The sequence below is a fragment of the Pangasianodon hypophthalmus genome, chromosome 19 (assembly GCF_027358585.1).
Source record: "Pangasianodon hypophthalmus isolate fPanHyp1 chromosome 19, fPanHyp1.pri, whole genome shotgun sequence".
Taxonomy (NCBI): Eukaryota; Metazoa; Chordata; class Actinopteri; order Siluriformes; family Pangasiidae; genus Pangasianodon; species Pangasianodon hypophthalmus.
This window is the reverse complement of record NC_069728.1, coordinates 21594232-21714833: the sequence shown is the minus strand read 5'-3', so window position 1 is coordinate 21714833 and position 120602 is coordinate 21594232. Positions and strand designations below refer to the sequence as shown.

At 40.8% G+C, this 120602-nt stretch overlaps 5 protein-coding genes across 5 annotated transcripts in view; 3 read left to right on the top strand and 2 right to left on the bottom strand.

Moving 5' to 3' along the window:
- Window positions 1-12371: 12371 nt before the first annotated feature.
- On the bottom strand, window positions 12372-78923 carry LOC113524628 (NACHT, LRR and PYD domains-containing protein 12-like). Its single transcript, XM_053242168.1, has 14 exons — window positions 78763-78923; window positions 76820-76927; window positions 76286-76402; window positions 74729-74839; window positions 74182-74298; window positions 72255-72379; window positions 70145-71918; window positions 64586-64759; window positions 59746-59919; window positions 32700-32873; window positions 28752-28925; window positions 28151-28324; window positions 26680-26856; window positions 12372-14374 (listed from the first exon to the last, which is right to left on the bottom strand). The coding sequence occupies exons 1-14, from the start codon at window positions 78906-78908 to the stop codon at window positions 14284-14286; spliced, it is 3636 nt and encodes a 1211-aa protein (XP_053098143.1). The 5' UTR covers window positions 78909-78923; the 3' UTR covers window positions 12372-14283.
- Window positions 78924-81682: 2759 nt separating this feature from the next.
- ddhd1b (DDHD domain containing 1b) lies at window positions 81683-95635 on the top strand. Its single transcript, XM_026911187.3, has 13 exons — window positions 81683-82740; window positions 84620-84796; window positions 84890-85018; window positions 85238-85385; window positions 85700-85809; window positions 87025-87131; window positions 87212-87468; window positions 88228-88297; window positions 88485-88634; window positions 90462-90526; window positions 91755-91930; window positions 92050-92295; window positions 93182-95635. The coding sequence occupies exons 1-13, from the start codon at window positions 82170-82172 to the stop codon at window positions 93361-93363; spliced, it is 2388 nt and encodes a 795-aa protein (XP_026766988.3). The 5' UTR covers window positions 81683-82169; the 3' UTR covers window positions 93364-95635.
- A 1208-nt stretch (window positions 95636-96843) lies between these two features.
- On the top strand, window positions 96844-106001 carry stxbp6l (syntaxin binding protein 6 (amisyn), like). The gene is made up of 7 exons (XM_026911172.3): window positions 96844-96989; window positions 99038-99206; window positions 99502-99632; window positions 99767-100100; window positions 101200-101301; window positions 102699-102832; window positions 104685-106001. Exons 2-7 carry the CDS (start codon window positions 99050-99052, stop codon window positions 104706-104708), a joined length of 882 nt encoding a protein of 293 aa, XP_026766973.2. The 5' UTR covers window positions 96844-96989; window positions 99038-99049; the 3' UTR covers window positions 104709-106001.
- A 6219-nt stretch (window positions 106002-112220) lies between these two features.
- actc2 (actin, alpha, cardiac muscle 2) lies at window positions 112221-115871 on the top strand. Its single transcript, XM_026911171.3, has 8 exons — window positions 112221-112343; window positions 113128-113272; window positions 113566-113805; window positions 113976-114060; window positions 114191-114352; window positions 114459-114650; window positions 114749-114930; window positions 115379-115871. The coding sequence occupies exons 2-8, from the start codon at window positions 113144-113146 to the stop codon at window positions 115520-115522; spliced, it is 1134 nt and encodes a 377-aa protein (XP_026766972.1). The 5' UTR covers window positions 112221-112343; window positions 113128-113143; the 3' UTR covers window positions 115523-115871.
- A 270-nt stretch (window positions 115872-116141) lies between these two features.
- Window positions 116142-120602, bottom strand: part of znf770 (zinc finger protein 770) — a 5439-nt gene continuing 978 nt past the window's right edge. The window contains exon 2 of the mRNA XM_026911167.3: window positions 116142-120602. This exon is cut by the window's right edge and continues 466 nt beyond it. Within this exon, the coding sequence (XP_026766968.3) occupies window positions 117597-120602 (3006 nt within the window). The 3' untranslated portion in view covers window positions 116142-117596.

Sequence of the window (120602 nt, the reverse complement as noted above, 5' to 3'; positions counted from 1 at the left end):
TCTATACACTATATGGCCAAAAGTATGTGCTTCTTCCCCAAACTGTTGCCACAAAGTCAGAAGCACACAGTTGTACAGAATGTCTCTGTGTGCTGTAGCATTACAATTTCCCTTCACCGGAACTAAGAGGCCCAAACCTGTTCCAGCATGACAATGCCCCTGTGCACAAAGCGAGCTCCATGAAGACATGGTTGGAATGGAACTCAAATCCCCACAGCCATGTTCCAAAATCTAGTGGAAAGTCTTCCCAGAAGAGTGGAGCTTATTTTAACAGCAAAGAGGGAATAAATCTGGATATGGGATGTTCAACAAGCACATGTAGGTGTGATGGTCAGGTGTCCACAAACTTTTGGCCATATAGTGTAATTATATTTATAATTATTATTTACTTTTCTTGATTATAAAATAATTATGAATCAGCACCATTAAGCAGACATATTCCTCTTCTGGTTTGAAGCTTTTTGTTTCACACCTCCACCTGATATTCAAGTCCATCCCGAGATCCCCTGAGATCCCTTGATAGACAGACAGACAGACAGACAGAGAGAGCTCTTTATTGATCCCTGAGGGAAACTGTTTTATTGCAGCAGTACAATAAAAAACAGAAATTAAAAGGACACAGACTATGCACAGAGAACACAAATTACAGTACCCATACTTAATAAACTAAAGTAAGTAAGAATAAAATAAGATGCAAGTAGCAACAAAAGTAGGCGAAGTAGTTGTAGTGCAGGTAACAATCATTAGAATGCGTCCATGAGAAAAAGAATAAATAATAAATACAGTGTGGCAGAATGTGAGAAGAAAAGTTGTTACTGCACAGATAACACAGAGTGGATGAGTTGTACAGTCTGGAGCTGAAAGTGCTCTGCTGCATGATTAGTTGTTCATGGAGGGAGTGAGTGTCATTGGTTATGACCAGAAGTTTAGCCAGCATTCTGTGCTGCAAAGCTGATTCCAGTGAGTCTACATTAGTCACACTGACCTGTCCAGCAAATAAAAACTGTTTCTTAGCCATGTAGTTCATGTCATGGTCTAAACAGGCTGTGTCACTGCTGGGACTTCCTTCATGATCCACTGTTGTGAACACCAAGGAATTTGAAGGTGTTCACCCTCTCCACCTCAGTCTCCCCTATGTGTAATGGTACATGCTGTTCCGTCCTTTTTTGTATGTTGACAATCATCTCCTTGGTTTTGGTGGCATTTAGAGAGAGATTGAGAGTTTGGGCTTCAGTCTGACAGTGAGGAGTTTTTTTCCACAATTTGGTTGGGATAACTATATTGAATGCTAAGCTGTAAACAGTAAAAGCTCTCAATGCTCTATGCTTTTTAGATGTGAGAGAGCTGTGTGGATTGCAGTGTTGACGGCATCGTCTGTGGACTGGCTTTGGTGATAATCAATTTGGAGAGGGTCTAGAGTGTATGTTTCTATGAATATCGGTCATGAGTAGCCTTTCAAAACATTTCATCACAATTGGAGTCAGTGCAACCAGTCGATAGTCATTAAGGCAGGTCACTGTGCTCTTCTTTGGGAAGGGCACAATGGTGGTTGCCTTGAGGCAGGTGGGTACTGAAGCTTGCGCTAGGGACAGGTTGACTATGTCTGCAAAGACATCAGCCAGCTATGATGAGCAGGCTTGACTCTTGAGTCATGCCCACATACGCGATGTGATTATGAATGAAGTGTGTTCCCAGTGTGCTCCCAGTTTCCATAACCCTCTTCTGTGGCTCAGTGTTGAGTGCCTCCAAAATGGGGCATAGAATTCATTCATCTCATCTTTTGTTCTGATAATCTGCGATGTGTTTACCAAGAAAAAGAAAACATCAACCCAATAATATACTGAACTCAGTATATTGTAAAGTTACAAGTACTGTCACTGCTATTTACATCCAATTTTTCTAACTTACACTGAATTCACTGACAATGCAAATTTAAGTTACTACAAAAGTTAAACTTAGATCTTTTTTAATCTGTTTATATTCATTATGTGGATCGTTTAAAGATATGAATGTTCCAAACAAATTTCACTATTTTGACCATGAAAAATTTTTCTGTATTAAACTAGTTTGCTAAAAGTTTACATTTGGTTTTGGAATTTTACAGAAACCACACTATGTCAGGAATTGGTAGTGGAAGCAGATGCAAGTGCAGGCTTTTATTAACTTAAAAAGTGAAAGAAGATTACAGTATAAGCATAACCATGGACTGTAGTCAACAGACAAGGGACAAACCATAACATGGTGGTACACAACAAAAGTGCCATAAAAGATGTCACTTATGTACTAGTGCTAATTAGACAACAACATGATTTAGGTGCTCATGGTCATGTGACATGATCATGTGATGTACTGTGGCTGATGGGTAGTGTAGTTCAGCTCCATTACCGGCACTACCATGACACACTAATGTTTTTATTTATGATGCATTTAAAAAAATATTATTTTTGAAAACCCTTTTTGAAAACAGACACATTTTTATGCCATATTCTTGTATTGCGTATTTAAGCTTGTAACATCACAGTCTTTCTTTGCAACTTTGAAAGTGAAAGGAAAGAAAGAAAGAAAGAAAGAAAAAACAGAGCCCAGTAGGGCTGGGCAATATGATAAAATAACATTAACACTACACTGTGATAAAGTATATCACTTTACACATTTCTGAGATACCACAAGTTGAAAAACAGTTGTTTAAATGAAGGTGTACATGTTATACAGTACCTTGCTGTAAGAGGCACCAAACACAAAGTGGGCCTTGAACAGTTCATCAAATGGTTGATTTCCTCTTAAAGTGACTTCTCACCCCTTGAACATAAAAGGGTCTCTGAACTCAATTAATCTGTTCACCCTCTTAACTACTCTGCCTGGCCGCAATCTAACACCCTTTGTGTCAGCTAGAACTGGAGCTTGTGTGTCCATATCAGCCTGAGTGTCATTGTTGCTGTCAACTTTGGTGTCAGTCAGAACCTGTGCTTGTATATCTGTGTTACAGTCAGGGTTATCATCAAGATATTTTGAGCTGGGATCAATTTGATACAGACCCTCGTTACAATTTTCTTCAATTTGTGTCTGGTCGTTGGGCCTCCTTTCATCCAGACCAGACTGATCTGTCTCTGAGACTTCCTCATCCTCTGACTCTTGAACTACAAAGACTCCTCATTCGCCCATTTGCCACTTCCATCCTCCAGTCATTTTGGTGAGAAAACCTGTATCTGCGATAGGCGGAACATTTTCCTCCTCATCAGACTACTCGACAGGTAGGAAACTAATGTCCAATATCAGGTTTCTGTACACTACTTTCACATTCTGCTTATCATCCCCTAGCTTGTAAATGTGTGTCTGAATGTTTCTGTCTAGTACAGTGTACACTCTCACTTATCAGCTAGTTTCCTTTTTCCTCCTTCTCTTTTATTTGCTATTAGCACACGGTCTTTCTGTTGTAACCTTTAGCCTGTTTGCTTTGCTCTCTTTCAAAGTGCTTCTGCACGATCTCTGCCGCTTCATGGAGGTATGACATCAGTGACTTCAAGTAAGTACCATGATCAACAACCACAGGGTCGTGCAACACTTGTCTGAACATGACATTGAGTAGGAGTCTCAGTACATGTCCGAACATGAGCTGAAATGGAGCGTACCCCATCATCTCATGAACTGTGGCATTTTAGACAACTGTTAAAGTCTGTATTTGTTCAAGCCGCTTGTGCTTCTCCTTCAGAGGCAAAATACAGAGCATGCTGCCTAAAGTTTGATTGGTGGTATGCTGTGGTGTGAGACTTGGTGACACCTGACAGTCTTAACAGCTTAACAGAAATGGTCTGTCATGACAAGCACATCCATAAAGCATTTATTTACATCTTCAATGGTCCAAAAATCTAGACACACTAACTCCTTTGGCACAGAAGTCTTGATACTTTCAAGCGGGGACTGCACAAATGGTTCTGTGGTCTAAAATGTATGTTTGGAAGTGCAGTGAGTTAGATGGATGGTTCTTACTTGCTCCTGATGACCTGCAAAAACATATACACTGTTCAGAGCCTGTCCCCTGAGACTGGCGGGTAGGAGTAGCTGATACCATTTCTGCTTACTATAAGGATCTCATGTGACTCAGTATGGTATCCCATCTTGGATCTTTAACTTGTCCCATTGTCTAAAAAGTTTTAAGACCCTGGGACTAATTCTGACCATCTCTCATCTCAATGGTTGATGCTTCATGTTCACAAATGACATGACCTTCAAAATGACTGGATCAGACTCTTTACTCCCCCAAATTTCATCCACAGTGATCGCAGGAAGGGCGTCAAAACCAGCTTGTACTGAATCTTGAAACGACCGGGTTAGCTGCATGGCTGTTTCTTGGGATGTCTCTTCCCACTGACCATGTAGTCGTAAGCAAGCTTTGATGGTGGCACTGTCAAAAGGCACGGCAGGACAGGACTGAAGTAAGATTTGTAAGTTCTGGGCTCCCTGATGAAGGGCATCTTGAAATCCTTCTCCTTTGACCTCTTCAGCCACAACAAGCAAGTCATGACAGTGTTCTGTCATTAATCTACTGTCTTAACAAAAGAGTCTTTGCTCAGAGTGTCAGCCACCACATTATTTGTACCTGCTATGTGATTCAATTCAAAGGTATAAGCTGCAAGTTTGGATACCCAAAGCTACTCACAGGCATCAAGCTTGTCCTTAGTCATGACATAAGTGAGCGGTTTGTTGTCAGTCATAAATGAATGAGCCTTCAGCCAGTGGCTAAATTTTTCACACACACTCCACTTGAGTGACAAAAACCTGAATTTATGAACTGGGTAGTTCCAGTTCTGTGAGCAGATTAAGGTTTTGCTTGTGAATGCAACTGGGCAGGCTCTCTCTTCACCTGCAGGTACTTGGGATAACAGGGCTCCTAGTCTGTCCAAAGAAGCATCGATTGCCAGTGGGCAATTATGGGCAAGGAAATCTGCAAGTAAAGTCAGGGTGTGCTAATAACACACTGTGTAGCAGACTCTCCTTAAGGCTAGATAAGGTGGTGTCACATCCCGGAGTCCAATCTGTGGGCTTGAGCTTTCTGTGGGTACCTTCTTTGGCATCTCCCTTCGTTCCTCTCTTCTTTTTCTGCCCAGCTTTGCCAAAAGAAGAACATCCCGGAATGAAATGCTGGTAATAGAAGATCATACCAAGGACTGATTTAATTCTCTGTGCTGATGGAGTACATGAAAAAGTTCCATGAAAACAAACCTGGACAGCTTTGAGATGGCCTTGACTTTGGCATGAACCACAGAAACACCATCACAGTCCATGATGTTGCCCAAGAACTTGACAGATGCCCGAAGTAGGTGACATTTCTTAGGTCTCAACTTAAGATCGTACTGTCTCAGTCAATTGATCATGACTTCCAGTCTTTCTAACACTTCCTGTTCATTTGAGGCAAATACTAGAAAGTCATCAAGATAACACAACAGGCTGCTGAATTTCAAGTCCCCAAAGATGCTCATCATTATGCGCATAAAGTAGGTTGGGTTGTTGCATAGCCCTTGTGGCATCCGATTGTACTCATGCAGCCCCATGGGGGTTGTGAATGCAGTGCATTTCTTCAGCCATAAAATCCTGATATCAGGTCTATGGTACTGAAAAGGATGCTTCTGCTTAAAGCAGACAAGCAGTCAGACTAGTGTGGGAGTGGGTGCACGTTCTTTATAGTTCTTGCATTGAACCGTCTAAAGTCTGTGCATATCCTCAGACTGCCATAATTCTTCCACACTAAAACCAAGGGGGAACCATTCTCACTCACAGACTTCCTAATTATCCCCTGTACTTCCATTTGGGACAAGACTTGTCACAACTTTTGGTAGTGTGTGGGTGGCACTCTGTGATAAGGGAGTCAGAATGGGCACTCATCCATTAATTGAATGTGTTGGACAAGTCCCTTAAGTTCTCTGCAGTGCAATGCATGCTTGGAGATCACATCATTGTATCTCTCCAGTAACTGCATTAGCTTCTTCTTAGTCACATGGCTGACAGAACGAGACTTGATGTCAAGATCAGCAAGACCCACAGTCTCCAGCCTCTGTTTGAAATCAGCTGACAAATTTAGTGAGCAATGACTGTCCTTCCCAGACACTTCAGCTCAACTTGGAAATGTTCGATATCTTCAGTGGCAATGCATGGGGACACGTCCACCAATTTGCGGTTCCTCTTGAGGGTGACTGGCTTGTTAGAGAAGTTGTTGACTTTGAGAGGGACCCAACGATCACTCCATAATGGCATGACAACATGGCCGACCATGATGTCTCGTGACACGGACTCGTCGGTTCCATCACAACTGTGCTCACTGGTGACATGGGTACATCTTCTGGCAGCTTTCCCCAGTATGATTAGAATAATCATTGGTACCTTTCATGCAGTGCACAAGGAATTGATCGCATTTGTGCTAATGATCAGATCATCCCCTTCGGCCAAGTAGAACTGGTATTAGACAGCTTTCTCCATAAACTTTCAACTCCACCTGATACAAACATTTTGGCTTTGTGGCTTTACCCCCACATTGTACTAATATTTTTGCCTGCTTAAGTGGTGTGGGTGTGGGCAGCACATTCTCACTTAACATCCTTCTTTCTGTTTCACCACTGAACATGCTCAGCGTTTAAGATGTTGGATTACTGTTCAGAAGCTCATGAGTTCAAATCCCACCAATGCCAAGCTACCCATGTTAGGCCTTGAGCAAGGCCCTCAACTGCTCAATTGTCTAAATGAGATGAATGTAACTGGTGAGGCAGAAACTGCTTAGCCACATTCTGGGTGTTTTGAGACAGTGCATGGTCTAGGAGACTGACCAAAGTTCTCATACAACTGTTCTGACTCTGAGCAGTGTATACATTGCTGACTATGCCCCATTAACCTGGGTCTATTGGGGAGCCAGCCTCCACTGCATCATCCTCATTGGATGTCTGAACATGAGCTGTGGGACGCTTCGGCTTGGCTGCCATCTGCTCTTCCAATTCATTCTGGTACCAGTCAAGCTATTCTTGGATCTTCTGTACAGTCCATTTTTCTGAAGCTTTGAAGTGGAATACTGTGGCAAGAGCAGAATCAGGACAGTATTTCACAAACATCATGGCTGCTTCTCGAAATGGGCCCTCCATTTGTCGCCCAAGCCTCTTCAAAGCCTCCTCTGCAAGATCCACTGCCTTGTTTAGTCACATCCAGTACTCCACAGGATCCTCTCCTAAAAGGACAGTACTGTAGAAATCTGCCAGGGGCATATATGAATATTTAACGTCACTGAAATGTTGTTTCAGGATGTCAGTAATAACTTTTGGGTTCTCAACTGGGTTTAGAGCTGAATTACAATGAAGTGTTACTCTCTAACATCATCTCCATCAATCTGCATAAGCTCTCTTGATGTTGCTCTGCTAATGGTATCCCTTTCACAAATACATGTTTATCAGCTCCTCCCACTCATGCACACCAAGCTTGTCTGACCCATCACCATGGTAGACTGGGGGCTCTTTTGCTTCGGACTGCATGACCAGCTTCACTCCAATCAAGTTAAATGAAGGTATGTCTGAAAATGTTTTAAATGCTGGTCCAACTCTGATGCCAGTTACTCATTCTGCATTGTGTGAAATGAAGGGGTCAGACAACTGCCACTTCTACTGAACCAAGGGAGGTTTATTGATCCAGCACACTCTGTGGAATATCAAAGTTCACTATATCACTCCCGGGGTAAAATACATCGTGTACATCTCCTCTCTCCAGCGTGCACAAAGTGTACTGGCGAGAGAAGCATGCAGATACAAAAATGGCATCAATCAATTCCAAAAATCAACATAAAATCAAAATAAAGGTCCCCAAAACAATTACTCACAAAAGTAACATCAATTATATAAACAAAGGGAGAATAAGCATCACCAAAATAACAGAATTTACAGGACTTTAGTGAAACAAAATATTTATTTTATGAACATTCATAAAGTGTCTGCAAAGAGCAGTGTGTCTGCATAGAGCAGTGTGTCTGTATAGAGCAGTCTGTCTTTGGTTTGCTCCAATTAAACACTATGATGACAATATGCATCTGTGTCCTGCTGTTTCTTTATGCACATTGCAACAGAACAGAATTAATGTTATTAGGTGGCATTGTGATTATGTGTGAGTAAGGCAAATTATTAAGACACACAACTCTAGATCAGCGTGTCTGCATAGAGCCATGTGTCTGCATAGAGCAGAGCAGTGTGCATGCATAGAGCAGTGTGTCTGCACAGAGCAGAGCAGTGTGCATGCATAGAGCAGTGTGTCTACATAGAGCCATGTGTCTGCATAGAGCAGAGCAGTGTGCATGCATAGAGCCTTGTGTCTGCATAGAGCAGTGTGTCTGGCTAGAGCAGAGCAGTGTGTCTGCATAGAGGAGTGTGTCTGCATAGAGCAGAGCTGTATGTCTGCATAGAGCCATGTGTCTGCACAGAGCAGAGCAGTGTGTCTGCATAGAGCAGAGCAGTGTGTCTGCATAGAGAAGCGTATCTGCATAGAGCTGTGTGTCTACATAGAGCTGTGTGTCTGCATAGAGCAGTGTGTCTGGCTAGAGCAGCATGTTTGCATAGACGGATGTGTCTAAATAAAGCAGCATGTCTGCATGGAGCCATGTGTCTGCATAGAGCCATGTGTCTGCATAGAGCCGTCTGTCTGCATAGAGCAGTGTGATTGCAAAGAGCAGAGCAGTGTGTCTGCATAGAGCAGTATGTCTGCATAGAGTGGTGTGTCTGCATAGAGCCATGTGTCTGCATAGAAACGTATGTCTACATAGAGCAGTGTGTCTTTGATTTGCCCCAATTAAACACCGCAATGACAATATGCATCTGCAAAGAGTCACGTGTCTGCATAGAGCGGTGTGTCTGCTAAGAGCAGAGCAGTGTGTCTGCACAGAGCAGCATGTCTGCATAGAGCCTTGTGTCTGCTTAGAGCAGCATGTCTGCATATAGCAGCATGTCTGCATAGAGCCGTGTGTCTGCATAGAGCAGAGCAGTGTGTCTGCACAGAGCAGCATGTCTGCATAGAGATGTGTGTCTGCATAGAGCAGCACGTCTGCATAGAGCAGCATGTCTGCATAGAGCCGTGTGTCTGCATAGAGCAGCATGTCTGCATAGAGCCGTGTGTCTGCATAGAGCATCGTTTCTGCATAGAGCCTTGTGTCTGCTTAGAGCAGCATGTCTGCATAGAGCAGTGTGTCTGTATAGAGCAGCATGTCTGCATAGAGCAGTGTGTCTGCATAGAGCAGCATGTCTGCATAGAGCAGTGTGTCTGCATAGAGCAGAGCTGTATGTCTGCATAGAGCAGTGTGTCTGCATAGAGCCATGTGTCTGCACAGAGCAGAGCAGTGTGTCTGCATAGAGAAGCGTATCTGCATAGAGCTGTGTGTCTACATAGAGCTGTGTGTCTGCATAGAGCAGTGTGTCTGGCTAGAGCAGCATGTTTGCATAGACGGATGTGTCTAAATAAAGCAGCATGTCTGCATGGAGCCATGTGTCTGCATAGAGCCATGTGTCTGCATAGAGCCGTCTGTCTGCATAGAGCAGTGTGATTGCAAAGAGCAGAGCAGTGTGTCTGCATAGAGCAGTATGTCTGCATAGAGTGATGTGTCTGCATAGAGCAGTGTGTCTGCATAGAGCAGTGTGTCTGCATAGAGCCGTGTGTCTGCATAGAAACGTATGTCTACACAGAGCAGTGTGTCTTTGATTTGCCCCAATTAAACACCGCAATGACAATATGCATCTGCAAAGAGTCACATGTCTGCATAAAGCGGTGTGTCTGCTAAGAGCAGAGCAGTGTGTCTGCACAGAGCAGCATGTCTGCATAGAGCCTTGTGTCTGCTTAGAGCAGCATGTCTGCATATAGCAGCATGTCTGCATAGAGCCGTGTGTCTGCATAGAGCAGAGCAGTGTGTCTGCTTAGAGCAGCATGTCTGCATAGAGCCTTGTGTCTGCTTAGAGCAGCATGTCTGCACAGAGCAGCATGTCTGCATAGAGCCGTGTGTCTGCATAGAGCCGTGTGTCTGCATAGAGCTGTGTGTCTGCATAGAGCAGCATGTCTGCATAGAGCCATGTGTCTGCATAGAGCCATGTGTCTGCATAGAGCATCGTTTCTGCATAGAGCAGCGTGTCTGCATAGAGCAGCATGTCTGCATAGAGCCGTGTGTCTGCTTAGAGCAGCATGTCTGCATAGAGCCTTGTGTCTGCTTAGAGCAGCATGTCTGCATATAGCAGCATGTCTGCATAGAGCCGTGTGTCTGCATAGAGCAGAGCAGTGTGTCTGCACAGAGCTGCATGTCTGCATAGAGCTGTGTGTCTGCATAGAGCAGCATGTCTGCATAGAGCCGTGTGTCTGCATAGAGCCGTGTGTCTGCATAGAGCAGCATGTCTGCATAGAGCCATGTGTCTGCATAGAGCATCGTTTCTGCATAGAGCAGCGTGTCTGCATAGAGCAGCATGTCTGCATAGAGCCGTGTGTCTGCATAGAGCAGCATGTCTGCATAGAGCAGCGTGTCTGCATAGAGCCATGTGTCTGCATAGAGCATCGTTTCTGCATAGAGCAGCGTGTCTGCATAGAGCAGCATGTCTGCATAGAGCAGCATGTATGCATAGAGCAGCGTGTCTGCATAGAGCCATGTGTCTGCATAGAGCCGTGTGTCTGCATAGAGCCGTGTGTCTGCATAGAGCAGCATGTCTGCATAGAGCCATGTGTCTGCATAGAGCAGCGTTTCTGCATAGAGCAGCGTGTCTGCATAGAGCAGCATGTATGCATAGAGCAGCGTGTCTGCATAGAGCCATGTGTCTGCATAGAGCCGTGTGTCTGCATAGAGCCGTGTGTCTGCATAGAGCAGCATGTCTGCATAGAGCCATGTGTCTGCATAGAGCAGCGTTTCTGCATAGAGCAGCGTTTCTGCATAGAGCCTTGTGTCTGCATAGAGCCGTGTGTCTGTATAGAGCAGCATGTCTGCATAGAGCACTGTGTCTGCAGAGAGCAGCATGTCTGCTTGAGCCACGTGTCTGCAAAGAGCCACAGCTTTTTGAAGTGAAGCTTCTGCTTGAAGAATGGCATCACTGGTTGGAGGGAGCTAACCACCCCTTCATAATCTTGACTGACCACAAAAACCTTGAGTAGATTAAGTCTGCAAAAAGACTAAACTCACGCTGGGCCCTCTTCTTTGCCAGGTTTGATTTTACCATCTCATATCGACCTGGATTGAAGAATGTCAAGGCAGACTCACTCTCATGACTCTACCCAGCTCCACCCAATGAAACCCCAGAGGAATGCATTTTACCAGTCACGTTTTGTGGGGGCCATCACATGGGATATTGACCGTGAGATCGAAAATGCCACAGAGGGGAGAATACCCTGGCCCTGCTCAGCAAGGAATTGGTACATACCTGAATACATCACAGAACATTACAGTAATCATGGTTAACATCGACCATTTCTCCAAGTCATTATGCCCGATTCCACTACCATCAGGATTTGGAGCAGCAGAACTACTCTTCAACAATTCCTTCAGGTACGTTGGCATGATTAGGACATCGTGAGTGACGGGGGAGCTCAGTTCACCTCATGTATCTTAGGTCGCTGTTCCCATAGAATGCCAACCTAACCACCTCACCTGCAGTGGACAAATGGTTCAGGCAGAGTGAGCAGGTATGGGAACAAACCCATCAACAGCTTGAACACACAGCCCAGGTAACCAAGGGGTTTGCTGATCATCACAGAGGACAAAATCCCCACTATGAACCTGGCGACTGAGTCTGACTGTCCACCAGGGACATTTGCATCACAAAGGGGTGCAGAAAACTAGCACATTGCTATCTTTGAACAGGCCAAGGATCTTGGCCTGTTCAAGATCCTAAAACATATCAATGAAGTCACATATAAACTGGACCTGCCATGTCACAGCCGCCTATCCCCATCGTTTCACGTCTTAAACCAGTGATACCAGGCCCCCTCGCTAAACACTCCCCCCCCCACACACACACACCACTTGCACTCCTTGACATCAAAGGTGAACCAGCTTATACCATCAAAGAAATCCTGGACTCAGACCAAAGGGACGGTTGCAATACTCATTCAGTGGGAGGGCTACAGACTTGAGAAAAGGAGCTGGATTCCAGCCCATGATGTACTCGACCCCATGCTATGCCAAGAATTCCATGCACATCACCCCAACCACCCTGGCCCATGTTGGTGCTAGGAACTCAGAGAAACTGGCACTCTAATCCAGCATAGTTGCAGTGCAAAGACAGAGTAAAGTCTGTGATGTCATTCAGCAACCATTGAAATTCTAACAGAATATTAGCTATAAACTTATAGTAAGTTAAATGGTAAGAATCAGAATCAGAATCAGAATGAGCTTTTATTGCCAAGTGTGCTTACACACACACACAAGGAATTTGACTTGGTATGAAGCTTCCAGAACACACATACCAATAAGATGGCAAGACATATAATAATAAAATTTACAAATAATAATAATATGAGAGAATATATAACACTGTACAATAGACCCAATAGGCTTAAACGGAATAGATACATGTACAGATATAATACAGCTATGTGCAAGGTGAAGGCAATGGCAGAAGCATTAAGGATATGTGTACAGGTAGTATAGTAAAGAATGAATTTACATATTGCGCAAAAATTGTATCCACAAAGAGGGAATACACTAAGAAGGACCTAGAAGTAGTTAACTGTTCATGAGGGAAATGGCTTGTGGGAAAAGCTGTTCTTGTGAAGCTTTATTAAAAGAAGGCTTTATTTAAATTGAAATACACAGTGAAATAATGAGCAGTTACAGAGTGAAGATAGCTACAACATGAAATTGTGGTAAATGATAATCGATACAGATAGTTAATGTGTTTTTACCCAGTACCAGGTTGTAGCTAACTTTAGGTTTACCTGCAGTAAAAAGAATTTAGCTAGCTGACATGTTAACTATTTTAGCCTAGGTGGGAATTTTATCACAGTGTGAGTGAGGGACAACTATAGAAATATATAAATTCTTGAATATATAATCATGTTGAAAAAAAAATCTTGAATAGATAATCATTTTAGATTATGTAATGTTATTGACAGCTCTTTATATTCTTTTGTTTCATGTCTGTAGCTGTGGATTGTTAATAAATTACCAAAACACTCCCAAAACTGTTCCAGATCTGTGCCTTTACCCAAGAGAAAAGCTATTTATCAATAAGCCTGACTAAGCAGATTTGTTTTCAAACTAGACTGAAAAATTAAGACTGTGTCCTTAAAAATTGAGACTGAATCATGAATAATTAAGAATATTGTCAGAGGAAAACATTACTGTATGTAAAAAAAATGAATCTGAAACCTTAAAGTTCTTGAAGTGTTCCTAAAGAGTGACTTATCACTGTTTTCACTTAAGCGTAGTCATTAAAGTCATGAACCTTGTTCTTGAAGTGACAGTAAAATGTTTTAGCACAATATTAATGATGTATTGTATGCATCACAGTGTGTCTATAGAATATGTGGTATATTTGTGGTGATATGATCTATTGTTCAGCTCCATCAACTACCAGGTCAACCACCAGGTCAACCACTTCATCCACATTGTCCAGCTCCATGTCCAACTATCTGACACGAGGCTGACTGTAACACGTGTAATGTACTACAGGCTTGTCGTTGAGTTTGTGAGTATAGTTGTAGTCATTAGCTGCTGCTTAATGTAGATGAAACATTAATCTGTGTATCTGTGCTCTTTTCCATATATATGCTATATACATATGCTCTCACGTGTTCACTCAGGTTTGTTGACGGTGGAGTGGCTGGCTGCCCTATATCCCAGGGTGCCCTCATGTATGTGTTACCTTCTGGCTCTCCCTTTTAGTTATGCTGTCATAGCTAGTCTTGCCGAGTCCCTGCTTGCACTCTGCAAGTACATTGTCCTTATCCATTGCGGGACAAATGGTTACCTAACAATCTCTCCCCCTCTCTCCTTCTCTCCCTCTCTTTCTCTCTCTCTGTTATAGAGGGGATTTATTTATAATTGCACTATCCGGTGTCACCCAGATGAGGATGGGTTTGCGTCTGAGTCTGGTTCCTCTTAAGGTATCACTGTGTTGTGTGTAGATGCTGAGGGATTTGACTTTGGATTGTGAAATATGTTATTAAAGCCTGAAGTAATGTGTAGCTGAGTGTATAAAAGGATGTGATCAGTCATGGTTATCGTTATGGGACTTCTACATCTGAGTATGAATGATTCAGCTTACAAACTGCTTGAAATGTGGGACGGGTTCTAATGGTTTACCAAAACTTTAGCCAAGAAAAGAAGCTTGAAGTTTGAGTACTCGTGTTGGTGCTGGTGGGCCGAGCTGGAGCGATATACACCTCAATGCTGTAAGACAGAGAACAGGACAGAATGACAGACAACATTAATCACAGTTGATTCTCTGCATCCTTACAAACAACATCAGTGTAGACACACATACATACACACACACACACACACACACACATACATAGGTCCATTCACCTCTCCTCATCCTCCTAAACAGTGTGTGAGGATGAGGGTGGAATTTTAAAACTGTTTTAGATGTTTAGCAGCTACAGTATTTGCTTTGTTGGGGGTTGTCACTCTTAAATCATTTATATATTTTTTGTAACATGTTATATTTCAGACAATAGTGAGTTTTGTGTGTGTATCCCCTACCCCCTCATTTACACCCATCCCTATCCACCTCTAGTAACAAAAAGAAGAAAATATATATGAGAAGAAAAGGAAGAAGAAGGAGAAAATTAGAAAAGAGACAATAATAATAAAGAAATGACAGTGATAATAATAGTAATAATAGTAATAGTAATAGTAATAATAATAATAATAATAAAGAACATGGTTTAGTCTCAGTGGAAACAGGGGCGTGCTTGAGCGCCAGTTTGTGAATGGAGGGTGGAGTCGGAGAAGGTTAGTGATAAGGAATACACACCTGCGGAGAATTCCATTAATGAATGTTCTGTGTTGTAGTGAGCAGTGGCGAGGATAAAGAGGGGAGAAAAGAGCACCTCGAGAGCAAGCGCTGGACAGAAGAGAGCTCAGTGTGTGTGTGTTCATTCATGTGCGTGAGATTAAAACTGCACCGCTGAAAAGCGAGTCAGTACAGCAAAGTGAAAGTAAAATAAAAGCTGCTTTGTGGGCTCAAACCCAGCCTGCCTCCCGTCTCCTCATTTCCCCCCCCATAAGAGATCTTTCACACAGGTGCTGAAACCCGGTATCCTTGAGGAGAAATGCTGATGTGAATTCCTCGCTGCTGGCCACCATTGTTGAATCTTTTGCTGGTCTCCACCAGACACAGCATCAAACCCGACTGGAGCTGCGGAACAACCAGGAGCAACAGTTCCAGGCACTGTTCCAAGCACAAGTGGAGGACCGGCAGGCGTCCTAGGAATTGCTCCAAGCCGTGAGTTCTCCAGCTGTTGTCCTGGCGGCTGAGACGCCCCTGCCGCACACCGCCCTGGCGAAGATGGCTCCGCAAGACAACCCTGAGGCCTATATCGAGCTGTTCGAGCGTGCAGCCAGGGCATGGAGATGGCCTGAGGCCCAGTGGGTGGCAAGCCTATTGCCGCTGTTCACCAGGGAAGCCCAGCTTGAGGCCCAACAGCTTCCGGCCTTGCTTCAGCTGGAGTGCCCGATCCTGAGATGGGCGATACTGCAGGGGGTCGGCGGGACCCATGAACAACATCGCCAGCACTTCCGAATGCCGGCATTCGGCAAAGTTGGTCGACCGTTCGCGAAAGCTCAGACGCTCATGGACGCCTGCCAGAGGTGGCTACTGGCCAAGGAGCGTGACGCTGGGGAAATCGTAGATCTTGTGGTGCTGGAGCAATTTGTTGGTTCAGCTGGCTGAAGACCACCTGGCAGCATATCTGGGGACAGACGGACCCTCTTCTTCCAATCTCTCTCTCTCTCCCACTCTCAGGTTCCTCCCCCGTCCCACTTCCCTCTTTCCTCTTCCCTCTCCTGGAAAGCGGGGACACCCCCCCAAACCCGGTCCCTGATCTTGTTCTCCTCTCCCCTCTCCTTCTATAGCTTCCTCTTCTCCAGAGGTGAGGAAATCCAGGGCTACAGGTGGGGGAGTGAAGCCTGGGCCAGTGTGCTGGTGCTGCGGGGAGCCTGGGCACTTCTAGGATCAATGCCCCGTGATAGAGATGGGGGTGTTCATCCGGATCCCTGACGTGCTGCCAATCGCCCCCGATCAAGCTGGAGCTGGGGCTGGGGAGATGGTACCGGGCCTGTCGATGTCAGCTTCATGTCAGGGGGACACAGAGTGGGAAGGGCCTCGCTCCTCCCCTCTTGGCGGGAATTCCCCTTGGGGATTTCCCCCTGGAGCAGTCATGCAACGAGACCCTCAGGCACACCCTCGACCAAGTGAGAGTAATCGATGGTCAGCAAGTTCAGCCTAATGTTGCGCTCTCCCACCCCTATTTTTCAATTATTAAGGATAGGTTATATAGATTATATCCACCCCAAAAGTGCCATTGTTTCCCTTACCGTTAATCGAGGTCCCTTTCGAAAGAATTGGTATGGACCTCATCAGGCCATTAGATCAGACTATATGAGGGCATCGCTTTGTCCTAGTTTTAGTGGACTATGCAACGCAATACCCGGAAGCAGTGCCGCTCTGCTCCATCTCAGCACGTAGTGCGGCAGATGCACTCTTCTGCATTATCTCCCTGGTAGGGATCCAGAAGGAGATCCTGACCGATCAGGGCACGACATTTATGTCATGAACACTATGAAAACTGTATGAATTGCTGGGCATTAAGTCGCACAAATCTGGCTGTATAACAGGGGTACTCGGCTAAGGGAATTCACCCCGGGAGATCAAGTGCTGTGCTTACTTCCCACATCAAGCTCTATATTACTTGCCAAGTGGCAAGGGCCCTTTGAGGTCACATGGTGAGTTGGGGATGTTGACTATGAGGTCAGACGAATGGAGAGGGGCGGGGCGGTACCAATTTACCACCATAACATCCTCAAACTATGGAGGGAGGGGGTGCCTGGGGGAACTGGCGATGGTGGTTCTGGAGAGGGAGGAGCTAGGGCCAGAGGTTAATCCCGAAACAGGAGGCCACCTCTTGCTGTCCCAACTCACAGTCATTGCCAAGTTGCAAGCGGAGTTTGCTGACATGCTCTGACTCTCTATAGGAGTAATCAAGTAGTCCCACAGTGACTGGAGCAGTCTGGGGGTCTTGGTTCCCAAGGCCGACAGGTCGGTCCAGTTTTGTGTGAACTTTAGAAAAGTCAACATGGTGTCTAAATTTGATGCATACCCAATGCTGTGCATTGACACACTGCTTGATTGGTTAGGTGCGACTCATTTTTATTCAACACTGGATTTGACAAAGGGATATTGGCAGATTCCCTTGACATCTTAAAATTGGCAGATTCCCTTGACATCTTCCCTTGAAAAAAAATGACCTTTTCCACTCTGTTCGGTTTACACCAGTTCATCACACTTACATTTGGGCTGTTTGGGGCTCCTGCAACATTCTAACTCCTGGACAGAGTCCTTTGCACAAGATGCATATGCCCCTGCATACTTTGATGAAATTATCATTTATAGTAATGATATAAAGCAGCATTTAAAACATCTATTGGCTATCCTAAGTTCCTTGAGACAGACAGGACTTACAGCAAATCCATAAAAGTGTGCAATTGGGCAGTTGGAAGTACAGTATCTGGGCTTCCACGTGGGTCATGGGCAGGTTTGTCCCCAAACTGATAAGACAGACCCATGCCATCAGGCTTTTACTAAGGTAAAGGCTGCACTCTGTGGCAGAGCACTTTTACATTCCCCTGACTTCTCTCTCCCTTTTGTTTTGCAGACATATGCATCTTAGTGGTGGAGGGGGAGGAGCACCTAGAGACAGTAGAGGTGGGTGTTCTTCACCCTCCAGTACTACCTGTTGGGACAGGCCTTCACCCTCTGTTCGGACCATGCCCTGCTCCAGTGGCTCCACCGCATGAAGGACGCCAACGCACAGATCACTCTGTGTTGGTATCTGGCACTTCAGCCATTTAAGTTCAAGGTGGTCCACAGGCTGGGGCGCAGATGGCTGTGGTGGATTTCCTCTCTTGGCAAGGGGAGGGGGGAGTCAGCGGGAGGCCGGACGGCTCCCCAGCCTGAGTCGAGCAGTGGGGTTATATGGAAGCAGGGCCGTGCTCGAGCACCTTTTGTGAATGGAGGGCGGAGTCGGAGAAGGTGAGTGGTAAGGAATGCACGCCTGCGGAGAATTCCATTAATGAATGTTCTGTGTTGCAGTGAGCAGTGGCAAGGATAAAGAAAGAAAAAAAGAGCACCTCAAGAGAGAAATCTGGAGAGAAGAGAGCTCAGTGTGTGTGTGTGTGGTTGTTCATGTGTGTGAGGTTAAAAGTGAACTGCTGAAAAGCAAGTCAGTTAAACAAAGTGAAACTAAAATAAAAGCTGCTTTGTGGGCTCAAGCCTGCCTCCCGTCTCCTCATTTCCACCCCATAAGGGATCTTTCACAGTCGCCTTCCCAACCCAACTGCAGTTCCATTTCTATTTAGTTAGAGAGATCAGTAAACAGACAGACAGACAGACAGACAAGAATTAGACAGACGAATTTAGGATTCTTAGTCTTATTTGAAATGTGATTTGTGATAAGGATAAATTTAAATTTAAAATGTATTTCTGGATTTCTTTTTTTGTAAAGCTGCTTTGTGAAAATGTCCATTGTTAAAAGTGTTATATACATAAAATTGATAATTGTGATGATGATGATGATAATTTGCTATCAGGGTTATACAGTGCTTTATACGGTGCTTTGCAAAATGCATTCAGCCTGCCTAAAATTCATCAGATTTGTTTGGATTACAAATGACACAGATTGTTCCAGCCAGTATTTTTATTTCAAACCAATATGCTCTTAAAGTAAAATTTCAATGTCAAAACTCATTATTTGCCAGCAGATTTAAAAAAAAAAAAAGAAAACAGAAAAATGCTGCTTGCGTAAGTATTCAACCCCTTTAGACTAGTACTTATCAGCTGCAGTGACTGCAATTTTCAGACAGTGCCACAGATTCTCAGTGGGATTCATATCTGGACTATTCACTGTAGAATGTTCACCTTTTTGATTTTAACCTCTCCTGCATTGCTTTGACCTTCTGTTTGGGATCATTGTCCTGCTGAAATTTTCTCCCAAGCTTTTGTTTTTTTAGCAGAATGAAGCAGGTTGTCTTGTAAAATCCCCCTGTATTTTGCTCCATTCAATCTCCCTTCAATTTTAACAAGAAGCCCAGGTTCTGAGGATGAAAAGTGTCCCCAGTGAATGATGCGACCACTATTATAGTACACTAGTGTTAATTGAGGTGTGGCCTACGTTAGGTTTGCACCACATATAGTGCTTTCAAATTTACCCAATTACAGTATATCAATCTTCACACCATACCCTCCCTCCCCCCCCCATCTTTACTGGGTCTTATGTGTAACGAATCCAGCCTCCGTGGTTCCCTCTGATCATCACCAGAGGTCACCATCACCCGAGTATTGACTTTCCTCTCTAAAATACATTTCCCATCACCCTGCGCCCAGCACTGATTACGAGCTCACCTGCAGCCTTTTACCGGGACTACTTAAGCCTCTGCCTCTCGCTCACTCTTTGCGAAGTCTTGTTTTGCCCCGGCTGACATTTCTGAGCGTTTGTATCTTCGTTGTTGGATTTCCGTGTTTGACCTTGGACTGTTTTTTCTCGTTTCTGGATTCTTTGCTGCCTGCCCTGACCATCTGCCTGTTTGATCACTCTGCCTTTGTTTCGCCTCTGATTACCCTGTTTCGCTGTTGCTCGACCACGCCTGTACGACTGTGTCTGCCTTTTATTAAATGCTGCTAATGGATCCCCATTCTGTTGACTCCGCGTTACAGAAGACTTCGCCACCTCTCGATCCAGCAGCGGTCTACAGACTCTCTACCGAAGTCTCTGCCCAGGCAAACGTGCTAGCCGCCCATCAACAACAGCTAGCATGCCTCACATCTCTCACGGAGGAATTAGTAAAAACTTTGCAAGCGATACGGCTACCTTCTTCCGAATCTGCCTCACCGTCAGTAGAGCCAGCACCCCAAGCACCTCCTCCGAGTCATGCTACGGCTAGCCCTCGCTTAGCTTAGCCGGAAAAGTTCGACGGCACACCGGCGAGATGTAAGGGTTTTTTGCTCCAATGCTCCTTGTCTGTCTCGCAACAGCCAGCGCCATTTCCCACGGAAGAGAGTCGCATCTCATTTGTTTGCTCTCTCCTGTCTGGCAAGGCGTTAGACTGGGCCACCGCCGTGTGGAATTTCACTCGACCAGCCTTTTCCTCATTTGAGGCGTTTTTGCAGCGATTTCGGGAGGTGTTTGATCTGCGCGAGGGAGGAGATGGAGCGGGTGAACAAATTCTCACGCTGCGTCAGGGGGAAAAAACGGCAGCGGATTTTGCCCTATCATTTCGCACACTGGCTGCACGGATGGTCTGATGACCCCTTAAAGCTGCTTTTCCGCAAGGGTCTAAACCTGGAGTTACAGGCTGAGCTCGCCTGTTGAGATGAGGGAAAGACCTTGGATCAGCTGATTAATCTTGCCATTCGCATTGACAATCTGATTCGCTCTAGGAGGCCCAGCAGGGGTTCGGCACTTCGTTCACCGAGCCCTCCGTTAATGCCTGAGCAAGAAGCGATGCAGGTGGGACACGCTCGTATCTCTCCCGAGGAAAGAGATCGTCGTTATCATAGAAACCTCTGCCTCTACTCCAAGCCGGTCATGTGAAAGCTTCCTGCCCCACAAGACCCAAGCAACATGCTCCCTCTGCGGTGAGTCAATCATCTCATATTTCAAAGTGTATTAAGGTACCTGTTAAATTAGCCTCTAGTAATGGGGTGGTAGAGACAATGGCTCTAATCGATTCTGGAGCAGCAGGAAATTTTATTGATGCTGGCTTCGCTAAAGTTCATGACCTCCCTCTCATACCCTGTAAATCTCCTTTGGCAGTGGCAGTGTTAGACGGAAGACCTCTGGGCGCCGGTCAGGTCCTATACACCACCAATGACATCTGCCTGACATACAAGCTTCCAATAACCCAGTTATTCTGGGACTACCCTGGCTTCAGCTCCACGAACCACAGATCTCATGGACTGAGGGTCAAATCATTAACTGGTCGGCCAAGTATTTTGCACAGTGTCTTCAGACCCTGGAACTGACGTCACTTAAAGCAGTCATCGTCAAGAAGGACCCTCTGCCCTCAGCCAACCTTCCTTCGGAGTATGCTGATCTAGCTGAGGCATTCAGCAGGTCCAACGCTGCCCAACTACCGCCACATCGGTCTAGCGACTGTGCCATCGAGCTTCTCCCTGGTTCTACACCACCCAGAGGCAGAATATTTCCTCTTTCACAACCAGAGACTGAAGCCATGAAAGCCTACATTGAGGAAGAACTGGCTAAGGGCTTCATCGTTCCATCTACGTCTCCTGCTTCCGCCGGATTCTTCTTTGTCAAAAAGAGAGATGGGGGTCTTCGGCCCTGTATTGATTATAGAGGTTTAAACGAAATAACTGTCAAGTTCCGGTACCCTTTACCTCTAGTTCCACCGGCTCTGGAGCAGCTTCGCTCCGCCAAACACTACACCAAGCTTCGATCTGTGCAATGCCTACAATCTGATTCGCATAAAGGAGGGGGACGAGTGGAAGACTGCCTTCTCCACCACTTCTGGGCACTATGAGTACCGGGTCATTCCGTTCGGGCTCGTCAACAGTCCCTCAGTCTTCCAGGCATTCGTAAACGATGTATTCCGTGACATGCTGAATAGATGGGTCATCGTCTACATGGATGACATTCTCATTTACTCCAACTCTCTTGAAACACACATTCACCATGTCAGAGCTGTACTACAACGTTTCATCTCCCACCAGTTACAGTCAGGTCCATAAATATTGGGACATCGACACAATTCTAACATTTTTGGCTCTATACACCACCACAATGGATTTCAAATGAAACGAACAAGATGTGCTTTAACTGCAGACTGTCAGCCTTAATTTGAGGGTATTTACATCCAAATCAGGTGAACAGTGTAGGAAATATAATACAGAATAATAATCATAAATCAAACTTTCACTTTTTAATACTTGGTTGCAAATCCTTTGCAGTCAATAACAGCCCGAAATCTGGAACGCATAGACATCACTAGACGCTGGGTTTCATCCCTGGTGATGCTCTGCCAGGCCTCTACTGCAACTGTCTTCAGTTCCTGCTTGTTCTTGGGGCATTTTCCCTTCAGTTTTGTCTTCAGCAAGTGAAATGCATGCTCAATCGGATTCAGGTCAGGTGATTGACTTGGCCATTGCATAACAGTCCACTTCTTTCCCTTCAAAAACTCTTTGGTTGCTTTTGCAGTATGCTTTGGGTCATTGTCCATCTGCACTGTGAAGCGCTGTCCAATAAGTTCTGAAGCATTTGGCTGAATATGAGCAGATAATATTGCCCGAAACACTTCAGAATTCATCCTGCTGCTTTTGTCAGCAGTCACATCATCAATAAATACAAGAGAACCAGTTCCATTGGCAGCCATACATGCCCACGCCATGACACTACCACCACCATGCTTCACTGATGGGGTGGTATGCTTAGGATCATGAGCAGTTCCGTTCCTTCTCCATACTCTTCTCTTCCCATCACTCTGGTACAAGTTGATCTTGGTCTCATCTGTCCATAGGATGTTGTTCCAGAACTGTGAAGGCTTTTTTAGATGTCGTTTGGCAAACTCTAATCTGGCCTTCCTGTTTTTGAGGCTCACCAATGGTTTACATCTTGTGGTGAACCCTCTGTATTCACTCTGGTGAAGTCTTCTCTTGATTGTTGACTTTGACACACATACACCTACCTCCTGGAGAGTGTTCTTGATCTGGCCAACTGTTGTGAAGGGTGTTTTCTTCACCAGGGAAAGAATTCTTCGGTCATCCACCACAGTTGTTTTCCGTGGTCTTCCGGGTGTTTTGGTGTTGCTGAGCTCACCGGTGCGTTCCTTCTTTTTAAGAATGTTCCAAACAGTTGTTTTGGCCACGCCTAATGTTTTTGCTATCTCTCTGATGGGTTTGTTTTGTTTTTTCAGCCTAATGATGGCTTGAGAGTTGACAGCAACAGATTCCAAATGCAAATAGCACACTTGAAATGAACTCTGGACCTTTTATCTGCTCATTGTAATTGGGATAATGACAGACTAACACACACCTGGCCATGGAACAGCTGAGAAGCCAATTGTCCCATCACTTTTGGTCCCTTAACAAGTGGGAGGCACATATGCAAACTGTTGTAATTCCTACACCGTTCACCTGATTTGGATGTATACCCTCAAATTAAAGCTGACAGTCTGCAGTTAAAGCACATCTTGTTCGTTTCATTTGAAATCCATTGTGGTGGTGTATAGAGCCAAAAATGTTAGAATTGTGTCGATGTCCCAATATTTATGGACCTGACTGTATATGCTAAAGCAGAGAAATGTGAGTTTCACCAGACTTCCACCACGTTCCTGGGATATGTGGTCAGTCCTGAGGGAGTGGCGATGGATGATAGCAAAGTGCAGGCTCTCCTGAACTGGCCCCAACCTACGACTGTCAAGGAGATGCAGAGATTCCTTGGATTCGCCAACTTTTACAGACGATTCATCAGAGACTTCAGCTCCATCGCAGCCCCCCTGACTTCAATGACTAAGAGGAGGAGAGGCCGCTTATCCTGGTCGCCCGTAGCTGACAGAGCCTTTACTCACCTCAAGGAACTTTTCTCTACTGCACCTACACCCCATCACCCTAATCCTGAACGCGAGTTCATAGTGGAGGTAGATGCCTCTAGCACAGGCGTCGGGGCCGTTCTTTCGCAACGTCATGGCAGTCCACCCAAACTCTTCCCCTGTGCCTACTTCTCTCGCAAGCTTAACCAAGTGGAACAGAATTATCATGTGGGGAACCGCGAACTATTGGCTATGAAGGTGGCCCTGGAGGAGTGGCGACATTGGCTTGAGGGAGCCAAATTTCCCTTCTCGGTTCTCACTGACCATCGCAATCTGGAATATCTCCGCTCTGCAAAGAGACTCAATCACAGACAGGCTATGTGGGCATTATTCTTCACACGGTTCCAGTTCACAGTAACTTATCGTCCAGGTTCCAAGAACACCAAAGCAGATGCGCTTTCTCTCCAGTTTGAGTCCGCTTACCAACCCCTTTCTCCCGATCCCATCTTACCTACCACTCTCATCGTGGCACCAGTGCAGTGGGACATCATGACTGAAATTGCGGAGATACAGGGCATGGATCCCATACCGGCTGCATGTCCTCCAAACAGGACCTTTGTACCTCTTTCCCTGAGGAACAGAGTTATTCAACAGGCTCATGACCTCCCTGGCTCTGGACACCCCGGAATAACGGCGTCCATCCAACTCCTCACCAACAAATTCTGGTGGCCCTCACTTCGTACTGACACCATTGCATACACTGAGAACTGTGTAACTTTCAACACCACCAAATCCTCTAAACAGTTACCGGCGGGTTTGCTTCAGCCTCAACCCATTCCTCAGAGACCCTGGTCCCACATCGCCATCGACTTTATCACCGACCTCCCCAAATCCAGAGCCAATACCACCATTCTTACTGTTGTTGATCGCTTCTCTAAGTCCTGTCGCCTGATACCCTTACCCAAACTACCCACAGCCCTAGAAACAGCAGAGACTCTGTGCAGTTATGTGTTCCACTTCTACGGACTCCCCGAAGATATCATCTCGGACAGAGGCCCTCAGTTCACTTCTCACGTATGGACAGCTTTCTTCAAACATCTCGACATTACCATAAGTCTTACCTCGGGCTAGCATCCTGAATCCAATGGGCAAACCGAGCGGCTCAATCAAGAGATCACTCGCTTTCTAAAATCCTACTGTCACCGCAATCAAGCTGATCGGAGCCGATATCTGTTTTGGGCAGAATACGCACAAAATAACCTGTGCAAACAATCCACCAGGCTTACACCCTTCCAATGCGTGCTTGGGTTCCAACCACCTCTCTTTCCCTGGTCTGGGGAGCCCACAGAATTACCCGCAGTTAATGACTGGTTCAGGAGGAGTGAAACTACCTGGAACGAGGCCCATACCCATCTCCAACGTGCCATCAGGAGACAGAAGGAACAAGCAGATCACCACCGACGTCTGAACCCTGAGTATGTCCCGGGATCGTGGGTCTGGCTCTCCACTCGAGACCTCCGGCTCCGACTACCCTGCCGCAAACTCAGTCCCAGGTACGTGGGTCCATTCAAAGTCGTTAAACAAATAACCCCTGTTTCTTATCGTTTGGCCTTACCTCCACAATATCGTATCTCACCCACTTTTCATGTCTCTCTGCTCAAGGCTGCTGGTGCTCCGAGAAGGGCGGACGACCTAGATGAGGCCCGGAACCAGGGACCCCCTCCCCTCATCATCGACGGTGAGGAGGCATATCAGGTGCAGGAAATCTTAAACTCTCGGCGCCGGGGAGGAGTCCTGCAATATCTCGTGGACTGGGAGGGGTACAGACCGGAGGAGAGGTCCTGGGTCGATGCCAAGGACATTCTTGACCCGTCTCTTACTACTGACTTCCACAGGACCCATCCAGATAAACCGGCCCCTCGTTCTCGCGGAAGACCCCGGCGTCGTCTGCCTTCTCACGTCAGGAGCCGCTCACAGGAGGGGGGCTCTGTAACGAATCCGGCCTCTGTGGTTCCCCCTGATCGTTACTAGAGGTCACCATCACCCGAGTATTGACTTTCCTCTCTAAAATACATTTCCCATCACCCCGCACCCAGCACTGATTACGAGCTCACCTGCAGCCTATTACCGGGACTACTTAAGCCTCTGCCTCTCGCTCACTCTTTGCGAAGTCTTGTTTTGCCCCGGCTGACATTTCTGAGCGTTTGTATCTTCTTTGTTGGATTACAGTGTTTGACCTTGGACTGTTTTTTCTCGTTTCTGGATTCTTTGCTGCCTGCCCTGACCATCTGCCTGTTTGATTACTCTGCTTTTGTCTCGCCTCTGATTACCCTGTTTTGCTGTTGCTCGACCACGCCTGTACGACTGTGTCTGCCTTTTATTAAAGGCTGCTAATGGATCCCCATTCTGTTGACTCCGCGTTACATTATGTAATTATCAGCTTCTTTAAATTCTTGATTTTCTTTGAAATACTTGCTGATCAATAATTAATTTTGAAAATTCACTTTAAGAGAACATGAGTTTGCAATTAAAAATACAGGAAGAAGATACTGTGGGTGTATGTTTACATGGAGCAAGTGGTAATAATTTTGTTTTAAATAATTTCCAACAAGCTTTCAGGGTTGTTGAGATTACTGTATCAGTGAAGCAGACCTGTTGTTTTATAGCTGTACTGAGAAACAGCAGGTCAGATAATGCAATTGTTTAACATTCTGACTAACCCTGAGTTGTTCTGTTGGTTTGGATTGGTTCATTTACTGAGATATTGTAGTTGGTTTACAAGGGTTGGAAATTGGGTGCTTCTACACCCTCTTTTGCTATTCTGTACATTGGCAAGTTTAATAGTCGGTTTCTTGTTTTTCCAGTAGAATTTGTTAATGAATGAGTCTAGTAAATTAAACCAATATTATACATTATTTACTGTAACTCACTCCAGTGTCTCCAGTTTACAGTGTGGATCCTTCTGTAGATCAGAGAGCAGCTTCACTCCTGATTCTCCTGCTTCATTACCAAACAAATTCAGTTCTCTCAGGTGTGATGAGGAGTTTGACCTCAGAGCTGAAGCCAGAGCAGCACAACCTTCATCTGTAATACTGCACTCAGACATCCTGCAAGAAAGAAAAACTTCTCACATTTAGCTTTAGCACTGAAATAATGTACTACACAAAATCTTTACAGTTTTATGCATAAGTTTGGGCAACCCAAACTTGGCCAAATGACACATTTTGTTAATTTTTGAAGTGAAAAGAAGTAAACACAACCTCTACAGCAACCTATTATTTTTTCTGCAGATATTAATGCTGAGTTACTTTACAATTTGAATTGAACTTAAAAATACTAAGTGAGGACTTAGTAACACCCCTTTGGGAAATATCACAGCTTGCAAACACTTTTTGTAGCCAGCTAGGAGTCTTTTGATATTTAATGAGTTTTCACCCATGTTTCTGTCCAGAATGCTTCTATTTCTGAGCTATTCTTGGGCCATCTTGCATGCACACAATGTTTAATGTCTACACACAAATTTTTAATGATGCTCAAGTCAGGAGACTGTAAGAGACATTCCAAAAGCTTCAGCTTGCCTTTCTTGAAGTAGTTTGTGGTGGATTTTGAATTTGTGTCACATTTACTTCCAGAATTTTTTGATAATTACTAGAATGCATTCTTCCATCTATGTTTGCAATGTTTCCTGTTTCACTGGCTGCTACACAACCCAACAGCAGCTGGCAAGGTATTCTTTTCATCAAATGCTAGTCCTTTTTTCTCCAAACATGTCTTTGGCGATTGTGGCCAAAGAGTTCCATTTTTTACTTCTTCATTCCACAGTATTCATTTCCAAAATGCCTCTGACTTATCTAGATGACATTCTGTGATGACATGGCAGGTACGATTTCTTTCTGATGACTCTTCCATGCAGATCATATTTGTGCAAGCAATGTGCAGATTAGAACAGTGCACCCCTATTCCTGTGTCAGCTAAACATTGCTGCAGGTCCTTAGTGTCATCTGAAGGTTTTGCTTTGCCTTTCTACCCAGTGTACCGGCAGTTCTATCTGAGCGTTTTCATGGTCTTCCAGATCTTGCCTTGACTTCCACAGTTCCCCTTTACTGCTGTTTCTCAATGACATTTCAGATAGTGGAAATTGTGAGCTGAAATATATTTTTATAACCTCCCCCTGCTTTGTAGGCATTAATTAGATTAATTTTCAAATCTCCAGTGAGGTGCTTATAAGAGCCCATGGTTGTTGGGTGTTACCACAAGGTTGGAAGAGTCAGAGAATTTATTACACTCTGGAATAGCTGAATTGTAACTATGCAATAACAGAATGAACTTAAAAAAAAAATTAAAATAGTTAGCCACAAAGGTTGTGTGTGTGTGCGTGTGTGTGTGTGTGCGTGTGTGTACCTCAGTTTCTCCAGTTTACAGTGTAGATTCTCCAGTCCAGCAGAGAGCAGCTTCACTCCTGAATCCTGCAGGTTATTGTGACTCAGGTTCAGTTCTCTCAGACTGGAGGACTTAGAGCTGAGAACTGAGGACAGAACTCCACAGCTTTCCTCTGTCAGATTACATTTCCAAACCCTTTAAAGAAATTATGATATATTTAATTTATTTATCCAATTGTGAAATTAGGTGTGATTCCACCAGTTGGGAAATAAACTGTCTGCCTGAACACAGGGTTCTAATGTCAGGATGAAAATATAAAATGAACAGCCTGTGTATAAAAGTGGCTGAGAAAATGACACCAAGAAAAAGAAAGGGATGGATAAAGGTATGGATACAAGATCAAAACAGGTATAATTACAATTCATAAGTACAATTTTTTTGTATTTATAATATATAATTATTCTAGAAATTAAATCTGATTCTCATGTACACATTCAGTTTCTTTAAAACATTTAAAGCAACTCCCCTATCAAAAAACCTATGACCTCATGCGCACACACATACACACACACACTCATAATGAATTTTGTGTGTAATCTTTAGCGATAAGTGATTATCTTACTTTATGATCTCTAGTTTACAGTGTGGATTCTCCAGTCCAACAGAGAGCAGCTTCACTCCTGAATCCTGCAGTTTATTGTTACTCAGGTCCAGGTCTTTCAGACTGGAGGAGTTTGAGCTGAGAACTGAGGACAAAACTCTACAGCTTTCCTCTGTCAGATTACAATCACGCAACCTGAAAGAGAAATTATATTTGATATACAGTATTTATCTTTTTATCTGTATTGTGAAATTACTGGTGTTTCCACCAGTTGGGAAATAAACTTTCTACCTGAACACAAGGTTCTATATCAGGATAAAAATAACCTTTGCTCGTGGACAGATCCATCTGTCTCACCTCATATGAGATCATATATTTAGTACACTATGGTAGAGCCACAGTGTGTACAGGAAGAGAGAAATATGTTGCCCTGGTTGAGGTGAGCCCTGGGGTTGTGGAGGTACAAGTGTGGATATTGTACAAGTGGGGGGAGGGCTCAGGTTGATTTTTTTAAGTGAATAGCAGTAAACACAATCTCTGCAGCAAACTGTTTTGAACATGTTTTCTGCAAAGACTAATGCACAGTTATAAGTAATAGGTTATAAAGTTCAATTATGAACTTCAAAAATAGAAAAAAATAAATCAGAATTATAGCTTCACCTTTCCAGTTGTAAAGTTAATTATCTTTTTAGGAGTTTCAGCTGATGACAATTCTAGAGGATAAATTCTCTGACTCTTCAAACTTTGTGCCAACATTTAATGACCATGAACTCCTCTAAACAATGAATCTAACTGGTGAGTACAAAGCAGAGGAAAGCTATAAAATGATAAAGCACTTCCAGCTCCCATTTCCACTATCTGAAATGTCATTAAGAAATGGCAGTTAAGGGGAACTGTAGGAGTCAAGGCAAGATCTGGAAGACCAAGAAAACTCTCAGATAGAATTGTCCATATACTGGGCAGAAAGGAAAAGCAAAAATGATAATAAGGACGTGTAGGAAGGGTTAGCTGATACAGGAGTGATGGTGCACTGTTCTACTCTGCAGTATTGTAGTATAAGTATATGTATAAGTAACTACTGTTTTTTTTATTATTTGCTGCAGAGATTGAACAGTGTGACCAAGAGGGATGTGTCCAAGGTAGAGGACTCACTCATTATTGACCCAGGCAGAGTGGTACTATACTTTAGATTTAGCCAGTGGCTACTGGCAGGAGAGGACAGATGAGAGTTTGGGTGGTAATATGGTGTCACACAGATGAGGATAGGTTCCCGTTTGAGTCTGGTTCCTCTCAAGGATTCTTCCTCATGTTGTCTCAGGGAGTTCTTCCTCACCACCTTAACCCTTGATTAAAAAAACCTGACCTCAAACCTTGTCAGCTCCCCGTTATCTCCAACATCCTAGAAAAGGTTGTAGCACAGCAGATAGGCTCATACTTGCAGAGGAATAAAATGAATAAAAGTCTATCAGTCAGGATTTAGGCCTCATCATAGCACAGAGACAGCACTGCTTGAAGTGGTAAATTACCCATTACAGGCCTCTGATCAGGGTTGTGTCTCCTCACATTGCTTGACCTTAGTGCAGCGTTTGACACCATTGATCATTCTGTTCTCCTCGATAGACTAGAAAATGTAGTAGGTGTTAAGGGAACGGCCCTTTCCTGGTTCAGGTCTTATTTGACTGATCGTTATCAGGTTGTAGACGTAAATAGTGACTTCTCCACACATACTAAGGTAAAGTTTGGAGTTCTGCAAGGCTCTGTTTTAGGCCCACTGCTCTTTTCTTTATATATACTACCTCTGGGCAAAATTATTCCTAAACATGGTATTAGGTTCAACTGTTATGCTGATGACACAGTTGTATGTTTCAGCAAAGCCAGATGAGATACACCAGTTAATAATAGTTAATAATATTGGATTATTGGACTGGATTATTGCAATGCTTTGCTCTCTGGATGTTCCAGTAGGAGCATAAACAAGCTCCAGGTATTCCAGAATGCAGCAGCCAGAGTACTTACTAGAACCAGAAGATTTGACCACATCTCCCCTATATGATTCACACTCCACTGCTTCCCAGGAGAACTTACAATAATACTTTTTAAATTTTTATCCCACTCCCGAAAGAGCTGTAATGTTTTACACCTTCAGTTGTACTTGTATCTTGGGATTTCAATCATGTCACTGGATCCATATTAATATCTATCTCCATTCCACTTTGCACCTCTGTTCTTCATTCTCTTTACTCCATATCTCTGGACTCATGTTATACACATATCATATTATTTGCACTGCTTTTATGCCTATATACAGTTAGGTCCAGAAGTATTTGGACAATGACAGAGTTTTTGTGATTTTGCCTTTATACACCACCACAATGGATTTGAAATAAAACTATCAAGATGTAATTGAAGTGTAGACTTTCAGCTTTATTTTAAGAAGTTCCACAAAAATATGGCATTAACCATTTAGGAATTACAGCCATTTTAAGCAAAGTACTTTCATTTTCAGGGGCTCATCATCCCTTTGTACTATATACTTAATGTTACTTGCTATTTTGCACGTCTGGTTAGATATATAGATCACTTTATTAAACCCAGAGAGAAATTCACACTGGATACATGATAATGGCAATTTGTTGGTTTTGTACTTGATCTCTGCTTAATGACAAAAAAGCTAAATGTAATCTAATCTAATCTAATCAAATACTACTAACGTTCTATAAAGCATTGAATGGTCTCGCACCACAGCACCTATGCAAACTTTTAGTCTTTTATGATTCATCAAGCCTGCTTCAATCAAAAGGTGCAGGTTCTTTATTAGTACCTAGAATAATGAAGACTACAGCAGGGGTTCAAGCGTTTTCTTAGAAAGCCATCCAGTCCTGGAACAGAGTGATTGAGACTCAGACACATTCTCAATCATTAAGTTTAGGATAAAAATCAATTTGTTTGTTAATAACTTCTCTTAGGTACAGATCTGGAGGATTCATGGGTAGAGAGTGTTTTGGCTCTCCCTTTTAATTTCACTGTAATTGCTAGTCTTGCCAGAGTCCCTGCTTTCACTCTACACAATGTACATCCTTATAAAACATTACAGGACAAGATTCTACCTAATAATCTGCCCCCCCAGTTCTCTCTCTCTCACTTTCTCTTTCTTTTTCTCTCGGTCAAGCTGCATGTCATTCCTCCTGCCTGATGAGATGCCAGTGAGCCTGACTCTTTTTGCTCATTGGGCCTGTCTGGCCTGTATTGGTGCTTTAGTTCTGTTTGGAGAATCCTGAGAATCACTTGCTGCTGCTGAGGAGGGCCCTACAAGATGATGGCCTAAAGATTGCCATGAGATTGCTTTGGATACTCTGGCTCACATAGCCTAAGACTGCACTTACTCTAAACAGTCTACGCTCAAGTCTTGTTCATTATTCAGTGGCTTCACTTGAATATTGTGGCTACAAACTCTAATGATATCATAAAAAAGGCCATTGCAGTATAGTCTACAGCTTTTCATTACAGTATAACTGTTTCTATCTATTGTTGCTATTGAGAACAATTAACAAACATAAAACCTTGTTTAAATAGTGTTTCCTCCCCCACCTTTACACATGGTATCATGTGCATAATTATCTATGTAAATCAGCTGAAAAATGTCCACTAACTACAAACCACATTCATCTGAAAATTTGTGCTGTTTAGTTGGGTTTTTAGTAAATATGGGCCTTAAGCTAATAACTTTCACACACAGATATGAATCACAGCACACCTCCAACATGCATGTTCTGTGTCCATGATCACCTGGGTAGTGTAGATATTTTTCTCAGTTTTCATGTTAATCCATTTTCTTTTCCCTCACTTTTCATACATATTTTGGCCTTGGTGCTGTTATGATGAAAAATAATATTTTTCTTGATGCAGACAGGCCCAGATTAAGACCACAAAGGGTTGGGAGTCAAAATAATTGTGTGTGTGTGATCTTACCACAGTATCTCCAGTGTACAGTGTGGATTCTCCAGTCCAGCAGAGAGCAGCTTCACTCCTGAATCCTGCAGTTTATTGTAACTCAGGTCCAGTTCTCTCAGACTGGAGGAGTTTGAACTGAGAACTGAGGACAGAACTTCACAGCTTTCCTCTGTCAGATTACAGTCACGCAGCCTGTAAGAAATTTGATAAATCAGAACATTGATCTCAAAAACAAAAACACAGCAATAATACAGCTAAACTTTAACATGTAAAGAAATCTCAGCATGTTTCTCTTGTACACAGAAATCAGAGGAGAGAACACCATATCAGTACATTTACATTTACGGGAGCCCATCTAAATGACCAGTCTGTGTCTGTACTTATAGCGGCCTGTCTCGATGACTGGTCTGTGTGCACTGCATCAATGGCCAGTCTACGGTCAGCACTTAATCTGTACTTTGTCAATGTGGTTCTGTGTTGTTGTTCAGTTACTGTGCTCAGCTAATCTGCCACACTGTACTGTTGATTTAGGGTCAGATAGCACTGAATTTTGCTTTGTGCTTGTCTTTGTGTTTTATTTCTGTTGTCTTAGAATTCTGTGAGTTCTGATTGTTCTTGTGTCCGGCTGCTCCTGATGTAGAGCCGTGTTTGCATGTGTTGGTTAACTGCAGTTCAGGAACAACTGGGAGAAGAGGACTCTATTTTCTGCTCAGCTCTTGGCATTGCTGGATTTTGTAATGATAGGGCTGGGGGTCACTGTCTATTAGCTGGAGCCAATATTTGAAAGATATTTTCTGAATTTTGATGAGCCACGTACTTGTAGAATGGTTTTGCAAAATTTGTTGTGCATAATTTCAGCATTTCATCTCTCTCTATCTCTCCCTATCTCCTTCTCTCTCCCCGTCTGTGTGTGTGTGTGTGTATATGTGTGTGTGTAAATAATGATCTTACTCCAGTTTCTCCAGTGTACAGTGTGGATTCTCCAGTCCAGCAGAGAGCAGCTTCACTCCTAAATCTTGCAGTTTATTGTAAGTCAGGTTCAGTTCTCTCAGACTGGAGGAGTTTGAGCTGAGAATTGAGGACAGAGCTCTACAGCTTTCCTCTGTCAGATTACAGTCGTACATACTGGAAGAGAAAACGTTATATATCGGAACACTGATCTCAAACACACAAACACAGCCATAATACAGCTAAAGTTTAACAGGTAACAGAAATATCAGTGTGTTTCTCTTACACACAGAAATCAGAAGACAGGACACCACATCAGCACATTTACAGGAGCACCAACGTCCTTGTCATCATATCAAATGTGTCTCCATTCATTAAATAGGAGGCCATTATAAAGGACTTGGCTTTAGGAATATTCGTCAGTGTAATAAAAATAATTCAATGTTTTTATACAACCCAGACAAGACCCTGAACATGAATTTCAAGTGTAAAAATTGTGACAGAAGTTACACCATTTTCAATATCACCAAATGCCTGAGATGTTTGGAGTATGAGAACTTCAGACAGAAAACATTTGGCTGTCTGCACAGAGCTAAGAGAGTTACAGCAGTAGCACCGTGGGGACAAACAGCGGGAGAACACTGGGAGAACCTGGAGGGAATGACTCAAAGTCCAGTGACATGCCGGAGCTAGAGATGGAAGAAGTCAGTGTCAAACACAGCAGCAACACTAACACCAATGCTAACACTGTAACCAGCACTAATGCTAATACCTGTGCCGACGTTGGCGGCACTGCAATTGACATCACAGACACTGGAGATGTTAGTGTTATTGGTAAATCTGTGGATACTTCAGGTATTAGTGTTAACAGTGACAACAGCCTCAGTGACTGCACTTACCAGTGCTCTTACCAAGGAGGAGGTTCAGACTGAGAAAATGAACAGCAGTTGCATGAAAGACCTTACTCAAAGATGATAATAAACAGATTTTCTGGTGGCGCAAAGGAAAAGCATTTGCCTTATCATTTCAAGCTCAAATCTGGATGATGCCACAGCTATCCGTGGCTGGGAGCCCAAGAGAGCATAATTGGCTGTGCTCTCAGGGAGGGAGGGGGGCATACTCTCTCTATTATTTTTTTGGTTGAAAAAAGAAAGAAGTAGCCATGAAAGCACCCTTATTCTCTCAGGGCAGAGAGAATTTGTTACTATAAAAAGTGAAATAATCTTCTGTAAAAGATGATTAGAGTAATTATTAGCAAGCATTAATCCAAACAATACATTTCAGGGTTATATTAACATAACGAACTATGCAGTAATATATTTATAAATAAAAATACTCACTCAGCTTTTCTGGAGGCTTTGACCACTGGCAGAAGCCTCAGAAGACATTCATCTGATCTGTCATATTTCCTCAAATCAAACTCATCCAGCTCCTGTTCTGAGTTCAGTATCACAAACACCAGAGCTGACCACTGAGCAGGAGAGAGGCTGGTTCCACTGAGACGCCTGTAACCTCCTCTGTTCAGGTAAGCTTGCACTTCTTGCACTAGAGAATGATCATTCAGTTCATTCAGACAGTGAAACAGATTGATGGATTTCTCTGGAGATGGATTCTCCCTGATCTTCTCCTTGATGTACTCGACTGTTTCCTGTTTGCTGTGAGAGCTGCTTATTGTCTGTGGCATTAAGCCTTGTAAGAGAGTCTGATTGGACTCCAGTGAGAGACCCAGAAGGAAGCGGAGGAACAGGTCCAGATGTCCATTCTCACTCTGTAAGGCCTTGTCCACTGCACTCCTGAGGAAATCAGACATGTGTGACTTGCTGAAAAGATCAGACAGATCAGTTGTTTGTTGTTGTGTTACATTTCTGCTGATGAAGGAGAGAAATGCATATAAAGGTGAAGCCCAAACTCCTCTCTGAAGATTTGGGTACACACTCCTGAGTACACTGACACTTCTCTCACATCGATGCCACACTCTCTCAGGTCTTCCTCATAGAAGATCAGGTTTCCTTTCTCCAGCTGTTGGAAAGCCAGTTTTCCCAGGGCCAGGATACACTCTCTGGTCTGCTGAGGCTCACGGTCACATTTCTGATGGTACTTTTGGTCCTTGTGTTTGATCTGAAAGATCAGGAAGTATGTGAACATTTGAGTCAGAGTCTTGGGGATCTCTCCACTCTCTGTTTCACACAACATTCTCTCTAGAACAGTGGCTGAGATCCAGCAGAAGACTGGGATGTGGCACATGATGTAGAGGCTCCTTGATGACTTCATGTGTGTGATGATTTTATTGGCCAGCTTCTGATCACTGATCCTCTTCCTGAAGTACTCCTCTTTCTGAGGATCATTGAACCCTCGTACTTCTGTTACCAGGTCTACACACTCAAGAGGGATCTGATTGGCTGCTCCTGGTCGAGAGGTTATCCAGAGGAGAGCAGAGGGAAGCAGATTCCCTTTGATTAGGTTTGTCAGCAGAACATCCACTGAGGCTGACTCTGTCACATCATACAATCTCTCATTCTTCTGGAAATTTAGAGGAAGTCGACACTCATCCAGACCATCAAAGATGAACATCACTTTGTAGGATTCACAGTTTAAAAATTCTAGTTTTCTCATTTCTGGGAAGAAGTGATGAAGAAGTTTCATAAGACTGAGATTTTCCTGCTTCATCAGGTTCAGCTCTCTAAAGGGAAGTGGAAACATGAAGGTTACGTCCTGATTCGCTTTTCCTTCAGCCCAGTCCAGAATGAACTTCTGCACAGAGACTGTTTTTCCAATTCCAGCAACTCCTTTAGTCAGCACACTTTTGATGGACTTGTCTTTAAAGAGGTCATTACATTTGATGGGTGTCTCCTGTGTTGCTGGTCTCCTGGACGCTGTCTCAATCTGTCTCACCTCATGTTCATTATTGACGTCTCCACTCCAACCCTCTGTGATGTAGAGCTCTGTGTAGATCTCATTCAGAAGTGCTGAGCTTCCAGGTTGTGAGATTCCTTCATTAACTCTTTTACACTTCTCTCTCAGGTTGGATTTGAGTTTCTGCTGATATACACAGACCAGCTCTGATAAACAGGAGAATAAAATAAGATGATAAATATTTTAATCTATAAACACCATCCAACATTATTCAGTATTTGAGTTGGAATTTGAGTACATTCCTAATTTTTTTCTATTCAATAATGTTAAAAAACACTTACAAAGTTTATAAACAATTTTATAAGGTACTGATTTGATCTAATACGAGGGCTCTACTGCTCACAGAACAGCTTTAAATATAAAAGTGATGTAAAACACTCCTGAAGTAATGTTCTTCCTCTAAAGTTTAAGTGATGGAATAATCATGAATTCCCTTACCAGTCTGCAATGTGTTATCGAGGTCTGTCAGGTTCATGTCCTGTAGTGTGGCGTTCAGCCTAAAATCTTGTTCTGCTCTGCTGATAATTTTGGATTTCCCTTGGAGTCTGTGGAAAATAAACATTGAGCATAATGGGGACTATGATGTCAGGGGTCTCTGGCCAGAATTTTGACTATGAGCTGTGGCAATCTGTCTTCACATCTCACATGAAATATACTATTTAGGTCTGCTGGTACCACATAGAAACCATAAAGATGGCTTTGGATGTTCTTCCTTGAATAGCCTTAGGACTGCAATTACTAAGAACGGTTTTGCACTCAAGTCTCCACCATTGCACACTTAATAACTTCAGTTTGATACAAAAGAATTTAAATTAAAACTATTACTAATATAAAACTAATTACAACTCAGAAATGACTCTGATGCTCACAAGGTCATAAGTTCCTGCTAACACAGTTGCACTTGTTGACCATATAGTATACAGTTATAGAATGGAAATATTTATAATTGCACTAAATGACACTAAATCCAGTGTCACCAAGATGAGGACGGGTTCCCTTTTGAGTCTGGTTCCTCTCAAGGTTCTTCCTCATATCGTCTCAGGAAGTCTTTCCTTGCCACCATCACCTCTGGCTTGCTCATTCGGGATAAAGTTATAAATTTTAAATTTAATGAAATTGAAATGAATTGGTGAAAAGCTGCAGAAATGACTTTTTTCTTGCAGGGACTCCTAAACACAGAAACTCTGCAGAGTGACCTTCAGGTTCTTAAACCTCACCTCCCAGACTAAAATACTTCTCCCCATTTGCACAGTGTTACTGAGCTCTAGCTCTAGATAAAGTCTCTGTGGTTGGGATCTTTTCATTTATGTTTGTTGGAAGCTTATGTGTTCTTCAGGACCCAGATCTGTTCCTCAACACAGTTCTCTCTTGGAGCTCTAGGGACAATCCTTTAACACCATGAATTTAAAGATGACAAGATCCACCTGAACTCAATTTCTAATATCATAGCAAAAGGTCTGAATACTTATATAAATGTGTTATATCAGTTAATTTTAACTAGATATAAATTTCCTCAATCATCTGTACCTCAGATCAGTAGAATGGTCTTGCTTCTTAAATACATTTGGGAGTTCCATTGACCGGTCACTCTTCATGGACACACAGCTGGGTTCTGGTGAGTCTGATCTCTCACCCTGAATCACACTAAAACAGATAAAGGCACTGTATAAGTTCCTCCTAGTACTTTTTTGCTATTTACAGTTACACAGTCTATTTATTTCTTTACTTAGTAAGTGATTATTATTAGATCAAAGATCTCAGCTGGTATTAACATCTTGAGCCAAAGGCCAGATTCTCTGATCATTAGTCACTTTTATACCACAGTGCTGTTGGATTCTAGATTGTAATTGGTCAGAATGTGTTGATTAATTTTCTATAACAGCAGCTCTGACAGTAGTGCAGCTGCAAATTACAGGTTTATATTAATGCGCTTGTTCTAATACATTATCATTTCTATAGTAACATCTCATTCACAGGCACATGTACAGCAGATAAACAGACCACATAAACAGATTAAAAAACAATGTGTAATCATTGCTTTGGTGAAGTTTAATGTAAGGAGATGTTTGGAGACATTTATGGAAGGAGTCTCCAGTGTCAGCACTTTGTAATAGTCAAGAGGTAAAGTCGTAAGTTTAAGTTTTCTGACATCTTCAGAGTTTATGCTTTGCGGTTTCTCGGCTGCTTGTTTTTGTTTTATTTAATTTCAAGGGAGTGAAAAGAGAGGCTGGTGAGGGAACGATTGTTTATAGCTTCTATAACGTAAGTGACAACAGGAACTAACTTGTTTTGTAGATGTTCTACAGCTTTAAACAAAGCAATAAACAGTTAATATGTACTGCGTGTCATTCTTTACATTAAATAAAAACTGTAATCTTTGGTTATTGCTGCAGTATAAGAGGAATAAAACACTTGTGGACATCCTGTTTTAGGAAAGTAATCAGCTTCATAGTGATAACATGAACTTCATCATCATATCACCCCATCACTGATTATTTTCCTATAAAAGCACACGCTGAAGTAATAATTTCGTAATATTGTTTTGTAATATTGTTTGAAACAACACAGTTATGTAGGCTAAATATTAATAAATGAATTAATTAAAAGATGTTCTTGACAAGTTTTTGGGTATAAATCTCCTTATTACTATTCACATTAGTATACCCATCTGCTCAAGGAAAGGCAGCTGAAAGTAGTGCTTTAATCCCCTAAACCAGTTTTCACATGCCGGTAGGCTTGTCTTTTGTCGCATTCTAAGTAATAACTTGTACTATTGTACTCTGAAGATTTGTGGAGCTCCTACACAGAATTTGTAAAGGTTGGTAAGTCTGGTAATATAAGTGACAAAAAAACGACTAGATATCATGCCAATTCGATATTGTGTAGGGACAAAAATAATCATTATTTTGCACACGCCTAATTCCCTTTCACATCATTTTTTTTTTTACATCACTGCCTTACTCAAAAGTGGGTTAAATTTATTTCATTCCTCATACGAAAAACTACTCCATAAAAAACATTTTTTAACCAAGTTTTGTGAAATCATTTTAAAAACCCTAATATTCAGGTCCTTTAGTCAGTAGGTTGTGGAAGCTCCTTGGCAGTGATTAAATCTTCCTGGATTTGTTGCTACAATGTTGGCACACCTGAATTTGATTTGCGGATTTTCTCCTGTTCCTTTATGCAGAACCTATAAAGCTTTTTCAGATTGGATGGGAAACATTGTGTTTAGGTTTTTCCTGAAGTGTTCAATCAGGGTTCAGTTAAGCCTGTGGCTGAGCCACTCGAGGACATTCAGAGACTTGTCTTGAAGCCAATCCTATGTTGTCTTAGTTGTGTTTGTGGCTGAATCTTCACCCTCATCCTCCGTCATTAGTATAGCTTTATTTAGCTTTCTGATGGAGGAGATTACAGCATTAGAGGTGTGCGTCCAGACTCTAGAGAGAGTTAGCAAGCATGAGAGCAGCATATCGTCTGTAGGGGAAAGTCTGGATGCCTTAGGCGGAGTTAGCAATCCCCCAACTCCGGCATTAGAGCCCTCACAGCGGGGCGAATGGGTGAAAACTCAGCGGCATAATCGCGAATCCAAAGCTAATGCTGAGGCTCGCCCAGGGGAGCACCACTCCTCTCCGCTTCACGTGTCTTACAGGAGACTCTCTTATGGCAAGTGACATTAGCTAGGCCTTTAGGGGCACCAGCTGCTTTAGTTAGTTGTATCCTGGGAGCCAGGGCACTGGACATATCAGGTAATCTTAGGGTCTTAGGCAAGCACAGATTTTTAAAAATTGTTTTTCATGTAGGAGCTAACGATAAACGCCTTTGTCATTCTGAGGATACAAAGAGTAACATTGTAGAGGTGTGTAAATTAGTGAAGGCAATGTCTGATGTCCAAATTCTTCCCTTAGCACTGGCTATGTACCTAAATCATTTAAACTAGCAGTTATAAAAACCCTGATTAAAAAAACTGACCCTGAACCCTGTCAATTGTCCAACTATAGGCCAATATCAAACCTCCACTTTATCTCCAAGATCCTGTGTTTGTGGCACAGCAGTTATGCTCATACCTTCATGGGAATAACATTCATGAAATCTATCAATCAGGGTTCAGGCCTCATCATAGCACAGAGACAGCGCTGGTTAAAGTGGTAAATGACTTACTACTGGCCTCTGATCAGGGTTGTGTCTCCTTGCTTGTGTTGCTTGAACTTGTTGTAGGCGTTAAGGGAACGGCCCTTTCCTGGCTCAGGTCTTATTTGACTGATCGTTATCAGTTTTTAGATCTAAATGGTGACTTCTCTATGCGTAATAAGGGTTGGTGTTCCGCAAGGCTCTGTTTTAGGCCCACTGCTCTTTTCTTTATATATGCTACCTCTGGGCAAAATTATTCGTAAACATGGTATTAGCTTCCACTGTTACGCTGATGACACACAGCTGTATGTTTCAGCAAAGCCAGATGACAGACACCAGCTTAATAAAGTTGAGGAATGTGTAAAAGACATTAGAAACTGGATGCTTATTAACTTTCTCTTACTTAATTCTGACAAGACAGAAGTACTTGTACTAGGACCACATGCAGCTAGAAGTAAGCTTTCTGATTACATAATAACTCTGGATGGCCTTATGTATGCAGCAGTAAAAGACCTTGGTGTGATTATTGACTCCAGTGTCTCATTTGAAGCTCATGTAGATAATATTACTAGGATAGCCTTTTTTCGATCTCAGAAATATTGCTAAAATAAGAAATATAATGTCACTCCACAATGCAGAAAAATTAGTTCATGCTTTTGTTACCTCTAGGTTGGATTATTGTAATGCCTTACTGTCTGGATGTTCCAGTAGGAGCATAAACAAGCTCCAGTTAGTCCAGAATGCTGCTGCTAGAGTCCTTACTAGAATCAGAAGATATGACCACATCACCCCTATCTTATCCACACTGCATTGGCTCCCAATCAAATTTTGCATTGATTATAAAATACTACTATTGAAAATTAATACTATTATAAAGCACTAAATGGCCTTGTGCTGCACAGTCTCAGTGTTTAGGTATAGGCTGAAAACCTATTGTCTTACTCAGGCCATTTATTAATAAGCCTTTTTCTTAGGTACAGGAGCAGGTCTGGAGGGTTCACAGGCATTGAGTGTTGTGGTGAACTGGGATGTTTGGATGCTGTTGCCCCCCCACTCTCATGTGTGCACTCAGGTTTGTTGACGGTAGAGTACCTTCTGGCTCTCCCTTTTAGTTATACTGTCATAGATAGTCTTACCAGAGTCCCTGCTTGCACTCTGCACACAATGTACATTTTCTTTAACCATTACAGGACAGGAGCATACCTAATAATCTGTTTTCTTTCTCCCTTCCCCTTCCTTCCCCCCTCTCTTTCTTGATGATCAGTGATCCTGACCCCTTCTGCTCTCCGGACCTGCCTGATCCATCCTGATGTCCTACTTCTGGTTGGAGTTCTCATCACCTGAAAATCACTCGCTGCTGCTGAAGATTGCCCCATATGGAAAGCCTAAATATCACCATGAGATTACTGTGGATAGTACCACATAGAAACCATAAAGATGGCTTTGGATGTTCTTCCTTGAATAGCCTTAGGACTGCAATTACTAAGAACAGTTTTGCACTCAAATGTGACTTTAAATATGAAACTATTACTAATATAAAACTAATTATAACTCAGAAATGACTCTGATGCTCACAAGCTTATAAGTTCCTGCTAACACAACTGCATTTTTTGACCATGTAGTACACAGTTATAGAAGGGATTTATTTATAATCGCACTATCCGGTGTCACCAAGATGAGGACGGGTTCCCTTTTGAGTCTGGTTCCTCTCAAGGTTCTTCCTCATATCGTCTCAGGAAGTCTTTCCTTGCCACCATCACCTCTGGCTTGCTCATTCGGGATAAAGTTATAAATTTTAAATTTAATGAAATTGAAATGAATTGGTGAAAAGCTGCAGAAATGACTTTTTGCTTGCAGGGACTCCTAAACACAGAAACTCTGCAGAGTGACCTTCAGGTTCTTAAACCTCACCTCCCAGACTAAAATACTTCTCCCCATTTGCACAGTGTTACTGAGCTCTAGCTCTAGTTAAAGTCTCTGTGGTTGGGATCTTTTCATTTATGTTTGTTGGAAGCTTATGTGTTCTTCAGGACCCAGATCTGTTCCTCAACACAGTTCTCTCTTGGAGCTCTAGGGACAATCCTTTAACACCATGGATTTAAAGATGATCAACAAGATCCACCTGAACTCAATTTCTAATATCATAGCAAATGGACTGAATACTTATATAAATGTGTTATATCAGTTAATTTTAACTAGATATAAATTTCCTCAATCATCTGTACCTCAGATCAGTAGAATGGTCTTGCTTCTTAAATACATTTGGGAGTTCCATTGACCGGTCACTCTTCATGGACACACAGCTGGGTTCTGGTGAGTCTGATCTCTCACCCTGAATCACACTAAAACAGATAAAGGCACTATATAAGTTCCTCCTAGTACTTTTTTGCTATTTACAGTTACACAGTCTATTTATTTATTTTTCAAACTGTTATAAGAAAGTAATCAGCTTCATACTTCACTTCATCATCATATCACCCCATTACTGATTATTTTCCTAAAAGCACACATTGAAGTATTTTATTCCTTAATAAATAAATACACACCTGTGAGTCTCATATTTTTACTATTAGTGAATATTAGATTTTTTTTCTCACCTCTTGTCTGTCTTTGTGTTTTCTTCTTCAGAGAGACTCATTTTGTAAGCTGTGTTCATATCACAGCTGCACACACACACACACACACAGCCAGAGAGAGAGAGAGAGAGAGAGAGAGAGAGAGAGAGAGAGAGAAGTGGGACATGTAACACATTAGAAGGTAAAAGATTTAGACATTTAGAGAGCACTGTTACATAACTCTGTTAACACAACTTAGATCTGTTACAGATCTTGTTTATGTCAGTCCAAAATCAGGGTTAAACTGTGGAGACACACAGACAGGGAAATATCAGGTTTAAAAAATTATAAAATAAACTGTATAAATGAAGACTTTAGCAAACACCTACCACACTGTTCTTCATCTGGAATACATTAATGACATTAACTTATTATAGCTTTATGTTTAAGTATACATACTGTTTTTCTGTCCTGAAGTACTTCAGGTTCGTCTCAAAATGGTGCTGCTGAATTTCATTTCTACTGAAACCGGTTTGACCTGCTGTAAAGCCACTGCAGTGGCAGTGACACACTGTAAACCTGCTAAGACACCTGCTGGTCACAGTGTGTAACTGCTGCAGTTACTCCATCTGCACCTGGAAAAAGCTCAATAATGCTCTGTAGAGTATTTTCCTTAGCTCTTTCTCCTCAAATTGGCACTCTTCTACTCTGATTCTGTCACAGAAAACTGCTGCAAAGGTCTGCAATTGCTGCCTGACTGCTGCATCTGCACAGCATGTTTCTAAGGAGGAATTGGGGTGCTTCTGTACCATGACACAAGCTGAATTCACCTCATCAGTGCTAAGCCATGTGTGGAGGTCCAGAATGCTAATTAGTTGATCTTGGTGAATGGGTGCTGGTTTTGTCATTCTGGGATGATTTCTTGAAGTGAATGAATTCCCCAGATTAGCCCATGATTTTCTCTCATGTCTCATGCTTTTATTCTTATGCTTTTCTGTTCTACAAAACATCAACAATACACACGTTACTGTTAACGGTATTTATGAAATGCACAGTTTTATACATTTACATGAAATGAAATTTTAAGCATAAATATTATGCACATCATAAATATTAAAATAATTGATTAGGCTTAGCTTGATGAAATTCATTTCAGTTTGTGATTCATCAGACATGAATGGTATAGATGCCATGAATGGTATCATGTTACATTCAAATTCATTCAAGGCTTGATTTATTTGCTTATTCTCTTATTTCATATCTACAGTGTTTCACAATCTTAAATAATCTGATAATATGTTTATGTTGTCTCACTTAATTCAAATGCTTACCATTAGCTTTGATCATTTGTGCCATTTGAAAGAATATGGCTTCTTAATGGAGGTGGCATAAACTCCCCTCTTGCTGCTCTTTCCTTGCTTCCACTTCTCTGTCTGGCTTCTGTGCTCCTGAAACATGAAACTGTGCTCCCAGGAAATGAAACATGGATATAAAAAAGATGTATGTGTGTATGTATATCTATCTATCTATCTATCTGATATGTGTCTAATAACATATTTAAATTGTATATGTGTAATATAATAACTTATATTAATAATTAGTTACGTTTCTTAAGCAATTTATAAATATTTTATTAAAGAGATGAAATATTTACACCACCCACTCCCCAAAACGGAAAGTGTCAGTGGAGAATGCTACTTTTTAATATTTTTCCCCAATAATATTTTAAATGCACTTTTTGACATTTGACATGTTTTTTTAATGGAAAAAAATAGCTGAATTGACAAACTAATCAAACAACAAATGAAACAAATGACAAACTATATCACTGCACAAACCAGAATTAACCTCAGGTCTTTCAGGTGATGAATACTATTAGATATTTAAGTATTTTATGTTTACATTTACATTTATTCATTTACAGATGCTTTTATCCAAAGTGACTTACAAATGAGGAAATACAAGCAAAGTGATGTATCAAGCAGAGAACAATGCAAGTAGTGCAACCATACAAGATTTTTGAGTGCTAGAGGAGCAAAGTGCACAGAGTAGAGATGTAAGAGCCAGTGTAAGTGCAGATTTTTTTTGAGTGGGGACAAGTTAGGGGTTAGTGAAGTGTTCACGGAAGAGGTGGGTCTTTAGCCGTTTTTGGAAGATAGTGGCAGATTCTGATCACTTGGAAGTTCATTCCGCCACTGAGGGACAGTCAGATTGAAAGTTCTGGAAAGTACTTCATGCCTCCCTGAGTAGGCACTACCAGGCATCGGTTGTTAACTGATCGCAGGAGGGAACACAAACCTCAAGGAGAGTGTTGAGGTAAGGGGGTGCTGTTCCAGAGAAGGTACGTGAGCATCCAGGCCTTATATTTGATACGGGCAGCTATAGGAAGCCACTGGAGGGAGATGAAGAGGGGTGTGACATGGGTCCTTTTGTGCTGTTAAAGGCATTTGCTGCATTCTGAATCATCAAAAAGGGTTTGATGGAGCTGGCTGGTAGTCCAGTTTTGAGATAACAAGAGACTGGATAATTAGTTATGTGGCATGAGATAGGGTCTGATTTTCATGATGTTATACAAAATGAACCTACATGACTGTGCAGTTGCTGAAAAGTGGTCTGTAAAGTTCAAGTGGTCATCGAAAGTTTATATAATATATATATATATATATATATATACACACATATACAGTATTAACTGATTGAAACTTTTGCGTGGAACTGAAACAGTGCCTGTGTAAAGATTTAATGTGTTGCAGTGTTTCCTCATTTCCATGAGAGTAGAATCATCCACAGCTAAAATGTTCAGACAGAACAAAAAAGCTTCAAACACCAGGAAACGATTGAGTCACCATATATTTCAGAACTATATGTGAAATCTACATCCTTGGTGTGTCTTGTGGTTAAATTACAAAATCTCAGTCAAACCATTTAGTATTTAAGTCCTGGAGAGTAGTATTTGGTGTTTGAGTATGGTGTTCTGAATATGAGCATCTGGAGTAGATATTCCAATCTGAATAGAAAATTATATGAACAATGAATCAGGAAGTAAGTTAAGTGTATTTTCAGCCATTTTCATCTCTCTCTCCCATGATTCACAGCTAATTTTACTGAATTGTGAGTTTGCTAGCAACTTGGTTGTGTACCTGCCTTGCTAAGTGACTTTGAAATGTTAAAAATAGTTTGTGTGGTTTGTAACATACTGTGATCAGAAGTGTGGAACTGATAGCTGATTCCTGAGATTCAGGGCTGGACTGATCCCGCGTCATCAGAAGAGCTAGAAAAAGCTGCTCTGACTTCCAGCAGCTTCCTGCAACACCTGAGGTGAGCGATGCAAGACTTTCTCTTGGTTGCACGTGGGACAGGCAGCGATAAAGTTCTTGATGTCCTCCTTGGTGATTGGTCACCATAACCATCACTGGAGGAAGTCGAGGTTGCAAGTAGTGCCCGGGTGACAGTAGTTGGAAGGAGTGACCCCCCTGGAGAACATGGGAATGGACAGACCTAGGTACAAACAAGCATTTAGCAGGTCCCCCCCTGGGTCAGGTTCTTGGGCATGTGCTTGTCTTACCATGGCTTCTATTTCCCACCTAACAGGAGCCACTACCTCAGGATTATGGGCATAACAGGTTCCTCAGGAGCTCAGGATTATGGGCATAACAGATTCCTCACGATCAGTGGGCGAGTATACTCAAGACGGGGCATCAGGCTTAAGATTCTTGTAGCCCAGGTGGTAAGACAAGACTGGAACTGGTTAAAGAACAAAGACCATCACGCTTGGCGAGGGTTGTGCCGTTTGGCCTGCTGAATGTATTACAGGTTCTTATGGTTGATGCATACCTGAAATAGGTGCTGAGCCCCCTCAAGCCAATGTCTCCACTCCTCATCTGTCAGCTTGACAGCCAGTAATTCTCGGTCCCCCACATCATAATTCCTTTCAGCTGGTGTAAAGTGATGGGAAAGGAAGGCACAATGATGTAGTTTATTATCTTTATCTCCTGGGAGAGAACTACAACTCATCCAAGGCATCTGCTAAGGTGAAACAATGTTTAAGTTCCATGAAAGTGGTCTCAGCTTCAGGGCTCCAACAAAAACAGGGGTTCTTACTCTTAGTGATGGCAGAGAGTGGGGCCACCACAGAGTTAAAGTTGCAAATAAATTATAAAAGTTCACAAAGCCAAGGAACCGCTGCACCACCCTCACTGAAGTGGAAGTGGACCAATCAGTGACTGCTCGAACCTTTCTGTGATCCATCTGGATGTTGCGAGGATTAATGATGAATCCAAGGAACTGCACTTGAGACATGCAGGCAAGGGGATCTCACTTGTCCCCTTGCGTGATGTGCACAAGGTGGTATGCATTGCGCAAGTTGAGTTTAGTGAACATGGAAGCTCCCTGTAATAACTTGAAGGAGGTGGTCATGAGTAGCAAGGCGTAGTGATTCTGGACTGTGACTCTGTTAAGACCTTGGTAATCTATGCATGGCGCAAAGGCCGCCATCTTCTTTGCACATGAAGAAAAATTCTGTGCCAGCAGGGGAGGTGGAAGGGCGATTGAAACCAGCAGTGAGGGCTTCCTTGATGTAATAATCCATAGCTGCCTGCTCGGGGTTAGATTCAACCTCTAGGGGGAATGGTGCCTGGGAGCAGGTCAATGGTGCAGTCATATGGACAGTGTGGTGATCAAGTGGTGGCCCTCTGCTTGCTGAAGACTGTCTTGAGATCATGGTACTGGGTGGGAACTCAAGATCTTGGGAATATAGAGACTCGGGAATGGGATCTGGGGAGCTTGAGAAAAGACAGGTAGCATGACAGATGGGGCCCCACTCAAGGATAGTGCCAGTGGACCAGTTGATATGTGGATTATGATGAAGAAGCCAGGAGTGACCAAAGATCACAGGGAACTCAGGAGACTGTATTGGGTGGAAATTAAACTCCTCCTGGTGTTCAAGAATAGAAAGATGTAGGGTAAGTTTGATGGGTTACATCCCTGTGGCCCAGGGGTCTTCCGTCCAAGGCTGTAACCACCAGGGGAGAAGAGAGTGAGTCAGAGGAAATCCGGGGATTCCTGGTTAAGGACAAGTCCATGAAGTTACCAGCCATGTCCAAATCCACCAAGGCCTGGAGCAAGTGTTGTTGGTTATTCTAGGAGAGTGTGGCTGGTAGATACTGTCCTGAGTTGGTGGATGAAGAGGTTTGGGTAACTCCCGTCACAGCTGTCCCCTGACTGCAGGGGATGGGGCTTTTCCTGAGAGCTCGGGACAGCAGAACGAAAGTGCCCACGGCAACTGCAGTATAAACAGCACCACTCCCTCATGTGACAGTCACTTTCTGACAGAGAGATCCGAATGCTACCCAGCTGCATGGATTCAGGTGGTTCTTGGTGGATCTTCTTCCATGCTGTTGACCTCAAGCAGGAGCAAGACTTGGGAGGCCGCACCGTCAGCCTCTGGCATGAACAGGTCATGGGAGGCCATGCCGTCATGTTCTAGCAGGAGCAGGGAATGGGAAGACGTACCGTTGTCATCAAGCAGGAGCTGGACTTGGGAGGCTGCCCAGTAGGCCTCTGGAGGGTGCTCTGCAGGGGAGGTCACCTTGTCGGCCTCAAGCTGGAGCTCTGCAGTGGAAGCCATCCTGTCAGCCTCTGGAGGGACCTCTGCAGAGGAGGCCGCCATGTCGAGCTCTGACGCTCAGCAAGAGAGCCCAACGTGTTGGCCTCTGGAAGGAGGTCTGAATAAATTATAAATTGAAGTTAAAGTCGGCCTTCCCGTAAATCAATCTCATGAGACATACAAATTCCGAAATGCTTCCTAGACCCATGGTTCCAGTGACGACCAGAAGCTCCACCCACTGGTGGGCTCTGACGATGAACCGGGACAACAAGAACCTTAGCCACTGCTTCTCCTCAGGCTTGGGGTTCAATATGATTTCAAAATAAATTTGGCTCTGAAGCAGGAATCCTTTCAGAAGGCTTTCAGTGCCATCAAAGGGGGCCGGGGTGTCGATGTCAAAAAAACTGTGGGAATTTCACAGAATCAAAGGCCGGCACAGTGAAGCATAACACCCCTCTCACCTTCCTGCTGCATCTATGTTACTGGTGAAGTAATCTGTCAGGGACAGCGAGTTGAGACGGATGCAATTGCAGTAAAAGGAGATTTATTAGAGAGGCAGGTAAACAAATCCAAAACATGAATCCAAAGACAGAAACAGGAAACAGACAAGAGTCGGGCGATTTATAGACAACGATAACTGGGATAATCAAAATACACAAATGAGAAAATGAAACTAGGTCAATAACTCGTAGTATAACAATATGAAACAAGAGGCTTGGCAAAGTCAGGTGCCTAACACTGAACATTACTTTGCACCGGACAAAAGACACACAAGGGTTTAAATATTCAAACTAATCAAGAGTTAAACTGAAAACAGATGCGAGCAATAAGGACACATGACGGAAACAACCAGTAATACAAGGGTAGAGAGAGGACATGAACCAAAACAAAACACAGTCAGTGCCGTAGCACCGCGGGCTGTTACGCGCTGAGCGCTTCTTCATGCAGCGCTTGGCACAAGGGGGAAATCCCTGACAGCTAGAAAAAACACTTCATTTTGCAGTAATTATTTAAAGAACATGAAATAAAAAAGTGTTGGAAAAACCACAGTGTTTTAATGTAAAAATTTCCCCCAAATAAAAATGTAATGTGACCTTTTAAATGATGTGTTTGTAATGAAATGGATTTATTATTTTATTAGAATATTTGTACGCTTTGTTACCATTTTTTCTACAAGTGTATTTTTGTTGAAATGCAGGCTTGAACTCCATCATGGCTCCTAAAGACACGAATGTTACTCACTGCTTTATGAACTGAGATTGGGGGGGTAAACCCAAGTGCCGAACTATCTAAAAACTGACGTGTACAAGGTGCTAACCAAGGGGTAGGGATTAGAGAAGTGGGGCTAGGCCTTTGAAAGCAAACTGAGGGAAGAACACCTCCAAAGATGAGGAAAAAAAAAAACAAAGGGTCACCCCACACTGGACTTGAAGCTGGGACTGGAGGATTGAGAGACCAACATGCAGCCCAGTGAGGATAAACAAAGCACTCGGAGTGGGCCTAGCCTAAACACCGAGATGGGTAACCCAAAAAACAAAAGGTCAGAAAGGACTGACTTAGGAGGAAAATAAATAAACCCAAGGGTTTTTTAAGCAAGGAACTGGACAAAGCCATAGAAACCCCAAGAGACAGCTCCAAGAAGTTTGGTCTGATGTAGTATGAAAGATCAAGACATAAACTCAAGAATTTTTAACAAATTACCGGCTTAGTCTCAGTACTGCACTCAACAAGGAAAACTCAAGACTGAGTGAGCAACCTGTAAGCAGACCTTAAATAGGCCAGTCACAGGTGGAGCCACTTAGAACTAATTACTGAGTAGCAGCTCTCTGTCTCCCTCTGGTGGTGGGGCAGTCAGCCCTTTACAGATGATCCAGTTACTGATGTGTAAACAGTCAGCTGATAGCTGGCATTCCAGCTGGTTAGCTTGTGTATTAGTGTAACATAAGGTGTGTGTGTGTTAGCGGAGAAGGTGATGTACCTGGGTAAGGACTGGCACGGCTGCGTCTGCGCTGTGAGAGGTGCAGTAAGACGCTCACTCTGAGAGGTCACACTGAGGTCAGGACTGAGTTATAATGACCACATGACCACATGATCACATGATCTCATCATTGTCATCACTCATAAAGTGTATTATATTATATTATATTATATGGGAAATGTTAGCTTGCATATGTAACCATGTCCTGTGGACACTAGATAACATTTCAATACCTGGACACCTTCATATATGGATGTGCACCCATGTCAAGAACTTTAACACAGTCATGTGCTGACCATATGACATTATAAAATGACATCTGTACTGGCAATCATTCTCTCTGGAATTTTTTCACCAGGTTTGGCTTAGTTTCCTTGTGACGGGGGACCCTGGCGGTTATCCGGTGTTCATAACATGGTGACATACTAGGGTTGCGTGATTTAGATTTTTTTCCTGGTCACAATTTTCCATTTTACCAGCTGTGCAGTTGGATACTTTGGCAATTGCATAAAACTCAGGTGGATGGTGGATTTTTAGGTGATTTTTCAGTAATGCACAGTAAACAATTAAAAAAGAAATAACAGCACATTTCAATATAATCCTTTTATAAATAGGTTGTTGAATGTCCACATGGCTGACATACTCACTGTTAGTGTTGAGTAGGAGAGTGCCAGACAAAAAGTGTTAGATTGCTTAGACAGATGCTGTGCCAGTTTAGTACTTGGTACTTGGTTGATGCATTTTGCTCAGTATTCAGTGAGTGTGATATTTGTCCGCTTCTAAGCGTGCGCTGCAAGCTCAGGTACAGTGCAGCAGAGCACTCTATACCTAGTTCGAACACTGAAGCACAAATGCAGTATGTCAACAGAGCAGCTGTTGACATAGTGTGGTTTGAGAGAGCTTTTGACCATGAGTACAGGGAACATCCAGACAGAAGACAGTTGATCTGCCATGGTCAGTGATGTGATGGCTGACACATCGCTGTCGCTGGCCTCTAGAGAAGCTAGTAATCACTCAGAGCTGAAGCTCTGAATATCATGGAAACCAATTATGAACTTGGAATTATGAAGGTATCAGTACTGACCTTCAATGTTCTTCATCAGATATGTAAGAATACTTGCAAAGCTCCTTCTAGCAAACCAGAGAAAGGTTTCAAACTGCATGCTTCATCATACATACACAACTGTGAAGGTAAGAAAATACATATCAACAGAAACAAACACCTTTATTGCCCATTCAACAATAAAGATCAGCTTGTTAATAATAACTAAAAATGTACACTTTAGAAATAAAATTGGTGCACACACAGTTCAAAGGAGCTTGTGCTGTTGGGTGTCTTCAGCTGAAACTGGATATGACCCATGATGGAGACATACGTTAAAACTATTACATGTCTTTTTTTATTTTAACCACCAATACTACTACTACTACTACTACTACTACTAATAATAATAATAATAATAATAATAATTTGTTTACTAACCAATCACCTCCTGGGGTGACTCTGGACTGGGAAGCTATGGAAGCTTAAAGAACTGTTAAATTTTGAAGAAGCTGTGCACAGAGAAACAGAGCAGTGCTCAGAATATTCCTTCATTCATTCCTGAAAATGTTCTGTCTTAAATACTTTACAGCGGACATTGATTGTGATGTGGCATTAGAGAAACCTGAGGGACAAATGCCTGATTTTGATTTTGGGCTCCAGTCTCCTTCATCATGTAGGACTTAAATGTACTTGTCCATATTAAACTGTTTATTAAATTGAATTATTTAATGCTTTCCATGCAGTAACTTCCTCTGTTCAGCCCACACCCAATGCTGCAGCACCTGAGAGACAGGAAGTGATCATGCTACGGAGACAGAACAGTTACTGCTTCAGAAAGGTTTGTAATCAAACACCTGAAATGTGTGTATTCAAAGTTACCTTTATTTTGTATTACATATAACGTACATTAATATATCAACATACAAAACTGTGTTAAATTGCAGGTATACATACAGAATATGTACAAAGATTTTTTCATAAAAGGATCTAAATATGTTAAAGCTAAATGCAGTGAGATGTTACATTAAAATGCAGGTATACATGTATAAAGTTTTTTTTTCATAAAAGGATCTAAATATGTTCAACAGTCAAAGATAAATGCAGTGTGACGTTACATTAAAATGCAGTAGAAAAGATGTTACTTTCTAGTGAATCTATTTGATTTGTTTTATTACATGGAGATGATGTAGCCAGATCCTGGATGTAAAGCACCTGGACAGAAGACAGAACACAGGCACACACAGAAAAAGGGCGGAGCATAACACTGATGATGTAGACAGATCTGTTGCAGTCATGTGTACAGGAAGTGATGTCATGCAGAGTGTGCACAGTGATGTGAGCTTAGATTTGGTCAATAAGGACGCAAAAACACATTTTCATGTAGAATCAGATAATGTATATGTTTTTGTAATAAGGTGCCAGTGCCAGAACTATTCTGCACTTTTCCACCACAAAATATCGGTTATTGTTCAGCAAAAACACGTCTGGCACAAGAACCTGCTGATCTGGACCTAAGGAACCGGTCAGCAGATAGAGGCATGGTCAATTCATCACTGACAACAAATCATTTCCATTTGAATTAAAAACACATTAGCAAACAGCAAACAGGTTTGAAAATTATTTTTCAAGAAAAAATTAAAAAACAAATAAAAGTAATAAAGAAATAAAAATCAGTATCACAACTGTAAATCAGTCCTCTGTGGAGAAACAAATCACTTGCTCTTATGTTACAGCACAGCCACAAACTGCTGGAAATGTGGGACGGGTTCTAACGCTTCACCAGAACTTTAGCCAGGACCAGAAGCTTGAGGTTTGAGGACACGTGTTGGTGCTGGTGGGCCGAGTGGGAGCGATATACACCTCAATGCTGTAAGACAGAGAACAGGACAGAATGACAGACAACATTAATCACAGTTGATTCTCTGCATCCTTAAAAACAACATCAGTGTAAACGCACACACACACACACACACACACAAACAGGTCCATTCCCCTCTCCTCCCTCTCCTAAACAGTGTGTGAGGACGAGGGTGGAATTTTAAAACTGCTTTAGATGTTTAACAGCTACAGTATACAGTATTATACAGTATTCTAGACTTAAACATTCCGGACAGTAGTGGGTTTTGTGTGTGTATCCCCCACTCCCTCATTTACACCCGTCCCTATCCACCTCGAGTAATAAAAAAGAGAAAACACCACATCTTTCCCTTTTCCCATTTCTCCACTATGAGGGATACAGTGTGTCAGGCAGCAGTGGAAACAGATGCAAGTGCAGGATTTTCATGAAATAAAATACAAACAAAACAAAGTCAAACCAAGAGTCATATATTGAGTGAAATAAGAATTAGGAAAATGTGGCATAAAACACACAATAAGCTACAGAAGCTTAGTAACTAAGAAAAGAAACAACAGGGTATAAATACCCAAACTAATCAATGGGGAAAGTTGTGCGTAAACAGGAGTCAGGCTGATGGGAAATGGAGTCCAAGGTGGTCATACTGGAAGACTGTGATAAACCCCAGGAAGCAGAACTGACTTCAGACCGGTGCTGAAGTGAAGTTAGATCATTCAGAGATATTATTGTATATCATTTGGAAAGTAGTTTTTTGTAGTTGTTACCTTTAATATTGATTTCTATTAACAGTGGGGATTGCAGTTATTTTTATATTACACTTAGAGTTTTGTTATTTTTGAATACGTATCCCAGCTGTGTTATACATTTTTGTTTCCACGAGCTGAAAATGATAAGTGCTCCCCTCAGGTGTTAATCTGGACCAAGCTTTCAGAGTTGTTGAGATTACTGTATTGGTGAAGCAGAGCTGTTGTTTTATAGCTGTACTGAGAAACAGCAGGTCAGATAATCAGATTGTTCGGCGTTCTGACTAACCCGGAGTTGTTCTGGTCGTTTGGATCGGTTCATTTAGTGAGATATTGGTTTACAAAGTAGATGTTTGGAAACTGGGTGCTGAACCTCCTTTGCTTTTCTGTAAATTTCTGTACAGTGGCTAGTTTAATTCTTGGTGTCTTGTTTTTCCAGTAGAATTAGTTTATGATTAGGTTTAATCAATCAAACCATCATTATACAGTACTTACAGTAAAAGCTGACAATATTATACAGTACACAATGGATTCAATTATTCAATATCTTACAATACTTTACAATTTACCTAAAGTAATTATCCTCTCTCGTAAACACACTCACACACACAAAAATAAAAACAAGTGATAAAAATAAAGATGACATCTAAAGAAATACTGTTAAAGCTTTAAAGAAAAAACTGAAAAACACTGGGGTTTGTGTGTGTGTGTGTGTGTGAGAGAGAGAGAGAGAGAGAGAGAGAGAGAGAGAGAGAGATCATGACAAACAGGTTTAATTTGATAGATTTAATTAAAAAATAGTCCAAAGGTTTCCTCCTGGTTACTGAAGGTGTGTGTGTGTGTGTGTGTGTGTGTGTAAAGAGACAGTAAGTCAGTAACTCACTGTAGTTTCTCCAGTTTACAGGTTGGATCCTCCTTTAGATCAGAGAGCAGCTTCACTCCTGTTTCTCCTATTTTATTACCCTTCAGACTCAGTTCTCTCAGGTGTGATGAGGAGTTTGACCTCAGCGCTGAAGCCAGAGCAGCACAACCTTCATCTGTAATACTGCATTTACACAACCTGCAAGAAAGAAAAACTTCTCACATTTAACACACTCAGCTTTAGCACTGACAACATCAACTACACAAAATCTTTATATACAGTACATTTACTCTCCATCTCACACACACAACAATGAAAACATATCAGATCACTACAATTAAAATGATCACAGAAGGAAACTGAATGTTGCTGAATTTATTAAATCTCTGCTGTAGATTGTGTTCATACACACGTCTCAGATCTCTACAGCTTTCCAGATTACACAAACACAGCCTGGAAGAGTAATGATGAAATATCAGAACACTGATCTCACACACACACACACACACACACACAGCCATAATACACTTACTCTTTACCATGTAACAGAAATGTGAGTGTGTTTCTCTCACACACAGAAATCAGAGGACAGGACGCCACATCAGCACATTTACAGGAGCAGCGACGTCTTTCTGCACTCCACAATCTCTCAGCTACAATTTATTATAACACCATTAGCTCATGTACATAACACACACACGTGAGAGAGAGCAGCCTACAAACACTACACTCTGATCTGCATTCACGTCTCTACAAACACTACACTCTGATCTGCGTTCACGTCTCTACAGACACTACACTCTGATCTGCGTTCACGTCTCTACAGACACTACACTCTGATCCGCGTTCACGTCTCTACAGACACTACACTCTGATCTGCGTTCACGTCTCTACACACACTACGCTCTGATCTGCGTTCACGTCTCTACACACATTACACTCTGATCTGCGTTCACGTCTCTACAGACACTACACTCTGATCCGCGTTCACGTCTCTACAGACACTACGCTCTGATCCGCGTTCACGTCTCTACAGACACTACGCTCTGATCTGCGTTCACGTCTCTACAAACACTACACTCTGATCCGCGTTCACGTCTCTACAGACACTACGCTCTGACCTGCGTTCACGTCTATACAAACACTACGCTCTGATCTGCGTTCACGTCTCTACAGACACTACACTCTGACCTGCGTTCACGTCTCTACAGACACTACACTCTGATCTGCGTTCACGTCTCTACACACACTACGCTCTGATCCGCGTTCACGTCTCTACAAACACTACGCTCTGATCTGCGTTCACGTCTCTACAGACACTACACTCTGACCTGCGTTCACGTCTCTACAGACACTACGCTCTGATCCGCGTTCACGTCTCTACAAACACTACGCTCTGATCCGCGTTCACGTCTCTACAAACACTACACTCTGATCCGCGTTCACGTCTCTACAGACACTACACTCTGATCCGCGTTCACGTCTCTACAGACACTACACTCTGAACCGCGTTCACGTCTCTACAGACACTACACTCTGATGTGCGTTCACGTCTCTACAGACACTACACTCTGATCCGCGTTCACGTCTCTACAAACACTACGCTCTGATCTGCGTTCACGTCTCTACAAACACTACGCTCTGATCCGCGTTCACGTCTCTACAGACACTACACTCTGACCTGCGTTCACGTCTCTACAGACACTACACTCTGATCTGCGTTCACGTCTCTACACACACTACGCTCTGATCCGCGTTCACGTCTCTACAAACACTACGCTCTGATCTGCGTTCACGTCTCTACAGACACTACACTCTGACCTGCGTTCACGTCTCTACAGACACTACACTCTGATCTGCGTTCACGTCTCTACACACACTACGCTCTGATCCGCGTTCACGTCTCTACAAACACTACACTCTGATCCGCGTTCACGTCTCTACAAACACTACACTCTGATCCGCGTTCACGTCTCTACAGACACTACACTCTGATCTGCGTTCACGTCTCTACAGACACTACACTCTGATCCGCGTTCACGTCTCTACAGACACTACACTCTGATCTGCGTTCACGTCTCTACAGACACTACACTCTGATGTGCGTTCACGTCTCTACAGACACTACGCTCTGATCTGCGTTCACGTCTCTACAAACACTACACTCTGATGTGCGTTCACGTCTCTACAGACACTACACTCTGATCTGCGTTCACGTCTCTACATTCAATACATCAGATATAGTGTATTTTATTAGTGAAAATAAAAATGACATAATAATAAACATGACTTTTAATATCACAATATCTGAGTTTATTTTAATATTATATTAGTGCCTTTTAATTTCTATAATAATGATATAATAACAGTAATACTAATACTAATAACTATAACAACAATATTAATAATAATAATAATAATAATAATAATAATAATATAGAAAAATAAATAAATATAAGTGTAACATGCCAATACTAGTGGTACTTTACAGTCAGGTTAATAATCCAGTTTCTCTGATGTTATCTGTCCTCATGGAGCTGTTAGTACCTTTAGTCCTGTTTCTAGTGCTCTATGGGAGCATGTTTCTGAAGGAAAACAAATGCAAGGCTATACGCTTACGCCTGAAAACCTAATATTCAAAAATAAATTGCCTGTACAAAGATTTTGGTTCATACATTCATATCTGAGGATTTAGAAAATACTAGTGGATTTAATGGAAAAAGATTCTAGAGACCATTAACCGAAACAGAGAGTCAAAGTTACTGAAACAAATCAAAGTGGTTACGCAGACTGCACAATCTCCCATTCTGGCATTAGCTATGTTCACATGCAGCCTAGTAATCCAGTAATAATCTGACTGAGAGCTCAGTCGAAATAAAATGTTTATGTATACACCTCAGTTGGAGTGGAATAATCCGACTGAGGCCAATCCGAATAATAGTCCTATCAGATTGAAGGAGGTTAATGTCCTTTTAATAATCTGTTAAACAGACGAGTAGTAACCATGGAAACATTTATGTCCCATTACTTTCACTACTATAATCTGTGCATGTGTGTTTGATCACACAGCCTAAGCAACTCCCAGGTGGTTGCTAGGTGTTGCTACGTGACTGCAATTGTATCCCAGGTGGTTGCTATGGTGTTGCAAGGTGATTGCTATGGTATCCCAGGTGGTTGCTATGGTGTTGCTAGGTGATTGCAATTGTATCCAAGGTGGTTGCTATGGTGTTGCTAGTGTATTTGTATCCAAATAATATGAAAGATACACAAACTTTTGCTTACAACGTTCTGCCATTCATCCCTATGGGAAAATATCTGGAAGAAAAATGGTTGCTATGCGGAAACTGTACATCCGATCAAAAACCTGTACAAAAGCACAACATTCCTGATCAGACCGAAATTCAAGGAATTGGTTCGGCGTTGTAGCCTTGAAAACTGTAGGAAGATTTAGTGGACAATATCAGACTGAAAAATAATAATAAGAAGAATACACTTTCACATAATAATAATATTTTGCATTGCTTTGCAATAATAATATAAAATCTAAAATTATTACCATTAAAACATACTTTAATTACAAGGACTTGACTTTTGAAGCAGAATATGTAGTCTAGGTGCAGAATTTGTTCAAAAGCATGTGTAAGTATAACTAAAGGAAGCTAGAAGCCTGGAACACACTTGCAATGACGCCTGTAAGAACCTCTATGGAGTGCTGCTTTCCAGGGTTTAGTGAGACCCATAAACACACACATGCAGGAGTCAGGGCATGGGGTCGGTTTATAGGAAACAAACTAGAACTAGAAACGGATAAAACATGAAAGAGGAATCTTTGTGTAAAGTGCGTACACTTTGGGTGCTGTTCCTCATTTGTCCACTAGTCGGTGTACACACACTTTGAGCAAAGTTAGGACACACACACCCACACACACACACACACACCCTGATACAGACTTAAACACACACACCATCCTCAGCCCACATTATTATTACAGTGTGACCGCTGTGTTCTCACCTGAAGAACTGCACCAAAGAGGAAAACACACTAGGGGTCAATTCACCCCAACTACACACTGCACATGCGAAAGCAGACAAGACAAACTAAAAAAAAAAACTCTGTGCGTGTGTGTGTGTGAGTTTGTGTCTGTATCAGGGAGTGTGTGTGTGTGTGTGTGTGTGTGTGTGCGTTTAGGTCTGTATCAGGGAGTGTTTGTGTGTGTGAGAGAGTTTGGCTCTGTATCAGGGAGTGTGTATGTGTGTGTGTGTGTGTGTGTGTGCGTTTGGGTCTGTATCAGGGAGTGTGTATGTGTGTGTGTGTGTGTGTGTGAGTTTGGCTCTGTATCAGGGAGTGTGTGTGTGTGTGTGTGTGTGTGTGTGTGTGAGTTTGGCTCTGTATCAGGGAGTGTGTGTGTGTGTGTGTGTGAGATGTTCTTACTCCAGTTTCTCCAGTGTACAGTGTGGATTCTCCAGTCCAGCAGAGAGCAGCGTCACTCCTGAATCCTGCAGGTTATTGTAACTCAGGTTCAGTTCTCTCAGACTGGAGGAGTTTGAGCTGAGAGCTGAGGACAGAACTCTACAGCTTTCCTCTGTCAGATTACAGTCACGCAGCCTGGAAGAGACATGATGAAATATCAGAACACTGATCTCAAACACACACACACACACACACACACACACACACAGCCATAATACACTTACTCTTTACCATGTAACAGAAATGTGAGTGTGTTTCTCTGACACACAGAAATCAGAGGACAGGACGCCACATCAGCACATTTACAGGAGCAGCGACGTCTTTCTGCACTCCACAATCTCTCAGCTACAATTTATTATAACACCATTAGCTCACGTACAAAACACACACGTGAGAGAGAGCAGCCTACAAACACTACGCTCTGATCTGCGTTCACGTCTCTACAAACACTACACTCTGATCTGCGTTCACGTCTCTACAGACACTACACTCTGATCTGCGTTCACGTCTCTACAGACACTACGCTCTGATCCGCGTTCACGTCTCTACAGACACTACACTCTGATCTGCGTTCACGTCTCTACACACACTACACTCTGATCTGCGTTCACGTCTCTACAGACACTACGCTCTGATCCGCGTTCACGTCTCTACAGACACTACACTCTGATCCGCGTTCACGTCTCTACAAACACTACACTCTGATCCGCGTTCACGTCTCTACAAACACTACACTCTGATCTGCGTTCACGTCTCTACAGACACTACGCTCTGATCTGCGTTCACGTCTCTACACACACTACACTCTGATCCGCGTTCACGTCTCTACAAACACTACACTCTGATCTGCGTTCACGTCTCTACAAACACTACACTCTGATCCGCGTTCACGTCTCTACAAACACTACACTCTGATCCGCGTTCACGTCTCTACAGACACTACACTCTGATCTGCGTTCACGTCTCTACAAACACTACACTCTGATCCGCGTTCACGTCTCTACAGACACTACGCTCTGATCCGCGTTCACGTCTCTACAAACACTACACTCTGATCTGCGTTCACGTCTCTACAGACACTACACTCTGATCTGCGTTCACGTCTCTACAAACACTACACTCTGATCCGCGTTCACGTCTCTACACACACTACACTCTGATCCACGTTCACGTCTCTACAGACACTACACTCTGATCTGCGTTCACGTCTCTACAGACACTACACTCTGATCCGCGTTCACGTCTCTACAAACACTACACTCTGATCCGCGTTCACGTCTCTACAGACACTACACTCTGATCTGCGTTCACGTCTCTACACACACTACACTCTGATCTGCGTTCACGTCTCTACAGACACTACACTCTGATCTGCGTTCACGTCTCTACAGACACTACACTCTGATGTGCGTTCACGTCTCTACAGACACTACGCTCTGATCTGCGTTCACGTCTCTACAAACACTACACTCTGATGTGCGTTCACGTCTCTACAAACACTACACTCTGATGTGCGTTCACGTCTCTACAGACACTACACTCTGATGTGCGTTCACGTCTCTACAGACACTACGCTCTGATGTGCGTTCACGTCTCTACAGACACTACACTCTGATGTGCGTTCACGTCTCTACAAACACTACACTCTGATCTGCGTTCACGTCTCTACACACACTACGCTCTGATCTGCGTTCACGTCTCTACATTCAATACATCAGATATAGTGTATTTTATTAGTGAAAATAAAAATGACATAATAATAAACATGACTTTTAATATCACAATATCTGAGTTTATTTTAATATTATATTAGTGCCTTTTAATTTCTATAATAATGATATAATAACAGTAATACTAATACTAATAACTATAACAACAATATTAATAATAATAATAATAATAATAATATAGAAAAATAAATAAATATAAGTGTAACATGCCAATACTAGTGGTACTTTACAGTCAGGTTAATAATCCAGTTTCTCTGATGTTATCTGTCCTCATGGAGCTGTTAGTACCTTTAGTCCTGTTTCTAGTGCTCTATGGGAGCATGTTTCTGAAGGAAAACAAATGCAAGGCTGTACGCTTACGCCTGAAAACCTAATATTCAAAAATAAATTGCCTGTACAAAGATTTTGGTTCATACATTCATATCTGAGGATTTAGAAAATACTAGTGGATTTAATGGAAAAAGATTCTACAGACCTTTAACCGAAACAGAGAGTCAAAGTTACTGAAACAAATCAAAGTGGTTACGCAGACTGCACAATCTCCCATTCTGGCATTAGCTATGTTCACATGCAGCCTAGTAATCCAGTAATAATCTGACTGAGAGCTCAATCGAAATAAAATGTTTATGTATACACCTCAGTTGGAGTGGAATAATCCGACTGAGGCCAATCCGAATAATAGTCCTATCAGATTGAAGGAGGTTAATGTCCTTTTAATAATCTGTTAAACAGACGAGTAGTAACCATGGAAACATTTATGTCCCATTACTTTCACTACTATAATCAGTGCATGTGTGTTTGATCACACAGCCTAAGCAACTCCCAGGTGGTTGCTAGGTGTTGCTATGGCATCCAAGGTGGTTACTATGGTCTTGCTAGGTGATTGCTATGGTATGCTATGCTATGGGGAGTGTAGAAAATGTTTATGACTGCCTGGAGTTGATTCCTGGGAAAAAACTGCTCAGTGTGAGAAACCTTGCTGTCATTTTTGACTCCGAGCTTAAATTTGACCAGCAAATCAATGCTGTTGTTAAGAAAAGCTTTTTCCATCTTAGATCTATATCTAAACTGAGTCTATCCTCTCTTTTCCCCTCTTTTATGGAGAAGGTTGTTCATGCCTTTGTGTCATCCCGTTTGGATTATTGTAATGTGTTGTATCTGGGTGTGAATCAGGCCTCTCTCTCTCGTTTGCAGCTTGTTCAGAATTCAGCTGCCAGACTTTTAACGGGCACCAAGAAGAGAGAGCATATTACTCCTGTGTTAATGAAACTGCACTGGTTACCCATACGATACAGAATTCATTACAAAGTGCTGTTGTATGTTTATAAGGTTCTGCATGGTCTTGCACCAGAGTATGTTACTAATTTAATCAGTCCCTGTAAATCTAGTCGATCTCTGCGCTCAAATGACCAGTTGCTCCTCATGGTTCCACGGTCCCGTTTAGAATGTAAAGGTGATCGTGCATTCTCTGTTGCAGCTCCTAGGCTCTGGAATCACCTTCCGCTGTATGTAAAATCCTCTTCTACATTGGATGTATTACAGAGTGCGTCTAAAACTTATTTGTTTTCATTAGCATTCGATAATGCTTTGTAAGTGGTGCATGTCGTATGTTTGTATTGATTTTATGTTTTTGGTTTTGTCTTGTTTAGTTTATTTTAGCTTTTATTTTTTCTGTACAGCACTTTGGTTCCACTTGTGGTGTTGAAAGTGCTTTATAAATAAAGTTGAGTTGAGTTGAGTATCCCAGGTGGTTGCTATGGTGTTGCTAGGTGATTGCAATTGTATCCCAGGTGGTTGCTATGGTGTTGCTAGTGTATTTGTATCCAAATAATATGAAAGATACACAAACTTTTGCTTACAACGTTCTGCCATTCATCCCTATGGGAAAATATCTGGAAGAAAAATGGTTGCTATGCGGAAACTGTACATCCGATCAAAAACCTGTACAAAAGCACAACATTCCTGATCAGACCAAAATTCAAGGAATTGGTTCAGTGTTGTAGCCTTGAAAACTGTAGGAAGATTTAGTGGACAATATCAGACTGAAAAATAATAATAAGAAGAAGAATACACTTTCACATAATAATAATATTTTGCATTGCTTTGCAATAATAATATAAAATCTAAAATTATTACCATTAAAACATACTTTAATTACAAGGACTTGACTTTTGAAGCAGAATATGTAGTCTAGGTGCAGAATTTGTTCAAAAGCATGTGTAAGTATAATTAAAGGAAGCTAGAAGCCTGGAACACACTTGCAATGACGCCTGTAAGAACCTCTATGGAGTGCTGCTTTCCAGGGTTTAGTGAGACCCATAAACACACACATGCAGGAGTCAGGGCATGGGGTCGGTTTATAGGAAACAAACTAGAACTAGAAACGGATAAAACATGAAAGAGGAATCTTTGTGTAAAGTGCGTACACTTTGGGTGCTGTTCCTCATTTGTCCACTAGTCAGTGTTCACACACTTTGAGCAAAGTTAGGACAAACACACACACACACACACACACACTCCCTGACACAGACCCAAAATCATACACACACACACACACACACTCCCTGATACAGACCCAAACACACACACACACACACACTTTCTGTTAGCTTTTTGTGAATATTTAGAACAAATGAGATTTTCACTCCAGAGCCATTTTATAAGTCGTAGAGCTCCGTGCCAATTTATGTCCTGAATTTGTAACACGTCCTGAACTCGATGGTGTGTATTCTTGAATTTGTACACACACACACACTCCCTGATACTCACACACACACACATGCACACACACACCCTGATACCATCCTCGGCCCACATTATTATTACAGTGTGATTGCTGTGTTCTCACCTTAAAAACTGCACCAAAGAAAACACTCTGTATCAGGGAGTGTGTGTATGTGTGTGTCTGTGTGTGTGTGTGTGTCTGTATCAGTGTGTGTGTGTGTGTGTGTGTGTGTGTGTGTGTCAGTGTGTGTGTGTGTGCGCGCGTGTGTGTGTATGAGTTTGGGTCTGTGTCAGGGTGTGTGTGTGTGTGTGTGTGTGTGTGTATGTGTGTGTGTGTGAGATCTTACTCCAGTTTCTCCAGTTTACAGTGTGGATTCTCCAGTCCAGCAGAGAGCAGCGTCACTCCTGAATCCTGCAGGTTATTGTAACTCAGGTCCGGTTCTCTCAGACTGGAGGAGTTTGAGCTGAGAACTGAGGACAGAACTCTACAGCTTTCCTCTGTCAGATTACACTTCCACAGACTGGAAGAGAAACAATGAAATATCAGAACACTGATCTCACACACACAAACACACAGCCATAATACACTTACTCTTTACCATGTAACAGAAATGTGAGTGTGTTTCTCTGACACACAGAAATCAAAGGACAGGACGCCACATCAGCACATTTACAGGAGCAGCGACGTCTTTCTGCACTCCACAATCTCTCAGCTACAATTTATTATAACACCATTAGCTCATGTACATAACACACACACGTGAGAGAGAGCAGCCTACAAACACTACACTCTGATCTGCATTCACGTCTCTACAAACACTACACTCTGATCTGCGTTCACGTCTCTACAGACACTACACTCTGATCTGCGTTCACGTCTCTACAAACACTACGCTCTGATCTGCGTTCACGTCTCTACAAACACTACGCTCTGATCCGCGTTCACGTCTCTACAAACACTACGCTCTGATCTGCGTTCACGTCTCTACAAACACAACGCTCTGATCTGCGTTCACGTCTCTACAAACACTACACTCTGATCCGCGTTCACGTCTCTACAGACACTACACTCTGATCTGCGTTCACGTCTCTACAAACACTACACTCTGATCCGCGTTCACGTCTCTACAAACACTACACTCTGATGTGCGTTCACGTCTCTACAGACACTACGCTCTGATCCGCGTTCACGTCTCTACAAACACTACACTCTGATCCGCGTTCACGTCTCTACACACACTACACTCTGATCCGGGTTCACGTCTCTACACACACTACGCTCTGATCTGCGTTCACGTCTCTACAAACACTACACTCTGATCCGCGTTCACGTCTCTACAGACACTACACTCTGATCTGCGTTCACGTCTCTACAAACACTACACTCTGATCCGCGTTCACGTCTCTACAAACACTACACTCTGATCTGCGTTCACGTCTCTACAAACACTACACTCTGATCTGCGTTCACGTCTCTACAGACACTACACTCTGATCCGCGTTCACGTCTCTACAGACACTACGCTCTGATCCGCGTTCACGTCTCTACACACACTACGCTCTGATCTGCGTTCACGTCTCTACAGACACTACACTCTGATGTGCGTTCACGTCTCTACAGACACTACACTCTGATCCGCGTTCACGTCTCTACAAACACTACACTCTGATCCGCGTTCACGTCTCTACACACACTACACTCTGATCCGGGTTCACGTCTCTACACACACTACGCTCTGATCTGCGTTCACGTCTCTACAGACACTACGCTCTGATCCACGTTCACGTCTCTACAAACACTACACTCTGATCCGCGTTCACGTCTCTACAAACACTACACTCTGACCTGCGTTCAGGTCTCTACAGACACTACACTCTGATCCGCGTTCACGTCTCTACAAACACTACACTCTGATCCGCGTTCACGTCTCTACACACACTACACTCTGATCTGCGTTCACGTCTCTACAGACACTACACTCTGATCCGCGTTCACGTCTCTACAGACACTACACTCTGATCTGCGTTCACGTCTCTACAGACACTACGCTCTGATCCGCGTTCACGTCTCTACACACACTACGCTCTGATCTGCGTTCACGTCTCTACAGACACTACACTCTGATCCGCGTTCACGTCTCTACAGACACTACACTCTGATCTGCGTTCACGTCTCTACAAACACTACACTCTGATCCGCGTTCACGTCTCTACAGACACTACACTCTGATCTGCGTTCACGTCTCTACACACACTACGCTCTGATCTGCGTTCACGTCTCTACAGACACTACACTCTGATCTGCGTTCACGTCTCTACAGACACTACGCTCTGATCTGCGTTCACGTCTCTACAGACACTACGCTCTGATCTGCGTTCACGTCTCTACACACACTACGCTCTGATCTGCGTTCACGTCTCTACAAACACTACACTCTGATCTGCGTTCACGTCTCTACACACAATACACTCTGATCTGCGTTCACGTCTCTACACACACTACACTCTGATCTGCGTTCACGTCTCTACAGACACTACACTCTGATCCGCGTTCACGTCTCTACAGACACTACACTCTGATGTGCGTTCACGTCTCTACAGACACTACACTCTGATCTGCGTTCACGTCTCTACAGACACTACACTCTGATCTGCGTTCACGTCTCTACAAACACTACACTCTGATCCGCGTTCACGTCTCTACAAACACTACACTCTGATCCGCGTTCACGTCTCTACACACACTACACTCTGATCCGGGTTCACGTCTCTACACACACTACGCTCTGATCTGCGTTCACGTCTCTACAAACACTACACTCTGATCTGCGTTCACGTCTCTACAAACACTACACTCTGATCTGCGTTCACGTCTCTACAAACACTACACTCTGATCCGCGTTCACGTCTCTACAAACACTACACTCTGACCTGCGTTCAGGTCTCTACAGACACTACACTCTGATCCGCGTTCACGTCTCTACAAACACTACACTCTGATCCGCGTTCACGTCTCTACACACACTACACTCTGATCCGCGTTCACGTCTCTACAGACACTACACTCTGATCCGCGTTCACGTCTCTACAGACACTACACTCTGATCCGCGTTCACGTCTCTACAGACACTACACTCTGATCCGCGTTCACGTCTCTACAAACACTACACTCTGATCCGCGTTCACGTCTCTACAGACACTACGCTCTGATCCGCGTTCACGTCTCTACAGACACTACGCTCTGATCCGCGTTCACGTCTCTACAGACACTACGCTCTGATCTGCGTTCACGTCTCTACAGACACTACGCTCTGATCCGCGTTCACGTCTCTACAGACACTACACTCTGATCTGCGTTCACGTCTCTACAAACACTACACTCTGATCCGCGTTCACGTCTCTACAAACACTACACTCTGATCCGCGTTCACGTCTCTACAAACACTACACTCTGATCCGCGTTCACGTCTCTACACACACTACGCTCTGATCCGCGTTCACGTCTCTACAGACACTACACTCTGATCCGCGTTCACGTCTCTACAAACACTACGCTCTGATCCGCGTTCACGTCTCTACAGACACTACACTCTGATCTGCGTTCACGTCTCTACAGACACTACGCTCTGATCTGCGTTCACGTCTCTACAAACACTACACTCTGATCCGCGTTCACGTCTCTACAAACACTACACTCTGATCTGCATTGAAAAAGGTAAATGCTAAAATTCTAACATCTTCTACTCGGCACACTGGAGACACGGAGCTCCGCTGGTAGCTGCTGTAAAAAGCAGAGTACCTGTGTAGCATTATGTCACTCAGGATAAATGAATTCTAATCAGTATTAATCAGAATGAGCCGAATTTCGTGTTTTAGTGCTATAACTTGGGTTTTAAGCATTTGAACAACCAGGGTGGCAAAAGCTAAATGCTAAAATGCTAACATTATCCAGCCTTTATACAGAGCTTTACTGTTTTCCACTTCAACAAGAAGATTATTTCGGCAGAACCATAAAGTTACTCAGGATAAATAAAATATAACTGTCATTAATTGCCTGACACAGTAAATCAGTGCCTGCTGAAGGGAAATGCTAATCTAAGAGCTCGGTTAGAGGCCAAGGAACGGACCAATGAATAAAAAATGAGCTAGTTAGTTGGAGGAAGTTTCTGGCTTCATCAGTTAATTCTGTATAAGAACTGTGTGCTGTGTAGAATTTAAAGCAGAATTAACTAAAGCTGCTTGTTGTATAGCGAGAGCTCCACAGTTCCTTATTATTCTGCAGTGCTTAATGTTGATAATGCTAATCCTTATGATACTTGAACTTGGTAACTCTCGCTGAACTTTACTCTTACCAACCACCGTAGGTCCAGGGGGCGGAGCTTTGTGAACACGGGCAGGAAATGGGGCAGGCTCAAGGAGTAATAAAAAAAAAAAACAAAAAAAAAAACAAAAAAAAAACCCATCCACTTAACCATCAGAGATTTAATTTAGAAAAAAAAAAGAACAATCTTATCACCCTTAAGGCAGAAATGAAGGGGCGTGGTCAGATATATGTTATACGTGTCATGTACATGTTATGTCATTACAGCCAAAAATACCAGAAGCTGCTTACGAGTCGACTGCTATCGCTATCGTTAGGGTTTAGTCAGGTGTTTGGATTAATTGCTTGTTATCAACATAAGGAATGCTGCACAGTCAGGACTGTGAATAAACAGAACGAGTTATTAGTTGTAACTAAACTCATTATAAAACATCAGTAAAATGATATAACCGATGTGGACGTGTGCTCTGTGGTGAACAGCAGCAGAGTTACATTTGGGCCGTCTTGATTGAAGAGCCCTCTTCAGGTCATGCCACAGCATCTCAATTTTTCTTTCTAAAATCCTCAAAAGCACCATCTACAATCAGCTGTCTCTCTATCTCACAGAACAACCTCCGAGATCCTAACAAGTCTGGCTTCAAAGTGGCACATTCCACAGAAACTGCCCTCAACACCATTCATGTTTAGTGCTTTTCTGATAGTGAACATATGAACAATAAAGCAAAAAGAGTTTGTATTCTTTTTCACTTTTGTTCATCTCTATAACGCATATTCTAAGGTCCTGTGAAAGTTGATGGGATCGAGGCATGGGTCAAACTAATTAATACTTCTAGAGAAGAACAGATTTGTCAGTAACCAGACTTTGTGTGTCTTTTTTTAAAGGGCAAAGCACTTGTACACCCCACACTTCCAATCTCATCTCCTCAAGCTTTTGGAGAAGTTGTTAGCACAGACGTTCACTTCCTTTTTCCAGCCTGCACTGTGAATGATTACTCAATATGCTCGATAAAACCCGAAACTACTTTATGTGTGGTATTACTTTAATCAAATTGTGTTTGTGTATAATTATGAGTTAGATGAAGATTTTATGCATTTTATAAGTAATCCATGTAAATTAGTTGGAAATTCCTAAGGGTTCACAAACTTTTTCTTGCAACTGTAGCGGTAAATAAACACATTATAAAATTGAAATAAAATTATACATTAATTTAATTATACATTACTGATACATTAATAATGAAATTATAAATTAATAAAATTATACAACTTCGTGTGCATGTGCTCTGTAGTGAACAGCAGCAGAGATACTTAATGAATTCTTGTATAGAGAAGTCGCCTTGATAAACAACACACTGATTTATTTTCTAAATATAAACCACAGTATTAATTATTTATTAATTGATATTTTTATATTTATTGCCACATTTACCCATTTTATTATTTATATCATATTCAAATTATTTATTTAATTTAGACTAATAAGGCATTCCATAATTAACAAGTATTAATTTAAACAGTGCAGTTCAGCATTACATTAAAATAGAAAACCATGCAGTAATACTTTAATAAATAAAATTATACTCACGAAAAAATTCTGGAGCTTTTGACCACTGGCAGCAGCCTCAGAAAACATTCCTCTGATAGATAATATCCAAACAAAGAAAACATATCTAGCTTCTCTTCTGAGCTTAGGATTAGAAATGCCAGAGCTGACCACTGAGCAGGAGAGAGAGAGGGTCTGCGAAGGTGCAGAGAACCCTCGTTGTTCAGGTAAGTCTGTATTTCCTGCACTAGAGAATGATCATTCAGTTCATTCAGACAGTGAAACAGATTGATGGTTTTCTCTGGAGATGGATTCTCCCTGATCTTCTCTTTGATGTACTCCACTGTTTCCTGTTTGTTGTGAGAGCTGCTTCCTGTCTGTGGCATTAAGCCTCGTAAGAGAGTCTGATTGGACTCCAGGGAGAGACCCAGAAGGAAGCGGAGGAACAGGTCCAGGTCTCCATTCTCACTCTGTAAGGCCTTGTCCACTGCACTCCTGAGGAAATCAGACGTGTGTGACTTTCTGAAAAGATCAGACAGATCAGTGGTTTGTTCTGTTACATTTCTGCTGATGAAGGAGAGAAATGCATATAAAGCAGCCAGAAACTCCTGAACACTCAGATGTACAAAGCTGAACACCTTCCCCAGGTGAAGCCCAAACTCCTCTCTGAAGATCTGAGTACACACTCCTGAGTACACTGACACTTCTCTGACATCAATGCCACACTCTCTCAGGTCTTCCTCATAAAAGATCAGGTTTCCTTTCTCCAGCTGTTGGAAAGCCAGTTTTCCCAGTGCCAGGATACTCTCTCTGGTCTGCTCAGGATCAGGGTCACATTTCTGATGGTACTTTTGGTTCTTGTGTTTGATCTGAAAGATCAGGAAGCATGTGAACATTTGAGTCAGAGTCTTGGGGATCTCTCCACTCTCTGCTTCACACAACATTCTCTCTAGAACATTGGCTGAGATCCAGCAGAAGACTGGGATGTGGCACATGATGTAGAGGCTTCTTGAAGACTTCATGTGTGTGATGATTTTATTGGCCAGACTCTGATCACTGATCCTCTTCCTGAAGTACTCCTCTTTCTGAGGATCACTGAACCCTCGTATCTCTGTTACCTGGTCTACACACTCAGGAGGGATCTGATTGGCTGCTCCTGGTCGAGAGGTTATCCAGAGGAGAGCAGAGGGAAGCAGATTCCCCTTGATGAGGTTTGTCAGCAGCACATCCACTGAGGCTGATTCTGTCACGTCATACAATCTCTGATTGTTCTGGAAATTTAGAGGAAGTCGACACTCATCCAGACCATCAAAGATGAACAAGACTTTGTAGGACTTGCAGTCTATTAATTCTAGTTTTCTCATTTCTGGGAAAAAGTGATGAAGAAGTTTCATCAGACTGAGATTTTTCTGCTTCATCAGGTTCAGCTCTCTAAAGGGGAGTGGAAACATGGAGAAGACATCCTGATTTGCTTTTCCTTCAGCCCAGTCCAGAATGAACTTCTGCACAGAGACAGTTTTTCCAATTCCAGCAACTCCTTTAGTCAGCACACTTCTGATGGACTTGTCTTTAAAGAGGTCATTACATTTGATGGGTGTCTCCTGTGTTGCTGGTCTCCTGGACACTGTCTCAATCTGTCTCACCTCATGTTCATTATTGACGTCTCCACTCCATCCCTCTGTGATGTAGAGCTCTGTGTAGATCTCATTCAGAAGTGATGAGCTTCCAGGTTGTGAGATTCCTTCATTAATTCTTTTAAACTTCTCTCTCAGGTTGGATTTGAGTTTTTGGTGGCACACAGAGACCAAGTCCAGCTCTAAACAGGAGAATAAAATAAGATAATAAATACTGTATTACAAACACCATCCGTAATACCATTTGTCTAAATAAATATTATCTACATTTGAGTACACTGTCAAATTGTTTCTATTCAGCAATATAAGTGTATAATTATTTTTATAAGATTTGGTACCTGAGTAGGTAAGTGTGTAATATTTATTATATTTAACGTCAGACCACTCATCTGACTCCACTGAACTCCACTGTTCACAGAAGTGCTTGAAATATGAAGATGATTAAAAAAAAAACCAAAGTGACTATGTTCTTCCTCTAAAGTTTAAGTGATGGAATAATCATGACTTAGAGCCCTTACCGGTTTGCAGTGTTTTATTGGGGTCTATCAGGTTAATGTTCATCATGGCCTGCGGTGTGGTGCTCATCTGATGATCTTGTTCTGTTCTGCTGCTAATTTTAGATTTGGATTTCTTCTTTTGAATTCTGTGGAAAATATACACTGACTGTAATGGCAACTAAAAAATCAGGGGTGAACAAATAAAAATCTATTAACTAGCCCACTGGACAAGTTAAAGCTCTACTGTTCCATTCCAGTACTGTAGCAAAACTGACTAGCAATAAGACCACAATAGAAGCATGCACTCAGTCATTACATAGCAGCGATGACTTCATAAATTTTTTCAATGACAAAATTGAAAATATCAGACAAAAAATTCAGATTATTTAAAACCAGACAATTTTATAAGTAATCCTGTAGATAATAATATAATAATATCAGATCAACAATTAGAAAGTGTTACTCCCCTTTGAGAGGCTGAAGAAATTTCACTAATTTCATCATCAAAATCATCAGCCTGTATACTAGATCCTTTACCTACATGTTTCTTCAAACAGATAATTCCAGAAACAATTGAACCTCTTCTAAAGATAATCAGTTCTTCCCTTAGCATTGGCTATGTACCTAAATCTTTTAAATTAGCAGTTATCAAGCCCTTGATTAAAAAAACTGACCTTGACCCCTGTCAGCTGTCTAACTATAGACCAATATAAAACCTCCCCTTTATCTCCAAGGTCCTAGAAAAGGTTGTAGCACAGCAGCTATGCTCACACTTACACAGGAATAACATTCATGAAATGTATCAGTCAGGATTTAGGCCTCATCATAGCACAGAGACAGCGCTGGTTAAAGTGGTAAATGACTTACTACTGGCCTCTGATCAGGGTTGTGTCTCCTTGCTGGTGCTGCTTGACCTTAGTGCAGCTTTTAATACCATTGATCATGCTATTCTCCTCGATAGACTGGAAAATGTAGTAGGCATTAAGGGAACAGCCCTTTCCTGGCTCAGGTCTTATTTGACTGATCGTTATCAGTTTGTAAATGTAAATGGTGACTTCTCTATACATACTAAGGTAAAGTTTGGTGTCCCGCAAGGCTCTGTTTAAGGGCTACTGCTCTTTTCTTTATATACGCTACCTCTGGGCAAAATTATTCATAAACATGGTATTAGCTTCCACTGTTACGCTGATGACACACAGTTGTATGTTACTTCTAGCATGCAGCTAGAAGTAACCTTCTGATTAACTCTGGATGGCCTTTCTGTTTCATCATGTGCAGCAGTAAAAGACCTTGGTGTGACTATTGACTCTCTCGTGCCACTCTTGAGAGCTCATCTTGAAAAAATAGTTTTATGAGACTACCCAAACCTCAAATATTATTTACAAACTAATATACTATTAAGTAAATAATCTCCACAACAAAGTACAAACACTATAACTATACAGAGAACCGCATCCAGAACGGTCTCCAAAATTTGTGCCACTGGAGTCTCTACTTTCAGGTCAGAGATCTGTCCATCCAAATCTCACTAGCCAATGAGAGAAAGTCACTGTTAAGCCCCACCCACACGAGAGGTTTGTGTCAGAATGGCGAACGTAAACTTGTGGATCGTAAACGAAAACTTTGAAGGCGTAAACGACAACTCTGGCAGCGCATTCACAAACCATGATTAGAGTAAAGTAAGCTTAGAAAACTGTTAACAAATAATGCTGTTTATTTGAAGACTGTTAAATTTTTGCCACTGAGTTCACTTTCTTCAGTTTCATAGAGTTTCTCTTCTTTCCCATTGTATATTTTTGTTAATTTCATGAAAAGTTACATTCAACATATTTGGCACAAATTTAATTCCATAGATTTGACCCCCAACCCTGGAGGTACAAGGCAAATGTGCTAACCACTGAGACAAAGTGCCCCCCAAAGAGAGTCTTATTTAATAAATCATCTTTACCTTGGATCAATAGAACGGTCTTGTGCTTTAAATTTATATGGATGATCCATTGACCAGTCACTCTGCATGGACACACAGCTGGGCTCTGGTGAGTCTGATCTCTTTCCCTGAATCGGACTGAGATACAGATTTTGTTAGAGCCAAAATTAACACACAATTAGTGGACTTTAAATGTCAAACTGAAATAAATTTATTTTGTTGGGCCCAGTAACTCCAGCGCTGGTGAAAACGTAAATGATTGTGATTTCCTTGACTGAACAGTGCATTTAAAAAAAAAAAATCAGTGTTTAAACTCAACATGCATTTTGACCCACAATTAAAACGGAACAAGTCTAGTCAGGAAATTTCCATTAACTACATTTTAATCTGGAGCTCTAACTACTGTATGAGATGTTTTTTTTATGAAATATCACTTTAAATTAGATTTAATAAACAAACTTTTGAATTACATAAAAAAGCTGTTAATTTTAGATAAGAAGTCCGGAGATTAAAAAGCATTTTTTCTGTCCTTAATTACCCCGTGTCTTATTTTCTAAATAATCTTTACCTCAGATCAGTTGAACGGTCTTTAAATTTATATGGATGATCCATCGACCAGTCACTCTGCAAGGACACACAGCTGGGTTCTGGTGAGTCTGATCTCTTTCCCTGAATCAGACTGAGATACAGATGTTATTTGAATCACAAATAATGAACAATTAGTGGCATTAAAATGAGAAACGTGAAAATCTATACAGAAGATTATTCACAAGTATTTACATTTTCCTCATTTTGCTACATTACAGCTGTATTTCTTTATCGATCTGAAAAAGTATTTCATACCGTAATAAAGAAGTGTAGACAGTTTTTCAAGGCTTTGTAAAGTAATTTAAAAAAAACCCCTGAAATATCACATTTACGTAAGTATCCAGACCCTTTACTGAGCACTTTGTTGAAGCTTCTTATCAGCAGTTACAGTTTTACTTTTTCTTGGGTTGCTCTCTGCAGAACATCTCAAGTTCTGTCAGGTTGGATGGCGAACATCACTGTACCTCTGTTTTTAAGTCAATCCACAGATGTTTAATCTGGTTCGGGTTTAAGTCAAGGCTCTGGTTGATCTGGTTGACTAAAGGACATCCGGAGACTCATCCTGAAGCCCCCACTGCATCATCTTGGCTTTGTTTGAAGGTGAGTCTTTTCCTCAAGGATGTATCTGCATTTTGATCAGTTCATCTCTCCCTTGATCCTGATGATCCTCCTAGTCCCTGCTGCTGAGAAACAACTCCACAGCATGGTGCTGCCACCAACAAGCTTCACTGTTAGGATAGAATTGTACAGGTGAGAAGAAGTGCCTGGTTTCCTCCAAATGTCATGCTTGGAATTTAGACCAAAGTGTTCAGTCTTGGTTTCTTCAGACCACAGAATCTTGTGTCTTATGATCTGAGAATCCTTCAGGTGCAATTTGGCCAAAACTCTTAAGTGAGCCATCATGTGCCTTGTACCAAAGAGTTTCTTCTGTCTGGTCAGTCTACAATACAGACCTGATTGGTGGAAGTCTGTAGAGATGGTTGTTCTTCTGACAGGGTCTCCAACATACAGAGTGTATGCAGTTCCATCAGAGTGACCTTTAGGTTCTTGGACAACTACTTTGACACTTCTCCTCTGTTTGCTCAGTTTGGCTCCGGCTCTAGGTAAAGTGTCTGTGGTTCAGAACTTCTTCCATTAAAGTTTATTGGCTCTGTGCTCTTCAGGTCCTTCAAAGCTTCAGACATGTTTCTGTTTCCTTCCCCAGATTTGTGCCTCAACACTGTTTTGTCTCTGAGTTCTAGAGACAATCATTTAACACCATGGCTTGTATTTTCTCTTACATACACCATCGACTGTGAGGCTTTATATAGACAGAGAAGTGTCTTTCTAAATTCTATCGGTCAACGAAATTTATCACAAGTAAACATCAATCAAGTAGCAGAAAGATCTTATAGATGATCAGCAGAAACAGGATCCACCTGAACTCAAATCAACTGAACTTTCTATTGTCAGAGCAAAGGACCTGAATACTTGTGTAAATGTGAATTTTGAGTTTATTTTTAATATATTTACATTTATTTCCTAAAATCATCTTTACCTTGGATCAGTAGAAAGGTCTTGCTCTTTAAATTTATATGGATGATCCATTGACCAGTCACTCTTCAGGGACACACAGCTGGGTCCTGGTGAGTCTGATCTCTTTCCCTGAATCAGACTGAGATAAAGATGTTAGAGCCAAAATTAACACACAATTAGTGGACTTTAAATGTCAAACTGAAATAAATTTACTTTGTTGGACCCAGTAACTCCAGCACCGGAGAAAACATAAATGATTGTGATTTCCTTGACTGAACAGTGCATTTAAAAAAAATCAGTGTTTAAACAGCATTTTGACCCACAATTAAAACAGAGCAAGTCTAGTCAGGAAATTTCCATTAACTACATTTTAATCTGGAGCTCTAACTACTGTATGAGATGTTTTTTTTATGAAATATCACTTTAAATTAGATTTAATAAACAAACTTTTGAATTACATAAAAAAGCTGTTAATTTTAGATAAGACATCTGGAGACTAAAAAGCACTTTTTCTGTCCTTAATTACCCCACGTCTTATTTTCGAAATCATCTTTACCTCAGATCAGTTGAATGGTCTTTAAATTTATATGGATGATCCATTGACCAGTCACTCTTCATGGACACACAGCTGGGTTCTGGTGAGTCTGATCTCTCCTCCATCAGACTAAAACACACAGAGTCACTGTGTAAGTTCCTAAAGCTCTTAAAATGTTTTTTTTTTGTTATTTATTATTACACAGTCCTTTCACTTCTGCACTTAGTCAGGGATTAAACTCTCCTCAGATCATTAATATCTGCTGGTATTGAACAGCAGTTTTTCTGATCACTGAGTTTCTCTGTTCATTAGTCACATTTAATAAATACACATCTGTGAGTCTGATGTTTTTATTGTTGATGAATATGATAATAAATTTTCCCTCTCACCTCTCGTCTGACTTTTTGTCTGGTTCTAGAGGGAGACTCATGTTGGAAATCCTGTGTTCATTGCAGTTGAATCCTGTGTTCATAAATCCAAACAAACACACACACACACACACACACACACACACACACAACAGGACAAGTGATAGATATTTAAAAAGAAACTAAATGCTTCACGCAGGCTTCAGTCTTCTTTTAGGTAAACAGGTCATGGCCATACTTACATGGCATGGAAGGGTTCCTCCAGGAAAAGAAGTGAATTGAGGTGTATTTATATTGCATCACGTGACATTTTATTTACACACAGATCGACTCTGTTCAACTAATTATGTGACTTCTGATGGAAACTGAGCTAGAACTAATGTAGGGGTTTCTCAACAATGGAGGAGAATATTTACACCATCACAGGTTCTATGTTTTATATTCGTGGACTTTTTTACTCTTCAGAATTATGAGCTATTTTGTGTAGATTCATGGCATAAAATCCAACCCCCATCTTCATGGGTGGGGCTCAGGGGGTCAGGGGGTCAGGGGCTCAGGCCCACCCAAAGAACTGCAAGTGCTTCCAATATGAATTATGAATGAATTATATCAAACAGTACTATATCCAATGCTGTCTGTTGTCTAGTTAGTTCCATATTTAATTTAATTATTGTATTTCCAGTCCTTTGAAAAAAAAGTTAACTTATTATTCCTGAAAAATTAAAACATTAAAAGTGTAGTCTCATGGTACCAGAGGTGACTTCAGCCGTGCAAGGCCATTTAGCCAGCAGCTGAGTTGAGCTATATCTCATCCTATGCTGGAAAAAGTGCGGCTGGTTGGTGATTTTTTTTTTCTCTAATCAGTATAAATTGTTGAAATCTGTAGTGTGAGTATGTCAGTTTTGTTACTGATACTATTGTATGCTCTGTTTGGAATAATTTGCATATTAATAGCCTAAACTGTGTATATTAGTGTGACCACAGTGTCAGTGCTGCCCAAATTCCCCCAGGAGGGGGTGAATACTTTTGCACGGCGTTCTGTAGACTGTTCATTTACAGAGAAATGACATGTAATAACAGAGTTATAAAATAGGCTGTACTTGTAAAACCTCAGTTAAACCTACTGAAGTGTTTAGCTCGTGTAGATGCATAGCACAGCTGTATGTTCTCACTCTCACTGGGTTCGTGTTTCTCTGGTTACAAAATGGAGCCGAGCTTCACTTCCTGTTTCACGCACCGTGACCTTTCTGAAGAAGGCATTAGCGCTCTAACTGATGTTTACAGGTTTGAAGGTGAATTGAGGTGAAGCTTTAATATTTTGTTCAACAACTAGCCTGTAGTGTGTTCACTATTATGGTAACAAATCTAATAAAACACATGGTTATGTGTGTAACACAGAGAGAACACTCTTCCTGTTTTTGTGGTTATATAGCCCTGTGTGATGGCGCAGTTCACTTACACAGAAATATCAGCTTAAAAAGCCAGAAAATAAACTGTATACATTAACACTTCATTAAAATACAGCAACACTGTACTCCATATCGTGTACTTGTATAACATTAACGTCATTATAGCGTTAGATTTCAGTATACGTACTGTTTCCTCCTGTTTTTCTCCTTTGGACCGTTATGTTCTCTCCAAATAGAGATGCTGAGTTTCACTTTCACTCTGAGGAAGTGGCGCTGCTGCACTGCACCATCTGCCATCTGCTGCTCACAGCGTGTAACTGCACCATCTGCCATCTGCTGCTCACAGCGTGTAACTGCACCATCTGCTGCTCACAGCGTGTAACTGCACCATCTGCCATCTGCTGGTCACGGCGTGTAACTGCACCATCTGCCATCTGCTGGTCACGGCGTGTAACTGCACCATCTGCTGCTCACAGCGTGTATCTGCACCATCTGCCATCTGCTGCTCACGGCGTGTAACTGCACCATCTGCTGCTCACAGCGTGTATCTGCACCATCTGCCATCTGCTGGTCACGGCGTGTAACTGCACCATCTGCTGCTCACAGCGTGTATCTGCACCATCTGCCATCTGCTGGTCACGGCGTGTAACTGCACCGGAAAAATAACCCTCACCAAAACGTGTGGAAAAGTCAAATAACTTCAAGACTGTGACACCAGCTGATGATTTAAATCACCCAAATTTAACAAGGAAATGCATAAACACATAAACAAGGAACTTTAAAAAAATATTTTAAAGAGAGAGAGCCAGCACAATTGTAACCTGTTTTGGTTTGAGTTGAATTACTCAACAATTATTCAAATGAAAGTCTTCTTCTTTCCACATAATATAATATGGAGAAAATCAAGATTTATTAACATACTAACTTTTGTGAAAATAGCAGTTCAAATCTGAGAAAAAAAAAAAAAATTATTTTAAGAAAATGGGGAAATGAAATTTAGGATTTGTATATTTTTTTGAGAAATTAGCGACTGTTCAGAGGAGAATCGGCCCAGACAGGCAAGGGCAATTCAACTCAATTCAATTTTATTTGTATAGCGCTTTTAACAATGGACATTCTCACAAAGCAGCTTTACAGAAATAAATACGTGTGAATAAAATTAAACCAAAATAAATTGTAAATATGTGAATTTATCACTATTGAGCAAGCCAGAGGTGACGGTGGTGAGGAAAAACTCCCTGAGACGATATGAGGAAGAAACCTTGAGAGGAACCAGACTCTAAAGGGAACCCATCCTCATCTGTGTGACACCCGATAGTGCGATTATTAATCATTCCCTTCTATAACAGTGTACTACATGGACAAATAGTGCAGTTGTGTAACCAGGAAATTGATTACAGTTTTCACATGAAGTGTGTTTTGCTGAATCTATCCACTGTCCACTGAAGGAGTCCTGAGTACGAAGCTGCTCATGGCAACTGCAGCCCCAAAGCCACTACAGCATTCGCAGTCCCAAGCCATCACAGTACAGCAGGGACTCTGGCAGGACTAGCTATTACAGCATCACTAAAAGTGAGAGCCAGAAGCTAACACAGACATGAGGGCAGCCACTCCACCATCAACAAACCTGAGTGAACGTGTGAGAGTGGGGGGGCGACAGGATCCAAACATCCCAGTTCACCACAACACTCTATGCCTGTGAAACCCTCCAGACCTGCTCCTGTACCTAAGAAAACTATTCACTAAAGGCTTGATTAAACAAATATGTTTTCAGCCGAGACTTAAACACTGAGACTGTGTCTGAGCCCCGAACACTAAGTGGAAGGCTGTTCCATAACTGTGGGGTTTGTAAGAGAAAGCTCTACCCCCAGCTGTAGCCCGCATTATTCGAGGTACCAACAAATAGCCTGCATCTTTTGATCTGAGTAGGCGTGACGGATCATAAAAGACCAAAAGTTCGCTCAGGTACTGTGGCGCGAGACCATTTAGTGCTTTATAGGTCAATAGTAGTATTTTATAATCAATACGAAATTTGATTGGGAGCCAATGCAGTGTGGATAAGATAGGGGTGATGTGGTCATATCTTCTGGTTCTAGTAAGGACTGTCGCTGCTGCATTCTGGACTAACTGGAGCTTGTTTATGAATCTACTGGCAAGAGGTTGTAAAAGACACAGTATGTATTCAGTATGTGTTTATTGTGTCATTACATGAATTCATGTGTTTTTAATATGTTCATTATTTAATGTTCATTATTAGTAACTATTACTATTTTACTTTATATGAAAAAAATATATTCAGTATGTATATGAAAAGATACCAATAAAATATATATATAAACACAACTCCTCCAACCACCTAGTGACATAAAACAGAAATCTCATCATGACCCTTTAGAGGCACCGTAACTGAGTCCATTTGAGGCATCTTTTTTTTTCTTTTAGTACAAATTGTATTATAGATATTTATTTTATGATTTTGGCATTATTAAATAATTTTATATTTCCAAACATTACTTTTACAACAACAAAATGTTACAGAAAATCTTTGTATGTCAGTTAAGAAAGCAACAGATGAAAAAAAAAAAAAACATAATGAAGGCTGCTGGGTTTCGCTGCAGAAATAAGAAGCGAGTCGACAGTCAAAGTCTCCAGAAGAACTGTGGCTGCTTCTGCAAGATGCTCAGTAACACTTCCAGCTCATTTCCTTATAAAACTGCACACACTGCACCTCAGATACTGTTTGTTTTTGTTTTTGTTTTAAAGCAAAGCATCATCACACCAAATACTGACTTAGTTTAGTTTGTTACTGTTTACTGTTTCCTCAACAGTATTTTTTTTATGTAGAAAAGTTAGATTTCATTATTTGTGAAGGCGTCTTTGCTCTATAGCCTTTCTTTGCATGTGCCTAAGACTTTTGCACAGAAATGTACATATACAGCGTGTCCCAAAAGTTTCCATACACAGGGGACTGTGTTTGCCAGCAGCACGTCAGTTGTGTCTTTGTACAATGGTACAAATGGTACAAGAAATAATGGCGCGATAAGTATAAAAAAAAATAAAAGAACATTTAAACCAGCCAGAAAAACACATAGCAACACAAAACCAAAACTATCATGTAGCCATATTCACATTAAAATACATTCATTTCTGTTAACACAAACATATTCACTTCAGGATAAATAGCCAGTAATGTTTTCTTTAAATGGGACGTTTCACATCGAGTGTCGCTGCAGTTCCACCAGCCACCAGCAGGTGGCTTCAGTCCCACATGAGAAACCCTACACCCTGCGCTCTTACTACCGGGGAGTGTGGAATAGACGCGCATGAAAACACACACACACACACACACACACACACACGCTGTGTATGCGGATGCGGATGTGTGCAGTCAGTGTGTTGGTGTTAGAGCCGCAGGATGAAACACATGCCGAGTTACAGGCGCGTGCAGGTGAACAGGTAGAGTAAAGACAGCTGAAGGGTTTCATTTAAGCGCAGTGAGATGCGGCGGTGATTATTAAGTCGGTGCATGGCTGCGGTGTGTGTGTGTGTGTGTGTGTGTAGGTGTGTGTGAATCCAGTCGGTAAAACTGCACACATGAGCGATTTTACAGGCGCACCGGGGAGTCGTTTCTGCGCCTCGGACTGGGCGGTGAGTGATGCGCGCGCGGACGTGATGGACACACACAGGGACGTGATGGACACACACAGGGACGTGATGGACACACACAGGGACATGCTGTTAGGCCTCGCTGAGGATGCTGCCTACTCGGACCCGGACTATCTGGACCCGAACTACACGGGAGACGGAGACGAACCGACGGCGAGGACGCGCCCGCGCCAGCGCCCGAGCACGCGCAGCCGGTCCGGAGAGGTGACGGAGCTCGAGGCGCAGGAAGTGCGCTGGTTCTACAGAGAGGACAAGAGGAACTGGAAGCCCTTTGTGGGACACGACTCTCTGAAGATCGAGCTGGCTTACCGGACACTGTGCGCGCTCAGGGATGCGCGTGAGGGCGTGTTTGAGCCGGAGGACAGTGTGTGTGTGTGTGAGTGTGTGTGTGAGTGTGAGTGTGTGTGTAAGGACGCGGGTGTGGACGCGGTGTGTGTGCGCGGAGGACTGTACGAGGTGGATGTGAAGGAGAAGGAGTGTTATCCGGTCTACTGGAACCGTGAGTACATCATCGCTTTAATCACAGCTTTAAAAACATCAGGGATCTTTAACTGCCCTCTAGTGGACGGTGGAGAAATGACAGGGACGTCCCTCTGTAGGGCTGGGCGTCATAACAGGGAGCTAAAAGAGAAGCCAGAATGTCTCTGAGGCCCTCTAGTGGCTGTGTGCGGTACAGTTTTAACCCCGCCCCTTCCCATGTTAGTGAGCGGACAAGCAGCCAGTCTTCCGCTGGAAGCAGTGAAGGGAAGATCGGATCATTTTACTGACTTGGATCTTTGAATCTCCTTCAGCAAAATGAACACATCTTTAGTCATTTCGTTGATGTGGTTCATTTGAGCAGAATTAAATTAAAATGTAAAATTTTCAGTAGCCAAATTCCTCCAACGCGTCTACTTACTCAAAGTTTGATCATATTCCGAATAAGGAAAAAAAAAGAAAATGCAGCCAAAGACAAGTGAGAAACAGAAACTGGGTGTTCTGGTCCGAGTCGTCCGATTTGTCACGTGACAGACGCATAGACTGAAGCTCTGAAAAGTTTAAAGCATGAACTAACTCTTTATTACCAGCTTCAGTGGAAAACAACCATCCTGACAGAAATTCACAAATTTATAAATTGTAAGAAATAAAAAAGCTAAAATTTGAGCCCAGAAACTCACTGCGTAACTGTAAGTGTAAAAATAACACCTAACTACTCACGTGTTTGTGAGGAAGACTGGAAATTATGAGCTAATTTCTGTATCCAATGCAGAATATATGCGGCTGTCATGCCATGTGACAAATGAACAAAAGCCTCGGACCGGAGAAGAGTCTCGGGAGGTGAACTAATCATTTCTGTTTCCTGTACAGAGCTTATGCGGTTTTCACTTTACAGATGAACGAAAGGATGTTGCGAATGCACGACCAACACAAAATGAACGGATCACTCTCAGAGACAACTCGTTATTCCTGAGTCATATAAAAGATTCGTTCAAAATGAACGAATCATTCACAAACGACACATCACCACTTGTAAGTTACATCTGCACCATGATTTTGGGGATTAGTGTTCTGTCGCTTTTCCAGGTTCAGTGAACCCTGATATCTCCTCCAGTATTCTTCCTGATGATAAATGTGTTTTATAGGAGTTATGTGGTGATGAATAAAAGGGCGTGGTTAATGAGGTGATTGACAGTTTTGGACATGGCGGTCGAGTCTCATGCACGTGTACACACTCCAACACACTCCTGTAGTAAAGCCGTGTCCTGTGCTGCTGCTCCAGCAGACCCTCAGGGGGAATTCTCTGCACTTACTCTAATATAAATGCAGCTAATACAAGCTACATTTCATTAAGATTTATTGTTGACTGTGTGACATTAGCTAAGACTCGAGAACTCTTCTCCATTCAGATCTGTAACTTACTGCAGGAGTCAGAGCTGCGAGTGAATGGCACCATGATGTCCACGAGTATATAGTCTTACAGCAGGGGCGTGTCTTATATCAGGGGCGTGTCTTACAGCAGGGGCGTGTCTTATATCAGGGGCGTGTCTTACAGCAGGGGTGTGTCTTACAACAGGGGTGTGTCTTACAGCAGGGGCGTGTCTTACAGCAGGGGCGTGTCATATATCAGGGGCGTGTCTTACAGCAGGGGCGTGTCTTACAGCAGGGGCGTGTCATATATCAGGGGCGTGTCTTACAGCAGGGGCGTGTCTGACTCTCATAATGCCGAATGCTGCAACACATAGTTGTATGAACGTAATCTTTTTCAACACTCTCAGAAGTAAAGGTATTAAACTGTACTCTTGTTTGTTGCTGGTGTGAAAAGGTACACGTGGCGTTCCTTTAATCTCCAGTGGTGTGTGTGACACAGCTGAAGGTGTGTGTGTGTGTGTGTGTTACAGAGCAGGAGCGTATCCCGGTGATGAGAGCTCAGTGGTTTACAGACGGGACGTGGCTGCCGCTGGACGAGGAGGACGGAGACCTGATCGAACTGGAGCATTTAGCAAAATTTAGGGGACATCGACTAGAAGATTCCCTCGAAACAGAGGGAGTGAGCACAGCGCCGGAGAGCAAGGAGGGTGAGAGCACAACAACAACAACAACAACAATAATAATAATAATAATAATAATAATAAATAGTTACTGATGGTGTGTGTGTGTGTGTGTGTCAGTGGTGCACAGTGTGAAGTTGAGTCGCAGCCATGTAGATTGGCACAGTGTGGATGAAGTTTATCTGTACAGCGACGCCACAACATCCAAAATCGCTCGCACCGTCACACAGAAACTCGGCTTCTCCAAGGGTCAGTCAGTAACATTCTCCTCCTTCTCATTGTTCTTCTTCTTCTTCTCCTCCTTTTAATCCTCCGGCTTCTTTTTCTACTACTTCAACTTTTTCTTTTTCTCATCTTCCTTCTTCTTCTTCTTTTCCCCTAATCCTTAATCTTAAACTCTACCTATTAAATCTAATCCTAACTCCTAGTTTTAACTCTAATTGTGTGTGTGTGTGTGTGTGTGTTTAGCCTCCAGCAGCGGGACGCGTCTCCATCGTGGTTATGTGGAGGAGGCGGCTCTGGAAGACACGCCCCCTGCCGCCACCCACATTGTGTTTGTGGTGCATGGGATTGGTCAGAAAATGGACCAGGGGCGGATCATCAGGAACACCAGCATGTAATCCCCGCCCACTCCTGGTTCTTTACGATTAAGAGATAAAACGCTGTCATGTCTTGAATATGTAAATATGTAAATTAGGGGTGTGGCTGTATAGTAGTAGTATGTTAGTATGATGATGTACGATGTTAGCGATAAGCTTTCGTAGTTATAATAAAATGCCGTGACTCTGAAACACAGCACTGTGAATCACTTCAGCTAATATCTAAACATTAATAATGAATTGTATTTCAGTGACAGAAGAATATAATCTCAGAGCCCACTTTTCTGTTGGTATGTAATATCTTTATCGTAACTTGTGTGTGATTATTCAGGATGCGTGATGCTGCGAGGAAAATGGCGGAGAAACATTTTTCAGACAGAACGACGGAGCACGTGGAGTTCCTGCCTGTGGAGTGGAGATCGAAACTCTCTCTGGATGGAGGTTTGGGAGATCATTACTCTCATTCCTTACACAAGCGTTTTTCTTGTGGTTTTTAAATTCCCTGTTTGTAAGTTTAGTTTAGTGGAATGGTTTTATTTTTATAAGCATGCTATTAGATGTGCTATAATAAAAACAATACAAAGGAGAAAAATAAAACTAAAATAATCTCAGAATTTTAGCAATCATGTGTTCACGTCATGTTGAAATTACGCCAATTACGAGATTATGAATCGTGAAATCGTTCACGTCTTTGTTGAAGTTAGAACCTCGACTGTGTGATGTGTTTTAAACCTGATCAGAAAATATCTTCAGCCTCCCCAGATAAAGTCAGAGTGTAATATTGGGATTTATACGTGTCTATAAAATATTCGCATCATTTCCAAACTGAGGAGTAGTTTTGTTTAGCGTCCATTAAAGTGGTGTAGATGTTTCCATAGAAACAACATCTCAGAGCTGTTATTTTATAATTATTGATATGTTACGACTGTAAGAGTAAACAAACAATATGACAAAAATATCATCACGATTCTGGACGAGATTTCCACAACACACAATATAAAGGTTTGCTCACAGACCGTAAATGCATTATGTTTAAATATATAATGTAATTTGTTTAAAAAATGACATTTAAAAATACATTTAAAGACTAAATTTAGCATCAAGTCGGCTGCGTTCAGTCCTTGTATAAATAAATTTCTAAACAAACAATTATAATTTATATAAATCACAATATCCGCAGTATCTCAGAAATGAGTTTGTAACGTAATTTATCATGATATTGATATTATATCATCATATCACCCAGCCCTATCCAAGGGGGGCGTGGCCAGGGGTGGGGCTTAAACAGGAAGCGTAGAATACCAGGAAGAAACTATTTCATTTTATTTCAACCCACTATTATTATCATTGTTGTTGTGATTATTATTGCTGTTGTTGTTGCTGTTGTTGTGATTGTTATTGTTGTAACTGTTGCTGTTGTTGTTGTTGTGATTGTTATCGTTGTTGTTGTTGCCATTCTTGTGATTGTTATCGTTGTTGCTGTTGTTGTTGCTGTTATGATTGTTATTGTTGCTGTTGTTGTTATGATTGTTATCGTTCTTTTTGTTGCTGTTGTTATGATTGTTGCTGTTGTTGTGATTGTTATTGTTATTGTTGCTGTTGTGATTGTTGTTGTTGTTGCTGTTGTTGTGATTGTTATTGTTGTTGTTGTTGTAGACACAGTGGACACGATCACGCCGGATAAAGTGCGAGGACTGAGAGACATGTTGAACAGCAGCGCTATGGACATCATGTACTACACCAGTCCACTGTACAGGGACGAGGTCAGATATCACACACACACACACACACATACACACACACACACACACACACACACTCACTCTGTGTGTGTGTTCTGTAGATAACGCGAGGTCTGACCTCAGAGCTGAATCGTCTCTACACGCTGTTCTGTTCCCGTAACCCCGAGTTCGAGGAGAAGGGCCGAGTGTCTATCGTCTCACACTCGCTCGGCTGCGTCATCACCTACGACATCATCACTGGCTGGGACCCCGTCCGCTTACATCATCAGGAAGCGCCGGTCGCCGTGGAGACGGACCCTCTGTGGCGCAGCAGCCATGAACAGAGACTGTTGGAGGAGCTTCAGCTCACACGCATGAGGTTCGCTGTTCGTGTGGTTAACGTCGTGAGAACACTGTTGCTAGGCAACTGGCAAACACAGACACAAAGACTAAGCTAGCTAAAAATGAAAGCTAATGATTTAGATTGCTAGCGTGTCTTTTTTTTCAGTGCCAGTGTAAATACACAGTCAGAGTGGAAACGAGACAGAGCCATTTTCAGTGTGTGTTACAGTAAAATACTGTGATGAAGCGCAGTTCCTGTTACCGCCCTGAGGCTGATTACTTTCCTATAACAGCATGTCCCCAAGAGTTTTATTTCTCTTACACCACAGCAATTTGTTCATAGTTGCGTTTAATGTTGCTTAACATCAGTGAAACAAGTTAGTTCCTGTTGTCACTTACCTTATAGCAGCTATATAGCAGCTGTAATAGAAAACTAATCAACACCTTCTGACCAATCAGAGTGCAGTGCTGTGAAATGTGGCGCAAAAACAATCCAAAGAGAAAATCCTCACCTTCATTTACAATGTTTGCGATCTGTAGTGTGTAAATAAATCAGTGCTAATGTTTTATACAGAGTTTATATTTCATGTGTTTTGAATTATTTAATATTGATTCTGCTGTCTCTATTTTCTTTTTTCCACATTCATTTTTCTTTCTTTTTTGTTAGTTTTGTGTAAGTTTACTGTTACTTACTAACAGGGATAATTATACTGTACTGTATCTCAGTGTTTTATTATTTCAGCGTTTAAAATATCTTTAGTGTTATTTATTTAATCTGGATGATGTATATTATCAGGTTAAGGGATTTGGAGGATCAGTTTCAGAGCCTGAAGTCCTCGAGGAATTCTCCAGCATTAAAATTCAAGGTAAAGCTGTAAAAAGGTTAAATGAAATTTTGTTGATTTTCCAATGACAGTAAATAATCTTACTTTATATCTCTTTAAGATCTTAATTATAATCACTGTTAGTATTGGGCTGCTATAAAGATAGTGTTTGGGATGCGGCTCGAATGTAATGCTAATTTGAATGTGTGTGTGTATGTGTGTGTGTGAGGTGGAGAACTTTTTCTGCATGGGTTCTCCGCTGGCCGTGTTCTTGGCTCTGCGTGGGGTTCGTCCCAGTTCCTGCAGGACTCAGAACCACATCCTGCCACGCTCCATCTGTTCCAGACTCTTCAACATCTTCCACCCCACAGACCCGGTGGTGAGAACAACACTACACCATAATAAACCTTCACCACCACCATTATCACCACCATCACCCATTTTACACTACATGACCAATAGTATGTGCACACCTGACCATCACACCCATATGTTCTTCTTCCCCAAACTGTTTCCACAAAGTCTGAAGCACACAGTTGTATAGAACGTCTCTGTGTGCTGTAGCTTTACAGTTTCCCTTCACTGGAACTAAGAGACTCAAATCTGCTCCAGCATGACAATGCCCCTGTGCACAAAGCGAGCTCCATGAAGACATGGTGTGTGAAGGTTGGAGTGGAAGAACTCGAGTGTCCTGCACAGAGCCCTGACCTCAACCCCACTGAACACCTTTGGGATGAACTGGAACACCGACTGAACCCCAGACCTCCTCGACATCCCAACATCAGCGCCTGACCTCACTAATGCTCTTGTAGCTGAATGAACACAAATCCCCACAGCCACGCTCCAAAGTCTAGTGGAAAGCTTCCCAGAAGAGTGGAGCTCATTATAACAGCAAACACATGGGGAATAAATCTGGAATTTATGGTCAGGTGTCCACAAACTTTTGGCTTTATGGTGTATCATGGTTCATGAAATTACCTACTTTAAAAATGACTGCATTCATAACATAAATGTGGTTAAAGGGGACTGTACCATTTCCCAGTGACATCTGTTTTATTACTGAATCTGTTTTATTTCAGGTTTATGCGTCTGTTCAGTTCAGTTCAATTTTATTTGTGTAGCACTTTTAACAATGGACATTGTCACAAAACAGCTTCAGAGAAATATATAAATTCAGGATATAAATTTTAAATGTATAAATTTATCCCTAATGAGCGAGTCAGAGGTGATGGTGGAGAGGAAAAACTCCCTGAGATGATATGAGGAAGAACCTTGAGAGGAACCAGACTCATCTGGGTGTCACCCGATAGTGCGATTATAAATAATTCCCATTATAAATAAATAATAAATAAATTCCCTTTATAAATAATGCCTAATGTTTTCAGGCAAAAACTTTTCCACATTAATTATCTAGTTTAATCCTGTAATGCTGTATTAACTGCACTGCATTATAACGTTATTAATTCCATCAATCAACTGACGTAGTTTAGATTATTTGTGTTGTGTGTTTTTTCTAATTTCATCGAAGTTTTAAAGAAAAAGTTTAAGAAAATTAAAAAAAAAAAACATTCATTTTCTCCTCTACCCCAGTTAAAGTACACGAGCCAAGTAGAGCTGGACGATAAGACGATATGATACCGATATCGTGATAATAATAATAATAACAGAATCTTAACATTTTCTATTATATATATGTAAAAAAAAAAAAACTATAGACTTTCCTGAACTGAGCTATATTTCATTTTGTAGCACTTTAAAGTAAATAGGGAGAAAATCCCATTGAAAAGTTTCTGTTCTGTGGAAAAACACCAGCATGTTTATAAGCACCTGCTGTTTATTAATTTTATTTGCGTTTAATTTACTGTGTAATGAATAAAATATGTTCTGAAGTACCATCTATTTCTGAACCAGAGATTCCACTTTTTCTTAAAAAATAACATCAAACAATCAACAAAAAAATACACAAACATTAAACAATCAACAAACATGGCTGTCACTTTCAAATACCAAATACATTTTTTTGTGAAAAATCAGAATCAGGAAATTTAGTTCATGTGTTAATATTATCGTGTGTAATCTGTTAAGAAAACTAAACAGACATACACTGCACTTTAGTGTCCATTTCTGAACAGTGCTTGGATCCCAGCGATCGCTGCATGCGGTTATCGATTTATCTGATTTATTGTGGATTGTTGTTGTGTTGCAGGCGTACAGACTGGAGCCTCTGATCCTGAAACACTACAGTAACGTCGCTCCTGTGCAGATTCACTGGTAATGACACCAGACACACTGTCAAGTTTCACACAAGATCGACAAAGGCGTGAACATGACACGAGAAAATCGCTGAAAATTACCGTAATTCTGACACAACAAACACACTGTTACTGCATCCTAAACATGTTGCATAAATCAGACAAAATCTCTTGTTATGTGCAAACAAAATAACAAAAACGTGTAAACTGATTATTTAAGTGTGTAATTTGGTGGTGGTGGGGGATGTTCCTAGCTAAATATGTAAAACAGTGGGTGGAGTCAATGCAAATAGATTAATTTATTCCCTAAAACCTGAAAATCACAACAGGAGATTAATACAACTGAAGGGCAGGTATTAAACGTGTGTCTTAAAGTGTGTTTCTGACATTTGAAGACAAAATGAAACCATTAATTTTAGTAAAGTTCAACTAAATGTCTTGGAAATAAAATAAATTAAATGAGAAATGTTCTAGAAATTATGACATAATTACAGCAATAGATTTATTTCAGATAATCGCAGCATGTTCACACATCAACAGCATTTAAAGAGCCTGTAAATTATTTTTATTCACATTTAGGTTATAAACACACTCATATCCAAACTCTACACTGTAATTTCACATGGATATTTTATTTTAAATTATTTTTTTGGTTTGTCTTGTAACCTTTAATCAGTGTTATAGTTTTGGTTTCAGTTTCATTCTTCCAGGATTCAGGGACCGTTAACACACAGAAAAACCTTATTTATGTGAATATCATTTCCCTCTGCAAATTTACACTTAAGGCCATTTATACACACACACACACACACACACACAAACACACACACACACACACAGGTGCTGTTGTATCATGTGATGTCATGTTGGCACCAGACCAACGGAAACACTCTCTCCTTTTTCACATCAAGATTGATTTAACGTCGTCTTTTCACGATAAACAATAAGATGGTCAGCTCCAACATCACCATGTTCACAGCTGACAAGCAAAATCAGGTGAAGTAGCCAAGGAGGATGTTGCAGTGCTGGTCAGGGCTGTTTCAGCTCAACCCTGCCCCCTAGTGGAGATAGATTTTATTCTTCCAGATACACATAAGATACCCAGACGACACAGTGCTGCTTGCGTAGCAGCTGAGTACGAACACACACGTAGTGACATTGGAGTATATCTGCAGCTTTAATAGCTCAGGCTCTGGGTTGATTGTTAATGTTACAAAAATGTGTGTGTGTGTGTGTGTGTGTGACAGGTACAACACCAGCAGCCCCACCCCATATGATGACATGCGGCCGGTGTTTCTGACCCCTCTGAAGGAGTGTGTGTCTCAATCAGAGGGCGAAAACACACCGAGTCCCTGTACATCCCCCCCGCAGCAGCGCAGAATGGGAGAGTCCATCACCAACCTGGGGAGGGCTAGCATCATGGGTATATATTATAGATAATTATAAATTATAATTACCAATAAATTATAATTCTTATTATCATGTTATCAGTCATGTGACATTATTTACATTCATGTGTGTGTGTGTGTGTGTGTGTGTCAGGAGCGGCGAGCATCGGTAAAGGTATTGGTGGAATCCTGTTTTCCCGTTTCTCCCGATCGAGTGGACAAGTGGGCGGAGCCGAAGAGGAGCCAATCAACTCGGAGGTGGGGCCATATGAGACAGAGGGTGGGGCTATCGGGGAGGAGGGTGGAGTCACGGAAACAGAGGACAAGATGGAGGAGAAGACGGAGAGAGAGAATGGCATGTCCCAGTCCACGTCCACCGTCATGGACAACTCTACACTCTGTACGTTGACATGAATATGCAAATTACGGACATGAATATTCATACAGCTGTATTACAGGGCATTTACTTTACTGACTGATCTGATGATCGGGTAAGAAATGAATAAATATATTTATTGATATTTATATTAATGTATCTCTCTGTGTTACACAAAATTAACATCCCTTATTAATATTATAAATAATTTATTGTTATGTTCTTATTTTTTAACATCAGTTACACTTTTAAAAAGTGATTTTAATATAATTCAATACCTGTTTTTAAATTCTGAGCCTGTTGACTTTATAAGCAGGTGGATATTTATTTTTCTTAGCTCAAAATTTAGGAGATTAATATTCATATTAATTTAATTTAAATTATTGAATTATTATAAAATTAATTGTTATATATCACATGTAAATTAACAATAATTCAGGTTTATATATCAGTTTGAATTGTATTAAACACAAAGTCTTAAAGAAATTAAATTTCATAATTTAACAATAAATTACATTCAAACTACGATATGACATTAAAAATGATTATTCATATGTTGTCATGAATATTTATTTAATTTAGCTTCAGATATTTTTGATTTACAATCAAATTATAACTTGGTGAATGATTAATAATTTATTTCATAATTTTATTATATTTTATTTGATATTTTTTTTATTAAATTATATATAAATTTATATTTTTTTCTTATTTTATTTCAATTCAAATGTTAAATATTATGAAGTATATATAATATATTACACGCAGTGTAGTAGATCTCATTAAATTATTATAAATGTAATTAAATAATAACTATATATATAATAACTATATAATAATGATTTTAAACTATATATATATTATTTATTAACCAGTATTTGTTTGTGTGTGTGTGTGTGTGTGTGTGTAGTGGAGCTGGATCGGCGTATTGACTTTGAGCTGAGGGAGGGGCTGGTGGAGAGCCGCTATTGGTCAGCGGTGACATCACACACAGGCTATTGGTGCTCGTACGACGTGGCTCTGTTTCTGCTGACGTTCATGTACGGAGAGGAAACGACGCATGGAGAAGGGGAAGACACTGCTGAGTCATAACACACACACACACACACACACACACACACACACACACACACACACACACACAAGGCATGTGTCGATGTTACATTCCCCTTCTTACGTTCAGCTACAGTTTGCTAAACTCACCAGCTAGGATAAGTCATCCTTTTAGCTAGTGCACAAGCTGCTACAACACTGTTTACAATCGGAGCTGTGTTGTAGCTAAGCTAACAATCTAGCGAGTGATGATGAATAAACAAATCTGCACGTCGGTTTAACATTTTATCCCAGTCTACAATATTATCGCGGTCTTGTAGTTAAGATGAATAGCTGCTCCCACTGGCCGTGTTTCAACCATAAACAAACGTCAACTGTGTTTCATATAGAATTCAGCTTTAAACCTACACTCTCATACACACACACACACACACACACACACACATTAACATGTGGCTAATGTTTTATCACAGTGTGAATTAAAGCTAGAAAACGTACATTATTGATCAGTCTTTCAGTAAAGTTGTGTGTAAAGTTTTCATGTCCAAACGGAACTAAACATTCCACCAGATTTATAAAAGTTTATGAATTTCTTCGTACTTGTGTGAATGTGCTGATGAAAAACACCAATCAGCTGTTTTTTCCAAACATGTTCATGATGAGGCTGATTTCCATTTAGCCACGCCCACAAAACACCATAAAAGGCAAAGAGAGCTCAAAAAAGGCAAAATGGTGACTAAACAGTGAAAGAGAGCCTCCTGAGCGTGACGTGTATTAAATCTTCCACTAATGCAGCTCAGCCACTGCAGCGCATCCGCTACCCGAGACACACACGAACCCTTTCAGCTTTTATAGAGTGCCATTACTTTTGTCCTCATTGAAGCGCTAGTCGAATTTGAAGATGATGAATTGAGGCTCACATTAGTGAATCTACTTGTACAGAAACTTAAGCTAATTTGTAAGACACCATTTTACAAAAGATTTGCGTAAATGCTCCTGGGAACGAGTTACGAATAAATGAACTCATATACAGAGCGAGACGATGAAGCCCAGTGTTCCACACAACACGCTCACACGAACACCTTCTGTCGAACATCAGCGATCAGGACACGCCCCCTGGCACCAGATAGCTGATGGTTTAACGTAGGTGGTGCATGTAAAGGCACAATATCATTGGCTAAGGCTAACTGCAGTGCTGCGCTGTGATTGGTCAGTGTGTATTAATGGGAATATTAAAGCATGTTTATGTGTATTTTCACCCTCGTGTTTATTTCATATTCACCTTCAGAGAAACTTCACATTCAATTCACTCTTACATGAATGTTACTTATTTGTGATTTATGTAAATAAATATAAATTTACGTAAAATAATTAGAGCTTTATATCTGAGTTGTTGAGCTGTAACTTGTTTCTGTATCAGAGCTGATCTTTTAATGTTTACATTCAACTCTGCTGGGAAGAAAACTGGAACCGTAGTGAATGTTAACTGTTCAAAATGTAAAAAATTGCCAAATATATACGTATATACATGTTCTGTACCTGGTTTCAAGAGTGTTGTTGTTTGTCCTGATGTCATAGACACTGTTCATTGGCTGAAATCACTCACATGACCACCTACACTAAAGATGACATCACTGGGGTGACCACACCCCCAAAAACCTGAAATATAACACACACACACACACATTAAAAAGACTTGACACTGATTTCAGCTAATGACGTGTTTCAATAATTATTTGTTAGTATGTTTTTTTTCTTGCACACAGAAAGCCTTATCAGATTTCTACGTTTAATTAGAATTTCTGTAAGTAAACAGATTGATGCTGAAGTTTGTTGAAGGAAGTCACTGATATGTTCAGCACTCAGTACATCACTACTGAAAAAAAACGTTCAGTTTGTTGTATTTTGTTTGTGGTGCAGTGTTTTTTTTTTTAAACAGTTAATAATCTGTACATCTTTATACACATTATACTCTGTGTGTGTGTGTGTGTGTGTGTGTTCTCACACACTCATTTCTCCTCTGCTTGCTATCACATTAACTCATCTCAGTGTTATTTTACACTTTTGTGTTTCATATACTTTAAATGTTCTGTATGTTTTGTGCATCTAAAAACGTGCTCATGATTAAATTTGTAGCAAAAATGCAATAAAACAAGCGAAAATGTGCCCCGTTTAGACTGTGACAAATTTATCTTAAATTCATATTACAAAAACACAAGGATACTGACTAGCTAAGGTTAGCGAGATAGAAACATGGCTAGTTTGATTTATATTAACTTCAATTTAACAATAAACTATTTTTGTTTCAGCATTATGGGTGAGAAAATCTTTGCCTTGTCCTCCTCCATCTTTATTTCAGAGGAGTCTCTGTTTAAGACCAGACATTATAGTTAGAAATTTCACTTCAATCATTTTTCAGATTTTTTGATAAATTGCATATATTATACCTCTTCTTTAAAACTGTAGTAATACAATTAACAAAAAAAAACCTCAACAGAAATAAATTTATTTCTATGTTTTTGTCCACTCGTGATCACTGAATCATCAGCTTTGAAATATGCTTTAAGCTCTGCCCACTTTACAGTCATGTCACATATCTCTGAAAAGCATGTTTCCTGATATACACTATATGGCCAAAAGTATGTGCACCCTGACCATCACACTTATATGCGTTTGTTCTCCAAACTGTTACCACACAGTTGTATAGAACGTCTCTGTGTGCTGTAGCTTTACAGTTTCCCTTCACTGGAACTAAGAGACTCAAACCTGTTCCAGCATGACAATGCCCCTGTGCACAAAGCGAGCTCCATGAAGACATGGTGTGTGAAGGTTGGAGTGGAAGAACTCGAGTGTCCTGCACAGAGCCCTGACCTCAACCCCACTGAACACCTTTGGGATGAACTGGAACACCGACTGCACCCCAGACCTCCTCGACATCCCAACATCAGCGCCTGACCTCACTAATGCTCTTGTAGCTGAATGAACACAAATCCCCACAGCCACGCTCCAACATCTAGTGGAAAGCTTCCCAGAAGAGTGGAGCTCATTATAACAGCAAACACACGGGAATAAATCTGGAATGAGACGTTCAACAAGCACATATGGGTGTGATGGTCAGGGGTGCACATACTTTTGGCCATATCGTGTATATATATGTCAATTCATGTGTTCTTATAATATACACATCAATTTCCTTTATAAACTTTATGAACCACACAACAGGTTTTTTTCTATATTCAGAACTAAAAATCTCAGTTTCTAGATACATTCATGAAATTTCAGGTTACGCGTTCATTCTTATTTATATTTAGAAGGTTATAATGGAAGAATTTTTCAGAAATGTTAATAATTGCTTATGTTAAATTTTACACTAAAAAATTACACAAAACATTTTTATAATATAGGTTTATAGCTGCATTTACATTACAGCTGCTGTTATAGAAAATGAATCAGCACACTCTGACCAATCACATGATCAGAGCGAAATGCGCATGCACAGAGCGGCAGTGACAGACACACACACACACACACACACACACACACGCACACACACACACACACACACACACACAGAGAGAGAGATGGCTGAGTTTTATTCGAAGCAAATAAACTAAAGCAAATCGTCTGTGTGAGAACAGAAGCTGAGGAGCACAAACAACCAGCAGGTGAGTGATAATAATAATAATAATAATAATAATAATAATAATAATAATAATAATAGTAATAATAATAATAATATTGCATTTTGTTACTGTAGCATCTTTCCTATATTTAACCAACACAACATGACAAACTAGAAAAACTGAAATAATAAACAAAAAATTACAGATACTTGTAAAAGCAGGAATAAAAATATTTAATACATTTAATTCTAATTTAATTTAAAGAAAAAATAAAACGGTGATAATTATAAAAGCAGTGTGAGTAAATTGTGTAGTGTGAAGCTGAGTTTGTTTAAATTCTGATGATAGACAGAGCCTGACACACACACACACACACACACACACACAGAGGATAAGAAATTATTATACATTATATAATAATAAAACTACAAAACAAAAGCAAACGGTAAATTCTTTGTAATAATAATAATAATAATAATACTAATAATAATAATGATAATAATAATGATGCCAGAAACAAATAATAGTGAAGATAAAATAAGACTAAATGGTAAAAATCTTATTATATTTAGATGTTTGTCTACAAATCGACCTATAAATGCTGTGATCGTGAAGATTCAGTGAGTCGATTCGTTTAAACGATTCTCTAAAACAGTAGAGTTTCTCGTAATTGTTGGAACAGAGTGCAGGAGAAACAGCAACGCTTCTACTGCACTGCATTCACAGACAGTATTGCACTTTCATTACATTTTTATGTTTTTGTTTCTTTTAATAATCATATTTACTACTGCCTATTTTTATTTTATGTATTTCACCTTAGTTTTTTAAAATTAATTTCAATTTTTTTTCTCTCTCTTGTTCAATTGTCTTTATATTACTTTTCTTTCTCACTGGGAGTTTAATGCCATTTTATATTATTTTTTAATTCCACCCTTGGTGAACAGATCTGAGGGGAAAAAGAGAAAGACAAAGAGCGATCCTAAACATCTGCATGAAAGGTGCAAAAATATCTTTTCCCCGACCCACCGTGGGAGTCAGTGGCATCTGCAGGTGAGAATCTAGTGACCAGGCCACGTTAGAGCCAAGCTGTGGACTCACCACTTAGGAGATGAAGGGTGGAGGTCAGGTGCGATGCAGCAGGAATGTGAGGAACAGTCTTAGGTGAACTAAGTGGGAACTGGCTTTAAGAATGCAGAATGTCACGTAATTGGTGGAGAAGAGTCTGAGTTCGTGTGTGAGACAGAAAGGTCTGGAGTAGATATATCCACAGACAGTACGAGCTCTGGTATCTAACTTCTCCATCAGGGCGGTTTCTCTCCTACTCACAGAAGATAGTCTTCAGCTGGGTGTAAGGATACTCACCAGTCCCAGGATGATAAAATCACAAAAAACTGTAACAAATTTGAGTCTCATGAAAAGAAAAACTCTGAATATTATTTGAGATTAATTGTTTGAGATCAGATCAGGTCAGCAGCAGCAGTATTTGAAGAACCAAAGCAGAAGCTCAGTTTGCAGATTTATTGGTCAGTCTACATCCCTGTCCTCACCAGTGCTCATGTGCTGAGGGTAATGACTGAAAGAATAAGGTTGGAAGTACAGGAGGTGGAAATGAGGTTCATCCATGGGGTTTCTGGGTTTACTTTCTGTGCTAGAGTGAGGAGCTGAATAATCTGGGAGAACCTCTGAGTAGAGTCGATGCTCCTCAGAATCAAGAGGAGCCAGTTGAGGTGGTTTGGGCAGTTTACAAGGACACACCCTGGTCAGCTTCTGGTACAGCTGTATCACACACGCGTACAGGACGTCCCACTGGACAGAGGCTCAGGACGTGTTAAAACCAGGACCAGATTATATCTCTTATAGCTTGGGAATGTCTGAGGATTCATACGGAGGAGTTGGAATCTGTGGCTGAGGAAAGAGAAGTCTGGAGTGACCTTCTCAGCCTGTTGCCACTGCGACACACACCAGGAAAATCGAAAGGAAAATGAATGAATGAATCATTTTCCAGTCCTTCACTAAAACCCTGAGAAAGACACTAGGGTGTGTTGGTAGTATGATATCAGTGTGAGTCTTGTTTTTATTGAATTCTCCAGCTGCAGGTTCTGATGATGACGATCCAGTCAGCGATTAGCAGAGAGATCTTCACTCCACACCACGAGAAGTTATTAACAGTGATTGAAGTGAGGAAGAGGAGGAGAAGAAGACTGACCTTCATTCCGGCGGGGCGTAAGAAGGATTACGTCACCTTCCTCTGTCTGTCAGGTACATTATTCAGATAATCACACTAACATCACACTAATGACTAACGTCAAAACTAATCTCATGCACAATAACTAACGTAAACCTCAGTGTCATTCTAACATTAAGCCAAAATAACGGACATGAACGTCATCATAATGTGAATGACATCATAACTTTACGCTAACATAAACGATGACAAATGATGCAAATGAGAGGGATATTTATGTTAATGTGAACATTGTTGCGATGCCTAAGAGCGTGACGTGTTAAAGTGCTAGAATGTTCTGATAACTGCGTTACCGAAATTCTTTTCTAGTGACGAATAAAAAGCCGACTCAAGTTTTTATCACCAAAGTGAAGCAGTTTGAATTTTCTCAACAATTTGAGAAACGCTCACACTGGAGTTTGGATCAGCTACGTCGCGTCGACGGCATTGACCCCGACAAGGTTAAACATTTATTTTAATGAAGTGTTTTGTTTGTTTTTATATCCACATATAAATTGATTAAAATGGGATTTAATAATGAGCTTGTAATGAGTACAATAATCTTAAACATATTATTATTATTATTATTATTCAGGACAGTCCAGAGTTTGACCTGGTGTTTGATCACGGAACTGACCAGTGGGTCGCCACATCATCAGCGGAGAAATGCATGTTCATTCAGATCCTCTATCATCTCTGCCAACATTACTGGGAGAGTCAGACTGAGCCGAGTGTCAAAGCGCCCCCTGTGGGTCAGAAACCCACCTCCACTTCCACCCCGACCTCCACCTCTGCCCCCACCTCCACTTCCTCCACCCCTGTCTCCACCTCCACTGAACAAACAACCGTCCTGGAGAAAAAGAAGAAGAAAAGTCGTGATGCACCACGTCCCACTGAATTCGTTAACTGCCAGTCCAAATTACTGGGAGGTAAAAAAACCCCACTAAATTATTAAAGCTAAATTAATGAAGACTAACTGCATTGTAATGCTAATAATAACATCATGCTTTTGTCCAAAACAGAGAGTTTGATGTTCTGGCTGTAAATATACTCAAAGAGACTATGGAATGTCATTCGAGACCACTATTAAATACATAAATATGACAGTATTCATTGTTTAATAAATAATATCGTCCCTCAAAGTCCATGAACAGTTTTTGCCCCAAACATCGGAGGAGACGCGTCTTCATCAGAGACATGGCTTATCCGGAGGAGGGAATATGTTATGGATAAAATGATGAATGAAGTTAAAGTTTCTCTGTAAGCGTAGCAGATGAGTGCTAGGTCAGATTATCCTTCACACTGTGAGCACGTTTTCTTTACAGCATCGAATTAACACAAACACTGACTTTATTTTATTAATTCAACTAATCAAAAATTAAAAGTGTAATAAAATCTCCTACATCTCACACAAACATCACGAATTCATGACCTTGATTTAGTGTCTCATGGTTTTGTGCTCAGGAGTAACTGTCAGAGTACGAAAATGTAAAAGAACAGGATGCGCTGGATCAAGTGCTATTCTACGAGCTGCTGAATAATGAGTGTGGAAGCCATTTTGTTAAATTAAGCCAGTGATTAATGTGAGAATTACAAATAACTCTATTCATGCAATAATATATTATATATAATATACGGTGATATCGTCATATTAGTACTTTTATTTTATATTTTCAAATTCTCTCTTGTTTTTATGTCACTAATATGACAGCAAAGAAAAAAAACATGATTTCCATGCACGGTCCGTATTTTCTATCCCAGATTTTTACTTTTCTACTCAATAAAAATATGGCAACATCAGAGCCATGAATGTGGAGCTCAGAAAATAGACTGCGTAACCCGACTCTGAATACCAGCAACTTTCCCTGTATGTATTTTTAAGTCGCCGAGTCTGAATACAGCCCATTATCAGTAAAAGAAGTGTTGTTACCATGAGCTCACAGAGAGAATTTCTGCTGACTAGCAGTGATGGATGTATTAGCACCTGACACTGTGTGTGTGTGTGTGTGTGTGTGTTTACTGTTCCAGATGCCTGCTCACTAAACATCGTCATCTACCGCTGTAAGATCTTCCTGCACAGAATGAGGAACTCCATGACCTCTGCTCAAGAACCAAGTCACAGTCAGAAAGGTAATAATAATAATAATAATAATGAAACAGTTGGGACATAGCCTTAATACTGTCATCTGTTATCATCATCTTTTCTACCATCATCTATCATCTATAAATTATTCGAATTTCTGGCTCCGTCCTGAACGCTACAGTTAGAGCTCGTACGAACACATCAGCTGTTTCAGGCTCCGTCCCAAACACCAGAACACACACTGTGTTCCTGATGGAGTTTATTTATTTGATGTTTATATTCTCCGTGTGAACTCTTCTACTAAACACTATCAGTTAAAACATCGCTAAGAACGCTGTTCGAACAGATCCGGTGAGTTTTAGAGTTTAGGACAGAACCGTAAAATGATAACATTCCAGAACCTTCTAACTAAGACATCCTGGTGTTTAGGACGGAGCCGGAGTGTCTCTACATCATTACTGTTTCCTGTGTTCCTGCTTTTCATCTCTGTTTGACAGTGATGGGTCGGAGTGTGTGTCTGTGTGTGTGTGTGAGTGTGTGTGTGTGTGTGTGTGTGTGTGTGAGTGTGTGTGAATGTGTGTTTGAGGTTCTTTGTTAGGCTTCATTACAAAAGTTCAGAGGATCTTTTGTTTACGAGCGAGGGCGAGCAGGGACACAAAGTCAGACTCTGTGTGCGTGTGTGTGTGTGTGTGTGTGTGTGTGTGTGTGTGTGTGTGTGTGTGTGTGCTGGCACTGGGCTTCACACTGGAGTGTAATGGATGGGAGAGGTGCCAGGAGAAGCACTGTGTTAATTCACGTGTTGATTAAATTATTAATGGAATTAACATTCAGTCTCTATATTTAAACTAACAGGACATTCTATAATCTGAAATTGTTTATATTTATGATGTTTAAAAGATATTTCTTATCCAGAATGACTTCCAGAAGTGCTTTATTATCGCTGTTAAAGCGTCTCCTCGTTCTAGTACAAACAGATCAGGGTTTAGGGATACTGTCAAGCTAAAACCCTGTTAAAGACAAATAATTACAGCAACAGTAACAGAGGAAACTCAGGAGAAACTCATTTAAAAGTGTTTACAGGTGACTAAAGTCTAATATTTGTGCAGGGAAAGTTGCTGGTATTCAGAGTCGGGTTACGCAGTGGATTTTTTAAGCTCCACATTCAGATTACTAAAATCTCCTGCGTTTAGTTCACACCAAACCAGCAACATTTACAGAACACTCTTCTTCTCTGATCATTACAGAGTGTGTCTAAAAAAAAAAAACACATTTATAACCTACTACACGAGCACTTCATACAATATTTAAACACTAATGAAGTATTATATATGAATTCTGCTGTAGATTTGTGCTGTACGCAGTGATTTTAATGCTCAGGTTACTGAAAAGAGCATTCTGATTTGTGAGATATAAATATTTAGTTATTGTGTCACTTTCATTTTAGCTCCTCCTGTGAAAGTGGGCACGGCTAGCTCCTCCCCCCCAGCGCAGAGCATCATGGGAGCAGTGAGTCGGAGGGCGAGTCAGGTGTTCAGTGAGCGCGGCGATGTTAAACAGCTCAGTGAAAATGTACAAAAGGTAAAAAGCACAGTGACATAAATCAGTGTGTAGTGTTTATAGTGTTTATATCGACATCACAGGATAAAGACACGAAGAACTGAAACCTCACTGAGGAAAATTTAACTTAATATTAATGTTAATGATTATAAATAACGTTTAAATGAACCAAAAAAATTAAATGTTGAATGATGTCATCAGTTTTATTTAAGCTATTAAACAGAAAATTAGATAAAGCTAATTAAAACACCACATCCTTTTTTAATGTATTATTATTATTATTATTATTATTATTATTATTATTATATAAATCAATACAGCATCTATAACAGTGTAGGTCCCTAGTCCTTGTGTCTCTGTATCAGTAGCGCCCTCTACAGGATTTTAATTTACTCTCAGTGACAATTTGGGGGAAATTTTCCAAATGGATTAAACAAACAGTAAGAGAAAAATACAGCTTAATATATATATATATTTTTCAAAATGATTTACTGATTTGAAGCTTAGAAGTTTATAAAAAGAAAAAAATAGAAAAAGAAAGAAGTTTATCACACCTAAAAGAAGCACTGTACAATCACAAAATCATTATAAATTATAAATCATTATAAATTATAAATCAAACTTAAAAGATAAAAATCTAAGATTTAGTCTGAGTTAAACAATAAAGCAATTTGTTGGTAAAAAATTAGAAACAACTGTCAAATTTACTAAAATAAAAAGAAGAAACTTGGGGAACTCATTTAGTAAAAACTAGAGGTTGGTATTATAGCTAGCTAGTGAAGAATATTATTATTCACAATTGTTTTTTAAATATTACTTTTAACACTAAATAACAAGAGATTATTAATCATCACACTAAATGAGGTGCATTTGATAGAAATGACTGAATAATTGTAGATTGAATAGAACTAAATTTAAAATTCTGTATTGCAGTCAATAGCAGAATCAACATGTTTACTCATGCATTAAATTCTTATTAAAATATTCATTATTAAAGGAATAACTGCATTTACAGTCAGGTCCGGAAGTATTTGGACAGTGACGGAGTTTCTGTGATTTTGCGTTTATACACCACCACAATGAATTTGAAATAAAACAATCAGGATGTGATGGAAGTGTAGACTTTCAGCTTTATTTTAAGAGGTTCCTCAAAAATATGGCATTTACCGTTTAGGAATTACAGCCATTTTCAGCAAAGTACCTCCATTTTCAGGGGCTCAGAGGTATTTGGACAAAGTGACATAATTGTAAATAGAACCATAATTTTAATACATGGATGAAAATCCTTTGCAGTCAGTGACTGCCTGAAGTCTGGAGCTCATGTTCTCAAAACTCAAATTCTGAGTTTCCTCCCTGGAGATGCTTTGCCAGACCTTCACTGCAGCCACCTTCAGCCTAATGATGGCCTCCTTCACTTGCATTGAGATCTCCTTGGACTTCATATTGGTAGCTCCAGTCGAACAGCTGCCAAATGCCAACTCAATACCTGATATCAACTCCAGACCTTTTATCTGCTTCATTTGTCTTGAAGTAACGAGGGAACGGACCGCACCTGGTCAATTAACTTCTTGTCAGTCAATTGTCCAAATACCTTTGAGCCCCTGAAAATGGAGGTACTTTGTTGAAAATGGCTGTAATTCCTAAATGTTAAATGCCATATTTTTGTGGAAACTCTTAAAATAAAGCTGAAAGTCTACACTTCGATCACATCATGATTGTTTTATTTCAAATTCATTGTGGTGGTGTATAAACGCAAAATCACAAAAACTCTGTCACTGTCCAAATACTTCTGGACCTGACTGTATAGTTGTATAAATATTTATTAGTTATATTATTATTGTAATGTCTTACACTGTGCTCTTTTTCTCTGCAGCTTGCCCTGAAACATCGGGATTAAAATAATCACAGTCCATCGTCTCCTCTGTGTGAGCTTAAAGATAACAACAAAACACAAAAAAGATGATTGGTTTATTTATGCAGTGGCTTTATCACACACACACACACACACACACACACACACACACAGAGTTTACAGATGCTTATAATAATGCTTTTTCGCTCAGGATGCTTTGTTTGAGCCACTAGAGGGCGATGCTGAGTTCTGAAAACACTGAGGTTCACTTTACGCATCTTAAATGCATTTTGTGTATTTTTATATATTTTTTTATGTTGTAACAGTAACATAAATAGACAGATGTTACACACATGGACATGCGTATAAATGCTAATAACATGTTTAATAATATAATAATAGACGCCGCAGACACACAGAGGATCATGACTCACTTTTTTTTAGGAAATTATTTTATTAAATATTATAATAAAATATAATTATTTTATTAATATTAGTTTAAAGTATTTTACACAATTGGTTAATTTACACTCTCAGAAAAAAAAAAAAAGATTTCAATGTTAAAAAACTTCAGTATTGTTAGTTAGAGAAACTCAAAGCTGTAGTTTATATTTAATACACTTTTAAAGTATATAACTGAACATTATAGATCAAAGTTTTACCTTTAAAGAAGTATTTAAACTGGAATAAGGATCTTCCCACAACATGATACTACCACCACCATGCTTCACACTGGGGCAGTATTGGGTTTCCACCAAACTAAACACTTTATGCCGAGAAGAAAACTTTCACATTTTGTGCTTTTGCCTCATTAATAGCAAGAAAACCTAATTATCATATCATAGAATTTTTAAAAATGTATTTATGTATTTATTTATCGCTACTTAAAATCTCTTTAATGAAGAATGAGAAGCATTCATCAGTCACTATTGATAAATTAAATTTCTCCACATCATTCCTCATTAGTACAACATTTCAAAGGAGGATTATAAGTGTACAATAATCTCTGTGTTAATTATTAAAAAGAAATGAATTATTAATGTTGAATTTTGTTTAATTGGTCTAGAGTCATGTATTAATAATAAATAATGTGTTAATGACTTTAGTCTACACTGTGGGTTTTATGGTTTATTAAGCAGCACAAGTTTATAAATGATCAAAGAGCCAGAGTCGGAGTGTGTGTGTGTGCTTGAATCAGACGTCACAGAGTGTGTATATGACTGAATGTGTGTTGTATAATTGTAATAATCTAAAGGTCTGTGGTTTGTAATTGTTGTCTTTTGTCCTTTATTGTCTTGTCAGTGTCTAATTTTTATACATTAAACTGAGTTTGACCCATCCTGCATGCCGTAGTCTTTTCTTTTTACAGGTGTAATGATGTGTCAGTACCATAAACTATATAATAGTAATAATACTGTATGTGTGTGTGTGTGTGTGTGTGTGTGTGTGTGTGTTAAGGTACGAGAGGATCAGGTACAGCAGTATTAATGCTGATATTAATGCTGGTATGCCATATGCTGTAGATTATATGAAATGGGAAGTCGGAACTGCATCATTTTTGACTTGCATTCGAGCTACAAAGTGGGAAATCTGGTCGGAAATTCAGTGTTATGAGTTGGAGCTGAGTTCGACAACAGTTAAACAATCAAATCACTCCTCCAACAGCCAATCAGAAACACGTATACACAGTGTAACTCATTTAAAGGAAAGAAGTGCTGCTGCGTTTACTGCGGATGCTGTGAGCGGCCATGTTGATATGATCTCACTTGCTGAACACGGAGTTGAGGAGACCATCCTGAATTCCCAAAGTAGGAATTCGGAGTTGAGGGGCGAGTTTTCTTTGGTGTTTCCTATTCTGAAGTCAGAAACTTCAAGTCCCAAACTTTAGTCAAATCCAGCGTACATGTTTAACAGAGTGTTTAAAATCTCAACACTGTTGTAGCTGATCCACTGGGGGTGCCAATACTTTGTGCAGTGCAACAGATGGACTGGACAGTAATTATACTTTCTATGACTGCGTCTGTGGAAAGTGGAGCTGATAATAAAATATAAAATAGTGTATATACTGATATAAACACGGTATATACAATTGTTAATAACCGAGCTGGATTGTGCATTGTAGATTTATTCTTAGCTACGATATTATTACGTTACTGAGTTTTCTTCTTAGCGGTAATCCTACGTTTACACTAGAAAGTGACGAGTCTCTTGCGTGCGTCAGTTGTAGTTTGTCGCTTGTGGGTGTGGCCTGTCCAGGAGTAGCTATAAATAGCTTTGAAATTTAAACACCAATTAAATAACACGCTAATCAGTGTGAAAATTCGTTCTCGGCTTCGTTCTCAGATCAGATTAGCAAAGCGAGTTAACCGTACTAGCTACGTACACTCACGAGAGGCACCAACGATCTCTGCTACTTCCTTCACAAGCTTTATTTTTCTGTAACATCTCTATACATGTTTAACGAGAGGACGTATACGACAGGAGAAGATGAAACCACTGTTATAAGACTTTCTTCAGGAACTAAAGATGTGAGCGTGGAACTGAAGAAACGTCGGACCACACGTGCTATAGGATCGGCCCGAGGAATCATTCGAGACAATCGTTAGGATCTGTTGCTTCTTTAGAGCGTCATATTCAATTTGCATGAAACTAGGAAAAAAAATGTGAGTTCAAACGTCGCTGAAATCGCAGCTCAGTGTCTCAAATGCATGTAGAAAATGAACGATCTTCTGCCGTGTCATGGCTCGTGAGTGTGATCTACGCTCAGACCCCTCCTGTGGACGTTTTCCCATAGAATCAACCTGACAGAGGTGCAAAGCTCGACTGCAGGACAATGTGAAAGACGATCAAGCGACTTTTCTGAAGGTCGACCTCCACAAGCTCCTCAGGAATCTGGACTGGACCTTGAACTGCTGCATTACGGTTCTGACATTTTTCCCTCGCTGAGCTTGTCCATAAATCTGCTGAGCATGTTGAAGTAAACAGTAAAGAGGCAGATAAGCTCAGTATGATGATAGGTGTTGGATTCGTTCCTGAATCTGAACCATTAGGACCTCCATCAGATGTGCTGAAGTGTCTGTAGGATCTGACTGGGTTCTGGAGGTTCTGGATGGTTCAATATTAGAATTGTTCTCATTTTTTTGGACTTGAGGATATTTTGACCTCTGTATGACCTTTTCCTCTTTCTTCTGCTGGCTGGTATTCCGTTTGTTCAGTCTGGAGTCGTTGTGTGTGTGTGTGTGTGTGTGTGTGTATTAATAGAAGGTAAAGTGTGTGTGGAAGAAGGAGCAAATGTGTGTGTGTGTGTGTGTGTGTGTGTGTGTGTGAGCAGAATGAAAGGCATCTCGGCAACAGAACCTGGACTACAGGAGGAATATCCGGTTTCAAGGCCGTCGACCCACAAAGCACGACAGGGACACTCTATACTGCAGGAATTGTCTTACTGACACACACACACACACACACACACACACACACACACTCACACACACACACACACACACACTCACACACACACACACACACACACACACACACACTGTGGACTGAGGACCATAACAGGACAGGAATTCAGGCTGGACTGACAGCCGGGGAGAAATCAGATATAAAACACTAAGGAGCTTTATTATTCAAGACTTATTTAAAATGTAAAATTTTTTATTGTGTCTTAATAATAATAAGCTAAAAGAAAGAGAGCGAGTCTGCACCAGAGCGCTAATGTTCTTTTATAAATAATTTTACAAACTTTACTTGTTAAGTAAATATTTTGGAAAAAGGCGAGTGTACAGACTCAATCGTTTATAAGCTTTCTGAAACAAATCCATTAAAATTCGAGCAGAAGAAACGTTTTTAAACTAAACATTTTAAAGAAGAAACATATATTTTCATTGGTCTTTTTGTTTATTATCCATGTTAGTTATCCATGTTTCTGTGTTTTCATTGGATATTATAATATTTTACATTTTTTTAAAGTTTAAATAATTTTTTTAATTAAAAATAATTATTTCCTTTAAATTATTTTAAAAGGTTTTTAAAAATCTTTATCAGTTTATTTTCTTTTTTATTTATTTGTATTAGATATTAATATAATGAATAATTGTTATGTTTTTAATCTTGTTAATTTTGATTCAGTAATAATTACTGATGTTTCTTACTCTTGATATTTATTTATTTTCTTATCTTACTTCCTTTTATTGCACTCGTTCCTTTAGCTGTTGATTTTGTGTCATTTGTTTCCTTTATTATTAAACGTGAAGCTGCTTTTAAAGGTGTTTAAAGTATAAAAAGTGTTTTTGGAATAAACGTGTGTTCGCTGTGTCTCCTCGTCTTTTATCACAGTTTTATTAAATTAACTCTGAGACTTGTGTTTCCTTTGCTCTGAGATCAGCTACTGCGTGTATAATAGCCTTAATATTTATTTTTAATAACTGTAAAGTAATTTAAATTTAAATAAAATTATTATTCTTTTCTATTTTATTGAAAGTTTTTATTTTTCTGATGCAACAAACCAGAAAAGTTTAATACTTTTTCTTAGCTGTTGTAAAAAGAAAAAAAAAAAAGATCCTTACCAAAACAGTTCTCTTTCCCAGTTTGCTTCTGTCACTCTAAATATTTACACAGCTGTTTACCACACACACACACACACACACACGCACACACACACACACACACACACAAACACACACACTCACACGCACACACACACACACGCACAGCTGTCTTTTCCTTAAAAGCTGAGCAGAAGAGTGTGTGGAGCAAATGCTGGAGGAAGCAGGTGTGTTTCTCGCACACACACACACACACACACACACACACACACACACACACACACACACACAAAGAGCTTCATTTTACATCCTTTAACACAACAAAGCACAACACACTCAGGAGGACACACACACACACACACACACACACTTACTTTTGCCTTATACTTTCAGTATGTTGTTTTTTTTAAGTTTACAAAAGTGTGTTATTGTTGTTGACTACATCACCGCTGATGTACACAGCACTGTGCAGTGTTTATTAAAGACTGTTTACACTGAATTCTGCACTCTGATTGGTCAGAAGGTGTTGATTAATTCTCTCTAACAGCAGCTCTGACAGTAGTGCAGGTTTATATTAATGCACTCGTTCTAATACGTTATCGTTTCCATAGTAACAGCTCGTTCACAGGGACGTGTACAGCGCACGCTCCACTGATAATAAACAGATTAGAAATCGTGTAATCGTTGATATGGTGAAGTTTTCTGTAAGGAGACGTGCTGTTACAGGAAATTCATCACCTTCAGGGGGAGAAGAGTAACTCTGCTTGATCACACCACTCTGTCTCTCAGTATTTTACTGTAACAGCAACACAAATAAATACCCCTCTGTTCAGTTCAGGAGATTATCTGTAATAATCTGTAATAATCTGAAAATAAACACGAACACAAATATTTCATCTTCATACAGTATTTCTATTACACAGACAATGTTCAGGTCATTTACAGCTCTCAGGAACTCAAGGAGTAAAAGATTAAATCACTTTGAGACAGAACCTGGAGTGATGGACTACAACAGGAGTGTGTGTGTGTGTGTGTGTGTGTGTGTGAGGGTGATGACAGGTCAGCTCAGTTGTACTGGTTGGAGTCCAGCGCTGTAGAAATAGACGTTAGATGATCACAGCGGCGTTGTAGTCTAACGCTTATATTGTAATAATACTCTCGGCGTCCAGCCACACGTCTGATTCGAATTCCACACCATCAGGACCATCAGTCACAGAGTTAGCAGCTAGACACATAAGTGTTTAAATGTTCATATTAGATGTTAATGGACATGCCAACCCCGCAGAGGAGTCGTACGTAGTCCTGCCGAGGGGTGGGGCTAACAACATAGCGCTTTTTCAGTAGAGTCCTTTCACAAGTCACTTTGTCTAAAGTAGAAACTGGAGTGTGTGTGTGTGTGTGTGTGTGTGTGTATATATATACAGTACAGGGATTTTACGGTAACCTCCAGGCACTGGGAGGGAAAAAGCTGCCGCTCGTCTGTTTTAGTTAAGATGCAGACACTAGAAATGTTTACATGCACACTTTCTTTCTTCTGATTAAAGGAAAAATAGCTTATGTACAGCAATTAATTAGATTGAGTGTGTGTAAACTTTCCTAGTGGCAGCTTTTCCCCCCCAAGTGCTTAGTGGTTACCGTAAACGCTGGTATATATATACACACACACACACACACACTCCAGTTTCTACAGCAACACGCCATTTCAAAATTTCATACCGATTATAAAATAGCACTAATGATCTATGAAGCACTGAATGATCTAGTGCTGCAGAATGGATGTTAATAAAGACACTTTATAACTGTCTATTCACTGTCAAATCACACCATGAGGTCACATGACCTTCACACTCTCTGATTGATCAGTCCCACTCTGAGATTGGATGCTGAGACACAAATGGTGTGTGTGTGTGTGTGTATGTGTGTGTGTGTCACCTCCTTAGCTTGAAACAGAGGAGTAAGAGATTTTAATAGCACGAGATGAATCATATAACACTAATAATACTCATGTCAGTGTGAAGTGTATCCTGATTGGCTGATACGAGTGCAAGTTTCCTTTTTTTTAACCTCATTAATCTTATCATAAAGTATTTAAACATGACCACAAATTAAATGAAATTCTAATAAACATCACAAATTATTAGATGTTTGTTAACAAACATAAAAACCATGATTTAAAATCATACAAAATAAAAAGTCAAACCAAACTAGAAATCATATAAAACTACAAAGCTGTAAGGAAATAACTCTATCTATTACCATAGCTCAAAAATTCAAAAAATTAAACATCATTTAAAATCATTTAGATTAAATAATTATCCTACAGTCAATTCATTACACATTACACCCTTTATACACTCAGCTACAGAACATTCACTGGACGTTTATAATAATATTCTTTTTAAATAACGCTGCAGTGAGACAGACTATACTTACTGTGTATTCACTTCTAAAATTAAAAATTATTCTTTATAAATAAATTGAATAAATTATTATTTCACCCACTCTGCTGTGGAATTGTGAAGTGTTTAATAACTGTTTACTATCCGAAATATAATTAAAAAGGACAGCTCTGAAGAATAAACAATGAAAAACAATAAAACGTGATGCTGTGAGGTTTTATTATTGACTATATTATTGTATAATACTCTTATTTTTAAAACTGCTTTATTGAATAACTTTTCATTCTTTATTATCTGACTAAAGAGACAATATTTCAATATTTCTTTGTATAAAAGCTTAAAAATCTCTCTCTATATATACAATATTTTAACTAATTACATAAAGACAAAATTCTAGTCTAGTATCTTTATTTTAAAGACAAATTATATAAATAAAAATTAAAATTACATTGGAAAACAAAAGGCTCATTATTATTATTATTAGTTTGTTTTTTTTTTTAAACTAAAGCCCCCCTCATCTGCTGTTTTACTCGTTTTTCTTTTCCATACTTGGTCCCGGTGTTTCCTGTCTCCTGTCGCGTTTCCTTTCATGGCCGCCCGTGTCTCAGCAGAACCCGAATAAGGAGTGAACAGCTGAAGTGAGGAGGAGTATAAATAAGACACACTCCTCCACTCACTCACTCGTTCACTCGCTCACTCTGTGGGGGAAAAGAGCAGCGACCGGAACAGAACTGGTGAGTGTGAAATCTTCTCTTTATTATTTAACACACACGAGCTGAACTTTGGAAAAATCTGTACAGGAATTATTATACTAATACTTCTACTACCACTACTACTACTAATAATAATAATAGCAAAATGTTTTAATGTTTTATCTTCTGCGATTAACATTTAAAAAAAACTGAAGCTGATTCTTAAATAAAAAAGCTGAAAAGCTGAAAAGGGAAAATGTTTATGGATGTTCTGTTAAGTAATCGTATTTCTGTAATTATAAAAATACATTAAAACTGTTTTTGCTAAAATCAGACAAATTGCACTGAAAATTTAACTCACGCTGTTAATTCAATGATCAATTTATCAAATTAGCTACAAATATGTTTATTGTCTTAAGTTTTAAATTAACCTTTTCGAATTAGCTTAAGAAATAGTTTACTGACTGTAATTTGAAACAATAAAAGTAAAGATGTTCGATGAATAACTTTTCAATTGGCTTGATGTATTTTGTTAATTGATTCTATATTAATTTTTTATATAAATGAGCAAAATTTTGCTGAATATTAATGTAGTAATTAAATTTCAGGTGCATTTTTTGGCTTTTTTGTGATTTAATTATATTTGCTAATACATTTATTACACATTTGACGCATTATTGTTAGATTTCTTGTTTTCTAAACGTTTACAGTGATGTGCTGATAATATAATTACAAAAATACATGGACATTAATGTGTGTGTGGTTATTAACGAGTGTGTATTGTTTTTTTTTTCGTGTGTGTGTGTGTGTGTGTGTGTGTGTGTAGAAACCCAGCCGACACCATGTGTGATGATGAGGAAACCACTGCTCTGGTGTGTGATAACGGCTCTGGACTGGTGAAAGCCGGATTTGCCGGAGACGATGCTCCTCGAGCCGTGTTTCCCTCCATCGTGGGCCGGCCGCGTCATCAGGTCAACCAACACTCCACACTCACAACACACTGTGAAGCCTTTTCATTTTTTTAATTCCTTACTCTGTATACAACAAGGCCATTATGGCATCATTTAGATACATGAAGGGTCTGAAACCTAAAATCCAGACCCTGGACTGTAAATTGTACGTCATTATAGAGTTTGATGGCGCAAGTCTGGGACACATTATTGTCCAAAACCCACGGACATTAATTGTAGCCATTATCGCGTACACTACATAGCGCACTTCCATGTGCACTTCATTATGATAACGGCGTGTGTTCTCTCTGTAGGGTGTGATGGTGGGTATGGGGCAGAAGGATTCGTACGTAGGTGATGAAGCTCAGAGTAAACGAGGTATCCTGACACTGAAGTACCCCATCGAGCATGGCATCATCACCAACTGGGACGACATGGAGAAGATCTGGCACCACACCTTCTACAACGAGCTGAGGGTGGCTCCTGAGGAACATCCGACTCTGCTCACTGAGGCTCCACTCAACCCTAAAGCTAACCGAGAGAAAATGACGCAGGTTAGAGAGAGAGAGAGAGAGAGAGAGAGAGAGAGAGAGAGAGACCCTAATCTGAACTGTTTAAACGGTGTCAAGTTTATAAAAACTCAAAACTCCACTGAAATTCTCTACATGTGAATGTATTCCAGGGTCGTGACAATGATAATATTCTTATATTCGTCTTCATGCAGATCATGTTCGAGACGTTTAATGTTCCTGCGATGTACGTGGCCATTCAGGCCGTGCTCTCGCTGTACGCCTCTGGCAGAACCACCGGTGAGGATTTTATCTGCATTCTTCATTCTGTAACTCTGAGGTCATCGATCTCTCCGAGTCAAGCAGTGCTGTGTCTCAGGTCATCTCCTTAGCGTTAGCTGCTTGAGCCTAATTATTGTGTCTTTTACAGGTATTGTGCTGGACTCTGGTGACGGTGTGACACATAACGTTCCTATTTATGAAGGTTACGCTCTTCCCCACGCCATCATGCGTCTGGATCTGGCTGGTCGAGATCTCACTGATTACCTGATGAAGATCCTGACAGAGCGAGGCTACTCTTTCGTCACCACCGGTATACAACATTAATCAATCACATCAGTCACACATAAGTAATGCTCAGCCTAAAGCTAGCATAAAACCCCCTGCTAATGTTTTGACTGGATATTTTTTCTGAACAGCCGAGCGTGAGATCGTGAGGGACATTAAAGAGAAACTGTGCTACGTTGCTCTGGACTTTGAGAATGAGATGGCCACCGCTGCTTCTTCCTCATCTCTGGAGAAGTCATACGAGTTGCCTGATGGTCAGGTGATCACCATCGGGAATGAGAGGTTCCGCTGCCCAGAGACGCTTTTCCAGCCATCATTCATCGGTGAGTCACGACAAACACACTGGTGTTTTTCTTGAAAAGCTGAAACCAGTGTTTGAGACACTTCCTGAATTTGGCAATTTGGTGTGTTTATTTTACAGGTATGGAGTCAGCTGGTATTCATGAGACGACCTACAACAGCATCATGAAGTGCGACATTGATATCCGTAAAGACCTTTATGCTAATAACGTCCTTTCTGGTGGGACAACAATGTACCCCGGTATTGCTGATCGCATGCAGAAGGAAATCACCGCCCTCGCCCCCAGCACCATGAAGATCAAGGTACAAATAACTTTCAATCACTTTAACCAGACTATGTTTAATTTGACCCAGGAAAATCTATCCCCGCACACAAACAACCACTAAATATTAATATAGTACTAATAATTATCTTGCAAGCCAGCTAAGAAGTTTACATTATGCCTAACTATCAGACTAACAACTGTCAAACCAAGCATCACCAGCTAACACCTAGCTAGTTCTGGCTAACTCGAGCTGCATCATCACTCGGAAGCCATGTCTTGAGTTAGATTCCAATAATGAGGATAACAGTTCATCTGCTGCGTTTAGAAGGTTGCGTTATGTTAAAAACAATTTGAGGGCTCTTCTATGTGTAAACAGTATCAGCTTACAAAAGGTTAGCATGCGATCAAAATAGGCAAAACATCTCATTCGCGCACTTCTGTTTATCAGTTTTGATAATTGCTAAGTGTTTTTGTTTTTTTCACAGATTATTGCTCCTCCAGAGCGTAAATATTCAGTGTGGATCGGTGGATCAATTCTGGCATCGCTCTCCACCTTCCAGCAGATGTGGATCAGTAAACAGGAATACGATGAAGCTGGACCTTCCATCGTGCACAGGAAGTGCTTCTAAATTCCACAGGAAGCCTGAATTCCAGTACTGTTAGTGCGTCCGTCATCCATTTCCTCCATGATCAGTGAATTCCATTAGATGAAGTATCAAGTTAAAACTTTGCAGTCAGATGCAATTTCCTTTTAAAATAATAAACAAAGCAGTTTCTCAATGTAAACATTGGATTGTTCAACCCAAGTTAAAAATTTCAATTTTATGATTACAAAAAGAACTGCTTAAATGATTTTTCACATTATGTTTGTCAATGTACAGTATGTTTACACCAAAGTGCGATTTGTTTTGTTGTCCATTAATATATTTGGATATTTATTGCTTTATAAATAATAATAAAACAACTAACTACCCAGGACTTGTGTGTTGTCTTTGTTTTTAATTGTCTGTTACAAACACAGTCTGTTTTCTGTGTTAATATTGTGAAAAGTTGCTGATTAATTTTGTTTTACTTTATTTTTTTTAAAGGTGAAATACACAGCTATAGAAAACTAAAGATATACATTACTAAATGTGTTGAAAAGAACATAAACAACATTTTCTAGTCTGTTCAGAACAATTATGATCTATTTTATCAAAAGCTGCACTAAGGTCAAGCAGCACAAGCAAGGAAACACAACCCTGATCAGAGGCCAGCAGTAAGTCATTTACCACTTTAACCAGCGCTGTCTCTGTGCTATGATGAGGCCTAAATCCTGACTGATACATTTTCATGAATGTTATTCCGATGTAAGTATGAGCATAGCTGCTGTGCTACAACCTTTTCTAGGGTCTTGGAGATAAAAAGGAGGAGGGATATTGGACTATAGGTGGACAGTTGACAGGGGTTGAGGCCAGGTTTTTTAAATCTCGTATCTAAATGAACAGGAATAATCCTCTTATAGACAGACAGGTGGCACCACCTAGTGCACATGGATTAAACTACACAGGAATAGCAAAGTCTGAATATATGGACCAACTGATGTACAACCAAGAAGCGCTATTCACTGTTCATTTATTTATTTCTGTCATGTAACCATCTGGACTCTGTTATTAATGTTAAAGCTGTTTTGAATGTGAGAAGTGTAATTATAAATAAAAAATAACAATAATCCTTATTACTATCAACATTCAGAACTTTACAAAGTATTTTACAAAGTTTTAAAATCAACGTTATAAAATGGTCTAATTTACAGTTTTATTATTTCATACTGTTAGAGCAAATTGAGAAATCAAAAACCTTTTAATGTAATAAATTAACAGATCATTTACAGCCATTAGATTATGATCAGGTTAAAATAACAATTATGCGGATAAAAACTCTGCAAGGTGATCCACAACTCATTTAATTTCATCACAACACCAATGTTTTGTCTAATTGTACCAAATTATTTCTTTAAAAAAGATTTGTCAATTTTTTTTGTTAATTCAGTGAACTGTCACTGCCAGCAGCAACAGCAAAAAAACAAAACAGAACAAAACAAAAAAATCCCTCTTTATACATTTACCTACTGTATGTTTACTAAAAAATGGTTAGTGAAATTATTTAAAGATGAAAAAATGTTATTTGGATAGTATTAAAATTCAAAATAATTCAAATAACTGTTAATAGTTCAAATACAAAAAAAAAAATCATACATTCTTTGTTGTTTTAACCGTTTGCCTCTTCGCCTTTCCAAAACACACACGTTTAGTTAATGATTTAATCTAACGAGATAGTTTCATAAGCATTTCAGGTTTAGGTGATGAAGGTCTACAGCCAAATCTTTTGTTTAACTCTTCTTCTCATTTTGGTCAAGATGGTGGGCGTGAAGTGATGAGCTTCATCACACACTCGTTCATATCTACAGGTAATTTAGCTTAGCCAATCCACCTACCCGCATGTTTTTGGAAAGTGGAGAAGCCATAGGAAACCCACATGGGCACTGAGAGAACATGTGAAACTCCACACAGACAGTAACCTGAGCTCAGGATCGAACCAGAGCTGAAGTTCTGAAGCAGCAAAGATTCTGACTGCACCACCACACCAGACAACAATTTGAAAATTTGGATTAAAAAAAAAAAAAAAAAAAAAACATTTTAAATTTTTAGTTTTAAATGTTAGCTACCTGTGGGACAACATGTGTGTTTTGAGATGACTTGATTGGGTGAAGTCTTTGTCACACATGCTACAGCGATATGGTCTCTGTCCCGTGTGTATCACATAGTGTCTCTTCAACTTCGATGGTGCTTCAAAGCTTTTGAAGCAAACTGCACACTGGTAGGACTTTGAGAGTCTCTGTTTAGGACAGTGGACTGAACAATTGTGTGCATTAAGTTTTTGCAACGAATCAAAGCACTGGCTGCAGGACGGACATATTGGCAGGTCATTTGGAGGTTCTGTCAGGTGTTGATTACGTCCTTCGCCCTTCTTGGAATCTTGGTGGTGATGATTCAACTCAAGTTTGCAGGAATCAGGGATAGTTGGAGATCTTTGAAAAGAGTCCTCAGGAATACAAAAGGGGAGACTGTGCAAATTTGTCCTATCAATCTTCTGAGGAAAAGGACCAGGATCTCTAGTTTCAACCATTTCTTGTTGATCCATACTATTCCAACCTGGAATTCTGGTAGTCCTATCAGCAGCAGATGGGTGAACTTCATCTGTTCTGTTCAAACAGTGTTTAAAATCATTGCTCTCCATTTTCTCAGCCTGTTGATCCACACATTTGTAAAGTATCTTCCTTGAAGTACTATCAGCACCAAATGGATCTGAGTCAGGTTTTAAGGTAGGATACACAGACTTATCCACCAGAAGATCAGTTTCAGACTTGACCTTGCCCTCACCATGACCTGGATCAGAAGGACAGCAGTTATTGTCTTTAGAAATCCATTTCTGATGGTGGACTTGCACAGTGTATCCATCATGACCTTGATTTACCATGGCTAAACTTTCAGAACTCTCTTGATGAAGGTCTGGCTCATCAGTCAGGGTGGGCTCACCAGAGGAGATGGGATTCACCACGCTAACTTTGAGCTCACTGTTATCTTTTCTACTGTGGACCCATTGGTGACACTGAAGATGGCTGAGCTGCTTAAAGGACTTGCAACAAACATGGCACTTGTAAGGCCTGATGCCGGTGTGGACGAGCAAATGTCTGGAAAGCTTTGATGGAAAATCAAAAGTCTTCAGACAGAAGATGCACTGGTTTGCATTTCTCTTCATCTGGCTGGAAGAGTCTTCACCTTCGTGGACTTCAACTGGAGAACTGATGCCCTCGATGTTTGGTGGGAATTCCTCTATGTTTATGGAACTGGAACATGAAGAATTATTAGCTAGATTTGTATTTTGGTTGTCACAGTAACGATCTGGTTTCTGTGCCACAGGAAGTTTTCCAGACTCTCTTGTACAGTTATTTGTTTCGCTGAATGTCTCTGATGTCTCAGAGATGGAAGATCTCATCCTGCTCTTGTAGGTTCCTTGGCAGAGAACGTTCTTTCTAACCACATGAACCTTGGAGTGGCTCTGTAGGTGACATAGCTGCCTGAAGGACTTGTTGCAGATGCTACACTTGAAAGGCTTGATGTCCATGTGGATGAGGAGATGCCTAGAAAGTTTGGAAGGGAAGTCAAATATTTTGAAGCATACTGTGCACTGGTACCCAGATTCTTTAGTCTGATTTGCTTCATCCAGAGGCCTGGAAACGGCTTTGTAAGAAAGAGATGTGAGCTCATCACTGTCTTCTGGGATATATTTGGATGCTAGTCCAATACTAGTTGAGCAAACATAGCTGTCTCCCATTCCACTGCTGGATATGAAATTCCCCCTGCCAATCTCATCCTCATTTCTGATGCTCACATTAGATCTGGAAATATCAAGGTCTCTCGGATGGACCTCACTTATGCTAGACTGAAACGTTCCTCTGCTTCCTCCTTTACACTTATGAACCTTCAGGTGGGATTTCTGTCTGAAGCCTCTAAAGCAAACTGAGCATCTGAAAGGTCGTTGCCCTGTGTGAATCAAGATGTGGCGTCGAAGTTTGGAAGGAGCGTTGAAGTGTTTTGAACACACAGAGCAAGAGTAATCTTGTCTACGGTTGATCTCTTGGTCCATTGAGGACTTGATGGCACCAGTTTCTGAAATATTCTCGTTGATCATAATTCTTGAAGCAGGTGACAGACTCAAAAGTGCAGCAGACATTTTCAGTTTCTGTTTTGCAGATCTGAACTTCCTAGTGAGGTTGATGTGTACAAAACGCTTCAGTCTAGCCTTGGAGGTTCGATTGGTACAAGGCTGAGGCTGGACGGATCTGTGCATCTGGAGTGAGGAGGTAAATTTCTTTCTGGGACCGGTGTGAACACTGTGGTGTGCTTTCAGGTGGGAAAGTTGCCTAAACGCACGGCAGCATAAAGAACATTGAAACGGTCTTTGACCTGTGTGAATGAGACAATGCCTTCTCAGCTTTGATGGGGCGCTGAAACACTTGCGGCACACTGGGCATTCATGCTCTACTTTACTCTTAGTCCAACTTTCAGCAGTATTTAAACTCTTTACGCTTTTCACATTTTTAGGAAATGGCTCCATATGAACACTTTCTGATCCTTTTATCTCCTTCTCAATCTCTCCAGCTTCTTCTGTGCATTGTCTCTTTAAGGGTTTAGAACGATACTCCAGTGTATTCATGGTATCCAGTGGATGACTTGGATTCTGAGAGACAGTGTTTCCAGGAATGGCTTCTTTTGCTTTTTTTTGGCTCTGTGGAAAATGAGTGGATAGGTGCATTTTTAAGTGAGCAAGCTGTCGGAAAGCTTTAGGGCAGAACTCGCAGCAAAAAGGCCTAACGCTGCCGTGAATTAAAACGTGACGCTTAAGTTTTGATGGTGCAGAAAAACACTTCAGACACACTGAACACTGGTGCCTATTGGTCATCTTTGCCATTTTTTCCTCTACAGAAGAATCTGGTTTTTGTGTGTCTTCTGTATTGTAAATTGCTCCCAGATGTTCTTGTTTTTCAACACTGGACTCTGTGTTGTTTGCTGAATTAGGCAGAATTTTAGTGCACTCAGAATACTGACAGTTTTGAACATTTTCTTCATGGGACAAGTCTTCAAATCCATCGTAATTCCCCTGCAC

Coding starts and splice junctions, on each gene's coding strand:
- ddhd1b (XM_026911187.3), top strand. CDS start 82,170: ATGAGCGATTTTACAGGCGCACCGGGGAGTCGTTTCTGCGCCTCGGAC. Junction 85,386..85,699: donor ATCATCAGGAACACCAGCAT/GTAATCCCCGCC, acceptor GTGATTATTCAG/GATGCGTGATGCTGCGAGGA. Junction 87,132..87,211: donor GTCCACTGTACAGGGACGAG/GTCAGATATCAC, acceptor TGTGTTCTGTAG/ATAACGCGAGGTCTGACCTC.
- LOC113524628 (XM_053242168.1), bottom strand. CDS start 78,908: ATGGCAGATGGTGCAGTTACACGCTGTGAGCAGCAGATGGCAGATGGT. Junction 74,840..76,285: donor GACCTTTCTACTGATCCAAG/GTAAAGATGATT, acceptor TCTGTATCTCAG/TCTGATTCAGGGAAAGAGAT. Junction 71,919..72,254: donor CAATAAAACACTGCAAACCG/GTAAGGGCTCTA, acceptor TCTCCTGTTTAG/AGCTGGACTTGGTCTCTGTG.
- stxbp6l (XM_026911172.3), top strand. CDS start 99,050: ATGATGACGATCCAGTCAGCGATTAGCAGAGAGATCTTCACTCCACAC. Junction 99,633..99,766: donor ACGGCATTGACCCCGACAAG/GTTAAACATTTA, acceptor ATTATTATTCAG/GACAGTCCAGAGTTTGACCT. Junction 100,101..101,199: donor CCAGTCCAAATTACTGGGAG/GTAAAAAAACCC, acceptor TTACTGTTCCAG/ATGCCTGCTCACTAAACATC.
- actc2 (XM_026911171.3), top strand. CDS start 113,144: ATGTGTGATGATGAGGAAACCACTGCTCTGGTGTGTGATAACGGCTCT. Junction 113,273..113,565: donor TGGGCCGGCCGCGTCATCAG/GTCAACCAACAC, acceptor TTCTCTCTGTAG/GGTGTGATGGTGGGTATGGG. Junction 114,931..115,378: donor CCAGCACCATGAAGATCAAG/GTACAAATAACT, acceptor TTTTTTTCACAG/ATTATTGCTCCTCCAGAGCG.